General features: G+C 39.1%; 4 protein-coding genes across 15 annotated transcripts; 1 reads left to right on the plus strand and 3 right to left on the minus strand.

Moving 5' to 3' along the window:
• Positions 1-7,399: 7,399 nt before the first annotated feature.
• On the minus strand, positions 7,400-8,333 carry LOC129720623 (uncharacterized). Its single transcript, XM_055672110.1, has 2 exons — positions 8,193-8,333; positions 7,400-8,042 (listed from the first exon to the last, which is right to left on the minus strand). Exons 1-2 carry the CDS (start codon positions 8,331-8,333, stop codon positions 7,509-7,511), a joined length of 675 nt encoding a protein of 224 aa, XP_055528085.1. The 3' UTR covers positions 7,400-7,508.
• A 7,679-nt stretch (positions 8,334-16,012) lies between these two features.
• LOC129720117 (aquaporin AQPAe.a-like) lies at positions 16,013-56,439 on the minus strand. The gene is made up of 4 exons (XM_055671551.1): positions 56,012-56,439; positions 16,904-17,165; positions 16,556-16,849; positions 16,013-16,497 (listed from the first exon to the last, which is right to left on the minus strand). Exons 2-4 carry the CDS (start codon positions 17,150-17,152, stop codon positions 16,288-16,290), a joined length of 753 nt encoding a protein of 250 aa, XP_055527526.1. The 5' UTR covers positions 17,153-17,165; positions 56,012-56,439; the 3' UTR covers positions 16,013-16,287.
• On the plus strand, positions 51,423-102,299 carry LOC129720116 (uncharacterized). 7 transcript variants are annotated; one of them, XM_055671546.1, is made up of 8 exons: positions 79,280-79,507; positions 96,398-96,817; positions 98,314-98,547; positions 100,429-100,763; positions 100,823-101,005; positions 101,057-101,146; positions 101,204-101,538; positions 101,690-102,299. In XM_055671546.1, exons 5-8 carry the CDS (start codon positions 100,984-100,986, stop codon positions 102,050-102,052), a joined length of 810 nt encoding a protein of 269 aa, XP_055527521.1. In that variant the 5' UTR covers positions 79,280-79,507; positions 96,398-96,817; positions 98,314-98,547; positions 100,429-100,763; positions 100,823-100,983; the 3' UTR covers positions 102,053-102,299. The 7 variants fall into 7 exon arrangements, with proteins under 7 accessions (XP_055527524.1, XP_055527521.1, XP_055527522.1 ...); XM_055671547.1 differs by lacking the exons at positions 79,280-79,507; positions 96,398-96,817; positions 98,314-98,547 and adding exons at positions 99,133-99,980; positions 100,233-100,368; XM_055671549.1 differs by lacking the exons at positions 79,280-79,507; positions 96,398-96,817; positions 98,314-98,547 and adding an exon at positions 51,423-51,444.
• LOC129720114 (aquaporin AQPAn.G-like) lies at positions 74,142-96,653 on the minus strand. Of its 6 annotated transcripts, none has more exons than XM_055671539.1 (4): positions 96,365-96,653; positions 74,894-75,147; positions 74,463-74,837; positions 74,142-74,401 (listed from the first exon to the last, which is right to left on the minus strand). In XM_055671539.1, exons 1-4 carry the CDS (start codon positions 96,474-96,476, stop codon positions 74,246-74,248), a joined length of 897 nt encoding a protein of 298 aa, XP_055527514.1. In that variant the 5' UTR covers positions 96,477-96,653; the 3' UTR covers positions 74,142-74,245. The 6 variants fall into 6 exon arrangements, with proteins under 6 accessions (XP_055527514.1, XP_055527515.1, XP_055527513.1 ...); XM_055671540.1 differs by having other exon boundaries at positions 74,894-75,144; positions 96,365-96,652; XM_055671538.1 differs by lacking the exon at positions 96,365-96,653 and adding an exon at positions 77,189-77,456 and having other exon boundaries at positions 74,894-75,144.
• Positions 102,300-119,017: the final 16,718 nt, after the last annotated feature.

Here is a 119,017-nt window from a genome sequence, read left to right on the forward strand (position 1 = left end):
CGCTGCTGGTCCGGGACTGTTCGGTACTGTCAGTGGTCACACCTGTATTGTGCGCCCTCGACGATCGCCACACGTCGACCCGTGGTGGGTTGCAGCTCTGCCGACCAGGGGGGCCTCTTGTGTCGAAAGGCCCGGGGCATTTGCCACCCTTATATCCGGGCCTGGTGAAATGGCATTCTAAACTCTAATGTCCACGTGCTTCTAACATCTTAATGTTACTGTAACTTTGAGTAGAATGCATCGATTTTTCTGCAATTCGGTATGCTTATTGTACCATTAAAAATGTTTGAAGTACTGGCTACTAGAGATGGTTGGGTTTGGCTTTTTTTTTTCAAACCCGTACCCGACACTTTCAAAACTTTTCAAACCCGAACATGTCGGGTTCGGGTTTTAAAACCATCTCTACTGGTTACACAAGGCTTTGTGACCTATGTTAAGTCGCTTTTAGGCTGTATCCATACAACAAAAATCAAAAGGTTACTATAAAGGTTACTTGATAAGAAAGATGCTTCTGATATTGTGTGAAAATAATGCAAAGTGAGTATCAATACCAATTTAAGATGTGATTGATTTTAACGGTCTTTCCCAACCGAAATTGGAACATACGAGGACTGGCTTGTAAGACAAGCATCGTACCTCGAGACCAGCTGGGATGTTATAGAGCTATTATAGACTGCTATAGCCAGCGTTTTAAATGTAGGTACAAAATAGAGTTGCGCTCCTTGTGCAACAGGTTCAAATGATGCCCGAAACAAATAACATAAAAAAACTTTAAAAGTTGCTGTACTTGCACATAGTTATACCATAATTTAACTATGTTTTTCATTGTGAATACATCAATTTTACATTAAATATTATTGTCCAGAACAATAAAAAACATTGTTTTTGTCATTTTTAGCATGAAAAAGGGTGTTGTTATGTATCTTAACAGCATTTTTTCAGGCATTTTTCCCATACATTTAGAAGTCACTGACAATGTTTTTCATGGTAAAAATATTGTCGGTGGTAGATGCAACAACGAAAAACGTTGTTGAAACATAGTAATGACAAAAATCGTTTGCAAGCTTACTGTAAAAATACCATGTTTTTTATGGCTACAATACAAAACATTGTCCGTTTACTGTTCTCACCGCAAAATACATCGTGAATTTTTTTCGGGTGGCCTTAACCTAAAATCGATTTGTTTTAAACGGTGCTCTTTTTGAATACGTCCAATGAAATATTTTGAGTTATTTTTCAAAAGTTGATTTATAAAAACGTATTGTTTAAATTTAGGACCTAGTTCTGATGACAAAAGAAAAAAAACTCCAAAAATCACCATGTTTCTGAAGAAAAATGTGAATATCTAATTATGTAACCTTGACAGCAACTGTTAATAACTGATATTGTATATTCGAATAGGATAGAATTACCATATCAATTTTCAGAGGAATCGTTTAAGTGTACAAAAAGTTACAGCTTTTTTTGTCTTTTCAGCAGTTTTTGGACTCAAAATTTTCGAGTATTTTTCACCCCACTTTACCCTTTTCAAAAAATCCTAAGATCATGCCAAATATTGTTTCGTTATATGAAAAAACAAAACTTGAAGGTTTCAACACTCTCTGATAGGGCCCCCCAGCACCTAAATCACTTGATAAGTATACATAGTTCCCATTCCACCAGCTTTTTAATTACAAAAAAGTCTGGAAAAAAAATTGTTCTGGACCCGCCGATAGAACATTTCAATTTTAGTGGCATATTAAAGAGGACACCTTGAGCTTTCGAATGATGAGTATAAGAGCGATACTAGTTTTTTTCGGATAAGTTTCTTTTAACCAGAGACACCGTGCAAAGTTTTGAAAATCTAACGATAGATAGTGGCATACATTTACCAAAATACCCCAAATCATGGCATTTATTTCAACATCACCTTCGTTCAGAAGAATTAAATTTTAATCTAATATTCATTTCCTACAGAATTCCTGCGGCGCGTACTATTTGCGATAATATTCGTGATCGGTTTCACCATAAATATTTTATAGCATTTGTTTTCACATTCAAATAAAAAAAACAATTTAAAGGCAACAATATATTCAACAATCAATTAAGATGGAAATGAAAATTTGCACAATTTGGTTTTACAAAACTGTCGGAAAAAAACCCTATTATTGGAAATGAAACCAAGATAAAATTCAACGAATCACACTTAATTTGGAGAATATAGGCAAATCGGGTTGTATAAAACATCTGGTCCCATATAGATGAAGATCTGGTCCTATGATGGAGCGTATATGAACTTTTGACGACTGCAATAAACCTGGGCCAACTAGCCATAATACAGGTTTGTAGCTGTTGTTAGTGCTATAACCGCATGGTCTTCATTGAGGGTTTAATGTTTTATTTGTATCGTATACTGATCAACTTTGATATAAACAATTTTGTCGCTTGGGTTGGTATCGAATTTATATACCTCCATTTTTCTCCATTATTTCGGAGGAAAAATGAAACAGAAAAAAAAAGGGAACGCCTACCAAAGCGTTTTGAGCGCAGCGGTCTTGTCATGGCCTTTTTATTTTGGGATGCATATGGAGTCTACCCAGATAACCAGAAATCGTATAAAAATGGCAATATAAAATCGTATAAAGATCCAGTTATAATTGAAATTGTGTAAAGTTTATGTTATAGCCAGTTTTAATTATTTTTTATCATATATTGTTCGTACAGTCTGTGATATATGACTGCATATTGTTACTCGTATAGATGCATAGATAAAATTAGGATTCGTCGCAGTAGAGTTGCCTATAGTGCTAAGCTTAATCGTAGTGCAAAATTGTAGGATTTCATATTTGTGTGATCTACGATGACATTGACATTTCTTGAAAACTCTTATAACAGTTGTAAGAGGATTGTATGATGAAATTTGTATAATTTACCTTTCCATGACATTCAAAATCGCCTGTTATGATATATGAAATCGATGTAATACTAAAGAAAGATATCATTTGCATGTCGAGTTTGATCGCAATCTCTCACGTTCAGCAACTGTCAACCAGTTTTAAAAATCTTGTTCCTTAAAGATTTGAAGCGTTTTGGTGTTAAAAATGAACGCAGTTTTGAGTAGAAGGAAAATTATCAAATTAAAACAAAGTGGCACATATAGTCGACTTTTACAAAAACACAGGCAGCGATTCAAAAGATCTTCTAAAGTAACAAAAGTTAATTCCCAAATTATGAATTCTGCGTCCAACGAGATATCTTAAGGAAGTGAAGAGCATTTAAATTCTGCTGAATTTATCCAATTGGATCCAAGTCCTGGTAATTATTATCAAAGCTGGAAATAAATGTTTACATATGAATTTTACTTATTACCTTTCAGCCACAACATCATCTATTGACACTGAAGAACCCAAGATATCTGAATATTTTGGTAAACTAAAAGAAATTTTGTGTATGATTCATAATCACTTATCATACTCATTCATTTCTAGGTGCAAATTCTTGTCTTGAAACTGATCTTCAGCAATGGGCTACAGATTTTAATGTTTCCCATTTAGCATTGAAATCATTGCACGCAGTTTTAAACCAAAACCTAGCTGTGAATCTTCCTTTGGATCCTAGAACACTGATGAAGACTCCCAGAAACATAACGTTCACCAGTATGAGCGAACACGGCCAGTATTGGCATAATGGATTTGAATATTGCCTTCGATTTTTTTTTCGCTAAGATTGAAAGATCCATTTCTATTTCCATCAACATCAACGTAGATGGTTTACCGATTTTCAAAAGTTCACTTAAGAATTTTTGGCCGATTCTTTGTTCCATTCAGGAATTTCCGAAAATACAACCTTTTGTTGTTGGCATTTATTACGGAACCAGCAAGCCCAAGGATGCTTCTGAATTTTTTTCGCCTTTTATTGAAGAGCTGCTGCCTATATTAGAAGCAGGAGTGAACGTAAACGGCCATTTGATCACCGTCAAAATACGTTGCTACATATGTGATACTCCAGCGAGAGCTTTGTAAATTTTAACGGAAAATTCAGCTGTATTAAAGGCACAACTAAAGGGCAGTACTCACATGTTTCAAATACAATGGCTTACCCCGATATAAATGCCCCGAAAAGAACTAACAAAGAGTTTCGCGAGAAGAAATATCTGGACCATCAACGACAGGACACGCCACTAATAAAGCTTCCAATCGATTTGGTTGAGGATGTCATAGTAAGCGATTCACTACACTTACTGGATGAAAAAGCTACTGACCAGCTGGCGAACCGGAAAAATGAGCAATAGGGCCAAATGGAGTACTTCTGAGAAAGCGGAAATTTCCGATATTCTCATGAATATCAGGTTCCCTTCAGAAATCCATCGTCGCATGCGATCTTTGGAATTCGTTACCTTATGGAAAGGGTTAGAGTATCGCAATTTTCTAAACTACGATGGAATAGTTGTTTTGAAAACGTATTTACCAGAGAAATTTTATGAGCATTTTCTTTTTTTGTTCTGCGCTACAAGAATTTGCTCGGCTTATAAGTATAAATATCTACTGCCAGTAGCTAGATGTTTGTTTAATGATTTTATAAACGATTTTAAGTCTTTGTATGGAGTGGAGTTCATCACCAGTAATATACATAATTTGTGCCACGTAACTGACGAAGTTGAGAGGTTTGGAATATTATCAACACTTACCGCATATCCGTTCGAGAATTTCTTGTATACTTTGAAAAATATGCTCAAAGTGGGGCACACCCTCTCGCGCAAGTGGCGAATCGAAGTACAGAGAACATGAGAGCAAACGAATTCTTTCCCTTTGAACAAAATCATAATGTAAGTAAGCCAACAATAACTGTAGTAAGAAACGAAAAGATTTGCAAAATTATTTTCCCGAAGTTCATACTAACCACTGCTTGCAAAGATTAATGGTTTTTGTCGAATTCATTAAACATAGTTTGTGTTGTGAGCATCATTGAAAGCAAAAATCAATGGAGTATTGAAGGGCAGCATCTACTGAGGCAGAAAGATTTTTTCTTAAAGCCATTCAAATCTTCTGTTCTACATATATACAGTGTCGGACAAAACGTTAAGACCACTCCAATGCGAAAAATTCAAATAAGCTTTCAACTGCCAATTCATATATGGTATATGCGAAACTTAGCGGCGAGCACTTATACTAGAATGACAATTTTGAAAACCGCAAGTTTAACGCAATCAAAGCAACCCGTTTTAGCAAGACGCACTAAGGGCTGTCAAAGGTTGAAAACCGGTGCGACAGAATTTAAGACCAGCTCCTCGTTTCGGCTGTTTCGAGTGTTATTTCGATTGATTTTTGAAGAAAACTTAATATTTCTCAGTGATATTTTATGTTTTTCGGATCCTGGTAAGTGTTTATCATATAAACAAGAAGTGTGTGAGGTTTAAATTCTCAAATTTCTGTTGCAGTCAGCGAAAAATGGGTCGCGCTCAGAATTGCACAGAAACACAACGGATGGTCATTCGCAAAATGTCCAAGGCAGGCAGCAGCCAACGCGAAATCGCAAAGTACTTGGGACGATCCAAAACTTTCGTGTTAAATGCCCTCCACGACCGCAAAAAATCCGAAACAAGTGGACGCCCAAGGAAAACGACCGCGAAGGATGATTCTGCCATTAAAGGAGCCTCCCAGAAAGATCCCTTCAAGGCCTCAAAAAAGATCCGGGACGAACTGAAGTTGCCGTGAGTTCCCGGACAGTTCAGCGGCGGCTGGCGGAGCAGGGGCTAGGCGGTAGAAGCCCCCGGAACGTCCCGATGCTGACGCCGAACCATCTGAAGGCGCGGTTGAAGTTTGCGAAAGATCACTTTGATTGGATTGGTCCGGAGAAGGAAAAGAAGTGGCGAAATATTCTGTGGTCGGATGAGACGAAGGTAAACCTCATTGGCTCAGATGGAAAAACTTGGGTCCATCGCCCAATATGCTGCGCTTACATGCCCCAGTATACAACGAAGACATTTAAGCATAGAGGAGGGAGCATTATGGTGTGGGGGTGCTTCTCCTGGTACGGGGTTGACCCCCTGTACTGAGTGGATAAGATCATGGATCAGTAACTCTACGCCCAAATTCTAAGGGATGTTATGCTGTCACATGCCGAATGGGAGATACCCCTGAAATGACAGTTCATGTAGAATAACGATCCGAAGCACACCGCCAAGACCATCAAAAAAAGGCTCCAGGAGAACAAAATCGACGTCATGGAGTGGCCAGCGCAGTCACCCGATCTAAACCCTATAGAGAATCTATAGGAGATCGTGAAAAGGTCGGTGTACATGGAAAAGTCGAAAAATAAGCAGCAACTGTGGGATAGGATCCAAGCCTGTTGGTACGCCATCCCGGTCACCACGTGCCTGAAGCTGGTGGAATCCATGCCGAACCGGGTGCGTCAAGTGATGCGTAACAAAGGTTACACGACCAAATACTAACCCTAGAAGCTTTTCACGGTATTAATTTCCTTGTTTCATTTTTTTTACCATAAATTTCAAAACTGGTCTTAATTTTTGTCGCGTCTTTTTAGTTATTAAGTATGCTTGAAACGCATTTTTCAATGAACTACTATTGTTTCAACTACATATGTTATAAATTTCTTCGAACAATGCAAGTAAATTATTAAAAATTGATTGAAGTACTGGATTGGATTTTTTTTCTCAAAGTTTTGTCACTTTCTTTTTTGTTTGAGCACTGGTCTTAATGTTTTGTCCGACAATGTATGTATGGTGCCAGAGAAAACCTTACTAAACTTGCCCTCTATAAAACACTGATTCTTCCGGTGGCCCTCTACGGCCATGAATCATGGACGCTGAAAGAGGCTGATCGGCGAGCTCTTGGTGTTTTTGAGCGTAGGATTTTGCGTTCAATCCTTGGCGGCGAACTAGAAAATGGTGTTTGGCGCAGACGCATGAACCATGAAGTGTACCAGGCATACAAATCGGCGGATATAGTCAAGCGGATAAAACACGGCAGGCTTCAGTGGGCTGGGCATGTAGCGAGAATGCCGGATGAGCGTCAAGCGAAGGCTATATTTAGCAGGAATCCCGATAGAGGTCGACGACACCGTGGTAGACCCCGCACTCGTTGGATGTGTGCTGTCGACGAGGATGCACGCGAAATAGGTGTTAGGGGCGATTGGAGGATAGCAGCCCTAGACCGAGGGACATGGCGACGAATTCTGGATTCGGCATTGGATCGATAATCGGTCTGTCGCCTTTAAAGTAAAGTAAGTAAAGTAAAAGAAAACCTTAATAATCGATCGAAAGTTCTTGTGTACGAATGCTGTTCAATAATGTGCAAGCTTGTAGCTATTTCATGTTCAGAAGGCATTGTATTCATACCACTAATACATACGTTGGATTGAAATCTGTGAGGTTTTGTGATCTATGTAAATAAAACACTGAATCTATAATATTTATTTTTCTTTGTGTTGTCCATTTCGATCACATTTCAAGTTCTTCAGCTGAGTCAAAATCAGAATATCCAAGAGAAAATACAATAAGGAGAGAAAGTTCACAAGTCGTTGCCAGTGTTTTCTTCGCAAACGCTTTCCTCATAGCTAGCATCCCGATCAGTATCTTCTTCTTCTTCTTCATGATATCCGTTAGCATCTTTGACCTCTTCTTCGTTGGCTCTTACTTCAACACTTTTATCTCTTTCCTCTTCTCGTTCACCTCTGTCGCTTTTTTTCGCTTTGTCGTTTCCTTTCTCGCCTTTGCAACCACGTCCCGGGCGGACAGTTGATTTTCGAAGCAATCGACTATCAGATCGTTGCTTGCAATGACGGAAAAATTTGGTTTTGCAGAACGCTTCAATCATCTGAGCATTATAAGTGGGATCGCCAACTTGTATGATGCATAACAACAACTGAGTAACGTTGCCGTACTCGCGAAATCCACGTTTGCACTTTTCACCGCGGCTTATCCCCGTCCATGTGAATTGTTTCCAAAAATCACGTGTGAAAAGACAATCTACGAGAGTGTAAAATGCATTGTCTCCACGGCCGTAATGTGCATTGGGAATGATTATTCTTCCGAAGAAGTCGGCCTGCAAATGAGAAATTTTATCAAACGGCTCGCTTAAGAAGTTACAAAGCACTCGCAAAATCATAAAGAGTTATAAACTATGAATAAAGGTATATCAAGCTGTGTCTGTTAGTCTGTGGAATGACTTTTGTTAAAAATAAATGGAACTTACGTAGCATTCGAAAATCTCTCTGTTCGCAAGTCTGATGTTCCACTCGTTGAGATCCTTTTCGTCACGAATAAGTACATGCTTCTCAGCATAGGCAAGCACGCTACTCTGGACAGCACTGCCCGTTGGTTTTTGTATTTCCATTAGAGCTGCCAATTGTGCAAATCCTTCCTGAAAGCCTTGCTTCATAGAACGCTCCACGGCAGACTGAATTATTGTCGGAATAGAAGTGTGCACGGCTTTTTTAATAGCTTCATCAACCGTTGTCTTTACAGTTGCTCCAATAACATGCTCTAACTCCTCTGTCAATGATATATATGTGAGCGTATTTGAAGCATCTGAAAATAAACCGAGAAGATATAAAAACGTATTCATACGCGTGCTTTGGAGCGTACCTGTTGCTTCGATTTTGTTTATGATTTCTTCAGGCGCTACAGTAGGATTTTCATCGTAGTAAATGTTGTCGAAAATTACTTGTTACTTGTTGCGAGCTTAGTCGGAGGAACCGAGTGAGACGGTGATGACGAAGATGACTGAGCAAGAGCTAAAAATCATGAATATTTTATTACTTCCAGTGACTGCATGTGAAAGCATATGACTTACCCTGACACAAAGAATCATAATTGACCTGTGGTTGTAATTTCAGTCGCTTAGCAGCAATTTTGAGAAGCTTTTTTTCCCCTCGATATCCGACACTTCTTTGTTGTCCATGGCTGCTCAAAGAAACACTCAAAGAGTGGTTTCTTTGTTGTTCTTCTTATGATATTTTCGTAAATTATTAATTGCGCGAATTTGAGTTCTTCTGCTTTTTTTTTTTTTTCTTCACATAACATTTATTTGACACGGCACAAATCCAATTTAATGTTTAACGGCGCCAATTATATCTGATGACTTAAAAACTAAAGCAAATTTTTTATCCTCGCTGCCGACTACGAGCTGAAATTAAGTCTAACTTAAAACTAGCATGGGATTTCCAATCAGTGTTTTGTTGTTCAATGGTCGTCTGATAATCGTCGAATGGCATGTATGGATTCGTTCTGCTGAGCCACGATGTCGTGAGTTGGGACAGAGGCTCGTAGTCCTTGGGTCCTGGTTCTATTGTGCGGGGTCTGGTTGCTGGTTTTGTGCTTAAGGTTCAAACGTGTTCTTGTCGTTTTGTTGGGTGTAGACGGAGGGGAACGGGACTAGACTGGGGCATGGATGGATTTCAGGAAAACGTATATAAGGGACATGTAGGATAGGTCACGGCTCGCCAAGACATCACGAACAGGAACAGCCGGCTGTCTACCCTCGGCCTGCAGGGAAGCTATCAATTTAGACCTGGCGTCACGGTGTACAGGGCATGACCAAACCACATGCTCTATGTCGTGATAACCTTCACCACAGGCACAGATACCACTTTCCCCGAGCCCAACACGACGGAGGAGCGCGTCAAATCTATAGTGATTGGACATAAGCCGGGACATCACGCAAATGAAATCCCGACCTACATCCAACCCCTTGAACCACGGGTTCGTCGATACTTTGGGGATTATGGAATGTAACCACCTTCCCAATTCCCCTCTGGTCCAAGCATTTTGCCAACTGATGATCGTATTCTGACGTACAAGTGCGAAAAATTCATTAAAGGCAATTGGTCTTTCATAAATATCACCGTTTGTTGCGCCCACCTTAGCCAAAGAGTCCGCTTTCTCATTACCCGGTATCGAGCAGTGAGAAGGGACCCACGCTAAGGTAATCTGAGTAGATTTTTCGGATAAAGCACTCAGATGTTCCCGTATTTTCCCCAGGAAATACGGAGAGTGCTTAACATCTTTCATCGATCGGAGAGCCTCAATGGAACTGAGACTGTCCGTAAAGATGAAATAATGGTCCGTGGGCATTTTTTCGATAATCCCTAGGGTGTACTGAATTGCAGCTAATTCTGCGACGTAAACAGAAGCAGGATTATCGAGCTTATGGGAGACGGTTAAATTGTTATTGAAGATACCGAAGCCAGTGGACCCATCAAGAAGTGATCCGTCAGTGTAGTACATATTGTCGCAGTTGATGTTTCGATATTTATTGGAAAAAATTTTAGGGATCTGCTGCACGCGTAAATGATCCGGGATTCCACGAGTTTCTTCTATCATGGATGTATCGAAAAACACAGTAGAATCAGAAGTATTTGATAAGTCGACACGATTTGGAATATTCGAAGAAGGGTTAATATTTTGGGACATGTGATTGAAATACAATGTCATAAAACGGGTTTGAGAATTAAGTTCGATTAACCTTTCAAAATTTTCAATCACGGGACGGTTCAAGACCTCACATTTGATTAGAATACGAGAAGACAGGCTCCAGAAGCGGTTTTTCAATGGTAGTACTCCAGCTAAAACCTCCAAACTCATCGTATGGGTCGACTGCATGCAACCTAAGGCGATACGCAAACAACGATATTGTATTCGCTCCAGTTTGATCAAATGTGTGTTTGCTGCGGAGCGGAAGCAGAAACACCCGTATTCAATAACAGACAATATCGTTGTTTGGTAAAGCCTTATAAGGTCTCCTGGATGGGCTCCCCACCATTGTCCGGTTATTGTACGAAGAAAATTCACTCTTTGTTGACATTTTTTCATCAGATACCTCACGTGACAACCCCAGGTGCCTTTAGAGTCGAACCAGACACCAAGATATTTGTGTACCAAAACCTGAGAAATCGTTTTACCCATTAATTGTGTTTGAAGCTGAGCAGGTTCATGCTTCCTAGAAAAAACTACTATCTCAGTCTTCTCCGGAGAGAATTCGATACCTAGCTGTAAAGCCCAAGCAGACAAATTGTCCAAGGTATCTTGCAATGGTCCTTGCAAATCGGCAGCTTTGGCTCCTGTAACAGAGATTACACTGTCGTCTGCAAGTTGTCTTATCGTGCATGAATTTGCCAGACATTCGTCGATGTCATTTACATAAAAGTTGTAAAGAAGGGGGCTTAAACATGAGCCCTGGGGAAGACCCATGTAGCTAATGCGAAAAGTTGCCAAATCGCCATGCGTAAAATGCATGTGCTTTTCGGACAACAAATTGTGCAAAAAATTGTTCAAAATTGGAGAAAATCCTTGTCGGTGAAGTTTACCCGAAAGAATGTCAATAGAAACGGAATCAAAAGCCCCCTTAATGTCCAAGAACGCAGACGCCATCTGTTCTTTGCGAGCATACGCCAGCTGAATATCTGTTGAAAGCAACGCAAGACAATCATTCGTCCCTTTGGCACGGCGGAAGCCAAATTGAGTATCTGATAGTAGACCATTTGATTCGACCCAATGGTCTAAACGACGGAGTATCATTTCTTTCATCAATTTCCGGATACAGGATAGCATTGCAATCGGCCTATAAGAGTTGTGATCAGAAGCTGGTTTCCCTGGTTTTTGGATGGCGATCACTTTCACTTGCCTCCAATCCTGCGGTACAATGTTTTGCTCCAGGAACTTATTGAACAAGTTCAACAAGCGCCTCTTGGCATTGCCGGGTAGATTCTTCAACAAGTTGAATTTGATTCTATCTAACCCAGGCGCGTTATTGTTACAGGACAGGAGGGCAACTGAAAATTCTGCCATCGTAAAAGGTGATTCTATCGCGTCGTGGCCCGGAGACGCATCGCGAACAATATTTTGCTCAGGAACAGAGTCCGGACATACTTTCCTGGCAAAATCAAATATCCACCTACTTGAAGACTCCTCGCTTTCGTTGACCGTTACGCGATTCCGCATTCTTCGGGCTGTGTTCCAAAGAGTGCTCATCGATGTCTCCCTCGACGTCTCGTTCACGAACCGACGCCAATATCCACGTTTCTTTGCTTTAGCCAAGCTTTTAAGCTTGGTATCAAGCTCCGAATACCGTAAATAGTCGCCAGGTATACCTCCCGTCTGGTAGGCCTTAAACGCGTCGGATCTTTGCGTGTAGACATCGGAGCACTCTTGGTCCCACCACGGAGTGGGAGGCCGTTCTTTGATCGTTACGCCGGGATATTTCTTCGTTTTGGCTTGCAACGCGGCGTCGAGAATCAAGCCCGCGAGGAGGTTGTATTCTTCAAGTGGTGAATGATGTTGAATCGACTCGACCGCTTTTGAAATCATTTCCTCGTATAACTTCCAATCGACATTTCGTGTGAGGTCATACGGAATGTCAATTGGTCGCATGCGAGTTGACCCGTTAGTAAATGAAATAAGAATAGGCAGATGGTCGCTACCGTGAGGATCGAGGATTACCTTCCATGTGCAATCCAACCGTAGCGACGTCGAACATAAGGATAGATCCAAAGCGCTTGGGCGCGCTGGAGGTTTCGGGATACGTGTCATTTCACCGTTGTTTAAAATAGTCATGTCGAAGTCATCGCAAAGGTTATAGATTAAAGAGGAGCGGTTATCATTGTATGGGGAACCCCAAGCCACGCCATGAGAGTTGAAGTCTCCCAAAATCAAACGTGGCGAGGGAAGAAGTTCTATTAAATCAAAGAGCAGCCGTTGCCCAACCTGTGCTCTGGGGGGAATATATATTGAGGCAATACAAAGCTCTTTACCTTGTATTGTCATTTGACATGCGACAACTTCGATGCCTGGAATCGAGGGGAGGTTAATACGATAGAAAGAATAGCACTTTTTAATCCCTAAAAGTACTCCTCCATATGGGGTGTCTCGATCAAGGCGAATAATATTAAAATCATGGAAGTTGAGATCAATATTTGAAGTAAGCCAAGTTTCACAAAGGGAAAATGCATCGCATTTGTTTTTATTTATCAAAACTTTAAACGAATCAATTTTTGGTAAAATACTTCTACAATTCCACTGTAAGACAGAGATAGAATCCTTCATATACGCAGTTGAATTAGGCATCGAGGGATACAATCGCTGCAAGGAGGGGCCATTGGGCAGTCAACTGCTTCAAAAATGATCTAACTGTTGGGAGGAATGCTGTAAGAAAAATTTTAATTGGATCGGGTACATTGAAAGTTTCAAAAATCCAGTCCACAATGTCAGAAAATTTCACTAATCCAGAGTTTGTTTCATCAACTGGGAGTGTGAAAGGAGCAACTGGGGTTTTAGATGTTCCTGGCAGTGCTGGGAACTCCTTCTGGGACTTTAAATTTGCCAGCCCAGGAGGAGTTTGCTTCGGTTTTTCCGCAGCACTGTTTGGTTTGTTTGTAACTTTCATTTCACTTTGAGAAATCTTAGGACCTTTTCTGGGAAGTTTAGGAGAGGAAATATTTTTCCTCTTTCTAGACTCCCCAGGATTGGCGTAAGACGCTCCCGCTGGTGAATCGTCAGAATCGGTTTCATCAGAGGACAACAGATCGAAGGGGTTCGAAGTAACGGGAGAAGTGGTAACGGTCTTCTTCAGCATGTCAGCGTAGGAACGCTTTGAACGCTCTTTGAGAGACCGTTTTATTTTATCCCTGCGCTGCATGTACACCGCACATGTCGAGAGCTCATGCAGATTTTCTCCGCAGTGAATACACTTTTCAGCGTTAACACTGCAAGAATCTTCCGCATGAGACTCCCCACACTTGCCACAACGTGCCTTATTGCAGCAGTAGGCGGCTGTATGGCCTAACTGCTTGCAATTCAGGCAGTTCATGACGCGGGGCACGTAGAGCCTCACAGGGAGACGAACCCGGTGGATCGAGACGTGGCTTGGTAGTGCAGACCCGGCGAACGTAACTCGAAACGAGTCTGACGGAGTGTATACTGTTTTGCCACCGATGATCGATGCTGACCGCAATTGCTTGCAGTCGAGCACCTTTACTTCGGGACACGTTTTGTTCTTAAAGCACCCTTTGGCACTTTGCAGTATACACTCGACGGACAAACTCGAATCGGTTATGACACCGTCGATCTCCACGTCTCGTGCGGGTATGTAAACGCGATACTCGCGTGTGAAGAGCTCAGAGCAAGCTATATCGTTGGCCTCTTTCAGGTTACCGACCACGACACGGAGCTTGTTAGGCCGGACCTTGGAAATTTCGGTCACGCCCTTGTACTCCTTCGTCAGGTCTTTAGAAATCTGCAAGAGGTTCAACTTTTTCGATTTCGGTCCTGCCTTTGGCCGAAAATAAACAGTATAGCTGCCCTGGGCTCCGTCTGGGTAAAGCCTAGGGCGAGGGGGGACTGAAGAATGAACAGGGGAGGGGGTAACAGAAGGGTCAGGGTCAGAGGGGTTCGGGGATGGTGGCGCGGGAGGCGAGGGATCTACATCCATCGCGCTAAGTCTAGCGCACTAGCGCTGACAAGAACACGTACCTTTTTATTTCTCCCTTCCAGTAAGGTTGGTTGTCCGATCGTTCGAAGTAGCAGCCGTTACAGCCAGCAGCACCAATACAGCAGCACCAAACAGCCACCAGCAGCGAGCCAGGTGTGAGATCACTCCACACAGCGATACAACTCGCTGACACTGATGGCTTCTTCTTTTTCCTCGTTTGTGTCTCGTCCACTGCTGTAGCACAATCCAGCCAGCAGCCAAATCGGCTTGCGCACCAGCTGGCAGTCACGATGCGAAACAGTTGCACAAAGGCACGACCTTGAACCCGGATTTATTTCACTCGACCAGGCAAACAATGCCAACACTTGTTCACACGTCTTTTGTTTTATACTCTATCGGACCGATCACCAAACACGTCCAGTACTGATGCGTGTTCGGCACAGAATGAGTTCTTCTGCTGTTCACCGGTAACTTCTCGAAACTAATAATTTTACCTTTTGAAATCAGCTACAAAATACTTTGCTTAAAAGTGGCCACACTTGTTTAAAGGTTGCTGATTACAGTTGATTGAATCGTTTAACAGTTGAACAGAAGGTCAATGTAGATCGCATGATATTATTCCTTCGTATATGACGTAATATTGAGTTATATATCGACATCAATATCTATAAATAGATTTTGGTCAACATTGGAGACAATAAGTGACATTATATGCGATTTATAAGTGCATACAATTTTAAGCTTTCAACAGTACTAGATTAAATTTGTTGATTCGCATCATCGTAAAATAACGTTGTGGATAGAGGATAGGAGCAGTGATCGGATCGTCGGGGGATCGAGACTGATGAAAGGTTTGTAAAATATATTGAAAGAAAGTGTCGTGTCTAACCAATAATTAATACATACTAAGTACTGCACTAATTTAAATAAAGCGCGTACTTCTCATTAAAAAATATATATATATATACACTCGCTACTCAGTATTATAATTATTATATTTTAGTAACTTTAAGTTGTATATAATCCAAAATTTGTTCGCAGTACATGTTACACACCACTGCGTTTTAGTTCATGAAGCATCGTACTAGAATCATAATACGGGTGAAACGAAATTGAATTTATGCTTGAACTATGACAAAAGGAAATTGTACTAAGTAGCGAACAGAGTTGTTCATACCTCAGAATTTATGTAAAAGGAAATCGTTGTAGAATTGTAAAAAATTAAAGGAAAAGTTATATATCTTTAACTGAGCGAACTGTTTTGGTACGTATATTGCCTCCACTTTGGTACTTATAAGCTCTTATAGAAACTCATATACAACTTTATCAGATTGTACAAAGGTACTTATATCTCAACATCAGTTAAAATATACGGACCAAATTGTTGGCTGGGTAGTTCGTTGACTCTTTATCGAATGACTGACATAAGTAAAAAATATTTTTTGTAATTGGATATTTTTGAATCGTGCCTCAACCCACAAACTGAAATGTTTACATATTTCAATGCTGAATAAACTTAACTTCAATTGAATTGGCAAACAGTAAACGTTTTTGAAATTACGGTGTTACTGCGGTGCAGAAACAAGCAATTTTTCATTAAAAATTATCAATATCTTTATTCGGATTAAAACCTAGTAAATTATGTAACAATTCAAAAAAGAGTAACTCTCTGCTTTCCTATACCTACGAGTCTATAGATAGTTGCACTCGTTACGACTGTTCCGCGTTGCAACCCGCTTGCAACTGTTGGAAGTAAGCGCTAATTCCTGTCTATTATTTGAGGTTTGGAGTGGCATTGTGAATAACACTGAAATGCAGCCTTTGTTTCGCTTCGCGGGTACTCCAAATTCGACGATTGAGCATTCTATTTCTCGGTGTTCAGGGCAGTTAACTCGCTAGGCGAGGCAGTGATCTGCGGGACCTCACGCCGGAACACCGTTTTGTACAGGAAGGCAACACTGAAGGCGGCACTCAGAGGTCCAATCCAGTACACCCAGTGAGCTGTCCAGACGCCATTCCACAGAACCGGACCGATCGAACGGGCCGGATTCATGCTGGCACCGGTGTAGGGTCCCTACGGTGAAATTGGATTAAAACATTTTTTTTCTGACTAGAGAATAGAAAATACTTACGGCAGCAACCGCCAGACAGCCGATTGTGAAGCCAAACTTCAGCGCAACCGAATCGTGATGCTTGGCATTACGGGGGTCCCAGACTCCACAGCAAACCAACACGAGTACACCAGTGGCAAGATACTCGATACCGACTGCTTGAGCCAAGTTGATACGCGGATTCGGACTGGTCACACAGAAACCGGCTCCATTCTCCAGTGCGGTCGTAAACACATCCGAGGGAGTTAGAAGCTTTAGAGCACCGAAGCCCATGAAAGCTCCCACAATCTGAGCGACGACATAACCGAAAGCCATCTAGAAGAAGCAATCGTTGTAATCACATTTCGTCAGTTGGAGTACTCGACTTACCTGTGTAGACACCATTTCATAAACCCAGGCTGCGACGGTTACCGCCGGGTTGAGATGCGCCCCGGACACACAGCCGAACACCTGGACGATAATCATGACCACCAGACCGAAGTTTATGCACAGTTCGAAGTGCGATGGCGTGTGGCCAAGGCCGGCCACACAACCCATGCATCCTAGCAGCACCAGCAGACCGGTGCCGATGAGTTCCGCCAGCAGAATCGCTATGCTGTCCAGTGCGGCTTTCTTCATCGTGACTGGGGAGCTAGAAGCAAGAAATAGAACGTTTGTTTAGTATATTCGAAGTCAGCTGGTTATCGAGAACAAAACAAGGTCAGTTGTGATGGTATCGAAAAAAGGTGATTGGTACAATTAATTTGTTAGAATTGAATTCTATAATTTCAGAATTAAAATCTTTAAAGCTCTGAGCTATAAATACAAACTTCTGAGTAGTAAAAACGTGACGTAAATCGTTCTGGTTTCTTTTATTAAATAACATAAACAACCAGATGAATAGAAAAACAATTTTATCAGCTCCCCATTATTGGTGCCTTATCAGGCCGCCCCTGGCGGTCACCGCCGGTTAAAAGAGATTTGATAGCCGGTCGAGTACCGCAGCAATATAGTTTTGAGTGGGTATCATATAACCGGATTGAATTCGGCGTGTGTGTTGATAGAAATCGGACCGCCTTTTTATGCCCGAATTTCAAACAAAATTTCTTCACAGAACAACAGTTTTTATTGAAGCCAATATATAATATGACTTTGCCATACCTTCACTCCCGTAGTAGTTATCTTTTACCCCTGAAGATAACGTCTGTGAGTTGTTTGTATAGGGATTTCTTCTTTATTGCACCTTGCAGTTACCTACCGCAGAAGCACTTGTACGCGTGATGATGATACGTGAATTGTGTCATAATCGTAAAACAATATTGTCCACAGTGAGCTACAAGATTTTAGTCACATGTATTTTACGACTAGAATTTTTTTAGCATGCAAAATGCAGTTTAATCGATCGTTCAACACAGAACACGAATATCTCACTTATATTGACAAATAAGCACAAATGTTTCGTTAAGTACCTTCGAGTGATCAGAAATGAATGCTGTTTTTTATTCGTCACTTAATGTCCTCTGCTACGGCGTAAACGATAGCGACTCGTGGCCAGTGAAGGAAATGAAATGATTTTTAGCTGATTGTTTCTTCATCTTGAGTTGTGCACATCATGAAGTGCACAGTTCATGACTAAAATTGTATCCTCTCAATACGTAATAAAATGTTGGTGCCTTGGTCACTCGGAGATGACAAATACAACAGTTGACTATAGCAGAAGAATAATTGAGAGTCCCATAAATGTTGGTTGGATTGCATCTCGCATCGCAGTGACGCAGCAGCGATGATGCGGTGCGGTGATGATGGGAGGGAGAGTAAGTAGTTCGGATGGTATTTTTTTCAGCAGGTTTTCTATAGCAGCCAAACAGATACCAAAATGTGCTATGTTTGTTACCGAGAAATCATACGTTTGTTGTATTGCGTTGCGATTTCGTCAATGACATTACTCACTAGTTTTTGTTATGATTAGTGAATGGAATATTTTCCTCATACTAATTTGGGTAGTAACGTTATGGAAGAGTGAGAGGGGATGGAGTTTTGAAAATCTTTGAATAATGCTTGACTTGCTTTTGAACTGGTTTTGGATGCATTATTGCAGATTTTGATACTGCATTTTCACGTTTCAGTGCTGCGATTTTCAGGTTTTAGTGCTGTATGCCAATTGTGTTGAACCGAATATATTTGTACAGAAGTACAGAAATAACACCGAGAGGTAAAATAAGGCTTCTTTAGCAAAAATTTGTAGAGGTTTGTAGAATTATCATTCTTATTAAACATATGCTGGCAACGACATTTTATCATCACTGGACTTGTTTATTCATACTAAATTCAACAAGGAACTTGGAATATAAGCATAACAACTCAGATCTTTTTTTCCCTTTATTTTCAATTTTCTATATTTCTGAGTACAAATGACATAAAGTATTTACAGATCAAATTTGTAACGGCTAATTTAACAAACATATTTACCCTAGTAAAAATGTTATGCAACTTAAATCCAAACAAAATATGGCAAGTGTTTTTTACGTCTAATGCCTGATTTATACCTGATAAAATCTGCAATATTTTGCAAATCATTAAAACTTTTTCTATCTTTCACAACAGTTCGAAAAACATAGAGGAGAAACAATTGGTATGATAAAAAGCTCATCGAAGCTTTTCTCCTGATTGGTCTGATTTCAATTAGTCGAATGTTCGCGGAATACCAGTTCAAGAAAAACTAGTTAGGGCCAACAATAGTGGTCTTAAAAGGCTTCGCGCTCATTCCACAGCCCTTCGACCGAAAAGCATTGCCACAACGATTATAAGGTTAGTTTCAGAGCTATATGCTCTGTACTGAAAACAGTTACAGTTTGAACCTTTGTTTTTATTTGTTTTGTAAATATTCGAACTGTTATTAAAATTTGTATACACTTGTAACAGTAAGGAAAAAATTCTTAATACATATTTAGAAGAAATTTGTTTTGTAAGTTCTCCGTACGTCACAATTGAATCAGTTGTAACACACCCTGTTGACACAGTGCGGTTCGATGGTTCGATTTTGGTAACATATTTACCTATAGCTAGCCACGCACGCTATAGACATGCACGCGCTATATAGCTAGCCACGCACGCTAGCGACACACGCTATAAATATTCACACACGTTATATATGTGCACACACCCTATATATATACACCCTGGAAGATGGTGGCTTCTCAAACCACCTGGCGGCGCATTTAATTTCTGGCTGTATTCACCCAACGATATCTGAATTGAATTACCACTGGTGGAGTCCAACTCAGATCAAAAGGGAGCCGAACTGAAAAAGTTAGGTTCTGCAGCTAACCACTACCGCCGCCGCTGTTGCCCGCTGCTGCTCCACGCCGCGTTTGCCCACTGCCATCGCTGCTACTGTCCGCCGCTGCTGCCTGCTGCTAGTAAACTGAGATTGCTTGAGGAGAAGCAGTCTCTTATATAGCCCAACGAGTGCATTCCTGGCTAACTAGGTACTCCATTCTGTCGTCCTTTTTAGGGAAAGGTAGCAAGCAACCAATCAAAAGGCGACATTTACGTTTCGACAAGGTTCAACAATTTTCAATAGTGCAATAGTTCGAACAGTCAGATTACAATTTTCTGCATTTGGACGGTTGCTTAAATGATTTTCCAATCGATTGCTGCAAAAATGACGGAAATCGGTTGAAAACTGACTGAGTTTAGAACGTTTGAAATTGGACAATTTTCGTGACGCTCTCCATGTTTTCGGTTTTCGAAATTGGATCCCTGTTTTGAAGTTGAACCCCTATATATGTTGCCGTAAGACGTATTCTACGTCAAAAAAATCAATTTTGTCAATGATCAAGGAACAACTTTATTTGAAATAAAAAAGTCTCTCTCTCTCTCCAGCTCGGGGAAAACTAATAGTGTCAGAAGGATCGTAGCTCTAGCCCCGCAATTGTCCTGTACACTCAACAGTTGGCTGCGAAGTCTGTGTATAATAAATAGAAGTTCAAAATTCAAGACGGAATGTAGCACCAAGGCATTGCTTTACATTATCAATACACAAAATTTAAAATTGTTAAAAAAGTTGTTTAAGTTAATATTTCCGAAATCTCATTTTTTGTTATGAAAACACTATAAACGGTTAGCTAAATATTTGTTGTCTGATCATGGCAAACTGAGAGAGAAAAAGTTACGATGGCAGTTCGTAACGTTAATGAATTTTGGCCGATAGCTACAATCTTCCACCGTCGTGCATCGGAAATTGCCATTCTCCGCCACAAACATTTGCCGAACTTTTTCGGATACATTATTTTGAAGTAGAATACTTCTCTCAGGAAGTTCGGCTACATAGGGATGTGAAATGAAAATCTAAAACCGAAAAAAGTTCTAAACCGAAAATCTAAAACCGAAAAATTGTAATTTTATCATTCAAACTATTGTCCTATTGAAAATAGTCAAGCCTTGTCAAAACGAAAAATTCGACCTCTGATTGGTCGTTATATGATTGCTTCCCAAGCACGATCGACTGAATCAGATACCTTGCAATTGAAAACATGCTATTAGGCCTATATAAGAGCCTGTTTCAGCCGAAGCCGCTCTCAACGTCAGCTTTGTGCAACACTGGCACAACTCAAAAATCATAGTTTGGAGAAAAACGCGTTTAAAAATTTGCGTCAAAAATTTATTTTTCGATTTTCAAGAAAACTTTAACCCTCTAGTGGCCAAGTTAATTTCTAGACGGGCTACGGTGAAATCACTATGAAGCATTATAAACACTTTTTAAGTATTTATTGATGCTTTTTAGAGGTTTGACTGAAGCCCGCCAAATGGCGGCATTGGGCACTAGAGGGTTAAAGTTTAAGATTATCAATCCTCATTTAACAATTTTAGGTCTATAATGCACATGTTATGAGCACGTTGTCCAAGTTAAAACCTTAGTTTTACTAACTTTATGGTGAAATTTCAATTTGTGCAGCAAAGGCACTTGTACTCATTTTTAGGGAATTTTGAAACAAGGTTTCGTGGGATGAAACTTAACTAGATTTCGCATCGTTTGCCATCAAAAACTCAAAAATGCAAAATTTTGAGTTGTGCCAGTGCTGCACGAAGCCGACGATAATAGTTCTAGACAGCGACAACAGCAGTCCCCCCTTAGCAGCAGCAGTAGCAGTGCAGTGGATACCAGCGATAGCACTAGCACTAGTATGCCGTGTCAAATAAATGTTGTGTGTGTGAGCGCACTAGTTGCAGCGAATTTCAGCATCGATAGCAGCTAGGCCTGCGGATGCAGGGACAGCGGATTCCAATGGCAGCGTATAGCGGCCACAACTGTGGCATGGCTACGCATAGCGTAGCAGTTGCAGCGGGTATATCTGACCATGAAGCATTTATGCAATAATTGAATGAAAATTTCAATTACAGCAATCGGCCATTTTCAAGGCTACTATATGTTTTTGGAAGAGCATAATGAATGGTTATTAATAAACTGCAACTGAGGTTTGATGCTGCTGCAAATGCACAGCAGTGTTATGTTTTTTTATGACTTGTTGATACTGTGCATAACAAGCGGTATATACGAAACAAATCCGATTTCAAACAGAAAAGTTCGGCACGTTCTGCTCACGATGCTGAGTCTGTTTTAGAAAATTCACAGCACTTTACTAACAACGATGTAACGTCTCGAAGAAGACAGTTAAAGTTTGACTTCACAGCAGAATTTCGATCTTCATACTCATGTCTACTATTAGCAATATCAAACACGCAACAATCTGTTTTCATGCGACACGGGGACGGGAACATTTTCTTCTTCCAAGCCGCACAACACGACCCAATACATGTTATTTTTTGCCTTAATGAGAGCTCTATCAGTCCGGCTCGACAGAATGTCCATAAGAAAACATTTTTGTACATCTGTGTTACGAAACTGAGGAAAAACTGGAGGAACTGAAAATTAAGGCGGGGCTTATCAAACGATCGCTCTGAGCCAGAATGAATGAGATGTATTTTCGTACATTAGTATTACGACATACGAAATAAAATTTTTCGAACGTTGTAGAATGGTATAACTGGAAATAATTAAGTCACACCTATTTTTCGAGTTATATCATTCCACAACGTTCGAAAAATTTATTATGTCAGAGCGGATACCGCACGCTATCTGACCATGAAGCATTTATGCGATAATTGAATGAAAATTGCAATTGCAGCAATCAGCCTTTTTCAAAGCTACTAAATGTATTTGGAAGAGCATAATGAATGGTTATTAAAAATGACTGACATGCAAGTAGCCGGGTTATCTTTCTCGTAAAAGTATTCTACTTCAACCTGCGGTCATGGCTTTGCACATAACTCTCTTGTGATTTTTTCTTAGCCCTTTGTCCATCTTGACGCCTTATACCGACAAAAGCTTCTAACCAACTAGCAATTTGCACTTGCGCTTGCACCTACCAGCTACCACCAAAAAAAACCCCGCCCAGTCAGAATTTCATGGAACGCGAATCGGACCATCGGACCCATCTCTCTCAAAATTCATCGTAAGAAGGAAGGCGGAGAGAGTGCACCAGTAACGGTTTTTTTTTATATGGTGCTCTTTTGTGATCTTCGTTATTCACCAACCAATGGAGGTCTGTTTGCAAATGTGCGAAGAATAAGAATAACTCGCACACTGACGACGATGTCAACGCATCATAGGCTTGGTTTATACGTATTCATTAGTCGCTAGAAGCGATTTTTTTTCCATCGGTGCTCGTGGCACGCGTGGGTCTGCAGTCTCTCCTAGCATGAGAAGCAAAATCAGTGTGGCAACAGGCGCATTAGACAGACAGAATTGATTTGGTCCCATATCGTGAGACGAATGACTGAACAATCAAGCCCGTAAAGCCTGTATCAGACTAACCGTTGTAGCGGTTGACCGCTACCGTTCCGTTCTTTTTCGACCAATCAGAGTACAGCGGTCGACCGTCGCTTGTTGTTTTTGCAAAAAATAGAATCTTTCCTATTTTTGCTGCCGACCGTTCCCAACGGTTGCCGGCTGCTGTCATTGACATGGCAAAGGCAAACGAATCTCTTCACACCTACACAAGATCACATACAGAGACTTGACAAATGAAAATGTGTGCTTCTCTTTTTGGCACACACGACAGCCAGTCAAAACATTGATAGCACAGGCAACGCTGGTTGGCGATGTCAATTTTCGACCAACGCACACTGGCAAAAATGAATCCAAATTTCCACTAATTAAAAGCCGCTAGGCTGGATACCTTCAATATAGCATTTCTTATGTAAAATTGGTCAACAAATTGATTGGCGATGGTTTCATTTTGGACAGGGCACGGGAAATGGTCTTTTTCGCCTCTTTTCACCCTATTTTTGCGTATTTTTGAAAATATAGACCCTTTTCCGTGCCCTGCACAGAATGAAAATATCACCTATCGATTTATTGGCCAATTTTACATAAGAAATGCTATATTTAAGGTATCCAGGCCAGCGGCTTTTAATTAGTGAAAATTTGGATTCAACCGCTACAACGGTTAGTCTGATACAGGCTTAAGCCTCCGACCTCCGATAATTCATATCAGCCTCCAATCATTTGGATGCGTTTTGATTGTTATTTTAGGAATCTCTTCATCATATGTTCGCAATTTGACGGGCTTGTGCAATAGTATGAATAAAACATTCGAATACTACTGCAAAATTATTCCTACGATTAACTGAAAGATGACATATGATGACATTAAACGTTACAATATTAATATCTGATCTCGAACCAGGTCTCGAACTGAAAACAATCAGCTGAATGCACACTGACAATTCACAGCGATACTTTGTTAACATATGTAAACAGACAACCACTTTGCAAACCAAACGACGACGGGGCTATTATCAGTCCATGCGTAAATGTCTGTCATAAATTGAGCACGAGTTGGCTGACTTGAGTACTGATACTCGACCCAATAGCTTGTTCATTACAGTCGTATAAATGAACTAGTTCCGTTTTTTAATTGATTTTCTTAACGATCGATTCAAGCAATAATTGCAATCGATGAGTCGCTGCTCGAAAGCAGCGAACCAAATTCTCAACTCGCAGATAATCGCTTCGCGAAGATTAAAACCGGTTCGGCCAATCTGGGACTGGGTCAAGCGAATAAAATGCGACATCGATAAATCCTGCAGGAAGGAACGACATAAGAAAAAACACTCTCGAACAAAGCGGTTCTCTTTCTCGTCGCCGTCTCGGGGCTTGATCCCGTAGGATTAAAGAGAGCAAAAACAAATTATAATTAACGACAAAGCAAAAGAGACAATTCATGCTGCGGGAAGCTACTCTTTGTATGCAGTTTTTCCCCCCGTTATCAAACTGTCGTCGCGACCCAAATCGGAAAAGTCATTGATCACGCAAAGCTCTTTGGGACGGGTTCGGGTTGAAAAAGTAAAGAGAATCTGAAAACACTTTCGAGTGTTCCCAATTGATAAGCGCAGTGATTGTTCTTCGTGAGGCTTATAGTTGAGGCCACCGATTGACATCATTGTGATGCAGTTACTTAATCATTTTGATAACATGTTTTGTGCGAATAAAGTCTGGAAAGCCGTTCGATTTTTGAAATTATAATAATCAGTTTGGGCGAAAGTGAGTAACCATTTTTTAAAGAGGTTGTTTAAGCAGCATCGCAGAAAATATGACATGCACTCATCTAAAGTTAGAATTTTTTGGTAGCGATTATGATCAACATGAGCTTCTTCAGAATTATAATACAGGTCATGCTCGACACACGTCCAAATTTAATTTTTTTATAATGCCTACCGGACAAAAGGGAAAATTCGATAGCCAATTATATAACGAATCCGAACAGTGTTGCCCGATGCCTACCGGACTGAAGCGAAAATTCAATTCAACGCTTGGATGGTTGCTTGTGGCAACACGTATCAAGTTTTTATGTCGCCGAGGTCTGTATTTAAAAATAATTTTACAAAACCTTCGCTTCCAAACTTTGATTTACATTCTAATTTTATTTGTCGCTCTTTCAACAGTTATTATTTTTCGTTGTAACTTATAATTTTAATGCCCCAAAATTCATCGTGAGTTGCGAATAGTTGCGTAAATTTCTTAATGAGCTGAAAAACGTGTTAAATCAAAATCCACATAAAAAAGAACATGTGGAAACATTTAAATGGAAATTTATACCTATTTTTATACTTGCTTTTTTAGGATTTTGATTTGCAGAGCTTGCAGATTAGGCTGTCCCAAAAAAAAAATCGATGTTGAAAAAGTCAAGGTGCTCAGCCCTAAATTGAAAGATAATGTTATTTATAGCATTTTTGTAGAATATTTTGACTTTCTAAAAGGTCGTTTTCAGGTTGCCCAAACGTGATTTATGAAAAAATGACTTTTTCAAGCTACAAAACCACTCTTTTGCACTTTTTTCAACTCTGTTCGATTCCTAAATTTTTCCATATACTTTTTAATTTTTATGGGGTTGTTTTTGAATATTTTGCATGGTTTGGTTCAGCATTGCATCATTTGACTCACAGAGCCTACCGAACATCAAAAAAAAGTGAATTTTCCTTATAATTTTCAGATAAAACCCTTCAAAACACATATAAAAATTTTTTTTGATCAAGAACTGAAGTTTTTACTGCAAAGCGGAATTCAAGGCGAAAATTTACATGAAAAAAAAAAATCCTTTATATCTTATCGGGGGACTGAGATATCGGCGTTTTTACATGTGATGGAAAACTATGCATTTTGTCAAAAATGCCACTAAAGCTCAATATCTCCATTGCACAGTGTTTTATTTTGCCGTTAGTGCGTATAATTTCCTAAATAGTGATTCAAATGTTGATTATAGCCGTGAAGGATGTTCAGAAAAGTTTCAGGATATTAAAAAATGCATCTTTAAATGTAGAAAGAAGGGTGATCAATCCACCAACAAGTGAGATAAAAAATTTACTTTTTAATCAGAATAAGATAGATGCAAGGTGTCTTCGACAAAGTTTTAGGTTATCTCAAAACAAGAAACTTTACCGAAGACATATTGTTTCTATCTCTTACATATTACGAGCAACATTAAGTTTTCTATTAGAAGGCATGAAAAATCATAATTTTCGTTCTAACTTTTTTCGAAGATTTTTCCAAATTTTGAAACCTTCTACTAAGTTATCAGCCATCCAAAACTGCATTTGTTTTCTGAACATTGTTATTTTTTATCTCCTAAAATGAAACAGTTATTTAACATATTTGTTAAAATGCATATTTTTTCATCACATAGAAAAATGCCAATATCTCTGCTCCCCGATAAGATATCAAGTATCTTTTTTCATGTAAATTTTCGTGGTAAATCCCGCTTTGCAGTGAACACTTCCGTTCTTGTATGAAATTTTTTTTCATATGTGTTTTAAGGGTTCTATCTAAAAATTTTCGGAAAAAATCTTTTTTTTTGCGATCTTTATTGGGCTCTGTGAGTTTAATAACTGAATGCAATGCTGAACCAAACCATGCAATATATTCAAAAATGACCCTACAAAAACAAAAAAATATGCAAAAAAATGAAGGAATCGAAAAGAATTGTAAAAAGTGCAGAAAATTGTTTCTCCAGCCTAAAAAAGTCATTTTTTCATAAATCACGTTTGGGCAACCTGTTAGCAATTTTTTAGAAAGTCGAAATGTTCTACAAAAATGCTATAAATAACATTATCTTTCATTTTAGGGCTGAGCACCTTGACTTTTTCAACATCGATTTTTTTTGCAACACCCTATTGCAGATCCAAAAGCCTGTAGATATTGACATCGTAATGACTTTGAGGTTTTCAAGATGTATAACTTATTGGAATCCTTTTTTCTCTATTCCTCTAGATTGTGGATGGGAAATGGAAGTCGAGAGGCAACAATTTTGAATTTATGATTTGTTTATGTAATTATAAAACATTTTGTCCAGATTACCATAAAAATAAGCATGTCAAAAATATTCTATCTACCTTACTTCATTTTCAATCGTAACAATTTATGAAAACATTGATGTTAAAATTTGGGAATTGTATAAATCAAAAATTGTTATTACTCCCCAAAATGTAAAAAAAAAATATTTTAAGAATTTTACAGAGAGTTTCGGTTTTCTTTTCTATTTTTCTATAATTTCACACATTTATTATTCCCAAAATTTTTTGTTTTGGTGGTTTTCAAAACTTAACTCAAACAGTGTATGATTTGAAAAAAATAATAATTCGATTTTAGGAATACATATATTTTGATACTAACAACTTCGAACATCCGAGATAATAAACTGATTTTGAAGATTCCAACCCAGGAATCTGAGCTGCAAAACTTAACGAATATTTGTGACTTTATACGTTGAAGTTTGCATTTTTTCATGATTCCTAATCCTCATTGGGGGAGGTCTTACGAATTGGGGCAGTTTTAAACTAAAAACGGGACAAATTGATCAAAAATTGTTTGCAGTCAATACAATTTTTTTACGAAATAAACATGCAAATCGTGTGAGGTTTTTCTTTCACCAAACACTCTAGGTACCAGATTCTTAGAACAACAAGGTTTAGTGTTCCGGTACTCAATTCTCCATATGTTTTATTTTTCAGTCCGCAAACTCAGAATTATTAGGATAAAATATTCCTTCAGATTAAAAAAAAATTACAGTCTCAGACCTAGCGATGGAAAATAACCACCTCTAGCGATTTTGAATACTTATCTCAGCAAGCCTAAGATGCATTGACATCGTCGTCAGTATGCGAATAACAAATGTCGAATTCGTTCGAAGCTACACCGTCCCGGGCTACACTTTGCAGCTTGAAAAAAAAACCTAAATTAATCCACCTAGCGGTCAGACTCAGCCTTTCTCATAAAAACTTAGTATTTGTAAAAATAGATTTATAATCCGTTTGCAGAAGAAATCAACAGAGACTTATGGGGCAACAAGACCTTCCATATGACACTGATTTTATGAGAATCGGTCCAGCCATCTCTGAGAAACATGAGTGAGATTAAATAGTCTCCAGAACACGTTTCTTTCCATAACTTTTGAACCATATGTTCAATCTTCATAAAATTCGAAAGTTAAGGGTTTTTTAGGTAGCCCGTTCATTTAAAATCAATTTTGTTCAAATCGGTTGTGTAGTTTCTGAGATATTGATGTTTCGTGATTTTGACATTTTGATACATAACCTCTAAACTAGAAATCGGATTACAATAAAATTCAACAGGGTCTTATGTGGCAACTAGACCTTCCATTTGCAATTATTAACATTGAAATCGGTTCAGCCATTTTTGAGAAAATCGAGTGAGATTGGGAGAGCGTTACACACACATACAGAAAATGCTCAGCTCGTCGAACTGAGTTGAGTGATATACGACATGGCCCTTTTGAAAAATTGAAATGATTGAAATGACTTTAAAAAAAAAGTGAAATGATAGAAATGACTTTTAATTTCAATTTCAATCCCGAGCAAGGCCGCAAACATTGAAATAGTACAATACCAAATTTAAATGATGTTGAGGCCACATATTTTGATCGTAGCTATAGTTTTAAACAGTCTGCGGGCTACGTTTCTTTCTATAACTTTCAAACCACATGTTCAAACATTATGAAATTCATTGTTTAAGGGTTCAAAAGCTCATTAATTTGAATTCAACTATGTTCATAGCTTCTGAGATATAAAAGCGATTTTCACATTCTGACGCAGCACCAAAACTAAAAGTTTGATTACAATGAAATTCAATAGCAACATAAGCAGCAAATAGACCCTTCATTCGACACCAAAATAGAAAGAATCAGTCAGACCATCTCTGAGAAAAGTGAGTGCAAAATAAAGGTGCACATACACACGTACACACCAACATACAAACATATACACCTATACATGCACACATGCAGAAAAACCTCGATTTGTCGAACTGAGTCGAGGAGTATATGATATTCAGCCATTAGGATCACTTCTCTACCTTTTAATTAGCCAGTGATCGTTAGGAGAAAGTCAATATGTTTATTTTCATTATGTGATTTCACATTTTTATGAACAACGGACAAAGTTACAATCCGATTACAATGAAATTCAATAGCAACTTATGGGGCAACTAAACCTTTCATTTGACACTAATTCTGTGAAAATCGGTTCAGTCATCTCTGAGAGAATGAGTGAGTTTAAGCAACCTCAGGATAACTTTTCTTTACATAACTTTTGAACCATATGTTCAATCAGAACGAAATTTAAAAGTTAAGGGTTCTGGAGACAGCCCGATCATTTGAAACCAGTTTTATTGAAATCGGTTATGAGGTTTCTCATATATTGATGTTTCGTGATTTTTACATTTTGATACATAACCTCTAAACTAAAAATTCGATTACAATGAAATTCAATAGCAACCTATGGCGTAACTAGACCTTTCATTTGCAATAAATTTTATGAAAATCGGTCCAGCCATCTCTGAGAAAAGTGAGTGAGAAAAAAAAGTTGCACATACACACACATACATACATACAGAAAATGCTCACTTCGTCGAAAGAGGTCGAGTGGTATATGACATTCGGCCATTGGGACCACTTTTATACCTTTGGTTTTTCCAGTGATTGCTAAAACTTTGTAGGAGAAAAGCAAAAAAAAGAAAAATAAAACACATTTTGCCGGACGATTTTCACATGATATCGTTCTTTTTTTATGCCAACTTTACACAATACAAACTTGAACTATTATGTCAATTTAAACTGCAGACTCTTTTTCCATAAATCCAGCAGAATACACTCGAATTACGCGAAAATATTACGGAGTAATTTTTAACGCGCCTACCAATGGCCGTGCTGCCAGAAACCCTCTCTTTTTCAAGGGCTTGACTATTATAGACGAAAAACTGATTTTACGGGAGGATGTCCCCCAAAAAACTCTATTTTGTCGTGTCCAACGTACAGATACATCTCAGTATTCAGAAATTGTTTTTCTTTTAAATTTTCCCCAACTTCTCTGAAGAAAGCAATCTGGTATATTGAAAATAAGAAAAAATATTTTTTTATCTAACTGTTAGGTGAATTGATCTTAAAACCAAAAACACCGAATGTATGTAAGGCCTTGTTTCATGAAACAATTTTGCTGAAGACATTGAGTAAATAAAATCACTTTTTCACAGTCAAATCTAAAGCGATCATGATTTTTCGAATTTAGACCACTCTGCTCCGTGGGATTTTCAAATAAATCTTTTCACCTATTGCTAATGTTCATTAAGCAGACAGTATGTGAAGTAGGGAGAGCGAAAAATAAGCGAACTGGAAATATGATACAGATTTGGAAAAACATACCGCATCTCGACGGGCTGATTAATGGACTTGCGTGTTAACGGGTAAAACCCGTTGTTAAAAATAGAAATTTAGTTCGAGAAATATTGCTAATGTCTTAAAATATAATACTTGGATTGTGTAGAAACCAGTGGTGGGCACCATTCCGCAAATTCGCTAATTAGCGATGCTAAAATTCAGTTAGCGATTTAGCGATTTCGCTAATTTTTGAGCTGGTTAGCGAAACTGTTACCGTCGCTAGAATTTTGACCTTCAAAACGCTAATCGCTAATTCGCTGAATTTTGTAGAGAAGTGACAATAGAAATACAGTCATACCTCGATATAAGGCAACGTTATTTTTATTTTCGTTACGTTACATCGAGTTACGTTATATCGAAGCAAAAAAAAATTTGTTTTAATTTATGCAAGAATGTTATTGGTTGCTCAAATATGTGCGAAAACCTATTTTCTGTCACCTATCAGTATTTTTAAACCTTTCTAAGGCCCATTTGAAATATTTTCAGAAGCAAAAATTTTTTTTTTTCTATTGATACACAGGTTACTCGAAGATGCGTGAAAACCCATTTCCCATCACCTATCAGTAATTTTAAACCATTCTTATGCCCATTCAGGACAATTTTCAACAAGCAAAAAATTTTTTTTTTAATTGATGCAAGACTGTTGACGGTTACTCAAAGATGGGCGAAAACCTATTTTCCATCAACTATCAGTATTTTAAACCTTTTTTATGTCCATTTAGGACAATTTTCGCATTAGTTTCATTGATTTTAAAACTTACTACAAACACTTTTTTGAAGCAATTTATACCCCGAAAACAGTTGCTGTATCATTTATTTTCAATTTCAATACATTCTCAAAGTTACGTTATATCGAGGTAAAAATTACGTTATATCGAGTTACGGTATATCGGGGTTGCCTTATATCGAGGTATGACTGTATTTAGAAAAACTGTGAATTGCTGATGGCGTACGTAAATTGCTTCGAAAGATGAACATACTTTAATGCGAAAGTTACTTTTGTCAGTTTTTTTATCCTAGAATGGAGTTCCAGTTATCGTACAAGCCACAGGAGCATTTTGAAGAACAAGCACAAGGTCTAGATTGAATTTTCGGCACACCAAGAACTTTGATAAATTGCAATGCGCTTGAAATTTTGACAACTTTGGTTCTACTTTTTCGATTCAGATAATAATTGAATTTTTATGAAAATATTCCTAAGAGTATCTATTTTCAATGCAAGCTAAATAACATTTGCATTTTCAATGCAAATAAATAACCTTTTGTTCTTTTTTTTTTATTTTTATTTTACTCTCGCTTATTTTCCGTCGGTCTAGTTCCGCCACTGTTGTGGCCAATCACCGACGCCCGGGGAGGCGACTCCACACCCAGGACCCTAACTCACGACCCGTTTATTAACGGACCGGCGCCAACGGCTTTACTTCCTCATGCGATGGAAGGCGTGTTCCAGAGATTTTTCGCCTCAGAAAATCTCCCGGTGTCGGCTAGGATTGAATCTAGACCAGTTGGGTTGGTTGTGAGTGGATCACGCCACCTCACAACCATCGACACCTATGTCGGCGGTGGGATTCGAACCCAGGCGTCGAGCGTGGTTGGCGGAGACGTTACCAACCACACTAGGCCCCCGCTCCCACCTTTTATTCTTGTTTTTACAAAATCAAATATGAATACCGTTTCGTGAACCTCTCACTGTAAATAGCTTTAAGAAGTAATTTTTTTCGTTTGTTTAACCAAAACAGATCAAAGTGGTCCAAATCTTACAAAACACGAGCAATAACTATAGTGATATGACTATTCACATATTAAAAAGTTAGCGATTAGCGATTAGCGAAAGTTCCGCTAATGTGGGTTTAGCGTTTAGCGTTTAGCGATTATCGAGCTAAATTTTCCGGTTAGCGACTTAGCGATTAGCGTCGCTAAATTTTCGGTTAGCGGTGCCCAGATTTGGTTTTCTCCTCCGGGCGACCGAAGAGCAAAGTGTATTTTTCACTTGTACTACGCGGGAATCAAAGGACTCCGCGCGCGCGATTCATTTACGCTGCACCTGACGAGCAACTGCTCACTCTTATGCATTCTGCACGGGAAAAACGAATCGTTTACACTTCAGCAAAAGAGAAAGCCGAAGTTTTACACCTAAAACCGAAGTTTTGCTCCGCAAAGCCGAACGATGGCACGCGGCGTCTGTCATATAATTGCCATGGCTAGTGTGATTAATTTTTAAAGCCAAGGTAATTTTTCCCAGCATTCAAATGAATATTCTAAGCATTTTTACTGCCTGACGAGCCGACAGTAGCAAAATGACTCCAGAGATTTTATTACCAAAGCGCATTGGACATAACATGTTGGCCGCAAATGCAACTGATGTGTGACGATAAATGTATATATGAAAAATGGGTACTGAACTTTAATTAGCCACTCTAGTTTTTCAGCTTTTTACAGCCTTTTGCAAACGATCGCAGCTATTTTTTGCCAGTTCTTCACATCTTTTATTTTGTTCAAGATGTCCTTTTCTTGGATTCTCAGGTCAGTGTGACAACTTGGTGGTATGAATAAAAATATAGTGAGAGTAACGAAGGAATAAGCACGTATGGTCCACGTTGTTAGATGCTCATCCACTAGAACAATAGTGAATATTCCTAATTGCTACTTATTTCAAACAATTTTTTTTAATTTTTTTCTACTAATTCTTACAGAAACCAGGGGTGGCATTGCTCAGCTCGATTCGAACGATTCTCGCTATTTTCGAGTAGGTCACATACTGCCAGGTATGCTTTAAGCTTAAAAGGAGCTGTCATTGTCATTTGCCCTGCGGCTCATCTAACCCGCAAAGTCGAAAAAATTACGAAAACCGAAACATAACGCCCCCCAGCGATCATTTAGTTTTGTTCGAGTTGCTCGAAACGAAATGCGCAATGTCACCCCAGATAAATACTATTTCTAGGATGCCTTATAAATGCTAAACGAATTAGAACTAAAATAAAACTAGCATGTCCTTTTTTAATTACCGCGCGGTTCGATTTGTTGTTTGATGAGCACTCCGTTGCTTTTCAAGTACCGTCAGGCGGGATCAGATTGTGAGATTGTGACTTCTAACCCGTGACTTTTAAGCCATCTCTTCTTGGTCAGAAGACTAGTCTTTCTTGGTTGAATATTGGAGGGAATTTATTCATAAAAGTTTGGTCTTGTGATCGCCATGTGATGGCTAACCAACAATGGGTTGGTATGGCACAATTTCACCCCACTGGCACAATCTTACTCCGATTTTTTTATTTCATAAATCAGTATCGTTCATGCCTTGTTTCATTGGTCCAGGATACCACAAACTGGAACATGAGTATCCAAAAGTAACGATCTGGTGCCTCGGCCAGCACCACCAAAACGTACATATTGTCATGATAGTTCATTCCACAAACGCATTGATTACTATCTGTTAGCCTGATTCGCAGTAGATGTGCGTCTAACCCGTAGTGAAAGGATGAGGTCTGCCAGTTTGAAGGCGTACTCTGCCGAGAAAATTGCAAAAGTTTATTGTAGGCAATTGTAGGTCTATCATAAATATCACCATTTGTTGCGCCCACCTAAGCCAAAGTGTCCACCTTCTTATTAACCGGAATGGAACAATGAAAAGGGATCCACACTAAGGTAATCTAATAAGATTTTTCGGATAAAACATTTTGATGTTCCTGTACGTGTACGAAGAGTGCTGCATCGTTTTCATCGACGAAGATAATGGTCCGGGGGCATTTTTTGCGGCGTAAAATCTCTGTATAACTTCTGTTTTCTAGTCATTATGGCACGAAAATCAACTACTCAACACGTGTGACTGAGCTTTTTTTTTTCAATATGAAGTAGACAAAGCGTAGGTTATTATTTTTCTCATTTGGTTTCATTCATCTGCACGGTGCACCCGCCGTGTACTCGAGAAATAACACACGCGCACCTCCGAACTAATGCGTGTTAACGGCGTGCGAAAAAAATTCTCTTCGCGCGAATCGAGTAGTCTGCTCCTCGTGCGAGTCGACGGGTACACCTGGTGCAGAGAAATGCCAAGTCTGGCGGTGCCCACCACTGCACATAGGGGTATTTTGATTGAAAAGTTGGAAAAAATATTTTCCTGCACAATAACGCTGAAATTTTCATATTTAGCAGTTTCTATGTCTTTAATATGAAAATTATAATTGGAAGATAAATAATATCTACGTAGCAGTGATAAATAACTTTTCTTACTACACATTACACTTTTTATCCACTTTCACTATTTCATTCTATCACTTTTCACTTATCATTTGCATATACGTATTTCAATACTTACTTAGTGCCTTCGTCAGTGCTTATTTGGACTGTGGACACATAATTGCGATTAATTGGGCCATTTTTTGAGTAGTTAGTTTTGTGAGAGTATTCCGAAAATATTTTACGATTTCTTAATTGACGACTGGGTGCATAAAAATTTAGTTGCAATAATAATTTAGAGGACTGCACGCGTTGAGAAATAATGTCATTGATAAAGTAAAGCATTGAAAGTTCGCGGTGTTTTTTAAGTGCTTGTATGTCTATAAGCATGCAGCGTGCTTCATATGATGGTAAGGGAAATGCTGTCCAATTTAGCTTACGAAGCGCGTACAAAAGGAATTGTTTTTGGACAGATTTTTTTTTTTTTATTCTCGCTTGTTTTTCGTCGGTCTAGTTCCGCCACTGTTGTGGCCAATCATCGACGCCCAGGGAGGCGACTCCACACCCAGGACCCTAACTCACGACCAGTTTATTAACGTAACGGACCGGCGCCAACGGCTTTACTTCCTCATGCGATGGAAGGCGTGATCCCGAAGATTTTTAGCCTCAGAAAATCTCCCGGTGTCGGCTAGGATTGAATCTAGACCAGTTGGGTTGGTTGTGAGTGGATCACGACACCTCACAACCATCGACACCTATGTCGGCGGTGGGATTCGAACCCAGGCGTCGAGCGTGGTTGGCGGAGACGTTACCAACCACACTAGGCCCCCGCTCAAATTAAATGCGTTCTTTATGTGTTACAATATAGGGATTCCATACAATGCTACAGTATTCCAGAATTGGTCGGACGTATGTAAAATATAATAGTTTGATTGTATATGGGTCTTCAAAATTATGGCCGAAGCGTGTTATAAAGTCCAGCATACTATTTGCTTTGTTGATTATTGTGTTATAATGTTCTATGAATGTATGTTTGGAGTCTAAGACTACGCCCAGGTCCCTTACGAGCGTAGTACTAGCCTCGCAATTGACCTGTACACCAAATAGTTGACCGCGAAGTAATGATTAACAAAATAACAAACAAAAATTCGAGATTCGAATCGGAATGTAGTTCTGAAGTTTTGCTTTTATGCAGACAGTTTCAATACAGACTGCACAAAAATGAACGATTGCACAAAAACAGATTTAGCTGGAATTATATTCTTATTTATATTTGATTTTTATACAGTTAAACGAAGTTATATACAATAACGTTTATTTATCAGACTCATCCTAAAAATCATACCCAAATGTTACAACGACCTCCATAGAGGAATTGACTTGTTCTGGAACCAAGAGACTCAAAGTATCATTCATTGTAAAGAAGCGGATTTTGTTTCGATTAGATGCTGTCCACGTGCGCATGATAGCTGCTTTAATAACACCAATTCGCTGTTTAAGCATCTTTCGCGATATTAAGAACGATTCATTATTTGGAAAAACTTCGCCTAAAAATTTTTCATTCCATGGTGTGGCAGAGGATTCTTGAAGCCATTCTCAAAGAAGTTTCCTCTAAAAGTTTTTTTCGGTGTCTGAAAACACGTCGCGATTTCAAAAAAACAACTCATATATTAAAAAAAACATTGCATAGGATTGCATAAAATCATGATATATCCTAAACGCGCAAACATGCGCAAGTTTTTTTTTCTGGACCTGTTTAAGGACACTCGTATCTACTTAAAAATGAGTTTGTTTGTGCACAGAAACGTCCAGAACATAAAAAAAAACAATTTCGAAGTTCAATTCGAAAGGTAAAATATCCATAATTGACAATGCAAAATATACAGTCAACAAGACACCAAACTCTCCATCTAAAATGTTCAAAACCTAATTTATACCTCTCATTTGAAGATCCAGATTCGAAACAGGCCGAATAAAATTACCAGTATTATAAATTCCACCGAAAAAATCACAAAACTTCGTGTTCAAAATCTGCTTTGCTTTTACCTTCTAGTTTGACAGCTGTTGTGAGCCAAAAACAAAACAAATTAAAGCAAAATAGTTGCCATGGGATACCCCCACTATCTATTAATCTAGTGGTATTAATTATGGGGGCTCAATAATAATTTTGAGTTTTGCAATTTATTCCAACTTTTACACTCAAATACCCCTATGTGCACTGGTAGAAACTATTTTGGAAGTCCATAAAATGGTGTTTGAAAACGTGCTTTACAACGAGTATATCGTCGTTTTTGTATCACCTTTTTGTACATCACGACCATCCAAAGAGCATTACTCAAAAATGTACCGTACGATGATTTTGAAATTTTGACCAGAGAATCTGGATGTCATAACGAATTGAATGGTGTACTCAGATTCTTTGGTATATTTTTTCATAATAATGGTCTGTGGAAGCACCGTGATGCACACCTTCGGAGTCAACATCATTGGCACATTTGTTCCACATTTTGGTCTTCTGAGTGGCGTCCCGAGCCGTTTTTCCGCTTTTCTTAAGCTTCTGCTTCATTATTGTCCAAAATAGTTCCATGGGTCAAAATTGTGGGCGGTTGGGTAGATTTATGTCTTTATCGATCGGCTGTAGTGACAACTCACCAAATCTGCTTCAATGGAAGGTAGCACGCAATTTTTGAGGCATTCTCCCTTGTACAGCTTCGAGTCCATCGTCTTATTCGTCACGAGCACTTTGGTCCTTGCTCCGGCTTAAGACAATTTTGTCCATATAAGCAAACTTAAAATTCGCAGAACATCTTCTCGTGCCGTTGCCATGTAGAATTTTTGGCCAGGAAGCTGTCCGAAATCCATTTTGACGTAGGTTTTATCGTCGATGGCATCTTTGGTACTTCGTTAAAACTTGCTGGTATAATTTTCGAGCTCGAATTTTGGTGACGAAACTTTGCTCCAACGTTCTGTTTGGTTGCTTACTGGCTCGATAAGAACGATATCCTGATTGCCAACGAATTCTTCGAACGGTACTGCGAGCAGTAGTGTATTTTTGTGTGAATCCAATATCTGTCCAGGATTTGCTATGACGGTTCTCAACACCCAAGTAACACACGTTGGTATAGAATAGTTGACGTTACCTATTCTATGACATCAATATCACCAGAAAAGCGCAAAACATGAAGGCTAATAGAACAAGTACCGATAACTGCATGAAAGCGAGCCAACTTGATAGAATTAAGTGGCAAAATACATCTCGAGTACTAATACGGCAATGCGCAAATCTGTTGCTATGACAACTGTTAACCAGCGCATGCGCAAATGTGTTGTGTCTACGCAGTGCAACTAGATCGGCAGTTTCTTTTATCAGTGGCAGTTTTAATTGATTAAAAATGATGACAAAAAGTAATATTCAACCTTTCAAAAAGAGTTGTTTCTTTCGCTCGAATATTGAAATTGTTTTCGCATAGTTTCAACGTTATCTGGATATAAAATCTAAAACTAGAAAACGTTGTTAGATATACAATAACAAAAATCTGAAGTGTTGTTGGTTACACTGCAAGCGTTTTGTTTATCTTTTGATGGCGCGTTTTGACCCGCTTCGAATAAATATTGAAATCGTTCGTATAATTTAAATAATAATTTGATCAAGTAATTTTAAGTTGGGTGTTGAATGCTACGACTATTGTACTAAGAAAAAGCATTTTACAGGTACGTCGTGTTGTTTTTAGATGGTGTAATGTCTTACGAAAAGACCAAGTGATAGTGATTGTTATTCTTGAACTCATGTTATTAAAAACATCTCCAAAACCAGAAGAAACAAGCTTGTTTTCGAAATGCGGTTGTATTACTGATGAAAAACAACTTCAAACACAATATAATAACACAAGTTTTCAATTGCGCTTATAGTACACTTATATGACTACTTTTGTTGTTACTTGATTTCTATCATGTTTTGTGTGTTACTTGGGCACCTTCTTGTTCTGCTTGCACAGTCATATGTTCCACTACGACGCTCTTACCTTGAGACACTCGATCCACGCTCTTCCGCTCCCTGAAACATTTTATAAGGCGATTTTTAACGTTTTTGCGATTTTAATTGCGGATTGCGTTGGATTATCACGGTTGGTGTGCAGAATTTTTTCTTTCCTCTCGACTTCCATCTGGATTAACTTTTGACTTACTGCACGAAACACCGTGAAATTTATACCACAGAAAGTGGGCGCATAGATAAATATACCACTTTTTAAGAATTGGGTCCTAAAGCTATACCAGAAATATATATCATTCGAAAAAGCCGCGTTTTCTGAGCAAAACGTGATTTTTAAAAAATGTTTATCGTTTTCCTTCGATTTTTAAATGAGTAGTAAAAAACTGCTCGAAAAGTCCTAGTTGACGTTTCGCCCATGTACGGTATATGAGAGAACTGTTATTTGAGGCATGTCGGGCAGTTTTTTATTCTTCATTTAAAAATCGAAGGGAAACGATAAACGTTTTTTAGAAATCACGTTTTGCTTAGAAAATTGCAATCTTTCAGCTGATATATAAAAATCAGAAAACCGTTTAAAACTTTAGGACCAAATTCTTTCCGTGCCGCAAGCGTGAGTTCTCAAGAAATGCTGTTCCGAGCTTGTTGCTTGTAGACATTATCGCTGAGTTTGATATATCGAGTAGAATATCCAACATTACAACAGATAGCTGCTCTCTCCTGATTGTCATAAACAAACGACGCCATATTGGGTTCCGATAAAACTGTTTGACTTTACCACTTCATCACGACGTGGTGTAAGTGATGGACGACGAGACCTATCTAATTCTGGATGGCAACGACTGGCAGGGCACTTCGTATTCCCACACGAAGGAAGAGAGCTCCTAGGTGAAGTTCATTTTACACACCAAGAACCCCAACAAGGTGCAGCTGTAGCTGAAAAACAGCGAGAAGAGGATGTCAAAGCTACCAGACTGGCCGTGAACAGGGAAATTTATAGTACGAAGTGCCTGCCGGAAGTTGCGTCGTTCATCAAGAATTGTGGTATTTCTTATGGGCGATGATGCGGTGCTCTGGCCGGATCTGGCTATTACTCGAAGCAAGTGTTGATGAAAATGGACTTGCTAAATAATTATGCGGTACCCAAGTCAGCGAACCTGCCCACCGTCCCCCAGCCCATCGAGAATTTCTGGGCAAACCTGAAGCGTAAGATCTACTCCAACAGTTTTGTCGCAAAAACTGAAGAGGAATTGATAAATAAAACGAAGAAAAAACTCAAAAACATGCTTATATCCCATGGTGAATGTTCCGGTTAACTGTTGGAAGCACGGTGCTCCCACAAAATACCACCGGTGAACGCCAGTTTGTTCGTTATGATGTTCTTCATCTCTGGGCAAATTTTTGGAAAAATCGTAGATAGCATTTTTGAGTTATGTCCCTTTTATGTTAAAATGACCGATATTCTTTGGGAAGTCATACAAACTCGATCAGTAATTGGTTTCAATCTCTCAGATTTCAGTAGTACTTCGTAGTTATAGATATTTTGCCTGCCTACAAGCCATTGGCATAAGCGAAAAATAAGCCTAAGCTTTGAAAAGGGCGCAACTTCTTCATTTCAATACAAATTATATCAGTGATAGGTCACTTAACCGAAATTAACGCGTAAACAATAAACGATACATAGATAAATCCTTTTCAACTCAGACTTATGCTCACAAAACTAGACTACGTAACCCGAAGATAATGTTAAAATAAAGCTATGCTATTACCCAAAAATATAACCTCTAAGTACGCCATTGGGATACAGACAAATTAATTGCACGGGATAACACCTCGTATTTGAGAACCAACGTATTTAAATAAGCATGGTGATAGATTATTTTGGAGTTTTTTTTTTTTTATTCTCGCTTATTTTCCGTCGGTTTAGCTCCGCCACTATTGTGGCCAATCACCGACGCCCAGGGAGGCGACTCCACACCCAGGACCCTAACTCACGACCCGTTTATTAACGGACCGGCGCCAACGGCTTTACTTTCTCATGCGATGGAAGGCGTGATCCCAGAGATTTTTCGCCTCAGAAAATCTCCCGGTGTCGGCTAGGATTGAATCTAGACCAGTTGGGTTGGTTGTGAGTGGATCACGCCACCTCACAACCATCGACACCTATGTCGGCGGTGGGATTCGAACCCAGGCGTCGAGCGTGGTTGGCGGAGACGTTACCAACCACACTAGGCCCCCGCTCTATATTTTGGAGTTTACGAAGAACAAATATTCCGTTGATACACCCCCTTCCTGCTCACGCTAATGAGGTAGATAAAATCGGTTGCTGTAGGATCTCTATGTGCCGAATTGAATAATCAAATTATTAATTAATAAATGATCACAGAACTCATGCTCCCTTCCTTCTTCCACTTTACTACACCACTGAGATATAGCAAAGTCTCAGATGACACAGTAATTTCGCCAAACCCCACCCAAAAACCTTTGTAATAAAATTTGCCCAGCTATTGTGGAGGACGTTTTCAAGTTTACAAAGTACAAATCAACCCTCCTCATCCTTCCCCCTTGCCCACGCTCAAGAGATAGGGCAAAACTAACATGTTTGTTGCACTTTTTATACTCAAATAACCCTAAGGGCAAATTTTCACAGTAATCGGTTCAGTAGTTTCTGAGTCCATAGAGAACAGGCAGAGAAATAGGTAGACAAACAACGATGCCTACTATGATTGAAATGACGCAAATTTTTGACATTCCTGTCAATTTTCAACGCCTACTACAGTTTAAGGGTTTTATTCAGTAATCACAACATAACTTGAAATAAACTCTTGACCACTGGATCATATAAGTTTCAAGGGGGGTTTCTCCTCTTGGTTTTCCTGCTCTCATTTCATGCTGACACTAACGAGCAAGTTTAAGGTCAAAAATCTTATCCCCATTTTACACGTCGAAGTGAAATGGACAGCTCCGGTCCATTTGCCAGTTCATTGTTCGTTTCGGTTATCTTATTTAAAGAATCACCTCTCCGGTGTTTAGGTGGACACACGCTGACAGAAAATAAACAAAACTTGAACAGACGATTTTTTCGCAAATCCCACGGATATTTATACATTCATGACTACTTCACTGTTCTAAATTAACTCGTTCGCTGCGAGAGCAACAAACAAATTATATAATTGCGATTATTGCCAAGCAATGAACCTGGTAGCGCAGTAGTCCATCATTCTAGATGATGTTCGTTTCGTTTCGCCATTTGCTAACATAATTTTATACGGTGTTCTGAAATAATACAGAGCGTTTTCTTACCCACAATAAATCACAATCCTTATCAACCGAGAAGTTACTCCGAGGTGGCACATTGTGGCATATGCAGGCCGGCACCACTTGTAGTAATTATAACCGAACAACGGCTTGCATCAGAATTTATTTCGCCACGGTTCATCACGTGGTTATCACTTCACTTCGGAGCCATCGGGAAGGAAACTGACATTATCAGCTTTCGTTGTTCGAACCATTCAGAGTCAAGAGTTAAGTCAAAATTTAACACATCTTTTTTGCACAGTTACATTTGAATGCCTTTCCTTTGTGACTCGATTACCAAAAAAAAAAACCTTCTGCCGATTCGGTGGAACCCATCCATCAATCTTCATTATATGACGGGTTTTGTTGATAACCGGACTCGAAATACCCACGAATACTTTACACCTGAAATTTGCAATTGAAATTCTCTCTGACACACAGCACAAAACTAAGTTCTACCAATGTAATCTTATCATCTGGTACCATTGTGACGACGTAATGTGCAAAAGTCAATCGCCTGAGCCAAACGTGTGCAAAGTCCGACCGTTGACGTAAGGTAGAAAAGTGGGCTCGGCTCTACTTCAGTGTTTTCTGTTGGTTTGTCACAACTTCTTTACTTACTCAAAACGACTGTCCTTAATCGTTGAAGGAAGGTCCATAGTAAGCGCGTTGTTTGAAAACCCTCCAGACAATACGAACATGTCAACTGTCAACGTTGACTTAGACGATGACGCGCTTATCCACACGTAAACAGTGGAATGCTCTTCCATCGGTATCACGTGCGTTTGAAGATATGTACTGCGCATATCTACATTGTTCGTACAGCAGTTCAGCATGTTCTTAAATTAAATCTTGATCCGGCGGTTATGGGACTATACTTGCGACGGTTTACACCTAACTGAAGTAAGTGTGTGTACCCAAAATAGTAGCCTATCAAGGATAAAGATTTTCAAAAGCAGAACAAGCCACTGTTCGTCATTGTGCTTGATTTCTTTTTTGGCAAACGACCCGTAGCCGATACCTACCATGAGCATGTTTAGCTTTGTTTTTAAAAATACACATCTCCAAAAGCCAATCGGCGCCAATGTTGTGTAGCACTCTTAAGTAGTGGGGATAGTTTTTTATTTTTCCCGCCACTTTCTAATGAGATGCTCGCTGTTGGCGGTAGGTCAGAGGTTAGCTTTAATGTGTTTCACTGTTGCGAGTTTTGTGCTAAAGCACTTTCGCATGGAATGGTAGAACGTGGAGGTTTTTTTTTCGTATTAGGAATGGATACAGGGCTAGATGGATTTTTGGAGAGTGGTTTTCTGTCAGCTGAGCAAGTAACCAAGTGAAAAGATGTGAGTCGGTGTGTAAACTAAGCTCTTACGAAAACGGAAGGTATTTTCGCTGATAGTTGCGAAAAATGTATAATAATATGCAGAAATTTGTCGATAGTTTGGCTACTCTGCAAAACTAGCAAGATTGCGCTTTACATTGGCCATGATAACAATAGTGAGAATTTTGACGTAAAAACACATTTTAGGGTAATTTTTGAGAAATCCCTAGAGCTACGACTATCTTCTATTTTTAATCAAAAATATCTTAAATGTTTGCCGTAAATTACAGTCCTTTGAAAAAAATTCATACATTTTCATAATCATAACTACCTCGTAAAAAACTAAGCTGGGCTTAGAAAAAAAGTGTTTCCATTAAAAAAAAAAACACGGAGCAAATAATGAAATTTTTAAATTTGATTCAAGAATTGTACCAAAGTAACAAGTGAAGTTGGATAATTTGAAATATGCTGATTTGTGCTATTGGAAAATAGAGTATTTTTGAGGTTTTCTATTATGATTTGCAAAATAATATGTTAATTGCATTTGGATTGCGCGAGAACAAACCATAAAAATCAGAGACAATATTTCACCGACCCAAGCTCTTTGCAGTCAAGAAAAAAAAAAAAAAAAAAAGATTGCTAATAGTCAACTTCTAGTTTTCGTAACAAACATCGTTACAGAAATTTCAATTTTCATCTTGAGGCTAATTGTTTACTAGTTTTTGCGATTTTTATCATTTGTGACAATTTAATAGGCAGCACTCATATTAAAATTTTTCTGTTTTTTTTTGTGGAAAACTGAAAACAAAATTTTTTTATCAACTAAATTTAGGTTATATTTTCAAACTCACTCCAATATCGTCAATTAGAGTTGATAAACGATAGAAAATTTGCTCTAACTTTTGATAGGAATATACAGCATGATTTTTTTCTATAAACCTTTGAATTTATACTAATTCTGCAAATATAACTAGATAATCTATGCTCAAGCAAATAATAATTCTACAACTTATTTTCAATTCCTTCTCCAGCCTTAATTGTTTTAGATCAATGTCGATTTGAAATTTTCGATTTCTTAAAAATTTCAAGTGGAGCAATTGTGGTCCCTTAAGGTCCAAACCCGAAGAAATTTGTTTTTGCATCAAAATACATTAAAAATCATATATAGAAGCCAAAGCAAAATAAAATTGTCGCATTGTGTAATTTGGGACAATTGTGTAATTTCCGATTTTTCTAAACCTTTCACACCTTATCGAATGATATCAATATATCATTGTAAAAATAATGCTGCAAATAGATTGTACGCCTCGTTTCAAAGAATTGTACATCACAAATCTGTTGGGAAGCATGACCAAAATGTTTAAAATTAGAAATAATAAACTTGTAAAATTTAAACGTTTTTGACTTGAAAATTGTTGGCCCTACGAGAAATTTTTTTATTCACAAATCAGTTGTCTTGACTCGAGAAAAAAAATTCTTTCTTTGGCCCTAAAGGCAAAACTGCAAAAAAGTAAAAGATTATAAGTTCTCAACCATTCCTGTGAAATTTGGTGCCCCCAACCATCAATACTCTTAGATATTTAAATGAATTTTCTCGTAAACATAACGTTGAAGCGACCCGTCTAGCAATTACTATGCGATACTTTGACGTAAGTTGACGCATTTCTACACTGGCTAGAGGCACCAAATTGCACAGGAATGGTTTAAAAGCTATAATCTTCCTTAGGAAACTATTTTGAGCTTTAGGACAGCATTTTTTTTTGCTTTTGTCGACCAGTGTAATATTCGAAATGAAACATGTTTATATTGCTTTCACAAAAAATATTGAACATTTCTACGCTTTTTTTCACATCGTGAATTTAATTATAAAAACATCTTCCATGATTACTCAGAAATGTTGCTAGGGACGATCCATTAATGATGTCACGCAAAATTTGGAAAAAATTAACTCCCCCCCTCCCCCTTGTCACAAGCTGTCACAACTTCCTTAACCCCCCCCCCCCTTAATTACGTCACGTTTTTAAACCCCCCTCCCCGTTTTTTGGTAATAATTGATTGAAAATCGAGAAATTTGTTAGGAATGCATTTTTTCTTAATAAGAACGATTTTACTGAGAGAAAAACTGAAACGAAAAGGAAAAGAAGATTATAGAAGATAACTAGAAAAGGCGTTTAGTTCTAAGTCCAAGGATGCTGTTGATGGAGTCGTATATCGACGACTTAGGAAGCCGAGACAGTAACTGCAGCAGCATTGCTGATTTTTGAAAGACCATCAATATTTAGTTCCTCTCCTTCAATCAATTCGCAATCCAAATCTTCTCCACATGTTACAATAGCCAAGCATTTTTATTTACGTTTTGTCACAATTTTGGAATGGATTGGATTGAGAGACACTAAAAATTAATGAATAGGCGCTGTCATTCACTAACGAACATGCAAGGTAAAACAGAATTAATGAACATTGTGCTTTTTAACTTGAAAAAAAATTGTCATTTATTTTATCTAAAGCAAATGTTAAGCAAAAAAAAGGATCGTAGAACTATAAATGAATGATGCAAATATCATAAATAGTTCTGAGTTGAACTCTGTGATTAGGTATGTGACTTTTTTATTTATTAATTTTTTTTTGAGTTTAAATGTGATGTCACACTCAAGCTAACCCCCCCCTCCCCCATATGTCACAAAATGTCACAATAATTGAAACCCCCTCCCCCCCTAAAAGCATGACATCATTAATGGATGGTCCCCTAGCAGTTTGCAAACTCATGTAAGAGTGTAAATACGATTCGGTATGATAATAATTACAATAAAAATGTGGTCATACATTTCAACTGCATATTTCAGTATTAACATCACCTTAACATTAAAAACATACTGATGCTTCTTTTGTAGTTAAAAAAAAGCAAATCCTTCCTCCTTGAAAAAACATTTTTATTAAAATAACTGGCATGATTATGATTACTATCAATCACATAAGTAACCAGTGGAAGTGACAAACACTTGACAAAGAAGATAATGAATTCAAGCTACCCGCAAAATGATTTTTTTTAGGCTACCTACACTACCATTCCGAAATAGCTATTTTTTGCCTTTCCTTTCTAAACAATATATAAAATGAAATTTTGACGTGAGACTACGTCTTTGTTTTCTATACTGGTATGCATTCTGTAAATTGGAAATGAAACTGGCAAATGTTGTGTCAGATTACAAACGATAATAGCAGCATTACCACATAATGGATAACAATAACCAATATGTTGTTGGATAGATAAAATGTTGAACAATTTTGTAATACGCTAGTTATCATAACTTTTTCATGGCAAAAATCGGTAAAAATCGATGAAAAGTGTCAAGGTCAAATTTACGCGAACAATGAACTAGTCATATGCGAGCATTCCTAGCACAGACGACATGAATAGACACCAACCATTCCCTGTGATATTTCCTGTATCAATACCCAAAAAATAAGTGACAGAGTCTCCCAGTCTCAATAGGTCAATTTATGTTTGCTTCCATGAACATTGACTAATTTGATGTCCCGAAGGTAAAGGTTTTCCGAAAAGTTTGAAACAACCCCTGTTCTTGAACAATTTCTAAACCTGCTCTTAGAGCGTAATAGAAACTGATGTCATGAAAGAAAACATGCTGGTAAAAGCAGCAGTACCGTAGAGTATATGTGGAGCAGAGTGCCTCTAGTTTCTCGTCGTCTATAATTGCAACGGGCACGACTTCTGTTCGCGTGCAATCAAAACTGGTGATTGAAAGTTTATCTTATGAATATGATAAAAACCATAAACTACTCAACAAGAATTGAACCTTTTTGCAACGGTTATAAGTCATTTATATTTATTTTTTATCCCGATTTTCACTAAAAAATCGTGACCGACATAGTATCCAACGAGTATGTTCCTAAAAATACTAATTTATAGAAGAGTAAGAGCCGGCGAGTGCTTATGATTTTTTTGTCTATTTAGGCCGATACGAATTCCATTTTCATTTTATGTCACCACCCCCCTTCAAAAATGTTGAAAATTGGAAGGGGCAGAAAAAAAAAGTTTCGCTAATATTATTCACTTTTCGACAGCATATATGCTTAACCCTCTAGTGCGCAAATTATTTTTTAGACGGACTTCGAAAAAATCACTATGAAGCTTTACAAACTTTTTTTAAGTTCTTATTGAAGCTTTTTAGAGGCGGCGCTGGGCACTAGAGGGTTAATTTAGCAACAAACAAGTCCAGTGACAGTGAAAGTGTCCAAATGATTAATAATGATAATAATGTGATATTCTTCGACACACTTTTGCATGCAAGTTACAAACGTTGTAACTTGCATACAATTTTTTGATGAAAGCTTTTTTTTTTCTTCTCAGTGTTATTTATTTTTTGCCCTCCCCTTAGATAACTTTGATAACCGTGGACCTAAAAACTATTCAAAATTTGTATCAGCCTTACTAAGATCTATTTAAAATCTTTTTTTTACATTTCAACATTGTTAGATATTTTTTTATTTTTAACTTTACAAATAAAATAATATACTTATATTAGCTTTCTTCGTAATACAGTGAATTGTTGGCAAATTGAACAAACTTGTGAAGCAAAAAACAAAAATAAATCTTTCTAAACTTTAACTTCGTTGTGATTGTTAAATGTTATTTGCACAAAAAAACCACTACAGGCACAACATCACCAAGTGTAAATGAAGTTTTTTCGAGTGTATTTAAATATATTTCTAATGAAATGAAGGGGAGCCTGAGAATTAAAATACGTAAATCACTAAACAAACGAATTTATTGTGTCTGTAATGACAGTAATTTTAGTGTTTAGTCCCACGTTACCATATCATACAACCCTAGAGCTGTATACCTTGTAGTATTTTAAATTTATCTATACTATCTTTCGAAAAGGACTGAAATTTTCAGTTTTCACAATCGATATATCTGAATAATGACAAAAGATGGAGAAAAGTTGTGGATGGATAATCTGAAGTGAATTATCTGAAATTTAAATAAAAATATACTGAAAAAGTAGAATTTAAGATCCTACATTAGAAAAAAATATTTTAAAAACAAAAACTAATTTTACAAAAATTCATTCACACAGATTTTTTCAAAATATTTTTATTGATAGATAATTGAGTAGCCTATACCTTCGTTGAGCAAACCAAAGTGGGCACTCTTGAGGAAAAAAGTTTTCCTAACTTTCTCAAATGGTTTCATACATGGTCGTCTAGGGGATTCATACATGGGGAGCTTCGTAGCCGCAAGGCTACAGAGTCAAGCGACTGGTCGTGGGTTCGAATCTTAGTAGAATTGGACCATTTGGTTGTCAAAGGACTTTAACATGGGTTTATTCTCAGGCTCTACACTACATACCCTACCTTCAAGCTGAATTCTATAGTATCCCTGCTGACTTTCATCCTAACAAAAAAGTCCCTCTTATAATAAAACTGGTCTGAGTAACGTACAACAGTTCTCTTCAGGGAATTGTAATTATGGCGCGGTCTTGGCTGGAGGAACGCGGTTTCGGTAAGACTCATTCCTCTTGACATAATAAGTCCCTCTTAGAATTAACCTGGCCAGAGAGGAACGTTAGATGTAGCCTCAGTCCAGGGAATGTAATTTAGCGATATTGAGAGGATAGAAATAGTAGGAGGGTGGTATTCAAGACACGACCGCATAGTTGGCGTAGGACTACAATAACGATATATTTTTATTTTGTTTGATTTGAGCCCGTTTTACTTTTTTAGTTTGCTTGATTTATTTGAACCAATTTGAGCTCAACATCTTCCAAAAGGAAGGTATTTTGGTTCGAGTGGTAATATCAAGTGTCTAGGTCGTCAGCTCAAATTCATCAAGCGACACCTCAAACGACTTGGAACTAAAACTAGTTCATTGGTAGCCATTTCTACTGTTAAAGTCATCTTTGACCATTTAAAAAGTAAAAAAGTCAAGAAAAAAGAACTGTTCATTATTGGCATGGTTCGATTTTGGCAACAGAAAAAATTCTGGCGTGTTGCCAAAATCGAACAGGGTCTGTATTTCGATAATTTTTTTGCAGCTTTCTATCTTAGAAGAAAACCTAAATTAATCCACCTAGCGGTCAGACCCAGCCTTTCTCATTCAAACTTTTATTTGTAAAAATAGATTTACATGAACGCTTCAATCCAATAAATGTATATTCACTCCTAAAAAATATTGATGTTGTAATCTATACATATAAAAATGCAATCCGGTCTGTCTGTCTGTCTGATCCATATAGGCTCGAAAATTACCGAACTGATCGGCGTGAAAATTTGTATGTAGGGGTTCTTGGTGCCGACAAAGGTTCCCATGATAGTTTGAGACCCCTCCCTTTTCTGGAAGGGAGGGGTCCCATACAAATGAAACATAAATTTCTGCACAACTCAAGAACACACCAAGCAAATGAAACCGAAGTTGGCATGTAGATGTTTTAAGGGGTAAAAAATATGTCCATAATGTTTTGACACCCCTCCTTCTTTTGGAAGAGAGGATGCCATACAAATGAAACACAAATTTCTGCACATCTCGAGAGCTAACCAACTAAATGGAACCAAATTTGGCAGGTTAATGTTTTAGTGGTAAACATATGTTCCATAATCGACCTTAGGCAACATTTTGGATTGTAAGATAGTAACTTCCGGTTTCTGGAAATCAGCCTAAAATGGACGATTACCGTTAAATATGAGTATCTCCGGAAGTAGAAAGATGCACAGAAGCTAACAATTGATCACAGACACAATCTTGAATTTTAAGATGGTGACTCCCGGTGTCTGGCAAACAGCCGGAAATGACCAAATACCATTCAATATTAATGTTTTCGGAACCAGAATTACGCCCAGATGACGCCCAGAAGACAGAAATTGATTTCACAGGCAATTTTAAAGTTCAAAATGACGACTTTTGGTTTCTGAAAAACAGCCCAAAGTGACCGAATACCACCCAATATGAGTATCTCCGGAGCCAGAATGTTGCAAGAACACCACTATGAATTGTAGAATGGCAACTTCTGGTTTCTGGAAAACAGCCAAAAATGGCCGATTTCCGTCTGACATGAGTATCTCCGGATCTAGAATGATACACAGCAGCTGAAATCGACCACACATCCCATTTTGGATTCTAGGTTGGCGACTTCCGGTTCCTGGGAAACAACCGAAAATGATCGAATAACACCCAATATGGGTGTTTCTTCAACCAGAATGACGCTCAGAGGCTAGAAATTATCTCAAATACCATTTTGAAATCCAAGATGGCGACTTCCGGTTTGTGAAAAACAGCCTAAAATAACCAAATACCATCCAATATGAGTATATCTGGAGCTAGAATGATGTAATGAGCTAACATTTCACCTCAGGCACCATTTTGAATTGCTAAATGGCAACTTGTAGGAAACAGTCGAAAATGACCGAATAATACTCAAGATGAATATTTCTGTAATCGAGATGATGCATAGAAACCAAACATTGACCCTTGACACCATTTTGAATTTAAAGACAACCACTTTTAGTTTCTGTAAAACAACCAAAATAACTAAATACCTCCCAATATGGGTATTTCCGGTGTCAAATTGATGCCAGAAGATCTGCTAAAAATGACCGAATACCACCCAATATGAATATATTCAGACTTAAGGCGATGTATTGAAGCCAAAAGTCGAGGATATTGTCATTTCGATAAACCCAATCATTTCAAACGATTTGTTATTTGACTTTGATCTTATACTATGGCCGATTCGTCGTGCATTTGCAGACTTTTAACACATCGCAAGGAATCAATTGAACTGGAACGTTCAAATAGTACGATACCACATTTAAATTATGTTGAGGCCACATATATCGATCAAAGCAGGTATAGTTTTAAATAGTCTTTGAATTTCTTCGCTTTCCATAACTTTTGAGCCACATATCAAATTGTTATGAAGTTTGTTATTTGTAAGTTCGAGAGATGACTCGTTCGTGTGACACTAGTTATGTTCAAATAAGTCATGTAATCTTTGAGATAATAGACTTCCGTTGTTTTATTAACAATTTAATACATAACGGTTGCTTAAGTTCGATTATAATTAAATGAAATGGGAACGTATAGGGCAGCCAAACTTTGAAACCACGTGTTAAATCATAATTCATCAGTTAACCTTCAACTAGCCCGCTCATCTGATAATACTATTGATTAAATCAGTTGTGTACTTTCTGAGATAATGATGTTTCGTGATTGTCACATTTCGGTACATTACAGACGAAGTTAGAGTTTGATGACAGTAAAATTTAATAGGGTGTTATGAGTCAGCTAGACCTTTCATTTGACACTAATTTCGTGAAAATCAGTTCAGCCATCTCTGAGAAAAGTGAGTGAGTTTATGTATTCTTCGGAAAATGTTTCTTTTCAAAGCTAGATTTCACATTTTTAAACATAACAGGCAAAGTAATAGTCCGATTGCAAAAACTCAATAGGGTCTTATGGGGTAACTAGACCTTTCATATGACACTGATTTTGTGGAAATCGGTCCAGCCATCTCTGATAAACATGAGTGAAATTGAACAGTCTTCAGAAGACGTTTCTTTTCATAACTTTTGAACCACATGTTCAATCTATAAAAAATTCAAAAGTTAAGGGTTTTTAAGGTATCCCGTTCATTTGATACCAATTTCATTGAAATCGGTTGTGTGGTTCCTGAGATATTGATGTTTCGTTATTTTTACACTTTTAAACATAACCTCTAAAATGAAAATCCAATTACAATGAAGTTTAATAGAGTCTTATGGGGCAGCTAGAACTTTCATTTGCATATAATTTCATGAAAATCGGTCCAGCCATCTCTGAGAAAAGTGAGTGAAAAAAAAATCTGCACATACACACACACACACACATACAGAACGGAGTCGAGTGATATATGCCATTTGGCCCTTTGGAGCACTTTCACATTTCGGTTTTGCAAGTGATTGCTATTCCTTTCTAGGAGAAAGGCAAAAAGTTAAAAAAATTATTAATTAGGAGTCAAATATTCGTGCTGTAGAAATAGCGAAATAGAAGAAATGACTTTGAATTGTACGAAATTCAATCACGAGCAATACCGGGAACGTACGAATAGCACAATACCAAATTCAAATTTTGTTAAGGCCATATGTTTTGATCAAAGCAGTTACAGTTTTAAATAGTCTTTCAATTTCCTTTCTTTTCATAACTTTTTAACCACATATCAAATTGCTATGAATTTTTTTACTTGTGAGTTTGAGAGACAACCCGGGGTAACCTATAGGAAAGCCAAACTTTTCATTTGACACTAAGATTGGTGAATTGAGTCCAGCCATTTTTGAGAAAACGAGTGAACTTTAAAAGTCACCGGAACATGTTTCTTTTCACAATATTTGAACCAACCAAATTCATCAATTAACCTTTAACTAGCCCGTTCATTTGATACCAATATTGTTCAAATTGGTTGTGTACTTTCTGAGATAATGAAGTTTCGTGATTTTTTTATTTTTTATTCATTACAGACAAAGTAAGAGACCGATTACATTGAAATTCAATAGGGTGTTATGAGGCAGCTAGACCTTTCATTTGACACTAATTTCATAGAAATCGGTTCAGCCATCTCTGAGAAAAGTGAGTGAGTTTAAGTAGTCTTCGGAATATGTTTCTTGTCAAAGCTGGATTTCACATTTTTAAACATAACAGTCAAAGTAATAGTCCGATTGCAAAAAAAATCAATAAGGTCTCATGGGGTAACTAGACCTTCCAAATGACACTGATTTTGTGGAAATCGGTTCAGCCATCTCTGAGAAACATAAGTGAGATTAAACACTCTCCAGAACACGTTTCTTCAAATAACTTCTGAACTACACAGTCAATCTTCATGCAACTCAAAAGTTGAGGGTTTTTTAAGTAGCTCGTTTATTTAAAACCAATTTTGTTAAAATCCGTTGAGTAGTTTCTGAGATAATGATGTTTCGTGATTTTCACATTTTTAAACATAACCTCTAAACTAAAAATCCGATTGCAATGAAATTCAATAGGGTCTTATGGGGCAACTTTACCTCTCATTTGCAATTAATTTAATGAAGATCGGTCCAGCCATCTCTGAGAAAATCGAGTGAGATTGGGAGAGCGTTCCATACACACACACATACACACACATACACACACACGTACAGAAAATGCTCAGCTCGTCAAACTAAGTCGATTGATATACGAGACTCGACGCTTTGGAGCACTTTTATACCTTTGGTTTTTCCAGTGATTGCTATACCTTTCTAGGAGAAAGGCAAAACAGTGGTATAATATGCGAAATTTTATTCCAATTTCGTTCTGCTGAGAATGCAGAATTCATTTGAGAAAAACAGTTTTGAAGTTTGTCGATTGATTTTCGACATCTCATGACTGTCAACACGAAATTTCTGCTAGTGTTATACGAGTGTTGCGTGACTGAGAGGGCTACGCTATAGCCGTTTGTACCTCCTAGCTGCCAACACGAAATGAGAGATTTATATTCGGTACACTCGTATTATATAGTGAACCAGCCGGTTACCGAGAGCGAGTCAACTTTTCACTAGTTTACTATAAAAATACCAATTATTATGCCACGAATTCAAGAATAATCACTTGAAGATACTACATTATCGTTACACTTTTCACAGCATATAGGGTAACGGGGGTATTTTGGCCCACATGCATATTTTGACCCACCCGGTTACATTTTACGCATTTTATCTGATAAATTGAATGAATATTAGAAAACTAGGCATGCAACATTGAATAACACATCTAAGAATCATACTACACTATAATTTCTGGCGAAAAACTGGCTCTAGGTAGTGTTATTTTGGAATTAGCTCATACATATTCAAAGTCATGGCTGAGTCAACCCAAAGTCAAGAGGAATTGGTAATATACAAGTCAACGTCCGGAAGCTATTGTAACAAATATGTATGCTTTTGAAACAATTCGTTGTTGTAGTAACATCAATAAAATTTCATAGAAACAGTTTGTATACTCTAGCATGTTGGAAAAAGTTGAAAAAGTGGTTAAACGCATGGCCGAAATATGTTTGCCTCTTTCTGAAGCAAACATATTTTGGCCATGCCAAGTTTTGACATCTCTTTGGTTACCGTTTGGCCGTGGCACGTGAACAAAGAAGCAGCCTGTGACAATTTACAGGTAATTACTTCTTAATTTATCACATTTAACGACATGAATGTAGATGAGAATGCCTTACAAACCGCAATAAGCCAAATCTTCTCATTTTTAGATGCCTAAAATTTACAAAAATTCACAGCAGAAGGATGTTCTCCTCAAACCCACTATTTTTGCTCTTAAAATACCGATGATGATCTTAAATATAATTTGTCTGAACTATTTCCATACACGTCTGTAGATATAAAGGTGGGTCAAAGTGAAAATTTGGTGGACCAAAATATGTTATTAGTACTTCGTAGAAATTTTGATATTTCTAGGATATTTTTAGTAGTATTACACATTACGCTAAAATAATATTTTTCAACAGGAGATTTCAGCTGTGTAAATGTCATTCACCTGCACTGAACATACTGTAAAGCAAAAACTTTGATCTCGCTTTAGTGTGAGAATTCAAGATTCAATTGCGAAACGCTCCTCTCAATTACGAAACAATGTTTGCTTGCATGTTACGACGTTACATAATCCATGAAATCGTTAGGAAAGATGATTATTCTGAATCCGAAAAACTGTTCGTATTATCTGAGGGTAACAATGACGCTTGATTTCGTTTTCATGATTTGCCATGTCATATTAAAAAAACTACAAAAAACTATGAAGAAATGATAAATAGTATTTAAGCTAAATCATAACCTTCAAGACCACTAAAATATTTCCAATCATTTTGGTTTATCATTTGTTCGTTTATTACAGGGACCTTGAAGTGAATTCGTCACTCTTTTTTGCCCCTTAGACCTAGTTAGCTTTGTGTAATTATTATTTTTTTTAGATAAGCAAGATTGCAAAATTCCGATTCCAACCAAATGTTCTTCACAAACAGCAAGTGATCCATTTTTCGGCAAGCAGGCGGTTCTTTCGAACTACATTCGAAGGTGCCTTTCACACTGTTAAGGTGCAAGATATTTTTTTCTACAATGTTACTAAAACAGGTTCTGAGTTGTTTGCGCACTTGGGGGTGCTACGGGTCGTTCATCGAACCGACTTTTTTTCCCTTCAATTCCAAATAATTTATTCCACACAGTGGCAGTCATTATAAGCGCCACGAAGGTAATTCAGTTCACGTGCAAGCGTTATCATTTGGCTGGCGACCGAAAACGAAAAATGCTTGACCATTTTGGATCATCGTCCAGCTTGATGGATAAAAACATTCCCCTCTTTGTTGGCTCACCCGCACTCTTTGTCTTCACTTGGGGCTGTAATCTATAGCTCAGATGTTGCAACTTACATGCTTAATGGAACACCACCTTGAAAGCAACTCGAAGTAGTAGACAAATTGACACTGCACTTCACACTCCTATTTCCCGCTGATTTCTCGAACACGCGCGGATTTCTTCAAACCGGTAAAGAGTATCCAAAACCGTTAATGGCAACACAAGAGTCCTTTCGATCTGAAGAGCCACCAGGATCGGACTGACTGACTTATAACTATCGACAGGGCGCAGTTCAACTGGGAGGAAGTACCAACCGTGTACCGTCTTACGTACTGCCGCCAGGCAACTGATAATGGAGCTTCTTGAGGCGGCGTCGGTGCACTTTGGCGCTGCCGTCGCGAAACCGTGCAGCAGTCGTTACAGTAGCGCACTAAGTATTTGCCGGGGGGCTGAGCGGACGCTGATAGACACGGTGTAAGTACGCGTACGCGACTAAGACTAGCGCGAACCGGTCACTCGTATGATCGATGACTGTGGTGCGATAACCGTAAGAAAGTCGAGCAGAGCTGATTGTTTCGAAGCCACAATGACGAGGGGTTGGTGGATTTTCCCCCAAATTACTAATCGTCTTTTTTTTACTTAACGGCACAAATTTCTCACTCAACAACGTATGATTTCCACGTTGCGTCTAACCTTGAATCTCCAACTTTCGAACGTCTGAATGTTATTCAGCATTTCATTTTCCACTTGGTCATTGCGATCCAACTAAAGGAAAATAGACCATTCCTTTCGGACGCCTTCCTCCGACCGACGATGTCTTACAACTACGAGACGATAATTTTGATCGTGTTGTTTGGACATTTTTTTTCTTCGGTTCTTCATATCGAGGAAAACATGCATGCAATATCATCGCGCACTGTTTATTAATTTTCATTCATGGGTGTTTTCGAGTTCAACCACAGACAGGCGCGTTGGAAACTGACCCGCTTCGTTCGACACAGCGAGGGTCAGCTGGGATTTATGTGGGAAAATGCGTTTATTTTTAGATTTCGTTTTCGAAAGTTCAATACATTTTGAATGGTCCGGTCATGACGGACGGGTGAGTGTGATTTGATTTTTGTGAGATTCGTGATTTATGGTTTGTGTACTATCAGTAGCAAGGCGGAGCCGCACACGATAAAGTTGAGAAAAAAACTTTAGTGTTTATTTGATGGCGGTTGATAAACACAATGGCTTATTGACTGAATGAAAATTACAACAATAAGCTAATTTTCATCAAACAGAATTTAAGATTCGGATTTTTCTACATTTCCTTAATGGTTAACTTTCGAAATTGTTTTCACCAGATTCAAGTTCATGCACTTCCTGGATAACTTTTCTGTTTCGATCAACTCCTAATCAAACTATGATAAGATAGTATTTTGGCTCATATTTAGCTCCTCATTTTAAATTTTATAAGCTCCGATATTTGTTTTGCAATAAATCACAAATTAGGAAAAAAAATCAGGAAATATTACTAGACAATAGCATGAATTAGTCAGAGATATTCAAATTCCAATTTATGGAAAATTGAGGAAAATCCCCGTGACCGATGTCGATTTCCCACACGGTTGTGATATCGAGTTCGATTCCCGATCAGGTCGAGGATCTTTTCGAGCTGAAAATTTTCTCGACTCAGCACTGGGGTACGGTGTATCGTTGTTGTAGGATAAGTACCTACAACATGTAAAATGTGCCAAATATCGATAACCAATTCTCTCAACTAATAATCGAGTTGATCGAGACCGCATTAGCCTCACAGGCTAGCGTGCGATATTGTTACGGAATATTACAATAACAAAACTGATCCTTTTTAACCTAACTTAATTCTAATTTTAGGGACGGTTAACCCGAGTACCCGATCAGGGTTAAGCCTTTAACTTGTTGTTCACTTATGCTGACTACAATGGAAAGGATGTAAGATTGTAACAGATTATTCTTTCGTTTTATTTCTGCAAATATAAAACATCTAATGACACACCGTGATAAACCTAGTATCAATAATCAATCTAATTTGAATAATCACATCCATTTTGAGTCCATCTGATGAGTTGTCCAAAATTGCCATTTCGAAGCAGATTTCCAATCTTGAACATGGTCCCGAAGATCTGGATTTACGGGAACCATATGGGGACCAAGCGCTCTTCAGGTTCCATATACTAAAAAAAGACAAATTTTCCAATCTTTTAATGGGTCAAGATTGAAAATCGGTCAAGAATTGAAAAAGTAAAAAGCATTTCATTTACCCGGGTACCCTGCCGAGTGCTTACGTGTGTTAAAATTGCCGAGTACATAACGGTTAAGATTTTCACAAAGACTGTTTCAATAATAAAAAAAAATCACAAGAAGGTTGTATGCAAAGCCACGACCGCAAGGTTGAAGTAGAATACTTTTACAAGAAAGATAACCTGGCTGCTTGCGTGTCAGTCATTTTTTCTAGTAAATAAATGTTGACCGTTCATTGGCAGTATTGTGATCTCTTTTTGTCTGATATTTTGAATGAAGTTCATTGGTTATTTTTAAATTTTGTGCAAATGAGAAGTTGAAGTGCTGCTGAATTGTAATATGCACATTTAATACAACATCATTGAACGGGAACAGAACAAAGGCTACGGTTATGCAGAACGCGAATGCCGGCGCGATGCGATTCGCCTTACCGTGGTGAAATGTACAGCTCTTTTTAAGGCGAAGTAGAGCTATACATTTCAACAGATTTCGTCTTGCCGAATCGCATCGCGCCGTTATTTGCGTTCTGCATGACCGTAGCCAAACACTAAGCGACGCAAACACGTAATAATAGTCAGAGTATGCATGTAGATGAAGATAATTAACTTTGGATTATAGCGCAAAACAAGAAAATATTAACTCTTCAAATAATCATTTGTGTTCTTCAAATTTCAGTTGATCAATTTAATATCCGATTAAATGTTTGTTTATTATCTGATGAAGCTCTTCTAAAGGCCAAATGATGCATTCCCAATTTACTAGGTCCATAACTCTGCCGACCGTGCTTGGGAAAGCGCTGTTTAACGACCAATCAGAGGTTGAATTTTGTGTTTTGACAAGGCTTAAGAGTTTTCAATAGTACAATAGTTCGAATGATAAAATTGCAATTTCATGCATTTGGTAGGAATCTTAGAAGGTTTTATAATCGATTGCTGCAAAAACGAAGGAAATCCATCGAAAACTAACCGATTTATTAGCATTTGAAATTTTTCTCACTTTTTTCAGTTTTAGATTTTCATTTTACATCCTTATGTAGCCGAACTTCCTGAGAGAAGTATTCTAATTCAAAATTAAATCTTCAGTAATTCATTTGTTGTCCTTATAAGGACAATTGTTCAATTTATCATAGGATGTAGTGTTTATCTTACATCTCTGTGTTACCTTTATAGTGAAAACTAAGGCGCACGGTCAACACAATGAGAAAGGTGTTTTCACATTGAAAACTAGACACGGCTTTACTGGAGGAAGTGTTGGCAAATGCATCTACCGCTAATACCACCGCTATCATACGAAAGCGCGTCGTTTCATGTTCGGAATATCAACAACGAAACATGACGCGCGTCTAAGCATAACCCGAACTGTTTCGCCGTGCTGCTCCCATTTACCTTTGAATCGGCCTCAGGGAAGTACCGGCTGCATCTGCATCTACCGCTGAGGCTGTCACTATATTGCTGTTGGTACCAAAAGCTATTAACTCTACAAATAAGTGTGTTATTTGTTCTCAAAAGAACAATTGTTCAATTCAAAATCGGATTTACGCAATCGCATCTCTGTAATATTACCGACAATAATATTCTTCTGAACAAACTGATACAACTTTCCCATTAGTCCTCTGCCATAATAGACGCGAAAAGCGACGCGAACCGATTCGCTCAGCTGTAGATTAATGTACAGCCATCAGTAGAGCTGTACATCAACCTACGGCCGAGCGAATCGGTTCGCGCCGCTTTTCGCGTCTACTATGGCAGAGGCCTTAGAGAAAGTTGCTGGCTGATGTACTCACTTCATGCAAGCCTGCTGCTGATGCTTCCCGCTACCACACTGAAACAGCATTTTAGTGAAGGGAGTGTCGTTGCATCAGCTGACCCTGCTACTATCGATGCTGATATACCCGCTGCAACAGCTACGCTATGCATAGCCGCTATCCGTAGCCATGCCACAGTTGTGGCCGCCATTGGTATCCGCTGTACCTGCATCTGCTGGCCCTGCTGCTATCGATGGTGAGATCCGCTGAAACTGCTACACTTATTCGCAGCCATGCCACAGTTGTGGCCGCTATCCGCTATCGATGGTACCCACTGCTCGCTCCCGCTGCTGCTAAGGGAGGACTGCTGTCGTCGCTGTTCAGAACTACTATGAGCGGCTTCGACTAAAACAGGCTCTTATATAGGGATGAAAATAGGAATGAGTTATTTTACGTACGTGGTGGAATGATATAACTTGAAAAATATGTGTGACTTCATTCTGTTTCAGAGCGATCATTTGATAAGCTCCACCTCTTTTTTCAGTTTCTGAAGTTTTTCCTCAGTTTCGTAGCACGGATGCACAAAAATGATTTCTTGTGAACATTCTGTCGAGCCGGACCGATAGCACTCTCATTGAAGCAACAAAATAAAATGTTTTGTGTCGTGTTGCGCAGCTTGGTTGAAGAAAATGTTCCCGTCCCCATGTCGCATGTAAGCAGATTACTGCGTTCAGTAGACAGTAGATAGTGTATCCAGCGAATAAACACCGATGGTGCTCTCACACACGCAACGGTTTTAACCCGTATCTTATTGCGGTTTGTAACATCAAGCGATTTCGTTTGCTCGCTGTTGCGTATTGCATCATGTTGCAACTTGGCAGCTGGGAGACGACGAAATTCTGTTTATGCTGATTGATTGAATCGACTTCATATTAGCTCTGCATAGTCGAACTAACTGCTTTTGTGAATGCGTACTAACAGGGCAGTTAATTATTCAATGTCGGTTATGCTGATCGCGCCTTTGCGCTGCCCCTACAGTGGGGGGTTTACTAAATAAAGTGAAAATTAGACAACTACAATAGAATTTGATTGCATCCCGCACAGAATGTCTGCTTGTGTTGATGCCAGAAAATTATTAACCTTCAATTGTTTTTTTATTTGCCTTGAAAAAAGCATTTTGCGGTTCAAAATCGGTTGGTAATTACAACCTTTGAGCTGCCCTAACATTGGGGGAGTTAAGATACACGGACAACATGCACTGTGGAAGCTATTTCACATTCAGTAAATTAGACGGGTGCGACAAATTTAAATTGCTAGGATGCAACACAAAATACTTGCTTGCGTTGACAAAAATTATTAACTTCCAATGACTTGTTTATTTGCCTTCAAAAAGGCATTTTGATTCCCAAAATTGGATTTCCTGATGGCAATCTTCATGCTGCCCCAACACGTGGGGAATAATGGCTGTCTGGCGACACACGCTGAGAAAAACCGCGCTGCTCCTGAGACGTGGGGACCAACCACAGAGCTAGTGCTGCTGCTAAGGAAGGACGACTGCTGTTGTCGCTGTCTAGAACTATTATGAGCGGCTCCGCTGCTGCTGCTGAATTGTCTTTCATTTTTGAAATTGTTTACAGAGGTATAATTTATGACAGGATAATTGGTCAGCCCTAAAGGCTCGTCATCTTTGTTCGTAGTAGTGCATTTAGATTGAATTTATGAATTTAAATAATTTTGAATAACCTAACTAACTAATACTATCTTAAAAACTAAATTGACAAAGATCGAATTGCCTCGTGAATTGACCGCTGGCAAGCATCCCTGAATCTAGACAGAATTGCCTGTTTGCGCACCAAAAGTGTATCTAGACCGGCTAGTTGGTGGATCTCAGAATTACGCGTTCTTGGAGGACTGTTAAGGATCATCCTTAGGATCTTATTTTGGATAACCTGTAATTTATCATGGTGATACTTGGCACAACTCTCCCAGATTGGCAAACCGTATTCTAATACTGGCAGGATAATCATTTTATGAACAGCAAGCTTGTTCTTCAGGGACAGTTTGGATTTTCTGTTTATCAGTGGGTATAGAGATTTAATTAGGATGTTGCCTTTGATTGATGTTTTTTCCACATGTGATCTGAATATAAGCTTGCTGTCCAGAACAAGACCGAGGTATCCCACCTCTCTCGACCATTCGATGGGTGAATTATTAATTTTAAGCCTGACGTCGTTAGGCGGAACAAGTCGACGTGGGTTTGAGTGGGGAAATAAGATGGCCTGTGTTTTAGCCGCATTGATGCAAATCTTCCAGTTGCTGAAGAAGCCGGATAGAACATCCAGGCCTGCTTGAAGTTTTCTAGTCAGCGAACGGATCACTCGCCCTTTGTACATGATGGCAGTGTCGTCCGCGAACATGGACAGTACACCACCATCCGGAAGAGGAGGAACGTCTGACGTAAAGATGTTAAAGAGGATAGGACCCAAGAGGCTACCCTGGGGGACCCCAGCATCAACATTAAATGTATCAGACTGGGAGTTGTTAAAGCAGACCCTAAATGATCTACCCGACAGATAATTTTTGATGATTTTCACAAGGAAGATCGGAAAGTTGCACCGATGCAGCTTATAAACAAGACCATCGTGCCAGACGTTGTCAAACGCTTTCTCAACGTCCAACAACGCCATGGCAGTTGTTTTGGAAACAGACTTGTTCCGCCTGATAATGTTCGTTACCCGGGTGAGCTGGTGCACAGTGGAGTGCCCCTTCCTGAACCCAAATTGCTCTCTAAGGAAGATGTTGTTCTGATCAGCAAACTCTAGTATACGTCTCAGAATCAGTTTTTCGAACAATTTCGAAATATTTGAAAGGAGGCTAATGGGCCGGTAGCTTTTAGCGTCAGTGGGATCCTTCCCAGGTTTATGGATGGGGATAACTTTGGCGACCTTCCAACGGGACGGGAAGTAGCCAAGTTCCAAGCACTTATTGAAGATCTTTGCGAGGTGATGAAAGAAGTCAACGCTCAAATTTTTCAATTCGAGATTGACCACCCCATCGACACCCGCGGCCTTCATATTTTTACATGAATTGATGGCTGCCATTACCTCGTCTGCAGAAATTATAGATTCCTCTGGGACAACTAGAGGGGTCACAGCGATTCTGGACATTGTAGCTGCCACATCAGGCTCAAAGGGGCTCACCAGGGAACGACCAAGATTGTGAGAATTTACGAAATGCTGGCCAACCGCTTCGATGACTTTTAAGTTGAAACTGGGCAGCAGCTTACAGCAGATGTTCTTCCTCAACGCGATGGCTACGCCTCCACCCGCTGAGTGGGTACGATCGAGCCGAACAACTCGAAAGTCGGGGAGGTAGATGTTGACACCAGGTTTTAGATGTGTCTCGGTGATGATAGCTACGTCGATAGTCCGCTCGTTGAGGAAATCAGCGAATTCGATGGCTTTGCTCTTTAACGAGCAAGCGTTCCAGTTAGCGATGTTGATGCATTCACGGGCCATATTTGGTGAGGATGGAAACTGCTGCTTGCAGCTGTTCAGCTCTGGTTTTACAGGTGCGAAGGGCTTCGAATGCTTCGGCCAGGAGATGCACGAACTCTTCTGTAGTGAGAAGGGAAACTGCGTTGTTTTCTTCGGCGACTGTGCGGGTAAACTTCATTCCAGTGGCAGGAGTTGTAAGCCCTGGGAGCCCCGGGGGAGGCGAGGAACGGCTCGATGCTGCGATATCGGCAAACGAGGTTGAAAGCCGATTATTCAGTGGGAGAGGTGGAAGCACTGGGATTGCACGTCGCGATGTGATTACTGGAAAATTTTGTTCGTTATTCACTGGCACTGGGACTTTTCTCCGACCAGGTTGGTTGTTGGTTGAGGCTCTTTTGCGGATCTCAATGAATTCCGCCCGCTTTGGGCAGGTACGACTGGTGGCCTTATGATCAGCTCCACAATTTGCGCAGACAGGATCGGCAGTTTCCATCAATTGGCAGGCGTCGGGTGCGTGCGTTTGTCCGCATTTGATGCAGCGGGAGGCCATATGGCAGTTTTTAGTCCCATGTCCAAACAACAGGCAATTGGAACATTGGGTCACATCTCGATGAACTGGTTTGTAGCGCTCCCAGGCCACAATGATGTGGAAAAGGGCACGAATGGACTGCAAATCCGCCAAACATGTTGAATTTTTCTCCAGGTTGATAAGGTACAATTGGTCGCGGTACTTCCGAGTCTTGTTGTGGCGTGACATCTTATGGATCTGTATTGGCTTGAGTCCATTTGCCTTCAGTTCCTCTAACAGAGTGTCAATTTCCATGTCTGGAAGACCACGGAGAACAACCTTGAGCGGTTTTTCTGCTTCAATGTCATGGGAGAAATATTCCACCTTACGCTGCTGCAGTATTACTTGCACCGCCTTGTAGTGATTCAATGCCGGAACCATCAGTTTGTAGCCGTCAGTGCACATACGGATAGTGCATTTCAGTCCTTTCTCGATGTAAAAGACAATTGCTTCACGAAGACCTTCTGGAAATCCTTTCACATAGAAGGGTGGAATTTTCTCTTTTTTCACTATTTCGGAATCCGTGGAGTTTTCCAAGACAGCAAATCTGTTGTTGGCCAAAAGCTTCTTAGCCGCCGAATCGGGGGCATTTCCAGGTCGAGGCCGTTTACCCGTACTAGAACCGGTTTTTGATTTACCCATGTCAGGGTTCACCGTAGCGTCGGTTTCCAACGCGAAAATAAAAACTTACGAACGAACGTACAAAGTGAACGGAGCGAAAATAAACAACTGTACTGCTCAACACGCTAGCAGAGAATCAATGAATGATGAGCGGCTCCGGCTGAAATAGGCTCTTATATAGGCCAAATGGCATGTTTTGAATTGCAAGGTATATGATCCTGTCGACCGTGCTTGGGAAGCAAGCATATAACGACCAATCAGAGGTCGAATTTTTCGTTTTGACAAGGCTTGACTATTTTCAATAGTACAATAGTGTGAATAATAAAATTACAATTATCTTATTTCGGGAAGAATTTTAGAAGATTTTCCAATCTATTGCTGCAAGAACGAAGGAAATCCATCGAATACTAACCGATTTATTAGCATTTGAAATTGGACATATTTTTCACTTTTTTCGGTTTTAGATTTTCATTTCACATCCCTATGTAGCCGAACTTCCTGAGAGAAGTATTCTACTTCAAAAACGAAATGAGCGGTCGTTGAACTCAAGCTCAACCTTTACCCCCAAGACTCGAAAACATCCCATAAAGATGATGGAAAAGAGATTTTAACTTGCTCATAGTGGGTATGATACAGGTTATTTTGAACGGTAATTTTTCAACCTCGTTTCTCTTGGAACCATGAATTTCTAACTGTGCCAGTGCCAGTCTTTGCATTGTTAGAGACCGAGTATACCTCTGCATCCCTACAAAGACCACGGAAGAAAGTTTTTGTTAGTGGGGTAGGTTTTTGATCAGGATTCACTTTGATAAGTGATATGGTTATGATTTTATTGGATTAATGATCATGTACATGTATTGTGAGATTAATAAAAAGGAATTAAAGAATACAGTAAGAAGTATTAGGGCATGTAAAGAAGTCCTCGGTTGACGCCATCCATAGCTGAAATTTCCAAATCTTTAACGTAGAAAACCCAAACAAAGTTATTGAAATGGATAAAAATAGATTCGAAAAACATATGAAAAGTGTCCGTTTTATTGTGTTCCCAAAAAAAAAGAGCGATAAATTTTTATGAGACTCTTTCATGACATATCAATAGTTGTTGAGCTTCTTTCTGCGGCTGAAAACATGAATTGAAATAAGTTATTACGCTATACTTTTTATTGACTGTTAATTAAATTATCACAAAAAAAAAACTGCGGCGCTTGCACAGACGTGTCGCTCCTTTCTACAACCATTCACCGCATTAAGTCATCTGAATAGATCATCCAAACATTCACGCATCTATCACAACCACAAAAGTTACCGACAAAAAGCGAAAAAATCGGAGCACCGAGATGCGACGATTCACAGGCCGAGTGAAACAAAAACGACCCTACGCGGTTATAGACGATTTTATGGGGTGTTTCAAAGCTCAATTCATGAATAAAATTTTAACAGAAAACATGTAACCGCTGGCAAAACGCACGTTAAATCAACATCAGCATCAGCAAATACCGTGTATCCTACCAGCTCGTAAAATGGTCTATACACGTTTGCCAGTGTATGTACGGAAAATGCCACTTATCTTCATAAGCAAACGCATAGAGTATGTATGACAAAGGGTGTCGAATATTTTTTTTTGGGTATTAGCTCGAATATCAACACAAAATCCATCAAAATCGTTGGATATTAGAGCACCTCTACAGCTTGCAGCAACCACTCACACCAAACATACTAGCACAGACTAACAGACGTAACACTGGAACCTACCCAAGTAACACACAAAACATGTTAGAAAATAAGTAACAACGAAAGTAGTCATATAAGAATACTACAAGCGAAATTGAAAACTTGTGTTATTATATTGTGTTTGAGGTTGTTTTTCATCAGTAATACAACCGTATTTCAAAAACAAGCTCATTTTTTCTGGTTTTGGAGATGTTTTTAATAACATAAGTTCAAGAATAACAATCACTATCACTTGGTCTTTTCGTAAGACATTACACCATCTAATAACAACATGACGTACCTGTAAAATGCTTTTTCTTAGTACAACAGTCGTAGCATTTAACACTCAACTTAAAAATACTTGATCAAATTATTATTCAAATTATATGAACGATTTCTATATTTATTTGAAGCGGGTCAAAACGCGCCATCAAAAGATAAACAAAACGCTTGCAGTGTAACCAAAATCACTTCAGTTTTTTGTTATTGCATATCTAACATCGTTTTCTAGTTTTGTTAGATTTTATATCCAGATAACGTTGAAACTTTGCGAAACCAATTTCAATATTCAAGCCAAAGAAACAACTCTTTTTGAAAGGTTGAATATTATTTTTTGTCATCAATTTATAATCAATTAATACTGCCACTGATAAAGGCTTTTGTCGATCTAGTTGCACTGCGCAGACACAACACATTTTTTCGCATGCGCTGGTTAACAGTTGTCATAGCAACAGATTTGCGCATTGCCGTATTAGTACTCGAGATGTATTTTGCCACTTAATTCTATCAAGTTGGCTCGCTTTCATGCAGTTATCGGTACTTGTTCTATTAGCCTTCATGTTTTGCGCTTTTCTGGTGATATTGATGTCATAGAATAGGTAACGTCAACTATTCTATACCAACGTGTGTTACTTGGGTAGCACCATCGTCACAAAAAAAAAAAAACGGTCATTTAAAATTTCCAATCGAGTAACAGTCATCGCGCGATAACACCGTCTGGGGCGCTGTCGTGCAAACTAATACATATTGTATAGTTCTTAATCTGACACATGCACGTACGCTAGCGCTGATGTCGAAATACAAGACGTAGCGCGAACACGGCAGCAGATGGTGCTAGTGTTTCCATCATAAAGTACTAGTATCATCCCAACTACGGTTTTATTGAATATTCGTTCAAAGTGTTATGTCTGTTAGTCTGTGATACTAGTTTCAGCAAAAAAATATGAAAAAGCACTTAAAATCTAAATTTTTACTAAGCAGAAGCAGACAATTAACACGTGCTGACACGTGCTGACAATTAACAAAGCCTCCCTTGTCGAACACACTGATGTAATAAGAAAAGTTATTCACAACCTTTAGAGCTGTTAATGCCATAAAAGTCTTATAAGATTAACTTAATCACAAAATTGTCCCAAACGCCAAATCCTTAATTGTTTTCCAAAAACCGTTCGGTTTTTCGTAATCGTTGTCCATGGTTATGACCACTGTGGTTTGTATAGATTACTCACTGTTACATAATTGCTAAAGTGACTCAAATGAAATTATAACGAAAATAGAAGGGACATTTTTTGAATATATTTTTTTGTAATTTTATACTTATTTGATTAGAAACATGAAGATACTTGGATGTATATTATGCCAAGACAAGATCCCATATCGAAATTTAAATTATCTTATTTTCAGCAAAATTAACCCACTTTTCAAAAATCTGCCATCTTACAAGCAGCTGCCATTGATCTACAAATAATCGGAAATCAGAGGTGCAGAAAGTTGCAGCTAGTACAAGCATATTTTGTAGAGGACACTTTATGTAAACTTTTGATATATGTCTTAGAAAGAAACTCGGTGGAACTTTTTGACGTTGAACTATCGTCGGTATCGCCAGAATTTAAAAATCTAGTAATTCAACCAGGGATAAGTGGTCAGATGCGAGCGCTTATATACAAATCATTTCTTTTCAGAATATCCAGGTTTTGGCATCACCCGATCAGAAATTAATTAGCGGTTAAATTTATGTAACAAAAACCACTCATTGTTTGAGATACACTATTCGAAAATTGGTAAATAACATCGATTGTTTAAATCATAACGAGTAATCAATCTCTACCTTTCTCCCCAAGCACAGCCGACACTAACGGATACAACCGATTTGACATTATAAACGATTTGTTGTTGTTGTTGTTTCACTCGAAGTCACTTTTCGTTCCTGATGCTTTTTCATTTTCCTTGCCATTCTCTATTCTACTACGCTCCACCCTCTTTCTAAATAACTGACTAAACCATGATATAAAAGGTACCATTCGAACTTTTAACCACAGACTAACAGACGTAACACTGGAACCTAGCTCCATCGCCACAAAAAACTTTCATTTCAAATTTTCAATCGAATAACAGTTATCGCGCGAAAACGTCGTCTGGGGCGCTGTCATGTAATCTCATACATATTTTATAGTTCCCCATTTGACACATGCAGTAACGCTGGCGCTGATGTCGAAATACACGACGCAGCGCGAACACGACAGCAGATGGTGCTAGTGTTACTAACGTAAAGTACTGGAATCATCCAAACGATGATTTTATTGAAAATTTGTTCGACGTGTTATGTCTGTTAGTCTGTGATTTAACCCTACCATTTTCATTCCAAAACTGTAACGGTATCAAACGCACGCCATCGAATTCAATTTCTCATTCGTCCGTCGAGCGGCAAAGCGGACAGTTTTTTCTGGAGCAGCAAAAAGTGGGTGCTGGTAAATATTTGTTGCTAATAAAAGCGCCCACCATCGATCTGAGTTTCTCATTCATTTGTGTGTGGGTAGCTATAGTGGTATTTATCGAAAATTTAGTATTTACTAGTGTATTCACGAACACTTCAATTAAAATATTAAAACGCCTAAACAAATACGGTTGTAAATTCGACCTTACAGCAGCGATTTAAACTTTTTCAGCCAGTCTTTATTCACCGAGGAAAAATTACTGCCGATCAATGATCAACTCTTATTCGCTAGAAATTTCATTTAGATCAAAACAGGTTCTTTTAAGTACCATAAATTATTGGTAAAGTTTTCAATGAGCATACATTTAATTTTCGGTTTTGTTTTTTTTTCTCGCACATTGAGAAAAAACAATCTAGTCTCTGTCGTGAAAAATAATAAAATATTTAGAAATGCTCTAAATCATAATCAAAGAGGTTAACATATTTTCCTGTCACTCTCCAAAACCTTGCTAACAACTACGCAAAAAGCATGTAATCACAGACTAACAGATGTAACACTGGAACCTAGCTCCATCGCCACAAAAAACGATCATTTCAAATTTTCAATCGAATAACAGTCATCGCGCGAAAACGTCGTCTGGGGCGCTGTCATGCAATCTCATATATATTTTGTAGTTCCTCATTTGACACATGCAGTTACGCTGGCGCTGATGTCGAAATACATGACGCAGCGCGAACACGACAGCAGATGGTGCTAGTGTTACTAACGTAAAGTACTGGAATCATCCAAACGATGATTTTATTGAAAATTTGTTCGACGTGTTATGTCTGTTAGTCTGTGGTGTAATTGAGTTGTTGCTTTTTCAAGTTATTGAAATAAACGTAATTTGATATTGACCGTTCCGATAATTATAAATAAACTTACGATCAACCGTCATTTCAAATAACGTGCAGTACTCAACCAAACGTTGGCTGCCTCCTGTTGTTTACATCCAAAAGAAACAGATGCTGTCATTTTTTCTAACATTTAGTGCGAAATTTTGAAAATGCGTGGCCTTTCTCCCGAGCAAAGAAAGCGAATTGTGCACAAATGGGGCACCGTGAGTGGTTTTTCTATAAGAAAATTAGCCAGAGAAGAAGGTATAAATGTCGGAGCAGTTCAAACCGCATTGCGGAAGTATTGTGAAGAGTGCACATTTACTGATGCCCCAAGACGTGGTAGAAAACCCGGGCCTGTTGATCCCACAATGGACAAAAAGGTTAAGGAATACTACAAGCGGCATCCTTCAGTATCAGTACGAGATGTGGCGAGAAAGCTTGGAACCTCGGCGAGTAACGTTATGCGTGCCAAGGAAAAAATGGGGCTGCAGACCCGTCGGAAGCAGAAGCAGCCAAAACGAAATCCAAAACAAGCTGAATCTGTGAAAACGAGAGCTCGGAAGCTTTATGACAAACTTCTGACCAATAAAATGGGGTGTGTTATCATGGATGACGAAACCTACATAAAACTGGACTATAAGACTCTGCCAGGACCGCAATTTTAAGGATGTCCCTGGACCAGTGAAAGCCATTTACACCGAAAAATTCGGCAAGAAGGTAATGGTTTGGCAGGCCATTTGTGAATGTGGGAAAATATCTCGTTCATTCATTACGAATGACACAATGAATGGTAAAATTTACGTGAAAGAGTGTTTGCAGAAAAGGTTGTTACCCATGGTTAAGCAGCATAACAATCCTACAATCTTTTGGCTCGATCTTGCTTCCTGCCATTATTCTAAGGATGCACTAGGGTGGTATAAAACAAATAATGTCACATGTGTCCCAAAGGAGATGAATCCTCCAAACTGCCCTGAAATTCGCCCAATTGAAACTTTTTGGGCTTTCACCAAGGCAAAGCTGAGGAAATATGTCAAACCAGAGGACAATGTTGAAAAATTCAAAAAAGATTGGCTTAAAGTGGTAAAAATGGTCGGAGAACACACTGTGCAAAAGCTTATGAGTAGTGTTAAGAGAAAAGTTAGAGAACTCGCGTATCCTACGAAAAATAATCCCAACTTGAATTGAAACTGGAAAGGAAACACTTATTATCTATATTTCAGAATGAAACGACCCGAAAATCCTGTATTTTTTGTTTTATTCAAGAAAGAAGATGTATTTATAATTTTCGAAACAGTCTATAAAATACATAAAGTTATATGCTGGGCTGGAGCTATCCTAGCATGAGTTTTATTATGAGTTTTATTATGAGTTTAATGTCAAACAATTTCCAATCTTAGAATTTCCGCTTGAATCGTTCTGGTCTCCAATTTCAGACAGTTTCGTTGAGTTTGCTTTTTGCTAAGATAGGAAAAATTTACTCAATTCGTCTACATTAAATGATTGTCTTGGTAGTGCATCTACGAATGAAGGTTCTTCTAAAGTGACAGCGCTAATAGAGAAGATCAATTCTTTCAGTATATGATATTATTTATAACGCTTCAACGTCTCAGTATTTAGAAATGCACTATTAGGTAAAATTGTAGAAAATACTAGAGTTACAATTTCGTCTACTATTTGTTTTAATGGAATATTAAAATACCGTAGTTCATGCGCATGCGGTCGTGTCTTGGATACCACCCTCCTACTTTCTCAAAACGTTGTTGCAAAATGTGAGTTTCATTTTTTCAAGGATTTATTCCTTTGTCAATTTATATTATCGATAACTCATAGACGTACTCGAAATCGAGCCTCTCTATGAATGGAATATATTGCACTAGTCTTGATTGTTGTTTTTCATTCTACTTTATTTGAATTAACGTAAACTTTAAACTTTCCCAGCGTTATGAAAACCAGCGAAAAATCAACGCGGAATGTGCATGTAATGTATGTCTCTGACGCTGGCATTTGTTATGCTTGTATTAGTATTTGTGATACTTCCTGAAGCTTACCAATATTTGTTCTCTATCCACAAGGTATTTGTGAACACGTGTGATTCCTTAGTGCATCCAAATAGAAAAAAAAAAAAACAGAAAAATGATATTTGCCTATAGCTCAACGCACTGTGCGCCGGTCGGGAGCGTCATAGTTACTCTGATATGGTGCTATGGCGGCCTACCTTAGTTATGATTTTACGAATTCAAGCAAAAATGCGGTCCCTGCAGCAAAAAGTGGAGACGCATTCAGCGAAAACCGGAGGTGGCAAGGCTAGCACACCTGTCCCCAGATATAACGGTCCTTGTTAGTCAAAGCCGCCGGAAAGAACGCGGCCAAGAGGGGCTGCGTTGTCCGATCGAATTCTTGGCGAACAGACGGAACATCGCCGGTGATCTGAAGCAGAGCCTTCTCATGCTTCGGGACACAATTGATGAGACCAGAAAAGAGCACGTGGACTTCGTAGCTCGAGTAGAGGCTACCGGGAAGGAGGTCAGAACCAGGAAGGCGATTGCATGCAAAGAGATGCAGACAGACGTCCTCTCGTACGCAGCGATCTGCTTTACGGATCTGGTTCTGAGCAGTTCCCGGAGAAAACACAAAGAAACGGTTGATTGTGGCAATCCCGCGGGAAAGACAAACGACCAAGGAGGCACGGAGCAGGGAGGACTTTAACGCTTGAGTTGTTGAGCTGGGAAGTCGCTGTACAAACCAGAGAAGTCAGATGTTGTTGGAAGTTTTGGTGAAGCTCAACCGAGATCTGGCCAACGTTGGGACCAAAAGTATATTCCGCACCAACGCTCATCGACGTAATGTTCTCTCGCTCAAGACGCTCAAGACTGATCTCAACTGGCGGGAAGACGATGGCTACACCAATAGCGACCCCACCACTCGGTTCGCAATAGTGTAAATCACAACTTGCGGCGGTAAGCGACGGGTAGAATGAACACTCCAATCGTCCGCGGGTGGAAGACATCGCATTTCAAAGCTGAGATATTTGAAGAAGCAATAATGACAAAGCTCGAGGGGGGGTAGTTGGCTCCGTCCGAACGCTGACCAAATAGTTGCCACCATTTAGCGGGCGTGCGACGTCAACATGTCTAGGACTTGCTAACCTAGGAATGGAAAGCCACCGGTTTACTAGTGGACTGACGGGATAGCGGATCTCAGACGGCGAACCGAGAAACTTAGGGTAGAGAGCTGTGCAGCACTCGGGCCTGCAAGAACGACGCAAAAAAGAGCTTTTAAGGTGAGTAAGAGGGCTTGTTTTGTAAGGCTATGCGTAAGTGCCAACATGAATCCATGAAGTAACGTCCACTAAATCGTAGTGGCCAAGACTAAAGGCGTATTGGCGCCCAAAGAGCGATCACCAGCGATACTGGAGAGCACGTATAATCGAGGAACTTTTTCCACGCCACGAGTCAAGTCCTTCGCCTCTGGCCATCCAGTCTCACATCCGATGTTCCAGGATCTCAGACACAGACCTGAGATTGTCGGCTCTGATCCGTGAGCGACGACAGCCGTGTCGAGGTTGAGGAGGAGGCAAGGGTTGCGACTGAGGAACTAATCGTGATCGCCAACTCCCTTAAGTTGAGCAAGGCATCGGGACAACGTCCAGTAATAGTAGAAATTGACGCACATTAGGAGATGAGGGTTATCTTTTTGTGAGAGGCTTTCAGCGCATTTGATTACACACATTGATATATTCGAATTGAATAAGAAAAATCATGAAGATTTCAAATAAAGGTAACCGACAGTTTTACGAAGACACACAAAAATATATTTAAGTGAATTTGCAACCTGTACTACTGTTTAAAGATTCACGTGAAAAACGATAGCAATAGTATACCGTATGTTCAACAGAAAACGTTCAATGCATTGCTATAGAGTAACTAAAGGCGTTTGCATTTGAATTGACAAATCTTCTAGAATCGAGTGGTAAAAAGCAATACAGTCCCAATTATGTTTCGGATGGTGATTGATGAACATTTTTATTCGATTTTCGTTTATTAATATAACAATTGTCGCAATGGTTATACAGTGCGAAAAGTTCTTAATATAAATGGAACTAACCATAAAATAAGTATAATTTCTTCTAAGTTAGAAAAATAAAATGCCCGTTATCATGCTGCCCCCATAACGACAAAGGTTTGATGGTTTATATAAAAACTTCAGGTTTTGCCAAATATCAGTCGTTCGAGAATACTTAAAATGTATAAATTATGTACTCGCTTAGATCATTAAGAAACAAAATGCAACTTCTAGGTTTAGCAGAAAATTCTAAACCCCATTGCGATCGACAGTGCTAATCGTGATTTCATCTGGCAGAACGACAGGCCTCACCAGTGGTTCCTCTTCGGGAACCTCTCTTCGAAAAACGTATTTGTAAATCAACGTGAAAACAACTCCTGCCAGCGGTGGAGCTACCATATACACCTAAAATCAAAGACAATCATTAAATAATTTTATCTTTTGCTCACTACGCTCTTGCACTTACCCACAACATTTTGTAGCTTGAGTTCCAGATCGCAGGCGCCAGTGTACGGGCCGGATTCATGCTGGCTCCGGTGTAGGGCCCACCGGCGATGGAGATTCCACCGACTATGAAGGCAAATTTCAACGGAATAGAGTCGGAGTTCTTTCGATTCCTTGGATCCCAAATTCCAACGTTGGTCCAGATTAGAATCCCGGTGATGAAGAACTCTAGCAAAAAAGTGTCCACCGCGGAAAGGTCATTGTGCGGAGCGGTAACACAGATTGGCCGGTCAAAAAAGAGAGCTTTGGAAAAAAATACCGCCGGTGTGATACCCATCAGCAGTCCATAGCCGACAAGCCCGCCCGAGAATTGAGCAATGAAGTAGAGGATGAGCATCTGAAACGATCAAAGGTTGCATTAGGCTGTCAATCTATGCTTATCTTCGAGCATACCGGGAACGTCATCTGGTTGTAGATGTAGCCTGCAATCGATACGCTCGGGTTTATGTGGGCACCCGACACACAACCGAAAACGATAATAACCATCATGACGGTGAATCCGAACCCCAGTCCGGAGGACATGTTGGTGGGTTCATTACCGAAGCCGGCTACCGTACACATACAGCCTAGAAACATCAGCATGGCAGTGCCAAAAAACTCCGCCAGGAAAATGCATATCGTGTCCCATAAGGAGTGGCCGGTTCCTGCTGAAACATAATAAACAGAAACTTATTGAATTGATTTAGGATACCACTACTGCTATTACTTCCTAGCAAATCGAGAAAATCTTCTTTGGTCATGAATAAATTTCTTCTCAAATCTTAATATGAACTAATTATGTATAGTCTAAATTTGGAGATGCCAGTTTGAAGCATCGTTGCATTTGCATGGCACGTGCTTCGTTGCAATGGTGTGAATGCTTCTGCGCACTACCAAAGAGAAACGTATGCGAGTGTAAAAAGCTTCTTGGTGATGTAAACGCGCGCCACCTGGTTGTCAAAAATCTCTTTCAAAGTTTTGCTGATTCACTGCTAGACGGAGCAGTTTGAATTATTGATAGTTTATAGTGCTCTCATGCCGGGATGCAAAATTTAGCTATTGAAGGTTTTTTTTCTAAAACAAACAATTTCTTCACATGTAAAATTGTTTCAAAACACTTTCACTTTGGGTTTATTTTATCACCATATACTATTTAATTATACACACTCGAACTACCGAAGAGATGATAAACACCGTTGTTTATTTGGTTTAGTGGTCACTTGAGTCATTTGTTTGTTACAACCGTGCGCTTGAAGTGCATTTGACATTCCCAACAATTGCGATAAAGTGAAAGTGAAGCACTTGAGTCATGAGATTTTGCTCTGTTCTAACAGTAATCTCAACACAAATTCTATGGCTGTGTTGGAAATTTAATTTGAAAAGTCAAATGCAACTTTTACGTCTTTAATATAAATAGGTAGAGCGGGGCTAGTTGGTTACGGGGTAAGTTGGTCAATGAGAATATCTTCGTATCTACGTATCAAAAAAAATCGTGTTATATGGGTGATATGTAGCGAATAACCAGAGAAACTAAATAACAAAATGAAGTACCGTTTTAATTAGGACGTGTAAAAAATACAGTTTGGTGCCAAATTAGCCATCAATTCTACTCGGTTTTCAAGTTGAAACTTTTTGTCTAAACAAAGCTAGCCAAATTGAAATAAACATAGCTCAACGTATTATGAAAGTCATTTTAGTTCGTTTCAAGTTGTGTGAAGCAAACTTTCGCTAAAATTTTGTTTTTATATATTTCAAGTAATTTTCACATTTAATACATGAGGGGCTAGTTGGTCACATACTAGCGGGGCTGGTTGGTCATATGTACATCATAAATGAATTCGAGTTACCAAGTAAATGCGATGTCAGGAACAGCGCATTTCGTGATGCAAACTTAATCCAAGCAATAACAACATGTGCTCTTGTTAGTAAACTATTTAGTAAAAATTATCTCCATTTCATCGTCGTTTTGATGAATATTTTACTGCACACTATAAATGCTGAATCATTGATCTGAAATAACTATAACGTATACTAATGCATCGACAAATGCCTTCTACCTGATGAAAATTTCGGCGAAAGTAAGCTTTCACGTTTTTTTTTTCATGCAATTATGAGTTACTTTTCTCATGGTTTGGGATTTCGGAAGCAAACGTATAAACGAAAAAACCGGATGCGGTTTGACCTCCGCTGAGACGCTACAGGCTGCCGCAAATGCAGTGAGGAAGGAAAACTGAATTGTCCTTCCGAAATATAAATGGTCAATTTACCCCACACACTGACCAACTTACCCCGGGTGAGGGGCTAGTTGGCCAATTAGACATCCACTCAAAAAACATAGAATATCCGCAAAATCATTAACTATTCTGAACAGTTTATATTTTTTCTAGATGCTATAGACTTAACACAATATTTCCATGGAATGAGTTTTTGCCGTAATGTTTCCTACAAAAAGTTACAGAACATTTTGACCAAATATGACCAACTAGCCCCGCACTACCCTACCAAATGAATAAATTATCTCGAAACCGGTGCATCGAGAGATTTTTGAAACAGGTTTTAATTTCTCGAGACAATTCATTTTTCATTCAAAACTGATGCAGGTATTTCTAATCAGAGCTAATGATGCTGTAATTCTTGGTTTGGAGCAATTTACAATTCACAAATTATCTGCAACGTTTCGACAAACTAACATTATTTTCTAGAGCTCACCCCACAGCGAAGTCTGGTGCTTGCCTATCGAAAACGAGCCATTTTGTAGCTTTCCTCCCGATCGCGGTTCCGTATTTAAATTCACCGATTTTTTCGTAAAAATATTCCACCCGGGGCCTCGAGCCATCTCTTTACTATTCACAAAAGCCGATTCGCTCGCTGCTAAAGTCCGAACAGCACTGGACTGCAGATGCGCACAGACACAAAGGTAATGATTAGGTTGATGATGACCGGCCGTTAGACGATTCTTCATAGAGAGTAAATCCCACCCAGAATCTACCCCTTGCATTTATTATTGCTACTATAATCAACGTTTCACTCATACGTTTTCTGCTGCTGATAGCTTGACTTTGATAAAAAATTACAGGATGGTTGTGTGCAAAGCCACGACCGCAAAGTTGAAGTAGAATACTTTTACTAATTTAATAATATTGATAGATAATAGGATTGACTAATTTAATAATATAGTAAATTGCTTGTCATGATTAGAGTTTGCCAATTTTTAAATTTTGATCATGCGAACAATTAATTTTTATGCAAATAGTGAAAATTTTTCGGATGTCGTGCTTATGACTGAAGGAAAAAATTATTCAGTACGTTCTGAGACACGGGGATGAAGTAAAATTTATAACTTTCATAAATTCAAAAATGTAACTTAACTCAAGAGAAAATGTTAACTTTTCAATCATCAGGTTTTTGTTTCATCTTGAAAAGGACAATTTGTTGTTCAATTCAATATCGGATAAGATATCTTGGCGTTATCACTGACAGTGCGAATGAAGTATTCCTTGTGATAAAATAAACAGTGGAAAGCTAACTTAACATTCAAAACTAGACGGCTCACGTGTTGTCAAATTAAGTCAACTTTTCATTGAATGCATTTACTAGTGCCCGCCCTCGCACAGAGACTGCATTTCACTAAAGTGCCTCACTGCATCAGCTGTTATCGATGCTGATACCCGCTGCAACTGATACACTATCCGTAGCCATACCACAGTTGTGGTCGTTACACGCTGCTATTGGTATCCGCTGTTTATGATGGTATATGCAAGGTATATGATTATGTCGACCGTGCTTGGGAAGCGATCATATAACGACCAATCAGAGGTAAATTTTTTCGTTTTGACAAGGCTTGACTATTTTCAATAGAAAAATATTTTGAATAATAAAATTACAATTACCTTTATTTGGGAAAAATCTTAGGAGATTTTCCAATCTATTGCTACAAGAACGAGGGAAATTCATCGAATACTAACCGATTTTTTAGCATTTTAAATTGGACATATTTTTCACTTTTTTCGGTTTTAGATTTTCATTTCACATCCCTATGTAGCCGAACTTCCTGAGAGAAGTATTCTACTTCAAAAAATCCCGCGCAATTACGCCCACTCCTGCCCTGCTGAGAACGACGGCCGGCGGCGGCTCCCCGGGAATGCAGTTGCCGTTGAATAGAGAGTGAGTGGTTCCACGAGGCTGAACGCGAAACACGTTTCGTCTTAAGTCGGTTGCAAAACTTGATTTTTCTCTCGGCTATCTTACTAACACACGCTAGAATACCAGTTTTGTGGAGCCTCTGTGATGACGCTCTTGATAGTACTGTCATACAATCATGCTAAGTTATTTGGGAAGCAAGGACGAAAAGAAGAATTGATAAGAGAGATAAGATAAAAATCTCATGATGCGAATTTGTTGTAACGTTTAGATTGGTGGAGATGTGAGCCGACACTTGCGACACGGTAGCAGATTAATTTAGCTCGTGTCTGCAGATTAGTAGACTTCAAGCCTTCGTGAGTGGTGAACTGATTGTGGATGAAGCATTTTAGCTTGATTGCTCTATTGTGAAGTGGAGTTTCTAGTTTTGCGTTTCGATTAACTGCATACGCCAAGAACAGCTCAAATTCTTGATAATGCAATAATCGTTAGCACGTGCTTTTGGTGGTACGTGATAATTTTGCAAACGGCAATTGAGTTTCAAATGAGCTGAGTGTTTATATCAGTGATTTTTGCAGTCATCATGCATCCACTTAACGACCGGTGGATAATACAGCACGATGTTGGTTGTAATGGAAATGTAATTTTATTTGTACAACAAACAACTGGATTAGCTGTCGTTGTTTCATCTTACATGTTACAGCAATGAATTGTACTCTGGTGATCTTTTCCGTATCAATAAAACCACTTTCATTTCGATGAATCGTTATTAGGATGTGAATGAAACCAGTTCGTGATTATTTAATTAACAGTCTCGACAGCTGTTATGAAAAAACTGAGATAAGCATGTCGTACGACACATTTCGTCTGGAGAAGATGCAAAATTTAGTGATTTTTTGTTTCTTACAATTTCCCTGTAGTTTTCACTGTATTTGACCCCATTATGGTAGAGCTGACCTAACCCAGCTGGCCTAACAAGCTAGTCGTTGTAGGTTCGAGTCTCGGCTCGGGAGAAGACTGTTAGTGCCAGTAGGATCGTAGCAATTGTCCTGTACACTAAACAGTTGGCTGCGAAGTCTGTGTGTTGATAAACAGAAGATCGAGTTCCGAATCGGAATGTAGCACCAAGGCTTTGCTTTGCTTTATGGTACAGCTGAGGAGCTTCACAGCCGCAAAGTTATACAGTCCGCTTTGACATACGGAAGATCATGAGTTGCGTTAAAAATAAATAAAAAATATTTAGGGTAGTTTGGGGTAATTTGGACCCCCTAAGGAAAACTCCTGTTATTTCGTAGCCCGTTTTGTTTATCCCATTAACGTAAAGTCTTACAGTTATATTGACCTGTTTTCTATGTTTTTACACGAAAAAATCATGATATTGAGGTCAAAAGAACAAAAAATAACAAAATTAAAAATAACGATTTTCGGACATAAAAAAATCGTTTTGGGTGAAATGGACCATCTCTTGGGGTAATATGGATCGTGTTTGGGGTAATGTGGATAGGATAAAAAATATGAGTTTTATAGTATCAATGGTTGCTTACTACACAGTAGAAGGTGGTATTAGGCATACGGAATGATAATTGCAATACTTAGGCATTGCACAGAGATTCTACCATGGGCCAAAAAAATACCGTTTTCCAATTATGCAAACTACAAACTGAGAATGAGTTCGTGTGTCGCGCGCGTGTGTGAGACAGTGTGTGTGAGTGTGACAGTGTGTGTGCGTCTGTGTGTTTATGTGTGTCAGTGTGTGTGTATCAGTGTGCGTGAAAAATGATTGTCGATTTTTGGCAACCTTAATTCAAAAAAGGATCACCCTAAGGACCAAACAAAAAATACGAGTATAAAGTTTTCCGATAAAAAACAAGTAAACCAATGTTGATCATGATCTGAACAAAAAATAAATCTGGTTATTAGAAAGGTTTAACGGTATTGAAGTGAATAACATTTTCTGACATCAGAAATGAGTTCAGCACCTCAAAATTGGCATTATACGTCATTTTCAATAATTTTAGAAAAACTTTTAGGTTTTTCCAACTTTTGTTCAGAGACCCGCCACTGTGCGGGGGATTGAAAACATTCTGTGTACAGACAATTCATCTCGGATTGCCTGCAATACTTTTCACAGTTCATCCTTTGTACACTGCCATCTGTCCGTCCGTTTTTATCTGCCCGCGACATCAGTCCGACAAAAGATTTTATTTCAAACTCACCTGACCATATTACCTTAAAAAACTGTCTCTTTTATCCCAAACAGGACGCCTTTCTGAAAACGCAATTTCTTACACTATTTTCGATCGAACTTATCGCAATTTTTCATTAAAATGTAGCCTTTCAATAAACAAACACGGCTGCAAAGCTGATCGGCTGAAAACATCGAATAAGTTCTCGAAAACCTTAAATATACAAGCGTAAAACTTACAGCAACATAATCTTTAGACGTTTCCTTTGTTTATACTGGCACTGTGGTGCACCTATCATAGCAAACCATGAAACTTTCATTTTAGGTAGGGTTTAGTAGTTCAAGGATAGGATGAAGTAGTACTTGGAGCCCAAAAAAGTAATACTTTCCAAGATAAAGCACCTGTCCATTTCACCCCAGGGGTCCAAATTACCCAAAACTACCCTGAAGTTGTAGTTCACCACAATCTTTTATGGCATTAAATTTGAACACGCATTAAAACGGTTTTCAATTGAAAACGAAAGATTAACAGCGTCACTGACGATTCTTAATTGAAAATGACAATGAGCGATGACATGGGGCTTGTTCGTATTGATCGGAACTTACGTTATGTATTTAATGGTTTCGATTGCCGTGCCAACTGCGTCTTGCGGTGTTAGAAAACTATCACCGGATGACATGATGTGGTGCTGATTTCAAATGACACATTGAAAAGTATCATAATTTACATCAGTGACTCTGTCAGTTGAGGTTGTCATTAGTTCTATTTGAAATAATACGATGAACACCAGATGGGAAAGAAACCCGTAACCAAACCTGTTCGACAACAAACGTGCTTCTATGACAGTAGCAAAAAACATGTAAATGAAACTGTTCGAATCGAAATGACTGCTCGAAATATTCAGTTTCATTGATATGTTGAGTAAAGAGAGCTCTGATTGTGACAACGGAAGTATCATTGGATACTTCTTAGCGCCCCGTAATCATTTATTTGATTTGTTTGTTTTGGTGAGTTGCAGAAAAATAATAATTAAGGAAACCGCTCCTGTATTCATCTCATCACCCTTATTTGTCCAATTTATCGTCAAATTTTGCTATATTTTTTCTAAAGTAAAACTTCTAATCACTCGACTAAATCGCGAGAGGTAAAATTTAAATTGCTTCTACCTTCAAAAGATAGTAAAAGTTGATGATAAACGGACAAACAAGCGCTATGAGATGAATATAGATTTTGAGATAATTATAGGAGCTAAGTCCATACTTTAATTAAATAATTTTGAGACACTTTGTTTCATTTATCGTCATTGCGGATTGCCATTTGCCAATGACACGGGATGACTCTAGTTCTCTTATTATTAATTCACACACTACAAGCAAGCAAACAAAAAATATTACTAGCGAACACATACTGCCAGCATACGCACAGTTGCGATCGAACGAGCTGGTATTGCAGCAAAAACCATACAAACGTATTAAAATCGCCGCCTGCTGCACTGCGACTTACCGCAGCTTTGTTCGCTTCTGGTCAATCTACTCTCTAGTAAATCATCCTCTTGCAATAGAGATCAATGAAGATTGAATTTCTAAATGCTAGATTTCATACGTGACTACTGAGGTACCTCGAACAAGCAAAACAACAACAAATCGTTTATATCGTTTAGTGTTGGCTGTGGTGGAGAACAAAATTAGCATCACGAAATCACAATTTTCCGTGTTCTGGTGGACGCATAGCTAATTTTTTATCGATTACTGGAGAATGAAGCAAATTCGTTGAAAATTGATCGGACTTTAAAAATTCAAAAATTAACCCAACGGGTGCATGAAATTTCGGTTTTCGAGATTTTTTCTGGTCCCAGATGGCTCCAAAATTTATGAAACGTCCAGATCTGGTATCATCTGAAGAAATTCTCGATTTTGGTGATATTTCAAACTTTTCAAGGTCAAATTTCGATCACTTCGCGCCACCTCGTTTTCAGTCCGATTGAGCTAAAATTTTGCATAGGATGTTTTTTTGGGTGGAAAAACATTTTGTGTAGTTTTGAAGTAGAATACTTCTCTCAGGAAGTTCGGCTACATAGGGATGTGAAATGAAAATCTAAAACCGAAAAAAGTGAAAAATATGTCCAATTTCAAATGCTAATAAATCGGTTAATATTCGATGGATTTCCTTCGTTTTTGCAGCAATACATTGGAAAATCTTCTAAGATTCTTCCCAAAAAAAGATAATTGTAATTTTATTATTCACACTATTGAACTATTGAAAATAGTCAAGCCTTGTCAAAACGAAAAATTCGACCTCTGATTGGTCGTTATATGCTTGCTTCCCAAGCACGGTCGACAGGATCATATACCTTGCAATTGAAAACATGCTATTTGGCCTATATAAGAGCCTTTTTCAGCCGGAGCCGCTCATAATAGTTCTAGACAGCGACAACAGCAGTCGTCCTTCTTTAGCAGCAGCACTAGCCCTGTGGTTGGTCACCACGTCTCAGGAGCAGCGCGGTTTTCCTCAGCGTGTGTCGCCAGACAGCCATTATTCCCCCCGTGTTGGGGCAGCATGAAGATTGCCATCAGGAAATCCAAATAAACAAGTCATTGAAAGTTAATAATTTTTGTCAACGCGAGCAAGCATTCTGTGTTGCATCCTAGCAATTTGAATTTGTCGCACCCGTCTAATTTACTGGATGTGAAATAGCTTCCACATGTTGTGCATGTTGTCCGTGTATTTTGATTCCCCCAATGTTAGGGCAGCTCAAAGGTTGTAATTAGCAACCGATTTTGAACCGCAACATGCTTTTTTCAAGGCAAATAAAAAAATAATTGAAGGTTAATAATTTTCTGGCATCAACACAAGCAGACATTCTGTGCGGGATGCAATCAAATTCTGTTGTAGTTGTCTAATTTTCACTTTATTTAGTAAACCCCCCACTGTAGGGGCAGCGCAAAGGCTGCGATCAGCATAACCGACATTGAATAATAAACTGCCCTGTTAGAACGCATTCACAAAAGCAGAGCTAGTATGAAGTCGATTCAATCAATCAGCATAAACAGAATTTCGTCGTCTCCCAGCTGCCAAGTTGCAACATGATGCAACACGCAACAGCAAGCAAACGAAATCGCTTGATGTTACAAACCGCAATACGATACGGGTCAAAACCGTTGCGTGTGTGAGAGCACCATCGGTGTTTATTCGCTGGATATAAAAATCAAATGCGAATTGTGGAATAATTCGTCTAAAGAACATAAGGAAATGGTAAACCTGAACTGAAAGGCGTGGCCTATTACGTAGCACCCTTCGGCTATAAAAGAGTGTTTCTGGGAAAACTAGCTACATTCATTAGTCGGAAGGTGAACTGGATGGACCGTCCACAACGTTGACAGCAGTAACAGCAGATATCGGCACTCAGCAGTAACAGACCATAGCAACGGGTTGCGCCTGTGGTTGCCTTCAAATTAAACAAATCACTTGCCCTGGTTGCCCTGTGGTTGGTCACCACGTCTCAGGCCTCTGCCAGGCTGAACGCCAACGCGAGCATTCGGGTGAGATTTTTGCCGTACATCAACCGGCACTTCCTCTAATGGAAAAGTTGGATCATTTTGTTCAGAAGAATATTACTGTCGGTAATATTACAGAGATGCGATTGCATTATATCCGATATGGAATTGAGCAATTGTTCTTTTGAGAACAAATAAAACACTTAATTTGAAGAGTTAATAGCTTTGGGTACCAGTAGCAGTATGGTAACAGCCTCAGCGGTAGGTGCAGCCGTACCAGCGAAGGAAAAAAATCACCTCTAGCGATTAATGAATACATATAAAACAGGCCTAGGATGCGTTGACATCGTCGTCAGTATGCGAAAAACAAAGTATCGGTGCTGGTGCACTCTTTTTGCTTTCCTCTTTACGATATATTTCTATTCATTAGTGTACACCACAATACGTGGTTCTCAATGTGCACACCTCGGTTTATGAAGTTATTCGTCTCTGTTACAGAGAGCGATCAGAACTTGTTATATCCTTATTCTTTTGACTCATGAATATGATTTTTTGTCAGAAAAAGAAAGAAAATGAGAGTGTATGCTCTCCTACTCTCGCTTGAACTCAACCGCTGCCGAAGTAGTTCCTTCCCCCACACATTCCCTCTCACCGCACCACACCTCTGCTGCTGTTCAGGCGACATGATTTTCTCCTGTTGCTATCCTTTCTTCCCGTAACTACCGGCCTATGGAGAGACAAACGCAACGATCGAATCGCTTCTCAGAGCTGATGATGTCATATGTTTGTTTTCTCCCACCTAGGCACCCTATCATCATTTCATTATGGGTTGAGAGGATTCGAGTTTAGTCCCGGCCTGTACACTTCGTGAAGTGCACATATGATGAATAAACGACGATTGCATCATATTCGTTTCGTTTCCATCACTGGCCGGTACTTCCCTAAGGTCGATGTTATAAGGAAGTAAATGGAAGCGGCACGGCGAAACAGTTCAGGTGTGCTTAGACGCGCGTCATTTTTCGTTGTTGATATTATTCCCCACATGAAACGACGTGCTTTCGGTAGATGCATTTGCCAACACTCACTCCAGTAAATCTGTGTCTAATTTTCAATGTGAAAACACCTTTCTATTGTGTTGGCCGTGCGCATTAGATCTCTGCCAGGCTAAACGCAAAAAGCGGCGCGAATCGATTCGCCCGACCGTAGGTTAATGTACAGCCGTAAGTAGAGCTGTGTAAAAGTATTCTACTTCAACCTTGCGGTCGTGGCTTTGCACACAACCTTCCTGTGATTTTTTTTTTTAATTTTCTGGTTACTTTTTTCCCATATAAGTGACGGACACCAAAATCTATGCGTAGTTATGCTCAAAGAAGGAGTACCACAATAAATCAAACAATGGTCGCAGTGGTTCAGTCTTCTACAAGGGGAAAAAATGCTCAAGGTGCATCGCATAACAATCCTAAAGCCGACATAGGTGTCGATGGTTGTAGGGTGGCGTGATCCACCAACCCAATTGGTCTAGATTTACTGGTCGAAACCAGGAGATTTTCTGAGGTGAAAAATCTCTGGGACCACGCCTTCTATCGCATGAGGAAGTGAGGCGTCGTACCGTTAATTAACGGGTCGTAAGATAGGGTCCTGGGTGGAGTCTCCTCCCCGGAAGTCGGTAATTGGCACAACAACAGTGGCGGAACTAGACGAACGGAAAATAAGTGAGAAAAAAATATTTTCAGAGCCAGTTTGGTGTTTTTTTTTGACAAAGTGTATGCAACTATTCTTTATTTTTTTCCTTTAAAAAATATATAGACCATTACTGAAAAAAACATGTGCAAACACCAAAAATTATAACCAATTTCATTTCTCAAAAACTCCAAGTTTCAAAACTCTGATTTTATACAATGTTAGTTAATTATTGATGGTTGTTTTTTCACCATTAATCCTTCATATAAATGCGGGTATGAGCCCTAAATTTGCCCTTTCTTAGTAATATTCAAAATGTTCATATGGGTTGCCTAGGGACGAATGACAGTTTGGGGTTAAAGTCCTTTCAAAAGAAATCAATCAATCAATCAATATAGGTTGCCTCACGCACAATAAAATAAAATCCCCAGAATCACTAAAAACCTACACCAATCAAGAACGTGGATAGCCCCCTTTATTTTAATCGACAAAAACCGTAAATTTTTTGAAAGAGAGAAAGACTGATAACACAGTGCAACAAAAATTTACTTTTTTTTCTGCCTTGGCTTCTATGTATGATTTTTTCGTGTATTTTGACGCAAAAACAAATTCCCCGAGTTTGAACACATTCTACCTTAAGGGGCAACAGTGGCGCCATTTTGAGTTTTTACGAAATCAGAAATTTTCGATGTTTTTTCGACGGTATTTTGTTTTAAAACCAAATATCAAAATTCTAAGAGTTTGTCCACATATCAGTATTTGATTACCCATCTTTCAATCGGACAAAAACTGAGCTCAAAACGGTGTTTCTACGAGAATGGATCTGGCATGGTTTTAGTATATTTCACAAAGCGAAATAATATCGAGTATGTATGAGCATGATTGGTAATGCGCTAATATCTAAAAGTGGTAGTCAAATCATCCTAAATTTTGCTCAGAATCGTACTATATACAATAAATATAGTTATAACCCTAGGCTATCGGATGTGTTTGGTGATCGCTCCGATAGAATATAGAACAAAAGACGCGCGAGCAAGTGTTGGCATTGTTTGCCTGGTCGAGTGAAGGTTCAAGGTCGCCCGCCCTTGTGCAACTGTTTCGCATCGTGGCTGTTTGCTGGTGCGTAAGCCGATTTGGCTGCTAAGTGATTTGTGCTACAGCAGTGGACGAGAATCTCAACACAAAGGAGGAAAAAGAAGAAGCCAACAGTTGACAGCGAGTTGTGTCGCTGTGCTGAGTGATCACACACCCGGCTCGCTGCTGGTGGCTGTTTGGAGCTGCTGTATTGGTGCTGCTGGCTGTAACGGCTGCAGCTTCGACCGTTCGGACAACCAACCCTGCTGAAAGGAGAAGTAAAGAGGTACGTGTTCTGTCGGCGCTAGTGCGCTAGATTTTTGCGCGATGGATGTAGATCCCTCGCCTCCCGTGCCACCATCCCCGAACCCCTCCGACCCTGTCCCTCCTGCCAACCCTTCCTCTGTTAATTCTTCAGTCCCCCCTCGCCCCAGGCTTTACCCGGACGGATCTCAGGGCAGCTTTACTGTTTTTTTTCGGCCAGAAGCAGGACCGAAATCGAAACCGTTAAACATCCTGCCGATTTCGAAGGGGTACAAGGCCGTGACCGAAATCTCCAAGGTCAGACCCAACAAGCTCCGTGTCGTGGTCAGCGACCTGGAACAGGCCAACGCTATTGCTCGCTCCGAGCTTTTCACACGCGAGTATCGCGTTTATATACCCGCACGAGACGTGGAGATCGACGGTGTCATAACCGATTCGAGTCTGTCGGTCGAGTGTATCTTGGCAAGCGGTTTTGGCTGCTTCAAAAATGCTTTGTGTCACGACGTAAAAATAAAAATCATAGATTGCAAGCAATTGCGGTCTGTGTCTCTTGTCAACGGCACAAAAGTGTACACTCCGTCAGACTCGTTTCGTGTTACGTTTGCCGGATCTGTTCACCCTAGCCACGTCTCGATCGATCGGGTTCGTCTGCCTGTGCGATTGTATGTACCCCGTGTTATGAATTGCACCAATTGCAAGCAGCTAGGCCACACAGCCGCCTACTGCTGCAATAAGGCACGCTGAAGCAAGTGTGGAGAAACTCATGCGGACATACTCATGCAGTGTAAATGCTGAAAAATGTATTCACTGCGGGGAAAACCAGCATGAGCTCTCCACATGCCCGGTGTACATGCAGCGCAGAGATAAAATCAAGCGGTCACTTAAGCTTTGTATTGCCTCAATATATATTCCTCCCAGAGCACAGGTTGGGCAACGGTTGCTCTTTGATTTAATAGAACTTCTTCCCTCGCCACGTTTGATTTTGGGAGACTTCAACTCTCATGGTGTGGCTTGGGGTTCCCCTTACAATGATAACCGCTCCTCTTTAATCTATAACCTTTGCGATGACTTCGACATGACTATTTTAAACAACGGTGAAATGACACGTATCCCGAAACCTCCAGCGCGCCCAAGCGCTTTGGACCTATCCTTATGTTCGACGTCGCTACGGTTGGATTGCACATGGAAGGTAATCCTTGATCCTCACGGTAGCGACCATTTGCCTATTCTTATTTCAATTAATAACGGGTCAACTCGCATGCGACCAATTGACATTCCGTATGACCTCACACGGAATGTCGATTGGAAGTTATACGAGGAAATGATTTCAAAAGCGGTCGAGTCGATTCAACATCATCCACCACTTGAAGAATACAACCTCCTCGCGGGCTTGATTCTCGACGCCGCGTTGCAAGCCCAAACGAAGAAATATCCCGGCGTAACGATCGAAGAGCGGCCTCCAACTCCGTGGTGGGACAAAGAGTGCTCCGATGTCTACACGCAAAGATCCGACGCGTTTTTGGCCTTCCAGAAGGGAGGTATACCCGACGACTATATACGGTATTCGGAGCTTAATACCAAGCTTAAAAGCCTGGCTAAAGCAAAGAAACGCGGATATTGGCCTCGGTTCGTGAACGAGACGTCGAGGGAGACATCGATGAGCACTCTTTGGAACACAGCCCGAAGAATGCGGAATCGCGTAACGGTCAACGAAAGCGAGGAGTCTTCAAGTCGGTGGATTTTTGATTTTGCCAGGAAAGTATGTCCGGACTCTGTTCCTGAACAAAACATTGTTCACGATGCGTCTCCGGGCCACGACGCGATAGAATCACCTTTTACGATGGCAGAATTTTCAGTTGCCTTCCTGTCCTGTAACAATAACGCGCCTGGGTTAGATAGAATCAAATTCAACTTGTTGAAGAATCTACCCGGCAATGCCAAGAGACGCTTGTTGAACTTGTTCAATAAGTTCCTGGAGCAAAACATTGTACCGCAGGATTGGAGGCAAGTGAAGGTGATCGCCATCCAAAAACCAGGGAAACCAGCTTCTGATCACAACTCTTATAGGCCGATTGCAATGCTATCCTGTATCCGGAAATTGATGGAAGAAATGATACTCCGTCGTTTAGACCATTGGGTCGAATCAAATGGTCTACTATCAGATACTCAATTTGGCTTCCGCCGTGCCAAAGGGACGGATGATTGTCTTGCGTTGCTTTCAACAGATATTCAGCTGGCGTATGCTCGCAAAGAACAAATGGCGTCTGCGTTTTTGGACATTAAGGGGGCTTTTGATTCCGTTTCTATTGACATTCTTTCGGGCAAACTTCACCGACAAGGGTTTTCTCCAATTTTGAACAATTTTTTGCACAATTTGTTGTCCGAAAAGCACATGCATTTTACGCACGGCGATTTGGCAACTTTTCGCATTAGCTACATGGGTCTTCCCCAGGGCTCATGTTTAAGCCCCCTTCTTTACAACTTTTATGTAAATGACATCGACGAATGTCTGGCAAATTCATGCACGATAAGACAACTTGCAGACGACAGTGTAATCTTTGTTACAGAAGCCAAAACTGCCGATTTGCAAGGACCATTGCAAGATACCTTGGACAATTTGTCTGCTTGGGCTTTACAGCTAGGTATCGAATTCTCTCCGGAGAAGACTGAGATAGTAGTTTTTTCTAGGAAGCATGAACCTGCTCAGCTTCAAACACAATTAATGGGTAAAACGATTTCTCAGGTTTTGGTACACAAATATCTTGGTGTCTGGTTCGACTCTAAAGGCACCTGGGGTTGTCACGTGAGGTATCTGATGAAAAAATGTCAACAATGAGTGAATTTTCTTCGCACAATAACCGGACAATGGTGGGGAGCCCATCCAGGAGACCTTATAAGGCTTTACCAAACAACGATACTATCTGTTATTGAGTACGGGTGTTTCTGCTTCCGCTCCGCAGCAAACACACATTTAATCAAACTGGAGCGAATACAATATCGTTGTTTGCGTATTGCCTTGGGTTGCATGCAGTCGACCCATACGATGAGTTTGGAGGTCTTAGCTGGAGTACTACCATTGAAAAACCGCTTCTGGAGCCTGTCTTCTCGTATTCTTATCAACTGTGAGGTTTTGAACCGTCCTGTGATTGAAAATTTTGAAAGGTTAATCGAACTTAATTCTCAAACCCGTTTTATGACATTGTATTTCCATCACATGTCCCAAAATATTAACCCTTCTTCGAATATTCCAAATCGTGTCGACTTATCAAATACTTCTGATTCTACTGTGTTTTTCGATACATCCATGATAGAAAAAACTCGTGGAATCCCGGATCATTTACGCGTGCAGCAGATCCCCAAAATTTTTTCCAATAAATATCGAAACATCAACTGCAACAATATGTTCTACACTGACGGATCACTTCTTGATGGGTCCACTGGCTTCGGTATTTTCAATAACAATTTAACCGTCTCCCATAAGCTTGATAATCCTGCTTCTGTTTACGTCGCAGAATTGGCTGCAATTCAGTACACCCTAGGGATTATCGAAAAAATGCCCACGGACCATTATTTCATCTTTACGGACAGTCTCAGTTCCATTGAGGCTCTCCGATCGATGAAAGATGTTAAGCACTCTCCGTATTTCCTGGGGAAAATACGGGAACATCTGAGTGCTTTATCCGAAAATCTTCTCAGATTACCTTAGTGTGGGTCCCTTCTCACTGCTCGATACCGGGCAATGAGAAGCGGACTCTTTGGCTAAGGTGGTCGCAACAAACGGTGGAATTTATGAAAGACCAATTGCCTTCAATGAATTTTTCTCATTTGTACGTCAGAATACGATCATCAGTTGGCAAAATGCTTGGACCAGAGGGGAACTGGGAAGGTGGTTACATTCCATAATCCCCAAGGTGTCGACGAACCCGTGGTTCAAGGGGTTGGATGTAAGTCGGGATTTCATTTGCGTGATGTCCCGGCTTATATCCAATCACTATAGATTTGACGCGCATCTCCGTCGTGTTGGGCTCGGGGAGAGTGGTATCTGTGCCTGTGGTGAAGGTTATCACGACATAGAGCACGTTGTTTGGTCATGCCCTGTACACCGTGACGCCAGGTCTAGATTAATAGCTTCCCTGCAGGCCGAAGGCAGGCAGTCGGCTGTTCCTGTTCGTGATGTCTTGGAAAGCCGTGACCTATCCTACATGTCCCTTATATACGTTTTCCTGAAATCCATCCACGCCCCAGTTTAGTCCTATTCCCTTCCGCCTGCATCCAGCCTAACGACAAGAACACGTTAAGACCCCGGATCCGGAAACAGCAATCAGACCCGCACGATACTCTCAAGGCCCGAGGGAGACAACCCAATATGCCAGTCCGTAATATCTTGGCCCAGCAGCGGAACATGTGCTTACCTATGGCAATGAAAACCATCATACAGTAAACCAGTGCTTTAAATGCAAAATATTATAGCTTTAAGTTACATTTAGTTTCAGCTCGTAGTCGGCAGCGAGGATAAAAAATTTGCTTTTAGTTATTAAGATACTTTAGAAAGTAAGCTACCAGATATAATTGGCGCCGTTAAACATTAAATTGTATTTGTGCCGTGTCAAATAAATTATAGATGAACAAAAAAAAAAATAATAATAATAATAAAAGTGGTAGTCAAATTATGTTTTATATTGAGTAATAAAGTCTCAGGAATCGATTGGTAGGTGACTCGCATTTTGGGCCAGGACGGGTCAAAACATACAAATCTCGCTCCAGGTATGAGACAAAATCATCGCGTCTTTGATAAAGTCAAAATTGCGCTACCAAGCTGAGCAGTAATATAAACAAAGACTGCATGATTCACAAAAAAATGTGTTCAAAAACCCAATATTTGAAACTTATGCTTAAAGATGATACTATTCAAAAACGAGACTTGGAAGGCGCTAGTCGATAATGAAAAAATCTAAAAAAAAAACGTAGTTTGTATGGTCTGACAGCATATCATACAATAATTTGTGATAATGTGCTAGTAGAAATCAAAAAAAAAATACTCTGATTGACAGAGCGCTGATAGCTAATCTGCCGGTACCCGGATAACTGTCCCATAATGAAAAACAACATGTTGAGAAAACGGCGATTTTATATTATCCGTGAATTTTCGGATTTCCAGCAATTACGTCCAGAACCCATGTCCATAACAGTTTCATGGCACCACAAGTTTATCATTGAGAACAAAAAACCATTGATGGAATTGGTTTTACGTTATATAACTTAAAAAAAAAAGACAAAATGGGACAAAACATGCGGGTACATTTCAAAAGTACTCGCATATTTTGTCCCATCACATATAAATTCAACCAGCAACCGGCAGTATCATTGGCAACGTAGATTGTACTACAGAACAGCAACTTTAGTCTAGTTAATTAAATGACATAATTGTAAATGCCTAAAATAATCCGATATACTCTAATCTGGAGCAAAATTATATGTTTACAGTTTGTACCACCATGCAGTGGGACTGTAATGCGGGTACTTTCAATATGGGACAAAAACAACTTGGTATTTTGAAGTAGAATACTTCTCTCAGGAAGTTCGGCTACATGGGGATGTGAAATGAAAATCTAAAACCGAAAAAATTGAAAAAATATGTCCAATTTCAAATGCTAATAAATCGGTTAGTATCCGATGGTTTTCTTTCGTTGTTGCAGCAATAGATTGAAAAATCTTCTAAGATTCTTCCCCAAAGGAGATAATTGTAATTTTATTATTCACACTATTGTACTATTGAAAATAGTCAAGCCTTGTCAAAACGAAAAATTCGACCTCTGATTGGTCGTTATATGATTGCTTCCCAAGCACAGTCGACAGAATCATATACCTTGCAATTGAAAACATGCTATTTGGCCTATATAATAGCCTGTTTCAGCCGAAGCCGCTCATAATAGTTCTAGACAGCGACAACAGCAGTCGTCCTTCCTTAGCAGCAGCACTAGCCCTGTGGTTGGTCACCACGTCTCAGAAGCAGCGCGGTTCTTCTCAGTGTGTGTCGCCGGACTGCCATTATCCCCCCACTGTTGGGGCAACATGAAGATTGTCATCAGGAAATCCAATTTTGGAAATCAGAATGCCTTTTTCAAGGCAAATAAACAAGTCATTGAAAGTTGATAATTTTTGACAACGCAAGCAAGATTCTGTGTTGGGTCCTAGCAATTTAAATCTGTCGCACCCGTCGAATTTACTGAATGTGAAATAGCTTCCACAGGGCATGTTGTCCGTGTATCTTAATTCCCCCACTGTTAGGGCAGCTCAAAGGTTGTAAATAGCAACCGATTTTGAACCGCAAAATGCCTTTTTCAAGGCATATTAACAAATAATTGAAGGTTAATAATTTTCTGGCATCAACACAAGCAGACATTCTGTGTGGGATGCAATCAAATTCTGTTGTAGTTGTCTAATTTTGAAGTAGAATACTTCTCTCAGGTAGTTCGGCTACATAGGGATGTGAAATGAAAATCTAAAACCGAAAAAAGTGAAAAATATGTCCAATTTCAAATGCTAATAAATCGGTTAGTATTCGATGGATTTCCTTCGTTCTTGCAGCAATAGATTGGAAAATCTTCTAAAATGCTTCCCAAATGAAGATAATTGTAATTTTATTATTCTAACTATTGTACTAATAAAAATAGTCAAGCCTTGTAAAAACGAAAAATTCAACCTCTGATTGGTCGTTATATGATTGCTTCCCAAGCACGGTCGACAGAATCGTATACCTTGCAATTTAAAATATGCTATTTGCCCTATATAATAGCCTGTTTCAGCCGAAGCCGCTTATAATATTTCTAGACAGCGACAATATTCAATATTTAAGCATTTTTAGAAAGGGGACAAATAGAGCTTTCAAAACATATACAGGTTTTTACTAATATCAATAAAATATGCTGAGTTATTTGAGTTTCAATCTAATTTTTTAGATATTTTCACGCAATTTTTCAATTTAATTTGAAACCATCTTATTTATTTTAAAACTATTCATCACATATAGGTAAACTTTATAGACATACTTATATGTTTAAAAAGCTCTATTTTTCGTCTTTCCAAAACAGCCAAAATATAAAAAATCGGTTGAAAAATAACCGTATTAAACATAACATTTTGAGCTAAGGTAAAAAACAGGGTTTTGACCATAACTTATATTTTCGGGGTATTTGAAAAACTTCAAGTAAACGCGCAAGTAACACTTCACTAAAGCTACAACCCACACTAAGTCACATCAAAAGTTCTTGCAGTTTTTCATCATTTGTAGCACCGTGAAATAATTGTGCGATAGAAGCCAAAAATTCTGGTTTTCTTAAAAAATATATAACTTAGCCAAATATCAACCGATTTCCACAAAACTACTTTTGTTTGATTCGGAATTGAATATACTTTCAAAATTATAGTATATTTGTGGTATGTTTCTTACAAAAATAGACAGCAAATTTCGAATTAAATTGAAAAATTGCGTGAAAATATCTAAAAAATTAGATGAGTTGAGAAATAAATAACTCAACATATTTTATTGATATTAGTTAAAACCTGTATATGTTTTGAAGGCTCTATTTGTTCCTATTCTAATGCTGCTTAAATATTGAAAATCGGTTGATAAATGACTGAGTTAAAAAATATATGCACTGAGGTCCAAAAAACCGTATTTTGACCATAACTTAATATTTTGGGGGTGTTTGGAAAATTTCTAGTATGAGCGAATGTTATACTCAACAAGACCTACAACCTACACTAGGTCACTTCAGAAGTTCTTGCATTTTTTTTTCATTTGTAGCACAGTGTAATGAATGGTTATTAATAAACTACAACTGAAGTTTGATGATGCTGCAAATGCACAGCAGTGTGATGTTTATTACGATTTGTTGATACTGTGCTTAGCAAGCGGTATAAACGAAACAAATCCGATTTCAAAATGACTGACACGCAAGCAGCCGAGTTATCTTTCTTGTAAAAGTATTCTACTTCAACCTTGCGGTCGTAGATTTGCATACAACCCTCCAGTGATTTTTTCCATACAAAAGTATCAATTTTAATTTTTTTCCAGAAAATATGATAACAATTAAGTCGATTCCCGATGATAACTCAAAAGTGACCAAAATCAGTATGGGACAGTTATGCGGATACCAGCAGTATTGTCTTGCAACACTTACGTTCTGATCCTAAATCAGCGATAAGAAAATTAAAATTAATGACAGATGAGGGCGCCTATAATAATACTACTTCAGAAGGCGCCAATAATGCAAAGATAATGAATTTGCATAACAGTCCCAACAGATGATCATTCTATTCATATTCTCTTTAAAACTCAGTTTAAACTTCTCTATCAACTTATAAGCTTATCAAGCAATCGTCACTCATTTATCTTTTTAAAGATATTTCCGTTTTCTGTTGCATATCAGAATGCCTTCATGATTACAGAAAACCGATAAGGAAACTAGTTTTTCTCTTATTTCACCTCACATAGAAACTATTTTATTGTGTGACATTGCGTCGACACTATTTCCGCAGTTTAACAACCGCACAAAAATATCCACATTACTGTCACCGGTAACGTGTGCCGTCGACAGCCACGATCGTCAAATCATTACCGGTATAATATTGTTATGGTTCGCATTTGCAGTAGGCAGTACACGTACACAGCCGTTATCCGAATCTCAATTAAGCTTATTCAATTTCGTTTAGCCATTTCTCGTCGTAATAACAACTTCACTTTGAACACCTAAACGGGTTGGTATGCAAATATCGGTGCGCCGCTGGAGTGTGAGTTGATAAAGATATTATTTCCTTTTTTTCCGTGTATCATCTTGTTCTTTTCAAATAAGCTATAATAATTATATATCTACTCCGTATTGAATCACAATAACACATGTAGCAAAACAGTACATTACCGTCGTAATCACAGCATTTCCCTCTTAATGGGGTTCCAATCTCCCATCTAGCTAATTTTATCAACCAGATAAGGCGATATCCGATTTAGTCAAATATTTTCCTACGTTTGATAAACTGAACCTTACCCAACCAAGAACTCTTCTTCATATTCTCCACAGAACCAGATTGAACTTGATCTGGCATCGGCACCCGAGACTCCTTGTCAGCGCCAATGCCGTTTGGTTGACCAACAACCATGATGCTGCCAGCTGATCGAATGAACGTGAACACTTTCACCCGCGATAGACACGCTTTTTGCTAATCGATGAACTTGGCGATTCCTTTCAGTAGCGAAAAAAATCACTAGCGATAATAGCCTTGAATAGCCGGTGTAGTACGACCGAATGGCAAGCTGACCGGTTGAGGACTGACTGAATGACCGCCGAGTAAAAGAAGCGCCGTAGGTAAGCTACGCGAGAGTCATCCCTAATCGGTCGGTGCGTAATTATGGTGTGTATTCTACCCGTCCGGTTGCTGAAGTGTTAGTAGACGATTTGTTTACCAAACACTGGCTGTTGTTGTGGCGCACCCCAAAACAGGTAACCACATTGTGGCGGAAAAACGCATTCCAAATTATTTTTTGTTGTGTTTGTATGTGTGCGGTTGTGTTTTAGACAGCTATTAACTGGATCGTTATGATCAGAATGGGTGGTTTGTTGAGATAATTAAATTTTAGTTTAGAAATGAAAAAGAGAACTTGTAAACTTTTTGTTTAGATCGATTGTGGTGTCACTCATGTATCGTTTACATACAAGTGAAATATAATTGATTAAAATGTAACCACTGTGTCAGAAGCTGTTACGCATCCTGCTTCTAAAAATGCTAACCATTGTTGTTCAAACCAATCCCGAAAACATCAGCTTAACCTAGATTTATCATAAAATGTGTGTCATTTTCCTTCACCCGGTTAACAAAACCTGACTGTCTTGAATGGTTGCAGTAGGTCAAGAAGTGATTCAAACAGCCAGTCTCGTATGGCACGGCTTTAACCAGCTCTGAGGCTGCCCACTAGAAGATTATCCCCGATAATCTAGGCTTATCCGGGCGAGTCGTATGGAAATATTCGAACAAAATATTCAAATCCGCTGCAGACAGGCTAGATAAAGCTTGAAAATGATTAAAGAAATCGGTTCGTCAATTATCGATGGCGTTCCTCTACTGAGGTGTGATTAATAATTTTAATCTGAATTAACAGACGTTTAATTCTGGATTGTTTCGAATTAATTTGTTTACTTGAGAAGATATTTTCATTCTTTTGAAAATTTCTTTGTATTTCAATTTTAAATTTTTAAATTCAAAGCTTAAACTTATCATTTTCTTTTTTCAATTGTTCAATTGACGATAAATTCAACTTTCCTCCCTTTTTGGCTTCCATGTATGTTTTAAGAACAAAGTCGTTTTCAAATTGAATCAACTGGCACGTATTGCGTAGTTTCATGAAAATTTTCCATCATTTGATCTGCGTGCTGCAATAACAAAAGCCAAATTGAAATTTTCCTCCTCATTTAATTTCCTTGAGTCCGAATAACGATCTCCTCAGAATAAATCCCGAGATTCCGATCGTACTCACTTATAACGTGAAAAAAATCTTGTTTAGTGTAAACTCTCCATGAACATGAACCGAAATATTTATTTCACACGAAAATAATTAAATTTGAAAAACGTGACGGCAAAGTTTCCCTTGAAATATTTCACATACAACGATCGTCGATGAAATCGATATCGTTTTACTGTAATTCACTCTAAAAGCTCTTTCAACTACAGTCTACACAAATCATAACAACGAAACGTTAATTAAAAATTTACTGGTAATATACGGATGATGTCTTGCTCAATCTGCCCTGAAGAAAACAAGTAACTTTGCTGCTTCTAAACTCGGAGATTTATCAAGAATTCGAAAGGGAGTATTTATTTTTTATGTATCTTATCTTGTTTTGCTGATGGAACTAATTTCTTCGCAGACGACACGGATGAAAAATCCGACATCCCGCAAGATAAGCTAATTACTAATTGCTTCTCTGTTTTCTATTTTTAGGAAGCAGATCAAAAAACGGAGACGTAGGGAAGATCAACACATATATAAGTTATATAAGTTACCAAAAACCACGGGAAAATTTAGAAGAAATAATTAGGAAAAAAAAAAGTTACGAACAACGTGGAAATAAAAAAAAATGATGGGAGGAAATTCGCGAAGGAAAATCGAGAGCATTTTTTTTTAAGATTTATCAACAAATATTTATTTTTCATCAAACATTAAGATAGGCGTTAGGTGAGTATTAATGCCTAATATTATTCACAAAAGGCAACAAGAGAGATGAGTCTCGAGCCTGTAATGTTTTTTTTTCCTTTTTCCATTTTGGTGTTTTTGGACAAATTCGTTCATCGAAAACTGTGGTTCCTTTTAGAAAGTTTCATAGCTCATAAAACATCCAATATTCCAACGTGAGGTTGGGAATTGGTTTTCATTTGACGGGATTTTTTCAATTATCGAGCATAAACCAATGTTTGGTATTATTTTTAGATATAAACAGAGATAAACTGTTGTCGAAAAAACTTAGTTGGTTAACTCTAGAGTTAAAAACTAATTTATCTCCGCAGAGAGGGGCAAAACATAATTTTGCTCAGTACTCAATGCGCAAATGAAAAAGCAGACTGTATGAGTGTTCCAGCACAAGCGAATACGGTTACTGTTGTTCACTGCGATAACCAATAACAGTATACTTGTAACCATCTAGTATACCATTATGAAGTCTGTGTTAGAAAAATGAACCAAACACATGCCGTAAATGTGTCGCAAACTAACTCCCCAGCCAGCAATTTGGTCCGTATATTTTAACTGATGTTAAGATATAAGTACCTTTGTACAATCTGATAAAGTTGTATATGAGTTTCTATAAGAGCTTATAAGTACCAAAGTGGAGGCAATATACGTACCAAAACAGTTCGCTCAGTTAAAGATATATAACTTTTCCTTTAATTTTTTACAATTCTACAACGATTTCCTTTTACATAAATTCTGAGGTATGAACAACTCTGTACGCTACTTAGTACAATTTCCTTTTGTCATAGTTCAAGCATAAATTCAATTTCGTTTCACCCGTATTATGATTCTAGTACGATGCTTCATGAACTAATACGCAGTGGTGTGTAACATGTACTGCGAACAAATTTTGGATTATATACAACTTAAAGTTACTAAAATATAAAAATTATAAAACTGAGTAGCGAGAGTATATATATATTTTTTTTAATGAGAAGTACGCGCTTTACTTAAATTAGTGCAGTACTTAGTATGTATTAATTATTGGTTAGACACGACACTTGCTTTTAATATATTTTACAAACCTTTCATCAGTCTCGATCCCCCGACGTTCCGATCACTGCTCCTATCCTCTATCCACAACGTTATTTTACGATGATGCGTATCAACAAATTTAATCTAGTACTGTTGAAAGCTTAAAATTGTATGCACTTATAAATCGCATATAATGTCACTTATTGTCTTCAATGTTGACCAAAATCTATTTATAGATATTGATGTCGATATATAACTCAATATTACGTCATATACGAAGGAATAATATCATGCGATCTACATTGACCTTCTGTTCAACTGTTAAACGATTCAATCAACTGCAATCAGCAACCTTTAAACAAGTGTGGCCACTTTTAAGCAAAGTATTTTGTAGCTGATTTTAAAAGGTAAAATTATTAGTTTCGAGAAGTTACCGGTGAACAGCAGAAGAACTCAAATTCGCGCAATTGTTAATAATTTACGAAAATATCATAAGAAGAACAACAAAGAAAACACTCTTTGAGTGTTTCTTTGTTGTTCTACTTATTACTTCCAGCATGATAAAACGTATTTTACAACACAATCTGTGAATAATCAAATAGTTTTTTTTTTTGTGAATAATCTTTCATTACGATTTATGATTCGAATTTGCATCCCAGAATAATATCTTTGATATGTATTAAGTAAACTTCAACACAGTTTGAGAATGACTTAAAAAAAATTGGCAACTCTGTACAGATGTAAACAACCAAGTGCAAATCAAGTCAAAGTAATCCTGTGTCGTTTCGTTTTAACGTATTTTTCTGTGAATTTCTAATATTAGGGCTCAATAAACATAAAACTCTTGCATTTCAGATGTTTAGTGTCATACAATTTATAGAAAACAATAAATTCAACGTGCTGGCGGTTCCGTCTTCATGGGTGAAACAAGGCAAACTGCTTTGGCCGAAGAATTTGGCCAGTGACGAAATAGAGCTTTTGCGAACTAAGGGTGCTGAGTTCCATGGTTCGACGAAAAACATCCCATCAATTGTGACTGAAAAATTCCGGAGTTTTACATCAGCAGAAGCTGCAGTAGCAGTCATGGACAGCAAAGATGTGTCGGATATAGAGGGGAAAAAAGCTTCTCAAAATTGCTGCTAAGCGACCGAAATTACAACCACAGGTCAATTATGATTCTTTGTGTCAAGGTAAGTCATATGCTTTCACATGCAGTCACTGGAAGTAATAAAATATTCATGATTTTTAGCTCTTGCTCAGTCATCTCCGTCATCACCGTCTCACTCGGTTCCTCCAAAGTTACTAAGTTCGCAACAAGTAACAGCAGGTTCTCCACCACGTTTGTCACCAGCATATCCTTCGAATGCTTCTCCTGCTTTTACTGATAACATTGTTTATTCTACTGAGTTGATGCAGAATCCTGATTCAGCAGGTAATTGATATATTAAGTAGCCTATGCTTCGGATTAGAAAAAATCTTTTAGTTCCGACTTCGCTAGTTTTCGACAACATTTACTACGATGAAAATCCTACTGTAGGGCCTGAAGAAAACATAAACAAAATCGAAGCAACAGGTACGCTCCAAAGCACGCGTATGAATACGTTTTTATATCTTCTCGGTTTATTTTCAGATGCTTCAAATACGCTCACATATATATCATTGACAGAGGAGTTAGAGCATGTTATTGGAGCAACTGTAAAGACAACGGTTGATGAAGCTATTAAAAAAGCCGTGCACACTTCTATTCCGACAATAATTCAGTCTGCCGTGGAGCGTTCTATGAAGCAAGGCTTTCAGGAAGGATTTGCACAATTGGCAGCTCTAATGGAAATGCAAAAACCAACGGGCAGTGCTGTCCAGAGTAGCGTGCTTGCCTATGCTGAAAAGCATGTACTAATTCGTGACGAAAGGAATCTCAACGAGTGGAACATCAGACTTGCGAACAGAGAGATTTTCGAATGCTACGTAAGTTCCATTTATTTTTAACAAAAATCATTCCACAGACTAACAGACACAGCTTGAATATACCTTTATTCATAGTTTATAACTCTTTATGATTTTGCGAGTGCTTTGTAACTTCTTAAGCGGGCCGTTTGATAAAATTTCTCATTTGCAGGCCGACTTCTTCGGAAGAATAATCATTCCCAATGCACATTACGGCCGTGGAGACAATGCATTTTACACTCTCGTAGATTGTCTTTTCACACGTGATTTTTGGAAACAATTCACATGGACGGGGATAAGCCGCGGTGAAAAGTGCAAACGTGGATTTCGCGAGTACGGCAACGTTACTCAGTTGTTGTTATGCATCATACAAGTTGGCGATCCCACTTTTAATGCTCAGATGATTGAAGCGTTCTGCAAAACCAAACTTTTCCGTCATTGCAAGCAACGATCTGATAGTCGATTGCTCCGAAAATCAACTGTCCGCCCGGGACGTGGTTTCAAAGGCGAGAAAGGAAACGACAAAGCGAAATAAAGCGACAGAGGAGAACGAGAAAAGGAAAGAGATAAAAGTGTTGAAGTAAGAGCCAACGAAGAAGAGGTCAAAGATGCTAACGGATATGATGAAGAAGAAGAAGAAGATACTGATCGGGATGCTAGCTATGAGGAAAGCGTTTGCGAAGAAAATACTGGCAAAGACTCCTGAACTTTCTCTCCTTATTGTATTTTCTCTTGGATATTCTGATTTTGACTCAGCTGAAGAACTTGAAATGTGATCGAAATGGACAACACAAAGAAAAATAAATTATAGTAATAAAAATTATAGATTCAGTGTTTTATTTACATAGATCACAAAACCTCACAGATTTCAATCCAACGTATGTATTAGTGGTATGAATACAATGCCTTCTGAACATGAAATAGCTACAAGCTTGCACATTATTGCACAGCATTCGTACACAAGAACTTTCGATCGATTATTAAGGTTTTCTCTTACTTTACTTACTTTACTTTAAAGGCGACAGACCGAATATCGATCCAATGCCGAATCCAGAATACGTCGCCATGTCCCTCGGTCTTGGGCTGCTATCCTCCAATCGCCCCTAACACCTATTTCGCGTGCATCCTCGTCGACAGCACACATCCAACGAGTGCGGGGTCTACCACGAAGTCGTCGACCTCTATCGGGATTCCTGCTAAATATAGCCTTCGCTTGACGCTCATCCGGCATTCTCGCTACATGCCCAGCCCACTGAAGCCTGCCGTGTTTTATCCGCTTGACTATATCCGCCGATTTGTATGCCTGGTACACTTCATGGTTCATGCGTCTGCGCCAAACACCATTTTCTAGTTTGCCGCCAAGGATTGAACGCAAAATCCTACGCTCAAAAACACCAAGAGCTCGCCGATCAGCCTCTTTCAGCGTCCATGATTCATGGCCGTAGAGGGCCACCGGAAGAATCAGTGTTTTATAGAGGGCAAGTTTAGTAAGGTTTTCTCTGGCAACATACATACATTGTCGGACAAAACATTAAGACCAGTGCTCAAACAAAAAAAGAACGTGACAAAACTTTGAGAAAAAAAATCCAATCCAGTACTTCAATCAATTTTTAATAATTTACTTGCATTGTTCGAAGAAATTTATAACATATGTAGTTGAAACAATAGTAGTTCATTGAAAAATGCGTTTCAAGCATACTTAATAACTAAAAAGACGCGACAAAAATTAAGACCAGTTTTGAAATTTATGGTAAAAAAAATGAAACAAGGAAATTAATACCGTGAAAAGCTTCTAGGGTTAGTATTTGGTCGTGTAACCTTTGTTACGCATCACTTGACGCACCCGGTTCGGCATGGATTCCACCAGCTTCAGGCACGTGGTGACCGGGATGGCGTACCAACAGGCTTGGATCCTATCCCACAGTTGCTGCTTATTTTTCGACTTTTCCATTTACACCGACCTTTTCACGATCTCCTATAGATTCTCTATAGGGTTCAGATCGGGTGACTGCGCTGGCCACTCCATGACGTCGATTTTGTTCTCCTGGAGCCAGTTTTTGATGGTCTTGGCGGTGTGCTTCGGATCGTTATTCTACATGAACTGTCATTTCAGGGGTATCTCCCATTCGGCATGTGACAGCATAACATCCCTTAGAATTTGGGCGTAGAGGTACTGATCCATGATCTTATCCACCCAGTACAGGGGGTCAACCCCGTACCAGGAGAAGCACCCCCACACCATAATGTTCCCTCCTCTATGCTTAAATGTCTTCGTTGTATACTGGGGCATGTAAGCGCAGCATATTGGGCGATGGACCCAAGTTTTCCATCTGAGCCAATGAGGTTTACCTTCGTCTCATCCGACCACAGAATATTTCGCCACTTCTTTTCCTTCTCCGGACCAATCCAATCAAAGTGATCTTTCGCAAACTTCAACCGCGCCTTCAGATGGTTCGGCGTCAGCATCGGGACGTTCCGGGGGCTTCTACCGCCTAGCCCCTGCTCCGCCAGCCAGCGCTGAACTGTCCGGGAACTCACGGCAACTTCAGTTCGTCCCGGATCTTTTTTGAGGCCTTGAAGGGATCTTTCTGGGAGGCTCCTTTAATGGCAGAATCATCCTTCGCGGTCGTTTTCCTTGGGCGTCCACTTGTTTCGGATTTTTTGCGGTCGTGGAGGGCATTTAACACGAAAGTTTTGGATCGTCCCAAGTACTTAGCGATTTCGCGTTGGCTGCTGCCTGCCTTGGACATTTTGCGAATGACCATCCGTTGTGTTTCTGTGCAATTCTAAGCGCGACCCATTTTTCGCTGACTGCAACAGAAATTTGAGAATTTAAACCTCACACACTTCTTGTTTATATGATAAACACTTACCAGGATCCGAAAAACATAAAATATCACTGAGAAATATTAAGTTTTCTTCAAAAATCAATCGAAATAACACGCGAAACAGCCGAAACGAGGAACTGGTCCTAAATTCTGTCGCACCGGTTTTCAACCTTTGACAGCCCTTAGTGCGTCTTGCTAAAACGGGTTGCTTTGATTGCGTTAAACTTGCGGTTTTCAAAATTGTCATTCTAGTATAAGTGCTCGCCGCTAAGTTTCGCATATACCATATATGAATTGGCAGTTGAAAGCTTATTTGAATTTTTCGCATTGGAGTGGTCTTAACGTTTTGCCCGACACTGTATATATGTAGAACAGAAGATTTGAATGGCTTTAAGAAAAAATCTTTCTGCCTCAGTAGATGCTGCCCTTCAATACTCCATTGATTTTTGCTTTCAATGATGCTCACAACACAAACTATGTTTAATGAATTCGACAAAAACCATTAATCTTTGCAAGCAGTGGTTAGTATGAACTTCGGGAAAATAATTTTGCAAATCTTTTCGTTTCTTACTACAGTTATTGTTGGCTTACTTACATTATGATTTTGTTCAAAGGGAAAAAATTTGTTTGCTCTCATGTTCTCTGTAATTCGATTCGCCACTTGCGCGAGAGGGTGTGCCCCACTTTGAGCATATTTTTCAAAGTATACAAGAAATTCTCGAACGGATATGCGGTAAGTGTTGATAATATTCCAAACCTCTCAACTTCGTCAGTTACGTGGCACAAATTATGTATATTACTGGTGATGAATTCCACTCCATACAAAGACTAAAAATCGTTTATAAAATCATTAAACAAACATCTAGCTACTGGTAGTAGATATTTATACTTATAAGCCGAGCAAATTCTTGTAGCGCAGAACAAAAAAAGAAAATGCTCATAAAATTTCTCTGGTAAATACGTTTTCAAAACAACTATTCCAACGTAGTTTAGAAAATTGCGATACTCTAACCCTTTCCATAAGGTAACGAATTCCAAAGATCGCATGCGACGATGGATTTCTGAAGGGAACCTGATATTCATCAGAATATCGGAAATTTCCGCTTTCTCAGAAGTACTCCATTTGGCCCTATTGCTCATTTTTCCGGTTCGCCAGCTGGTCAGTAGCTTTTTCATCCAGTAAGTGTAGTGAATCGCTTACTATGACATCCTCAACCAAATCGATTGGAAGCTTTATTAGTGGCGTGTCCTGTCGTTGATGGTCCAGATATTTCTTCTCGCGAAACTCTTTGTTAGTTCTTTTCGGGGCATTTATATCGGGGTAAGCCATTGTATTTGAAACATGTGAGTACTGCCCTTTAGTTGGGCCTTTAATGCAGCTGAATTTTCCGTTAAAATTTACAAAGCTCTCGCTGGAGTATCACATATGTAGCAACGTATTTTGACGGTGATCAAATGGCCGTTTACGTTCACTCCTGCTTCTAATATAGGCAGCAGCTCTTCAATAAAGGGCGAAAAAAATTCAGAAGCTTCCTTGGGCTTGCTGGTTCCGTAATAAATGCCAACAACAAAAGGTTGTATTTTCGGAAATTCCTGAATGGAACAAAGAATCGGCCAAAAATTCTTAAGTGAACTTTTGAAAATCGGTAAACCATCTACGTTGATGTTACTGGAAATAGAAATGGATCTTTCAATCTTAGCGAAAAAAAAATCGAAGGCAATATTCAAATCCATTATGCCAATACTGTCCGTGTTCGCTCATACTGGTGAACGTTATGTTTCTGGGAGTCTTCATCAGTGTTCTAGGATCCAAAGGAAGATTCACAGCTAGGTTTTGGTTTAAAACTGCGTGCAATGATTTCAATGCTGAATGGGAAACATTAAAATCTGTAGCCCATTGCTGAAGTTCAGTTTCAAGACAAGAATTTGCACCTAGAAATGAATGAGTATGATAAGTGATTATGAATCATACACAAAATTTCTTTTAGTTTACCAAAATATTCAGATATCTTGGGTTCTTCAGTGTCAATAGATGATGTTGTGGCTGAAAGGTAATAAGTAAAATTCATATGTAAACATTTATTTGCAGCTTTGATAATGATTACCAGGACTAGGATCCAATTGGATAAATTCAGCAGAATTTAAATGCTCTTCACTTCCTTAAGATATCTCGTTGGACGCAGAATTCGTAATTTGGGAATTAACTTTTGTTACTTTAGAAGATCTTTTGAATCGCTGCCTGTGTTTTTGTAAAAGTCGACTGTATGTGCCACTTTTTTTTAATTTGATAATTTTCCTTCTACTCAAAACTGCGTTCATTTTTAACACCAAACGCTTCAAATCTTAAAGGAACAAGATTTTTAAAACTGGTTGACAGTTGCTGAACGTGAAAGATAGGCGATTTTAAATGTCATGAAAAAGTAAATTATACAAATTTCATTATACAATCCTCTTACAGCTGTTATAAGAGTTTTCAAGAAATGTCAATGTCATCACACAAATATGAAATCCTACAATTTTGCACTACGATTAAGCTTAACACTATAGACAACTCTACTGCGACGAATCCTAATTTTATCTATGCATCTATACGAGTAACAATATGCAGTCATATATCACAGACTGTACGAACAATATATGATAAAAAATAATTAAAACTGGCTATAACATGAACTTTACACAATTTCAATTATAACTGGATCTTTATACGATTTTATATTGCCATTTTTATACGATTTCTGGTTATCTGGGTCTTTACTATAAATGAAAGCCAACGAAAATTACTATGAAGGCTTACATCTGTTTACGGTTCAGCAGCATAGCACGATTCGTAATCCTCCCCTCCTCTCCGACCTCTGCACGACCACTCTGTTTGTTTGTCAGTATTTATATTTGTGTGTGAGTTTTGAAAACACTTTAATTTGGCAATCAAATTTCGCCATGAAATATTAGTTTCCTTTAGTAGCCTATTCATTCATATCACACATTCTCCGAAAAAGGTACACCAAACCAATTTTAGAAATGCATATTTCAGTAACGTGAATATTTTTGATAGATTATATAGTATGTGATCCTTTCAAATACGAAAATGTCAAGTTTACAATGTTTAAGAAACTAGAAAAAACTCATGAAAATTCAAATAAAATCATCATAAAACAAGCGGTTTTTGATATAGCAGAAGTATAGGATGACTTGAAAAGCTAAGCAAAGCCTTGGTGCTACATTCAGGTTCGGAACTTCATTTTCTGTTTATTTATACACAGACTTCGCAGCCAACAGAACAATTGCGGGGCTAGCGCTACGATCCTACTGACACTAGCAGTTTCTCCCGAGTCGAGACTCGAACCTACGACGATTGGCTTGTTAGGCCAGCATCATACCTCGAGACCATCTGGGATGACTTCTCTAGTATGAAAGAGGAGCATTAATGAACCCTGGCTTTTCGATTAGTGTTCAGTCGTGCTGCTCATTAATCCTCAAAGTCACAGCGCTGATAGGAAATTCAGTTGTGCTTATTTTTTTGAAGTAGAATACCTCTCTCAGGAAGTTCGGCTACATAGGGATGTGAAATGAAAATCTAAAACCGAAATAAGTGGAAAATATGTCCAATTTCGAATGCTAACAAATCGGTTAGAATTCGATGGATTTCCTTCGTTCTTGCAGCAAAAGATTGGAAAATCTTCTAAGATTCTTCCCAAAATAAAATAGGCAGCATGAAGATTGCCATCAGGAAATCCAATTTCGGAAATCAAAATGCTTTTTTCAAGGCAAATAAACAAGTCATTGAAAGTTAATAATTTTTGTCAACGCAAACAAGCATTCTGTGTTGCATCCTAGCAATTTAAATTTGTCGCACCCGTCTAATTTACTGTATGTGAAATAGCTTCCACAGTGCATGTTGTCCGTGTATCCTAATTCCCTCAATGTTAGGGCAGCTCAAAGGTTGTAAATAGCAACCGATTTTGAACCGCAAAATGCTTTTTTTTAAGGCAAATAAAAAAATAATTGAAGGTTAATAATTTTCTGGCATCAACACAAGCAGTCATTCTGTGCGGGATGCAATCAAGTTCTGTTGTAGTTGTCTAGTTTTCACTTTATTTAGTAAAACCCCCACTGTAGGGGCAGCGCAAAGGCTGCGATCAGCATAACCGACATTGAAAAATAAACTGCCCTGTTAGAACGCATTCACAAAAGCAGTTAGTTCGACTATGCAGAGCTAATATGAAGTCGATTCAATCAATCAGCATAAACAAAATTTCGTCGTCTCCCAGCTGCCAAGTTACAACATGATGCAACACGCAACAGCGAGCAAACGAAATCGCTTGATGTTACAAACCGCAATAAGATACGGGTTAAAACCGTTGCGTGTGTGAGAGCACCATCGGTGTTTATTCGCTGGATACAAAAATCAAATGTGAATTGTGGAATAATTTGTCTGAAGAACATTAGGGAATAAAACAACTGAACTGATAGGGCGTGGTCTATTTCGTAGCACCCTTCGGCTATAAAAGAGTGTTTCTGGGAAAACTAGCTACATCAGCGATGGCGCTCTTAGACATCGAAAAAGCATTCGATAATGTCTGGCATGACGGGCTGGTATATGAACTGCATATGTTTAATTTCCCAGTTTACTTAACGAAAATTATCAAGGATTATTTGACTGACAGAGCATTTAGGGTTTCTTTGTACCATACCTTATCCCAAGAACATACCATCCCAGCTGGTGTACCACAAGGCAGCATATTGGGACCCATACTGTATGCCTTATATACCTCGGATATTCCTCCACTGCCTGATGGAGGTGTCCTATCCCAATTTGCAGACGATACGGCAGTAATGTACACTAGTCGAATTATTCGTGCATTAACAAGAAAATTACAGACTGGCCTAAATGCTTTATCCGAATACTGAACCAGCTGGAAAATCGTTATAAATACAGCCAAGACTCAAGTGATATTATTCCCTCACTCAAAATCTCCAAAACTTGTTCCTCCACAAGACTGTAGAATACGATTTGGCGAACATCTCCTCCAATGGCTGAATGAAGTAGTGTACTTAGGTCTAACATTCGACAATAAACTGATTTTCAGAGCCCATGTCGAAAAAGTGATCACCAAATGTAATCTACTTATAAGACTCATGTACCCCCTGATAAATAGGAAATCAAAGTTAAGCATCAAAAATCGATTAGCTGTGTACAAGCAAATTATTTATCCTGCAATAGAACACGCGATTCCTGTGTACAAAACAAAATACTAAAAATGGCTTTAAACTTTCCACCATGGATAAGAACGAGTGAACTACATAATCACGCCGGTATCGAACCTCTGGAGCAAAAGTTCGAAAAGTACTGTCAAAAATTTGGAGTGAGGTGCTCAAGTTCTGTGCACGAAATAATTCAAGATTTGAATTAAGGTTAAGTAGCTAGGGTATTTTAATAATCAAAATTAACAAATGTTTTGTATAACATGAACAGGTTTGAGAAGTAAGCAGAAATGCATCAAATTTCAAACAATTTTCCTTGTAAAAAACCTATTAAAAACTAAGATGCATAGCCAAAAGGCTGATCACTTATAATGTAAACTATTGATAAATCCAAATTTAAATAAATATACACAAATTTCATCCAAAAAAAAAAAAAAAAAAAACTAGCTTCATTCATTAGTCGGAAGGTGAGCTGGATGGACCGTCAACAACGTTGCCAGAAGCAGCAACAGATATCAGCACTCAGCGGTAACAGAATATATCAGCGGGTTGCGCCTGTGGCTGCCTTCAAATTAACCCTTAAATGCGCAATGTTGTTTCAAAACAACATTGCGAATAACGTCTCAAATCAGTTTTTTTAAGAAATAAAATTCGTATAAACAGCCATCAAGGTTTTAATAAAGAAACCAAAGCCTAGATAACTGCTCCAATCTATTGAAACATTACTCCCAATATTTTCTGAAATAACGCTGCGCATTTAAGGGTTAAACAAATCACTTGCCCTGTGGTTGGTCACCACGTCTCAGGCCTCTGCCAGGCTGAACGCCAACGCCAGCGATCGGGCGAGATTTTTGCGGTACATCAGCCGGCACTTCCTCTAATGGAAAAGTAGAATCATTTTGTTTAGAAGAATATTACTGTCGGTAATATTACAGAGATGCGATTGCATCATATCCGATATGGAATTGAACAATTGTTCTTTTGAGGACAAATAAAACACCTAATTTGAAGAGTTAATAGCTTTGGGTACCAGTAGCAGTATGGTAACAGCCTCAGCGGTAGGTGCAGCCGGTACTTCCCTAAGGCCGATGTAATAAGGAAGTAAATGGAAGCGGCACGGCGAAACAGTTCGGGTGTTCGTTTTTGAAGCAGTTGACTGCCCAATGGCCCCTCCTTGCAGCGATTGTATCCTTCGATGCCTAATTCAACTGCGTATATGAAGGATTCTATCTCTGTCTTACAGTGGAATTGTAGAAGTATTTTACCAAAAATTGATTCGTTTAAAGTTTTGATAAATAAAAACAAATGCGATGCATTTTCCCTTTGTGAAACTTGGCTTACTTCAAATATTGATCTCAACTTCCATGATTTTAATATTATTCGCCTTGATCGAGACACCCCATATGGAGGAGTACTTTTAGGGATTAAAATGTGCTATTCTTTCTATCGTATTAACCTCCCCTCGATTCCAGGCATCGAAGTTGTCGCATGTCAAATGACAATACAAGGTAAAGAGCTTTGTATTGCCTCAATATATATTCCTCCCAGAGCACAGCTTGGGCAACGGCTGCTCTTTGATTTGATAGAACTTCTTCCCTCGCCACGTTTGATTTTGGGAGACTTCAACTCTCATGGCGTGGCTTGGGGCTCCCCTTACAATGATAACCGCTCCTCTTTAATCTATAACCTTTGCGATGACTTCGACATGACTATTTTAAACAACGGTGAAATGACACGTATCCCGAAACCTCCAGCGCGCCCAAGCGCTTTGGATCTATCCTTATGTTCGACGTCGCTACGGTTGGATTGCACATGGAAGGTAATCCTCGATCCTCACGGTAGCGACCATTTGCCTATTCTTATTTCAATTAACAACGGGTCAACTCGCATGCGACCAGTTGACATTCCGTATGACCTCACACGGAATGTCGATTGGAAGTTATACGAGGAAATGATTTCAAAAGCGGTCGAGTCGATTCAACATCATCCACCACTTGAAGAATACAACCTCCTCGCGGGCTTGATTCTCGACGCCGCGTTACAAGCCCAAACGAAGAAATTTCCCGGCGTAACGATTAAAGAACGGCCTCCCACTCCGTGGTGGGACCAAGAGTGCTCCGATGTCTACACGCAAAGATCCGACGCGTTTTTGGCCTACCAGAAGAGAGGTATACCTGGCGACTATTTACGGTATTCGGAGCTTAATACCAAGCTTAAAAGCCTGGCTAAAGCAAAGAAACGCGGATATTGGCCTCGGTTCGTGAACGAGACGTCGAGGGAGACATCGATGAGCACTCTTTGGAACACAGCCCGAAGAATGCGGAATGGCGTAACGGTCAACGAAAGCGAGGAATCTTCAAGTAGGTGGATATTTGATTTTGCCAGGAAAGTATGTCCGGACTCTGTTCCTGAGCAAAACATTGTTCGCGATGCGTCTCCGGGCCACGACGCGATAGAATCACCTTTTACGATGGCAGAATTTTCAGTTGCCCTCCTGTCCTGTAACAATAACGCGCCTGGGTTAGATAGAATCAAATTCAACTTGTTGAAGAATCTACCCGGCAATGCCAAGAGGCGCTTGTTGAACTTGTTCAATAAGTTCCTGGAGCAAAACATTGTACCGCAGGATTGGAGGCAAGTGAAGGTGATCGCCATCCAAAAACCAGGGAAACCAGCTTCTGATCACAACTCTTATAGGCCGATTGCAATGCTATCCTGTATCCGGAAATTGATGGAAAAAATGATACTCCGTCGTTTAGACCATTGGGTCGAATCAAATGGTCTACTATCAGATACTCAATTTCGCTTCCGCCGTGCCAAAGGGACGAATAATTGTCTTGCGTTGCTTTAAACAGATATTCAGCTGGCGTATGCTCGCAAAGAACAATTGGCGTCTGCGTTCTTGGACATTAAGGGGGCTTTTGATTCCGTTTCTATTGACATTCTTTCGGGTAAACTTCACCGACAAGGATTTTCTCCAATTTTGAACAATTTTTTGCACAATTTGTTGTCCGAAAAGCACATGCATTTTACGCACGGCGATTTGGCAACTTTTCGCATTAGCTACATGGGTCTTCCCCAGGGCTTATGTTTAAGCCCCCTTCTTTACAACTTTTATGTAAATGACATCGACGAATGTCTGGCAAATTCATGCACGATAAGACAACTTGCAGACGACAGTGTAATCTCTGTTACAGGAGCCAAAGCTGCCGATTTGCAAGGACCATTGCAAGATACCTTGGACAATTTGTCTGCTTGGGCTTTACAGCTAGGTATCGAATTCTCTCCGGAGAAGACTGAGATAGTAGTTTTTTCTAGGAAGCATGAACCTGCTAAGCTTCAAACACAATTAATGGGTAAAACGATTTCTCAGGTTTTGGTACACAAATATCTTGGTGTCTGGTTTGACTCTAAAAGCACCTGGGGTTGTCACGTGAGGTATCTGATGAAAAAATGTCAACAAAGAGTGAATTTTCTTCGTACAATAACCGGACAATGGTGGGGAGCCCACCCAGGAGACCTTATAAGGCTTTACCAAACAACGATATTGTCTGTTAGTGAATACGGGTGTTTCTGCTTCCGCTCCGCAGCAAACACACATTTGATCAAACTGGAGCGAATACAATATCGTTGTTTGCGTATCGCCTTAGGTTGCATGCAGTCGACCCATACGATGAGTTTGGAGGTCTTAGCTGGAGTACTACCATTGAAAAACCGCTTCTGGAGCCTGTCTTCTCGTATTCTTATCAAATGTGAGGTCTTGAACCGTCCCGTGATTGAAAATTTTGAAAGGTTAATCGAACTTAATTCTCAAACCCGTTTTATGACATTGTATTTCCATCACATGTCCCAAAATATTAACCCTTCTTCGAATATTCCAAATCGTGTCGACTTATCAAATACTTCTGATTCTACTGTGTTTTTCGATACATCCATGATAGAAGAAACTCGTGGGATCCCGGATCATTTACGCGTGCAGCTGATCCCCAAAATTTTTTCCAATAAATATCGAAACATCAACTGCAACAATATGTTCTACACTGACGGATTACTCCTTGATGGGTCCACTGGCTTCGGTATTTTCAATAACAATTTAACCGTCTCCCATAAGCTCGATAATCCTGCTTCTGTTTACGTCACAGAATTGGCTGCAATTCAGTACACCCTAGGGATTATCGAAAAAATGCCCACGGACCATTATTTCATCTTTACGGACAGTCTCAGTTCCATTGAGGCTCTCCGATCGATGAAAGATGTTAAGCACTCTCCGTATTTCCTGGGGAAAATACGGGAACATCTGAGTGCTTTATCCGAAAAATCTACTCAGATTACCTTAGCGTGGGTCCCTTCTCACTGCTCGATACCGGGTAATGAGAAAGCGGACTCTTTGGCTAAGGTGGGCGCAACAAACGGTGATATTTATGAAAGACCAATTGCCTTTAATGAATTTTTCGCATTTGTACGTCAGAATACGATCATCAGTTGGCAAAATTCTTGGACCAAGGGGGAACTGGGAAGGTGGTTACATTCCATAATCCCCAAGGTATCGACGAACCCGTGGTTCAAGGGGTTGGATGTAGGTCGGGATTTCATTTGCGTGATGTCCCGGCTTATGTCCAATCACTATAGATTTGACGCGCATCTCCGTCGTGTTGGGCTCGGGGAAAGTGGTATCTGTGCCTGTGGTGAGGGTTATCACGACATAGAGCATGTGGTTTGGTCATGCCCTGTACTCCGTGACGCCAGGTCTAAATTAATAGCTTCCCTGCAGGCCGAAGGTAGGCAGCCGGCTGTTCCTGTTCGTGATGTCTTGGCGAGCCGTGACCTATCCTACATGTCCCTTATATACGTTTTCCTGAAATCCATCCACGTCCCAGTTTAATCCTATTCCCTTCCGCCTACATCCAACCAAACGACAAGAACACGTTAAGACCCCGGATCCGGAAACAGCAACTAGACCCGCACGATACTCTCAGGTCCCGAGGGAGACAACCCAATATGCCAGTCCGTGATATCTTGGCCCAGCAGCGGAACATGTGCTTACCTATGGCAATGAAAACCATCATACAGTAAACCAGTGCTTTAAATGCAAAATATTATAGCTTTAAGTTAGATTTAGTTTCAGCTCGTAGTCGGCAGCGAGGATAAAAAATTTGCTTTTAGTTATTAAGATACTTTAGAAAGTAAGCTACCAGATATAATTGGCGCCGTTAAACATTAAATTGTATTTGTGCCGTGTCAAATAAATTATAGATGAAGAAAAAAAAACTTTTGAATAGTAAAAAAAAAACCCGCGCAAGCAGCGCCAACAAACTCAAACTGTAAATAAACAAATTATGAAATTATAATCTAATGCACACACAGGAAGAACGATTGGCAGCAAAATTTAAAATTAGGTAACTATGTTGGGTTAGTGTTTTGATACAGGTTACTCGCGCTGCCATACTTTGGAAAGTGTATCGTACATTGTTTTGTAAATATTGTATTGCATAAGTGTATTTAATTAAATCGAAGTTTATGGTTAGTCTCGAAGTTGTCGTATCATAGGACAGACCGAAACTTCCTATGTTGTTGAACGATAGCTCTTTTGATTTGTACCGTGTCAAATAAATGATTTGTGAAGAAAACCTCTTTTGATTTCTCTTTAAGGTGCATAGACCTCCACATTGGCGAGGACACTAGCTAGAAGACTTATTCAGGCCAGGAGTAATCCTTAATAATATACTGGTCTTTTAGAACGCAACCTATTCCTATTCCATTTCTGATGCCAGTCGTTGCCGTTCAGGGTGAGATAAGTCTCGTCGTCCATTATCACCGCCACGTTGCGATTCGCCGAAAAATTGACTTGACTATCACATTCAGCCACTGCCTCTGCGTCATTGCCTGCGGCTCCAAGACCAGTGGATAGGACTGTCGCTTTCTGACATGTATGTCCGTATTTGCTAGGTACTTATTCACTGTTTGGCCAGTTGCATCAGCCTCCCGGCCAAGCGCACGCAGCAATATAGCCACTCATCCCTCGATCTCTCTCTTCAGCATACTTTGGAGCTTCGATCCGCTCAGGGTCGTCGACCGTCTAATATGCCATAATGTTGTCTAGCCCGGAATTGGGTTAAACGGCGTCCTAAAGGTGCCGCACGATGTCAGTTTTTGACGCAGCATTGTACCGTTCTTTGAACGCACACTCTTCTGAACGGAGTAGTTTTACTGTTTTCGCTATTACGGTTAGAGGTTGACTGAAAAAGCTGTCAAATTTTTTGGCTGACTAATGGGTTACTATGATTGATGCTACATGGGTAGTTTTGTCAGTGCATGTGAGGGCAAAATCGGTAATTTTTGTCCATTTTTTTATGCAAACGATAACCTCGGTGGAAGTAAGATATTCAAGTAGGTACACACTGAAGGGTGCCTCGATACTCCACTGGCTCCGTGGTTAGGACAATTATTAAACACACTGCCATTCATTCCTTGGCACGGATCAGGTGACACCTTAGGTAAGGGCTTCATCCATTTCTTTCACGTAATAGCCATGGATGGTGCTATAACAACCATCCTCTTTTACAGAGACTTTGGACCCTCTGCTTTGGTTCTCAATAGCTCAAGTCCATTCGTACGAGCACGGAAGCGATCAATTGCAGGGGCAGAGTTAATTAAAGTTTTTTATATACAAATGCCGTGACGTTTTGCGAAAGTAGTTAGTGTTAATCTTTTGCTTTTGATTAAATTCACAACCAAAATTAGAGGAATAAATGTTCAAGCATTGATAGCACGAAAATTGGAGCAGTAAATTGAGACGAATATGGTTAGCGTGTTTAGTTTATTTCTCGACCGATTTCGTGTTTAATCCGTATATTCTCCGCGAACATCTGTTTAACGAGATAAAAATAAGAACGAACAATCTACCTTCTAATAACCAAAAGAACATCACAAAAAATTTTCTTAAGTATGTTTGAAACTCTTGATAAGCTTCTTGAGATGTCGCACAATGAATCAATTGCTGAATTGCTTTATTCATATCTGCAGTATTTTTCAAGATTGCCTCTCTAGCCATTCATTTTATGTTGCCGTCGATAGCGTCACATGAGCCTTTACCGTGCAACGTTGGGAATACAGCCATTCTTGAAAACCTTCCTCGTGGTAGCACATATTTTTAAAACTTAGTTTTCCTAATGTCTTCTACACAAAATATTGAATAACAAAATATCAACATGAAGTAGTTGGTTAAATTCAAGCACCTTGAAATTCTAGTTTCATGAATCTTTATTATAAATCAAGCTGAATAAACAAATAAAATCCGAAAAGCTAATTTGTCTGTGTTAGATTTTCTTGAATTTTTTATACACACTTCGAATAAGACAAAAACAACTCAAGAAGTTTATAAAAAATAGTAGGAGGGTGGTATTCAAGACACGACCGCATAGTTGACGTAGGACTACAAGAATTTTATATATATATATATATATATATATATATATATATATATATATATATATATATATATATATATATATATATATATTTTTTTTTTTTTTTGTTTCAGGTGAAGGGGAAATTTGCATCCAAACCCCTGAGGTGACCAACCTCAGGGAGTGTGGGGTTGGTTTGAATCAGTGACCGGACCCACTAAAACCCCTTCAGTCTCGAGCCCATAATACTTCCCGGGACCACCGCTAGGTATTGCTTCGGGGAGCGGCTTTTGTGCTCTGTGCACCCTCTTGGTTCTTTAGGTCTTTTTGCTAACTTAGCTAACTAACCTGGAGACTGGCCGTTAGCTAACACTGGCGTGTCGGTGGTCAACCTGTCGCCTGTTTTGCAATTCTAAAACTATTTGAGAGGCGGCTGTACAAACCGCCCTCCAAATATTTGGGTCTTTACACATCCTCCGAACTAGGTTGTCCGGAGTGGTGTCTGGCCCGCTCACTACCATCATGTCGCTCCGCGCATGCACAAAACGAGGGCACACGAAGAAGACATGCTCAGCAGTCTCTTCCGCTTCCGCGCACTCGGGACACATGGGGGACCCCGCATGCCCGAATCTGTGTAGATACTGCCTAAAGCAACCATGGCCTGACAGAATCTGTGTCAGATGGAAGTTTACTTCTCCATGGCGCCTCCCGACCCATCCGGATACATCCGGAATAAGTCGATGCGTCCATCTACCCTTCACGGAATTGGACCACTCCTGCTGCCATCTGATCATCGAGAATGATCTTCTGGTACCTCGTATGCCCCTTGTGTCACGTTGATCGAAGCATTCTACGTCCTCCTTAATGGCTATGCTGATAGGCATCATGCCGGACAGGACGCAGATTGCGTCGTATGACACAGTTCGATACGCGCTCGCAACCCTCAGGCACATGAGCCTGTAGGTACTCTCCAACTTACTCCGATGTTTACTAGTACCTAGTGCTTTGGACCACACTGGCCCGCCGTATCTCAGTATGGACGAAGTCACGCTAGCTAGAAGTTTCCGCTTGCTGCCGTACACTGCTGAGCTATTGGACATCATGCGAGATAATGCTGCAATAGCCATTGAAGCCCTCTTACAGGCATATTCGACATGGCTCCCGAAGGCGAGCTTGTCATCGATCATCACCCCCAGCAGCTTCAGGGAGCGCTTAGAGGCGATGGTGCAATTCTCGACACTGATCAACGCCTGTTGCTTCGACTTGCGGTTATTGACAACTGAAATCTCCGTCTTATGATGCGCAAGCTCCAGTTTTTTGGAGCGCATCCAGTCCTCGACGACGCTTATAGAGTGCGAAGCCGTCAACTTACCCTCCTCGATCGACTCGCCGTAGACCTCAAGTGTGATGTCGTCCGCAAACCCAACGATCACAACCCCTTGGGGGAGGTTTAGTTTCAGCACTTCATCGTACATGATATTCCACAGTACCGGGCCCAGGATGGAACCTTGTGGAACCCCTGCGGTAATTGGGACACATTTTTGACCCTCGTCTGTGCTGTAAACTAGCACACGATTCTGGAAATAATTTTCCAGAATCCTGTACAAAGACACCGGAATGTCTAGTTTCCGAAGCGAGTGGGCTATGGAATCCCAGCTAACACTATTGAACGCATTTTTCACGTTTTTCACATTTTTTTCATATATATATATATATATATATATATATATATATATATATATATATATATATATATATATATATATATATATATATATATATATATATATATATTTTTTTTTTTTTTTTTTGAAGCTATGTTTGATTTGAGCTCGTTTTCAACCAATTTAAGCTCAACATCTTCCAAAAGGAGAGTATTTTGGTTCGGGTGGTAATATCAAGTATATCTAGGTCGTCAGCCCAAATTCATCAAGCGACACCTCAAACGACATGGAACTAAAACTAGTTCATTGGTGGCCATTTCTACTTTAAGGTCGTCTTTGACCACTTGAAAAGTCAAAAAAAATCATGAAAAAAACCGTTCATTATTGGCATGGTTCG

This window comes from Wyeomyia smithii, chromosome 2 (assembly GCF_029784165.1).
Source record: "Wyeomyia smithii strain HCP4-BCI-WySm-NY-G18 chromosome 2, ASM2978416v1, whole genome shotgun sequence".
Classification (NCBI taxonomy): Eukaryota; Metazoa; Arthropoda; class Insecta; order Diptera; family Culicidae; genus Wyeomyia; species Wyeomyia smithii.

What these genes read in the sequence shown, in the direction of transcription:
- LOC129720623 (XM_055672110.1), bottom strand. Translation starts at nt 8,333, where the DNA reads ATGGAAATACAAAAACCAACGGGCAGTGCTGTCCAGAGTAGCGTGCTT. An exon ending in GAGAGATTTTCGAATGCTAC is followed by an intron (nt 8,043 to 8,192) that starts GTAAGTTCCATT and finishes TCTCATTTGCAG; the next exon opens with GCCGACTTCTTCGGAAGAAT.
- LOC129720117 (XM_055671551.1), bottom strand. Translation starts at nt 17,152, where the DNA reads ATGAAGAAAGCCGCACTGGACAGCATAGCGATTCTGCTGGCGGAACTC. An exon ending in ATGAAATGGTGTCTACACAG is followed by an intron (nt 16,850 to 16,903) that starts GTAAGTCGAGTA and finishes TGCTTCTTCTAG; the next exon opens with ATGGCTTTCGGTTATGTCGT. An exon ending in GCTGTCTGGCGGTTGCTGCC is followed by an intron (nt 16,498 to 16,555) that starts GTAAGTATTTTC and finishes ATTTCACCGTAG; the next exon opens with GGACCCTACACCGGTGCCAG.
- LOC129720114 (XM_055671537.1), bottom strand. Translation starts at nt 77,441, where the DNA reads ATGAAGAATCGTCTAACGGCCGGTCATCATCAACCTAATCATTACCTT. An exon ending in GCACCAGACTTCGCTGTGGG is followed by an intron (nt 75,148 to 77,188) that starts GTGAGCTCTAGA and finishes ATTATGTTTCAG; the next exon opens with CAGGAACCGGCCACTCCTTA. An exon ending in ACAACCAGATGACGTTCCCG is followed by an intron (nt 74,838 to 74,893) that starts GTATGCTCGAAG and finishes TGATCGTTTCAG; the next exon opens with ATGCTCATCCTCTACTTCAT.
- LOC129720116 (XM_055671549.1), top strand. Translation starts at nt 100,984, where the DNA reads ATGCAGAATCCTGATTCAGCAG. An exon ending in AAACAAAATCGAAGCAACAG is followed by an intron (nt 101,147 to 101,203) that starts GTACGCTCCAAA and finishes GTTTATTTTCAG; the next exon opens with ATGCTTCAAATACGCTCACA. An exon ending in GAGAGATTTTCGAATGCTAC is followed by an intron (nt 101,539 to 101,689) that starts GTAAGTTCCATT and finishes TCTCATTTGCAG; the next exon opens with GCCGACTTCTTCGGAAGAAT.